The 144,179-nt window shown below is 36.4% G+C and overlaps 1 protein-coding gene and 1 pseudogene across 1 annotated transcript; both read right to left on the bottom strand.

Moving 5' to 3' along the window:
- Positions 1 to 24,901: 24,901 nt before the first annotated feature.
- On the bottom strand, positions 24,902 to 85,432 carry LOC131164676 (protein NUCLEOLAR FACTOR 1). The gene is made up of 21 exons (XM_058122053.1): positions 85,011 to 85,432; positions 81,639 to 81,783; positions 80,454 to 80,577; positions 76,489 to 76,589; positions 76,246 to 76,359; positions 75,050 to 75,130; positions 69,920 to 70,089; positions 61,451 to 61,523; positions 50,909 to 50,968; positions 50,739 to 50,777; positions 50,579 to 50,667; positions 44,855 to 44,919; positions 44,683 to 44,729; positions 33,832 to 33,891; positions 31,883 to 31,954; positions 28,257 to 28,286; positions 28,053 to 28,147; positions 27,797 to 27,902; positions 26,206 to 26,268; positions 26,031 to 26,102; positions 24,902 to 25,387 (listed from the first exon to the last, which is right to left on the bottom strand). The coding sequence occupies exons 1-21, from the start codon at positions 85,358 to 85,360 to the stop codon at positions 25,313 to 25,315; spliced, it is 2,031 nt and encodes a 676-aa protein (XP_057978036.1). The 5' UTR covers positions 85,361 to 85,432; the 3' UTR covers positions 24,902 to 25,312.
- Positions 83,794 to 83,954, bottom strand: LOC131164677 (large ribosomal subunit protein eL39-like; annotated as a pseudogene).
- Positions 85,433 to 144,179: the final 58,747 nt, after the last annotated feature.

The raw sequence follows: 144,179 nt of genomic DNA, 5'->3' as shown, positions 1-144,179 counted from the left end.
AAGCTTGTTGGATATGGGATTTTGACAATATTATGGATTTGGTTCTTTTTCTCAGATTCATGGATTTCCAATCATAGGAGTTTTCAAAATTTTCATTACTTGTAAGTATTTTTTGTTTGTTTATTTATTTATATTCTTTTGTCTCTATGTAAAACAACAGTCCAATAACTTTACCAATGCAATGAATTTGGCCACAGGGAAAGTCATTTTTGTGTTTTATATATATAATCTACTGTTTTTGTTTTTTATTTTTCGAAAAATCCAAGTTGATCAAAGAAAGTCCAGCTTGCTTTTCCCAAGAAGAAGAATCAAAGTGGGTTTGGCAGTGATGGAAGTGTTGTTTCTCCGCTTCTTTGCTTTGGTTTGATTGGCTGCTGCGTAGGGAGAGGGGTTGAGGGTGTGGGTACTATGGGGAGTAGGTTGCATTTGCAAGCAAGCTTTGTATGAAAAATTGCATTTTTTTTTATAGGAAGGTGGATGAGTTGGGCAACGCAATTTCTGTGGCAGCTAGAGATCCTGCTTGGTATGGCATTGATGATGTCGAGCTTGACAAAAGAAGGAGATGGACCAGCAACGCTCGTACTCAGGTATCATCTTTATTGTTGTAGAGTTTTATTGACAGTGAAGATGTTGGCTTTAGCAAATTTTTTTGTTGTTACATATAAAATAGTTTCTTGTTAAATAAGTATTTTTTGAGGTATACTATAAAATTCTGCAAGGACGTTCATATTAAATGGCAAGCCATTTGCTTCATGATTCTGCCAAATTCTCATCAAGCAGATAGATCCAACCAGTACCGTTCCCAGGAAAACGATGATTTCATATCATCAGAATCTGATAGGCAGTTGCTTCTCATAAAGTACAGCCTTTTCCCTCTTTTGGCCCCCTTATTTTCAAGTTTTTATTATTTTTCCTTTTAATTTCAAATGTCAATCCACATTGTTTGTTTCTTATCAGAAGATAGTTGGCACTGTATTGACATTAACACTTGGAGGAAAGATTTAATATAAGAGGACAAAATTTCAATCACAATGTGCGACACTGAATTGCATTTTGCAGTGGAATATTTTCCCAGATCAAAATGCAAAGATACTAAATTCCCATTTCCCAAAAACACAATGCACGCATAGCTAAAAAATGCAGTAGCACATTTTGCCAAAAGAATACCATTTGAACAAATTTTATACATAACCTCATAATTTTTTAAAAAAAAAGAAAAGAAAAGAAAAAGAAGCACATCAAAACATTTGAATAACAACACAAGTAAATTGAATGCAAGACTAAATCAAAGATAGGAATATAGAAGAATTAGCAATATAAACATTTTAGCGAACACCATGTATGCAGCAAGTAAAAAACTACTGGAAGAAACCTAACCCGCATGTGTCCATAAAAAACTAAGAACCATCCAAAGCAAAGAAAATATTTGGTAGCTTATTTGCAAAGAAAATAAGTTTGTCTCCCAACTTCTACTCTTACACGCTAAACATGTAGATTAATAATAGAATCTGACAACGTCTATTAGCACAATAAACATTCGGAGTTATGGACACAAGAAAATGCATTACTCTCTAGACCCACATCAATTTTGAGTATTTTCTATTATAACAGAAAGTAGAATGAACTTCAAGTGATTACCAAAATTATCACTATCTATTAATTAATAATAGAAAGTAATATCAACACGATGTGTATTCTCACCATTTATAAGACACGGCATCTTCACAGTGACTACATATAAAGATGAAAGAAAGGTATATTCTGCTTCATTCAGAGGCATCACAATTTCTATATGCATTGATGCCAAATAAGAAAATAAGTTGTTATAACTGAACATTTCATGTGGAAGTAGAAGTCAAGATATTTCTGTTCAAGTGAGACAAATATTTTTGAAGTCTTAACTCTAGTAGAAAAGCCACAGTACTGAGTTATTTTGGTGTGTTAAATGGAGTTATTAGCTAACAATAGGAGGATGTCTTTTTCCTTTGGGCTCTTGCAGAAAAAGAGTGTTAAATCGAGTAAATAAAGAATGTTATTTGTCCAATTAAAAAGTGCAAAAACATTCCCAACTGTCTATGCTTCTACATGTAGTATTAACAAAAAAAAAAACATAAAGAAACAATGGCAGGCCAAACACAAGATCAGACAATTCAATCATATTCAGCTTAATCCAATCCTACAAAATAAATGCATCCTTAGATGCTTGTTAACTTTTAATCAAATTAAAATGTTGATACATACTCTATTAAATTACTTTTTCTAAAAAGTGAGATTTATGTGAAGTGTTTTGTAGGGTTTAGGTATAGTGGTATACATGTTGGCAAACATTTCCCAACAAAGCAGTGAAAGCACTATAATGGGTGCTCAAGGCACTTGCCACTATTGTCAAACATAGTCATTATTAGGAAAATACTGGGTGGTCTCAAATCACCATGTTAGCAACCTAACTGGTGGTCCTAATTTGGCCACCGCAAAATGACACATGGTGGTCTATGACCACCCATTAACATTGTATGAATCCAACATAGTACTCTTGTTGAACTTGAGCCCAAATAATTGTCACGATTGGATGATTGTAAGGTGCATTTAATATAGCATTTTTTTTCAAGTTTGATATTGATGCTTTAATGCTTTAGGATGCATTTGCTTTAGAATTCTTAAGTGGCTAGATTTGGCTAAGGGAGCTTGACACACATTGAGGGCAACAAATCTAAGGGATGTGACTCTTAAGTTTTTGTTTTTGTTTTGTTTTGTTTTTTGTTTTTTGTTTTTTTTTTGTACTAGGAAATTACAAAATAACAGTAATCTAAGAAAAATAACTCCAAATTTATTAGCTAGGATAATATGCTTATCATGTTCCTCCAATATATACATGATAAAATAACTATCACAAGTTTAAAATCCATTCAGTCCAATTACAGTCTATCCGATCAATCATATAAATTAATCATACAAAACAAACATACCCTTAGACAAATAATAAATACTCTTCTTGACTTTTTAAATTCTTGGCAATAATAATTCAGCTTTTGCAGGGGCTGTCAAATGCATTTTAAATCCCAAAAATTAATTTCCAAAAGCTTAAAATTGTAATTTTTTTTCAAGTGGGAACCAATACCTAAAAAACTTTAAATGCTAGTAAACGAATAAAACCTTTAAATGCAACCGATATAATAATTGTTAACGGCAGCCACACAACAATAATCATGCATCACAATAGCTGCAACCGGAAGGCGACATCAACAGTACAGACCAAAAAACACCCCTTCGTAAAGCCAACATCTATAGGGGTGTTTGACGCCATGACATAAGAAAATGCATTACTCTCCAGAACCAAATCAATTTTGAGTATTTTCTATTATAGTAGAAAGTAGAATGAACTTCAAGTGATTACCAAAATTATCACTATCTATTAATTAATAATAGAAAGTAATATCAACATGATGTGTATTCTCCCCATTTATAAGACACGGCACCTTCACAGTGATTACATATAAAGATGAAAGATATGTATATTCTGCTTCATTCGGAGGCATCATAGTTTCTATATGCATTGATGCCAAATAAGTTGAGTGGAAAAATAAGTTGTTATAACTGAACATTTCATGTGGAAGTAGAAGTCAAGATATTTTTGTTTAGGTGAGACAAATATTTTTGAAGTATTAACTCTAGCAGAAAAAACACAGTAATGAGTTTTTTTGGTGTGTTAAATGGAGTTATTAGCTAACAATAGGAGGATGTCTTTTTCCTTTGGGCTCTTGCAGAAAAAAGGTAGCCATGGTCATGAAGAAGGCTGGTGCCAAGGGTCAGATAATGATGATATTGTTCCTGGTAGTTCTGTTTATTTTCCTTTTTGTTATGGTCTTCTTCACGTAGGCTAGAGAGAAAGAAGCTACTCCCAGTGTTGGTGATACACAGGAGAGAAGTTTGATCTGGCTTAAATGCAAGACTCCGTAAAAGCAGATAAGCGAACTAAATCCATATATTGTTGAATAAATTGATACCAAAGTGGCTTTGAACGGGGGATCCTGGCTTTAGTGAAGATGAAGATTGGGTCCAATACTAATTCTTAGCAATTATTATATGTTAAAAGAATTCATTTATTTCGGTCTCTCTTGATTAAATTATCATGGTTCAAATTTTGAGAGTTTTAACTTATTATTTGAGATAATATCTTGATATTTAAGTGGAGAAAGGAAGATGGCAGATTCATTATTTCGGTAAATTAGTTGAGCATCCAAAGAGTTTCAGACAACCATAAAAGAGGGATGGTAAACTACCTTTTACATACCTTCTAATGGAGGAGTCACCCGCATCATCTAGATGGGATTGGTGCATCATTTGTTCAATCTGCACTTTCCAATTCTTCATGGCTTGCATCTCCGCTTCCTAGATCGACATCTTTCCTTTCAATTGCTGGTTCTCCGCTTCCACCATTTGCATCTGGATAACCATCTCCTCTGCTCGAGCCTCGGCGACTCGATGCTCTTGGTCAATCTCAGCAAGAGACGCCGCACTGAAAGAAGATGATGATTTTGGGGCAACATATCCACTCCCAGGACCATTCAACTAGCCACTCGTTCGTTGCCCAAGCACCTGAGTGTAGATCTCGTCATCCGTCATCGGCTGACTGCCCTCTACAACGGGTGCATCCCTCAGCTCAAGCATCTTTGCCTATTTTCAGTCATGAAAATGATGAAAATGAAGAAATAAGAATACAACTGACGTTATGAATAAGATAATGAACTAAATAATCTGCTTGACTTACATGTTTCCTCTACGCACTCTAGCACCACTCCCTCGATGGCCTCTGATGTGTTCTCTGATAAAAATCTGGCCTCGACTCCAGGTCACCAGTGATGGGATCACGCTACATTATCATATAAAAGTTATTTAATATTAATTCAGCGGTGTCAATATAAATAACACCTGTCAGGTAATGGTCAGATAGTTTCATAACAATTACCTTTCGATGATTGATGAATAATTTCGAGCCACCGCAATACGTCGTATCTAGTTTGCAGCGATTCGCAGCATTTTTTTCACAGATTGCCTACAAAATAGATGTAATGACTTTTTATTATTCACATAAATATGAAAAAGTAGTTATTGTAATTAACAGAAACACATCACCTGATAGTTAGGGTCGCAAAATGGCGACACACCACCCGCCAATCCTCTAGGTAGTTCTTATCGTATGGGTGCGCTTCTGCCTCATGTCCCATCTCCCTAAAATGGTTGCGTACTTTACTGCTATAGATCTTAAACCGAGAGCACAACTACGTGTTCACCGCCTTTTTGTCATGGTCTACGGTGAAAATGTCCATATCAAACTCTTCCTGCATATGAAATATATATTGAATGTTAGACAATCTTTTGGGTAATATATTAAAAGTGAAAGAAATGTTTTAGGGTTACTTACCAAGATGCGCTCATATAGAACCAAGCGTTGAGCCTCCGGCACCTGTGGTTAGGTGAAGCAGGTGACTGGAGCATATTGGCAACATATAATGCCAAGCTCCCGTAACTAGGCTGTGCACCAATCGTCAAGCGAGGCCGTAAAGCCTGGAGGAATGTCGATACAGATCCGCCGCCAAGTCCTCTCTAGGTGCTTCTTTAGCTCAACATTCTTCGCTGCACCATGACCTGAACTCGTCTGCGTCATAGAGGTCGATGCTGAAAGAAAAGTTAAAGATCAATAAGATAATCATACACGTGAAATGACAATAAATATATTATTCTAAATTAAATACTCGTAACCTTGCCAACGCTGCTTATTATGGTCGGCAACTCACCCTGGGCTTGATCCCTAACTGATGGATCCATGTCAGGCTGGGGTCCCAAGGGCTCAGATGGTGCCGCATCAGCACCGACGTGCTCAATTGCTCTCAAGGATGACCCATCATCCTTGCAGGATGATGTCGTCGATAGCCTAGACTGAAGTAAGCGACGACGACCTCGTGGTGCCATGTTTGCAAAATAATTCACAAGTAAATATAAGAAGATTGGATATTAGATGGATGCATAGTAAATATATTTTCACTTATTTTCACATGTCAAATACACGGTCACAACATAACATGCTTACCCCCTATATATAATCAATATCAGTATCATCCTCACTTTCTAGAGTGTCTTCCTCTTCACTACAGTACTCAACCATAGTTTCATCTTCCCCATCAATTTCATCATTGTCGATGAAGTCAACGTGTACAGAGGGTTCAATTCTAATGTCAGCAGTTCCTATGTGTTCTGCCGTGGCACCAACCCTATTAAATAGTATAGGATTGGCTCCTTCCTTGGCAACATTGATAGCATATTGCATTGCTACACTAACATATAGCTGATCTTCTTGGAAAACATCATCGTTGACACTCTTCTCCCCATCTGAGACTTCTGAAATATCATACAAACTTCGAGGAGGAATTTTTTGGGCCACATGCCATCCACTCTTTAATTTTGTGTCCTTGAGGTATAACACTTGTTCTGCCTGTGTCGCAAGCACAAAAGGGTCGTTTTGATACCATGTTTTACTGAAATTGACACTAGTAAAGTAGGCATCCATATTTATCTCACTCTTTTTATTGCTAATGTCCCATTAGGTACACTTGAAGATGTGGACAAGTCCGTTAGCTCCATAGTGAAGCTCTAGAATGTCATCCAACATACCAAAATAGTCAATTTCCTTATCTCCTTCTGTGCCTAGCACCGCAACTCCACAATTTTGGGTTCTTCTATGTAGTTCGAGGGACTTCGTATGAAATCATAAGCCGTTGACAATGCAACCATTGTAGCGGTTAACTCATTGATCGGGGCCACATGCCAACACGTACAAATATTTACTTGCTATTGGTTCTTTATTATAATACATGACTTCTATCTATTAATTACAAATACTTTAGATGAGTAAACCGTCAATATTGAAAATGTACATTGTAGCGAACTCAGGAAGTAATTGTTACTTACACGGCACCCAAACCAATTGACAAATTCCTTCTTATGTCTTTCGTCAACATTCCTTTCATTTTGAGCCAAAAGTTCAGCTTTATGTTCGCTATATACAACAATGGTACATGTTAATGTCAACTAAGTATATATGCATATGTAAATACAATGCAAAGTAAGGAGTTTTGAACCACGTACTTGATATATGGAATAATTTCATCACAATTATTGAGGACGTAAAAATGTGCCTTTCGTAGGTCGTCTATATCAATGAAATCGTAAACCCGTGCACCGAACGGCCGAACATTTCCTTGAAATATAGAGCTCCTCGGTTCTTCATATTTGGCATTAACAGTATGAACATTTGCATTTCGCTCCTCATGAGTGAACCTTATTTCAATATCATGTAGATACATTGAGCAATATGCAAGACATTCACTATCAATGTATGCCTTAATGATTGAACCTTCCGATCGTGCCTTATTGTGCACATACCCCTTCAAAGTGGATAAAAACTTGTGCATTTTACTCAGCATTAGTGACTTATACACAAAAAAAAAAAAAAAAAGCAAGGAAATCATGAGAACATTGTAGGACTTTATAATTTATCTCTCAATAGGATACATCCAACGATATTGGACCGGTCCTCCTATTATTGCCTCCATTGGTAAATGGACGGCTAGGTGGACCATCACATCGAAGAATGCTAGTGGAAATATTTTCACCAGCTTGCATAGTATGATCACAATGTCCTCCGCTAACCGTTCAAGTACGTTTACGTTCAATTTCTTGGAGCACAACTGTAGAAAGAAGATCCCCAATTCAATCAGCACCAAGCAAACATCTTCGATCAAGTGCCCACGAAGGAAAATGGGTAGAACTCGTTGCAAAAGGACATGATAGTCATGACTTTTCATTCCTAACATCTTTCTTTCCTTTGTGCATATGCATCGAGATATGTTCGATGCATATCCATTAGGAAACTTCACTGATTTCAACCATTCGAAAAAATTATTTTTGTCATCTTTTGAAAGTGTGTAACAGGCTGATGGCATGAGAAGTTTGTTCCCATCAAGAATCAGATGCAACTTAGGTTGTATTCCCATATTTTCCATATCCTGACGAGCATTTGCATTGTCCTTTGTCTTCCCCATTATATCCAGCAATGTATAAATGACATTCTCACAAATGTTCTTCTCGATGTGCATGACATCCAGGTTGTGGCGTAGTGGAATATCTTTCTAGTATGACAACTCGAAGAAGATGCTTCTCTTTGTCCAATTTAACTCCCACTCAGCACGTTTCCTTTTTCTACTGCTAGGTGATTTCCCAAATTTCATATCTCTGATCAACCTGAGCTGGTTTAATATATCTTCCCCACTTAGTTAGTTTGGTTGCAACCTTCGTTAAGGTTTTCCATTAAAGCTTCTGACACCACGAGTGAAGGTCAACGACTGATTATTGAAGTATAGTCGATTGATTTGCTACTAGTTGGTGAAATTTGGAAGAAACACATTAGTTAGGCAACTGACATATCGAGATCAGTCGACTAAATGACGATGGTTTAAATACGAAACAGTGCGTAAAAACCTAACCTTTTAAATCCTCAGTCTCCTGACTCTGTTCCTCTTTTCTCTAAACCCTTTTCTACTTCATTCCCAAGTGTTCCCTCACACAAAATCTTCCAATTAAACCTTGAAGATCATCTTCCTACTTCATTCCCACATTCTTTTCAAGATTTTCACCGATCGTTTTTCATCAAAATCATCATACCAAGAATGAAATAAATGGCGAATCGTGGCTCTACTTCATGGAAAGATGATAGCAATAACATTGAGTAATGGCTTATGACTCCCCACACAAAGTAACTATACCAAGACCATCTTCGATCTACTGAACCTATTTTCAATAAGGTCTTAGATACTACATTCTTTGAAGAAGACTTTCCCGCCATTTTGCCCATGTTCAAAACTTTAGGATGGGACAAGTTTATTACTTATCAAGCAAAGGGAGTGTATCCCAATTTGGTTAAAATTTTTTACACCAATATCATCAAAGGAGACAGTGTGACCTCTACCCAGGTCATGGAAAATTTTTTTGCCATTATTCCATAATCATTAGCCACCATTCTAAAAATCAAAGGGAGAGAGTTTGAATGTCCATCTCTTGGACAATCATGGATTATGGCTCAAGATTTCTACCCTGAATAATTTCTACCTCTAGTTATGTCTAAAGATCTAGTTTACTTTGGTTATCCCCCACTTTACGATCAACTAAACTTGCAGGCTCCGATCCTACAAAAGCTCATTATAATATTTTGCATAAGGTAGGATCACATGACCACGTTTCTTATCTAGATTGCTTTGTTTTGTGGTGCCTGCTTAACGGTAAAAATCTTGATTTGCCAAGCTTAATTCTTAAATGGATGATCTCTAGAGAAGAAGCTCGTAGAGTAATTCTTCCATATGGCGGCATTATGAATCTTGTCTTTACACATCTTGGTGTAGCCACTCCTTCCACATTGTTCATTAAGAGAACCCATTATGACATCTTTTCTTTTACCACACTTAAACAATGGGTTATGAGTGACATGACCAAAGGTTGTTTCCCGAATTTGGTCGGCAGAAATGACAAGTTCCCACACCTCAGCAACCTACTCCTCCTGCAGATGACACCCCTTCATGGTTTATGGCTTATCAACAGTAGATCACTTATTTTCATGATGAAGTGCATTCAAGTTTTAGTTCACTCCAAGCATTACACTTCTCTTAATCAAAGGCTTGAAAGGATTGAACAATATATGGCCAGTTCATCTCTTCAAGTGGTAAGGCTCCTATGGAGACTAGCTTTGGAGAGAATGAAGATGATGATGAAATTGACGAAGACGTTGAAGAAGAAACTAATGGTGCAAATGATGCTTAGATATTTTCTTAAATTAAACAATCTTTGGTTGTAATATTTGACTTTATTACTATTTTTTTCCTCATGCTTTTTCACATGCTATTTTAGGACTTATTGCCTATCTTTTGTGTATGTTGAATGCTAGCTTTTTGTTTTGTGCTTATGATGGCTCAATGCATTAGACTTTGTGTACTTTTCTTGATACCCTTCTCTTTTTGATTGATGTCAAAAGGGGGAGAAGTTTGGGCAAAACTAAGTTTCAATTCCCTAAGTTTAAATTGCGCTACACTGAGTTTAAATTTGTTCTACTACTTGAGCATGATGTACATTCTAATGAATCTGAGCATGATAAAACAAATCTAATTATGATGACATCATGAATGAAATTGAAATTTTATTGAATATGGTATATGTTTAATTCAGGGGGAGTTATAGTTGACAAATGTTGATATCATGATATATGTTCATTGAGTTAATATAAATTCTGATATACCATTACTTTACAAATCTTGTTGATAGTATGCTTATTGAAAGGGGGAGCCTTATTAAGGCTTACTCACTTTTCCTCCTTAATTGTCATCTTTAAAAAGGAGGAGATTGTTGGCCTAACAAGACTTAACATCAAGTTTTGATGATAACAAATTAAAAATACTTAACATGATTGTTTAAGTATAGTTTAGGGCTCAAATGCTTTCATGTGATCAAGATCGAGTATTGGAAGAACTTGAATAAAGCTTGAGCTAAAAGCCACAAGGAATGATAAAGTCGAAATATGTTGAAGAAAGAGGTCCACGGGGATACAAAGAATGGAAGCCAAAGCATGAAGACTTAGAGTTTAGATAGTTTAATTTTCTATAAGTCTCGTGTAAGTATTTCACAATTTCAATATGGACATATGAATCTCTTAGGAAATTTCATTGACTTAGAGGCTTGATTTTAAAATCATGAAAATGTTTTCACAAAGTCTCACCTACGTTTTCCAAGATCAAAAGTTAAAGTTTTGAAATCAAATTTTGAAAAACACATAAGCTGCATGCACGACAAGCAACTAATGGATTTTCATCAGTGACTGACATTTTTATGCTATTAATTTTAAGCAAACAGAGCCAAAACAGGCTATTGACCATTTAGAGCCTAGTCGACTGACTCAACAATATGTTTCAAAATATGCTGAAATTTAAAGGCATGGGTGACTGACCCTCGGGTCTTAGTCAACTGAGGTACATGTTTTAACTTTTAAACAACATTTGTAAAGTTTCTAAAACTGATTTCTTCACTCCCAAACTTAGAAAATACTTGGGAAATACGACAATAAACTTGGGAAAATGGTAATATGCTTTATTACTCTATAAATACTTGTTATTTTCACAAATTACAAAGAACAATCAAGTACATACGAACTACAAATTCAGAGTTATTTTGCTGAAATCTTCTTAAAAGTTTTGGTGAGCTATTGCTGAACCAATCACGAATTTTTGATATTTTCTACTGAGATTTTCAAATCTAATTAGAACCCTGGTGATATTCATCTGAGCTTCATCTTCTATATTGTTTATTGATTGAAGTATATTGATTTTAATTGTACAAATCTACTCTAACTAAGAGTACTTGTTCTACGAACAAAAGTTGCTTCTTGTTTCTTGTTTGTTTGACAATTCAGGATTGTTGGATTGTTGTCTAGCGAGAGGGGATTCTCGTTAGAGAGGTGAACTCCAACTTTGAGGGAGAGAGGTTGTAACTTCACCTGGTAACAAAGTTGGAAAAGGAAAATCCTCACAACATGTTGCTTAGGGTAAGGACGTGGGCTGCTGACCGAACTTTGTAAAAAATCTGGTCTTCATCTTCTCTAACTTAATATATTTACATTCTTGCAAGTATATAAATTGTGTGTATGTTTATTTAATTGTTAAGTTCTTGCTGGATATTGAGAGTTTGCTGGAATACTGATTTTGATTAATACTTGAATCAAGAAACTGATTGATTGTATGGTTTAGAAAATTCTGAATACTAAGTTTTTGAAAACACAACCGAGGTATATTTTGTAAAATTGATTGTCTCATTAAAACTAAATTGCAAGGCATCTGAGATTAATCTTGTAAAATTTTATCTTGATATCTTCATTGAAATTTGTTGAAAAGAAAACTAATTTTGAATATAGCTTACCTATTAAAACATTAAAATTTGGATTTGGTTGATAATCACTTAGTTACATTCACTCATACATAGGATTGTTTGGCTGTTTTAGTAAGGTAGTTGATAAAGATTGTTGAAGTTGTGTGATTATATCTAATTAATTTTAAAAAGGGATAACTGTCAACTAAGAGTTTATAAATAATTTTTTTAAAAATCCAATTCACCCTCTCCTCTCGACCATTCATTTAGACCCCCTCCATAAAGATATCAGGTACCCAAAAGGCATAGAATAGATCACTCATCTTATGTTAGTCCTGCATGAATTAGAAATTGCACATTAACAGCACAATATGGCACAATCAATTGAAGTCAAAGGAGCACATCAATAGAATATAATCAATTGAAACCAAAGGGGCACATCAAAAGAATATAATCAATTAAAGCCGAAAGGTCACATCAAAAGAAAGCATTAAGAAAATTACTACCGCCTGACCTTATCTTTCCATGGTTTTCTTGAGGTATGAGAAATGAAATTGTATCAGAAGCATGTCATGGATCCAAGTACAACACTAAATTATTCATTAAAAGTTAGGTGTTAAAAATTAGGTCAGTGTGGCTACCCAAATTTCATCAGCATCTCAACTATTTTGTGTGCATTCCAATGTTTTTCTTTCTGTAAATTTGAAATTTTTGAAGGATTTCTTCAAGTTACATGTTAAATTAAATAAGCAGAACACCCACCTAATAGGATCAATCAAATATCAAAGCATAAAATTCAAACAATTCAGCTAAGTACGAATGTAATGAAATTTAACAATTGACTTGACCGAACCTAAAATTTTCTTATCTACTTTTTTCATATTCAAAATGCACGTCACATGGATTATTTATTTTTACACTATGAGCAGCAAACTTTTTAATATAAAAAATAGTAAAGAAAAATTGGTGCATGTGACTCAAATTTTCAGCAACATCAAACTTTTTTTTTTTTGCACAGTTCGTAATTTTTTTACTAACAAATTTAGAATTTTTATTATTATTATTATTATTATTATTATTATTATTATTATTGTAATCATCATTATCTTATTAATTATTATTTTACCACTACTATTATAATTATCATTATTATTAATATTTACCATCATTATTATATTATTAATGTGATTATTATTATAATCTTAATTATTACTTTATTATTATTATTATGATTATTATTATTATTTAGTATAATAAATATTTAAAAAATGAGGAAAAAAAGAAAAAAGGATAAGAGAGGGGGGCGGAAACCCTAGGGTTCCTCGGCCCCCCTGTTTTTTTTCTATAAAGTCACCACCCACACACTCAAGAAGGCACAGCCGGGGGCGCAAGAAAACAGAGCAAAAAAACAAAAACCTAGCTTCCATTAGATCCTACGCACCCTAATCCTCTCTCCCTGGCTCCATCCTCTCTACCTCTCTGCTCTCTTTTCCAGTTTCCCTTCTCTTCCCCGGTTCTCACCCTCTCCTTTACTCTTTCCTCCATTCTCGTTCCCCTAAAGCAGCCTCCTGTTGCTCCGCATAGCTTCTCCAGCCACAACCATCTCTCTCATATCTCCCATAATCTTCCACTCTATCCCTCTGCACAGCCGCTGCAACACCAAACAGCGGCCACGACCTCCTCTGCATCTCCACGGACGGCCACAAGAAGCCACGCCAAGCAAAGCGACTCGGCCTCTTCTCCACCACCGCAGTCGTCACACCATCCTCGCCGTCACTGGAGTTCGTGCTGAGACGAGCCGTGGTACAGTCCGCAGCCCACAGTAGCAGAATACCCGAACCATTGGCCCCAACCATTGCTGCCAGAGCCATCCACAACAGACCAAAAGTAAACCGCCACGACCACACATCCGCAGCACTGTTCCAAACTTAACCCCGACCATCTCCCTTAGTCTCCTGCAACCTCACCCTCTACTCCAGCAATCCATTCCTTCCGGTCACCTCTGCTCTGACGGCTGGCGGTACCCTCCCTCGTGAGTCCCCCGTAAGCATACTCACACACACATGCACACAGTAAGCACACACATGCACATGTATATATATACATACATACATACATACATATATATATATATATATATATATATATATATATATATACATGACTAAGACATAGCAATTTACATTCATTGTTGCGCATGCATATGCTTGATTTGCCTTTAAAATTCATAAAGGCCAAAACATTCAACAACAACAACAAAATCAAGTCTTGAGTTTCACTAGATGGGGGTTGGTTATATGAATCATTTTTCACCAATTTATGCGATCATGAACCATTTCTTTTGAAAAAATTCAGGGCTATCAAATCCTGATTCACCATCTCATTCTAAGTTATTTTAGGTCTACCCCTACCCCTTCTGCTACCCCCCTACAGTAACTAACTCTTTCTCACTAACACACTATATAACCTACATTACAAGTGCCCGAACCATTTGAGTCGTCTCTCCCTTATCTTATGTTGTATAGGAGTTACACCTAACTTACCACAAACATCCGTAAGGATTCATATCATAGCGATATGACAAATTTTACGCTGGCTCTTAGCTACCTAACACAACCCTCCTCCTTTACCTAAGCTTGGGACCGGTTGTGTGTGAAAAAAATTAGGACATTAAGTGCATAACAGGCGGAGTTGAAAAAAACAATCAAACAAACAAAATGTTGCAAATTGCATAAAGAAAAAAAAAAATAGGAAGGACCAAACTTTTTGTCATCATAGCAATTTCAACAAATTGTGCCAAAAATCAACAAACACATTAAATGTTCGCTTTAATGATATATAGTAATTTAATTTCAACAAAATAAATAAAAAGAATTGGAACAATTTAATAGTTAATGCAGCAGCAACATAAAATCAAATACTAGAACAAAAAAGTTCAAAAATATTTTCACGGGTCTATATTTTTGAACCATTAGAAAGAATATTTTTAGGGGAGAATTAGAGTTGTCGTACTTGTTAAAAGCTCATCCACATAATATGACTTTGGTTCCAAGTTAACACCATGGGAAGAGGGTCTACAACAAGACAAAAAAAAAAAAAGAATAGAAAGCTAACATTTCACAGCACAAATAAAAAAAGAAGAAGAAAAAATGACAAATTCTTATAGATGATGATCAAACATGAATTCAATTAATAAGCATTTGACATGTTTTTTAAAAGAGATTTTTGGTATGTAGCAGCCAATTGAAAAGCATATTTAAATTAAAATTATTAGTAATGTTTACTAAATCTCACATTCAAAGAGAAATTATAAAAAGGAAAAAAATTATAAAAAACAAAGTCAAAAAGGCAAAATGAAACTGCAGAAAATTGAAAAGATAAAATGAAAGAATAGTGGTAAATTGAAGCATAAAAACTTAGATAATTCATTAACAACAAAACAAGAAAAAACAGTGAATCTATTAGAAAAGTGCAAGGCAGCTAATATTGTTGATGGAGGTAAGAGGAAGTTTATTTTGTGTGTGTGTGTGTGTGTGTGTGTGTGAGAGAGAGAGAGAGAGAGAGAGAGAGAGAGAGAGAGAGAGAGAGAGAGAGAGAGAGAGCGAAGAAGAAGAAGAAGAAGAGCTCACTGAAAGCAGTGGCAGCAATGTCGTCGCACAACAATTGGCAGCACGACGTGCAAAAGAGAAAAGCCCTAAAGGTGCTCATGCATTGAAGGAGAGAAAGGGAAAAGAGAGAGATTTTACGTACATAAAATAACTAGTCAGTGCACATGAGTTGCACGTATATGAATTTTATGAGTTAAAATATTATTTAATAGTATTAATTTTTCTATTTACATAAAAAACTAAATCACATATAAAAGGTTGACTGATAAATTATTTTCTTTATAAATATCTAGATAAAGTTTCTCCTCCCCTTAAAATTCCACAACTAGTAAAATGAGTTAGGTCAATTTTTATAATAATTTTTACAAAGGCGACAAAGTTATATTAATAATTGTGAAATCTATCTCTTTTACAATTTTGAACGACACCCATTTCATTTAATTCATAAATTTTAAAATAAATGATAAATATTCTCCACATTAGTAGTTTTGATTTTTTTTTTTTTAAACATAAAATATGCATTTTTAATCATTTTCCTAGAAAAGATGAATGCTAAATCATTACATAGCAATAATCAAATAGTTTGCTTGACTTCGTAAATCCAAGGCAGAATCAAACATACACAATATGTATGTGTGTTTATATATATATGTTAGATTACCACTTATATCAAACTTTAACACTTCCCAGCCCGTGCAGCCCGATAGCACATAGAGAGACAAACACATAATAAATTTTTAAATATCACAAAATAAATGTGAGCAACGAGCCTAGAATCCAAGACCTCCTCGTAACTAACTCTAATATCATGTTAGATTAACACTTTATCTAAAAGCTTATGTTAGAGCAGGAGCTAGAAGACAGCTAGGAGAGTTGGAGCTGAGTTAGAGACGCGATCCATTCATGGAGCTGAGTTGGAAAACGCGTTGCAATTAATCTCACGCTGTGAAATTAATCCCATGATTGTAACTTCCCATGTTTTAATTCATTGTATTTAAATTGTGATTAAATAGTGAGCCCTATAAATAGAGGGCTGAGAATACGAGAAATGTACAACAGTGAGAAGCTCAAAGAGAGCAGAGAGGGAGAAGGGAGGAAGAGAGAGAGAGAGTGTGAGAGAATTGTATTTTTTTTCTGGCGATAGTGAATATTTGGTGTGTGCTCCGTGGACATAGGTCGATATTGACCAAACCACGTTAAATTTTTTGTGTCACTTTGATTTGGATGCTCACTAATTCCTAACAGCTTAAGCTATTGGGTTGTGGACCAACAATATATATCAAGCTTTAACGATATATATATATATATATAGAGAGAGAGAGATATCTTTCAAACATCTTAAAATCCACATTCCACATATCATCTAATTAAGAACATGTACTTTTTTAGAGTTTTATGACTATCACAATCATTGTATGGTAATCATCTCATTGAAATTTAAGTGTTAGTGTCGTTGATAGATTCTTATAAGTCTTTAAAATTAAGGTCTTACACATGGCGAGATTATTGCCACAATCGCTGAGGGAGGTGAAATTATCACCACAACCTGCTTTCTTCAACAATCAGCTCATGAGGGTGCCCAATTTTCTGTCTCTCCATACATTCGGGCTTAGTTTCCCTTGATAAGCATTATATCATTTTCTTAGACTATTATTTAGGGGGGGTGTGTGTGTATATATGAAGCGAGAAAGCCAAAAATAAGATGTGACGAGATACAATGGTTGGGAGAAGAATCATTTATTAGAGCAAAGGAAATGACAGGAAATGAAAAGGTTGGGAAAATAATTGTTTGGAGAAGAGGAAAGGGTAACAAGGATGAATGTATTTGTAATTAAAATTGAAAACTTCTTAAATAGTAAGAGAAAAATAGGTATTACAAATTTTGTCACGATGGACTACTAAGAAAAAGGTTTTGTGCTTTTAGTAGTATTAATTATGCTCGCAAAATGCAAATGGATGATTGTGAAAACAAGGGACTTAGTAATGCAAACCTAGTGAATGAGCATTTATTTTAGGGCATTGAGAATGAGTGAATTAAAAGATTGACAAGGAGAATCCTGCTAGGCAAAAGACCTTAGAAAGCACCTCCCCCTTTTTTGCATTTTGAAAGAAAGTCCTCTAACGCAAGTTTTGAGGTTTTTTTGTTTTGAAAAAAATGAAGAATGAACCAAGACCCCTTAGAATTCAATTTTTGTTTTTTGGTGGCATGAAAATAAAAACTGCTTGCCCAGACAAAATGGGAGTTAAACACTACTCAACAACCTTTTTCATTGACCAAATGGGCTTCTTGCACAACTTCCCTTGGCCATCATTTAGCCCACCATAGACTTAGGTAAATGCATAATTAAAGAATGCGAGCTAATTATTTAATTAGAAGAATTGATGAAGAACGCATGGAATATTCACTACAAGGGATGAGTGCTCAAGAGAGGTGAGAGATGAGGAGGGATTGAAAAATAACGAGATAGACCAATCCTAAATTGGGCTAAAATGAATAAACAAAGTCAATAAAAAGAAAAACAATACTAAGAATAGCACTTTGTCATTTTTTTATTTTTTATTTTTCTGATATTGAAAGAACAAAAATGACTTATAGAAACCTAGTTTGTGAAATATTTTCTTTAAACAATGGCCCCAGCAGCAGCAGCAGCAGTGACTCCTGAGAGCAGCCTCTCTCCATTCCATTTTTCCCACACAGCCAGCGCCTGCAGCACTCTTCCTGCCTGCAATAGCTAGTCCTTACGCCAGTAGTGTAGCCGGTCATTTTTTTGTTGCAGCACCTGCTGCTGCTTTCTTCTTCTTGCGACTCCGGCTGCGTTTTATTATCAGTATTTTGGAAGCTTCCGGTTGTGCTATTTTTGATTGGTTCTTTTGGGAGTTTTGTTCAGAATATTTGGTGAGACATTTCCATCTTTGTACATTTGTTTATACACTCTTATGTATTTGTAAGGCTTATGCCTTTTGTATCCACTTTGTACAACATATTTGGTGATAGTGAATTTGGACCGCCGTACCCCGTGCACGTACCTCAACATTTGAGGGAATCACACTAAATTTCTTGTGTCTTATTTTTTTATTTATCATTTGCATTACTCTATTGATTTACTTGTGGGAATTGTTCGTATATAAATTTTTTCCTAACAAGTGGTATCAGAGCTGTGTTATTTGTACGCATTAAATTTGTGTAAATCATGGATGGTAATGTTGAACGTATAATTAGCTTCAATGGAAGCAATTGGGTAACTTGGAAAACAAAAATGTAAGATCTTTTATTTTACAAAGATTTGGATGGGCCTATTGAGGGTGATAGCCGAAAACCTAAAGACATGAGTGATGATGAGTGGAATAGGCTTAATAGAAAAACTGTTGGTGCCATTAGGCAATGGATTGATGATAGTGTTTTTCATCATATTTCTACCGAAACTTCGGCACATGAATTGTGGAAAAAATTAGAGGATCTTTATGATAAAAAATCGATTACAAATAAAACTTTTCTTTTTCAAAAATTGGTGAATTTGAAATATAAAGATGGTAGTCTTATTACCGAACATTTGAATGAGATGAAAAATATTATCAATCAGCTTGCTACTATGAAAATAGTTTTTGATGATGAATTGCAGGCCTTAATGCTTCTTAAATCTTTGCCGGAAAGTTGGGAGATTTTGGTTGTGACTGTTAGTAATTCGGCTCCCGATAAAATTGTTACTATGAACCAAGTAACTAGCAGCTTGTTTAATGAATAAATTAGAAGAAAATCAGTTGGCTCTTCTCATTCAGAGGCACTTGTGATAGAAAATCGGGGGAGAGGCAGAAGCAAAAGCAGATATTCTCACCGTAATGATAAATCAAGAAGTCGGTCCAGCTCAGTTTCAAAAAAAGATGTTGAGTGTCACTATTATCATAAAAAGGGGCATATGAAGCGCGAGTGTAGAAAATTGAAATTCAATGAGCAAAACAAAGAGAAAAATTTTGAGAAAAAGCATGAAGACACAACTTCAGTTGCATCTGATGGTGATCTCATGGTTGTTTGTGATGAAAGTTACATTAATTTGATAAGTCAAGAGACTGATTGGGTTATTGATTCCGATGCATCATTCCACGTCACTTCTCGAGGAGATTTCTTCACTTCTTATATTAAAGGAAATTATGGAGTTATTTGGATGGGAAATGAAGGTTTGTCAAAAATTGTTGGCATGGGAAATGTTTGTTTGGAAACAAATTTGGGATGCAAGTTGGTGCTCAAAGATGTGAGACATGTACTCGATATTCGACCAAATTTGATATCTACCGAAAAGCTTAATGATGAAGGGTTTGACAACCATTTTGGTGATGGAAAATGGAAGCTCACAAAGGATAATTTGGTGGTGGCTAAAGGCAAGAAGACCAGTACACTTTATATAATGCAAGGTAAAATTGGTAATGGTGTCGTGAATACAATTGAAAGTTACTTTTTCACCGATTTGTGGCATAAGCGGCTTGGGCACATGAGTGAAAAAGGAATGCAATTTTTGTTCAAAAAGAAGCTCCTACCTGGGTTGAAAGGTACCTCTCTTAAAGCTTGTGTTCATTGTTTGGCTGGTAAGCAACATATAACTCCTTTTCGTATAAAGTTTGTAACTTAAAAATCTAATATTTTAGATTTGATACAGTCAGATGTATGTGGTCCTTTGAAAGTTAAATCTCATAATGGTGCACTTTATTTTGTTACCTTTATTGATGACGGTTCAAGAAAAGTTTGGGCTTACACTTTGAAGACCAAAGATCAAATTTTAGATGTGTTTAAGCATTTTCAAGTTAAAGTTGAAAGGGAGACTGGAAAGAAGGTGAAATGTGTGCGCTCAGATAATGGTAGAGAATACATTGACCCATTTGATGCATATTATTACACCCAAGGAATTAGACATCAAAAGACCGCCAAGAAAACCCCTCAACAAAATAGTATTGTCGAAAGGATGAACCGCACTATACTAGAGAGAATGAGATGTATGCTTTCTCATGTAAAGTTGCCAAAATCATTTTGGGGTGAAGCAATAAGGACGGTAGTGGACTTGATTAATTTGTCTCCTTCAACTCCTTTACTTGGTGACGTTCTTGAAAAAATTTAGAAAGGTAAGGATGTCGCTTATGATCACTTGAAAATGTTTGGTTGTCGTGCATTTGTTCACATTCCAAAAGATGAAAGATCCAAACTTGATGACAAGATAATACAATGTATTTTTATTGGCTATGGGCATGATAAATTTGGATACAGATTGTGGGATCCGGTTGACAAGAAAATAGTTAGAAGCCGATATGCTGTATTTTTTGAAGATCAAACAATTGAAGATTTTGGCACGGTTGAGCAACCACAATCTAATGGGAATGATTTTGTTGACTTAGACTTACCTTCTCCACCTTTGGCACATGATGAAAATATGGAAGATGTTCTTCCACCTCTTGAAGATGTTGGAAATGATGAAATTCCTAGTTGAAGATGAAAATGAGGGGGAGCAACAAGTTCAAAAGCAAACTCTATTGAGAAGATCTTCAAGAGAGCCAAAACCTTCAACTAAATATCAATCAAGTGACTATGTTACTCTAACAGATCAAAGGGAGCCCGAAAGCTATCAAGAAGTCATGAACCATGAAAATAAAGTTGAATGGATGGAGACTATACAAGAGGAAATGAATTCCATAGTTGACAATCACACTTATGATTTGGTTAAATTTCCTCCTAGAAAGAAAGCTTTGAAAAATAAATGGGTATTTAGGCTGAAAAATGATGGAAAGAATCTTCGATAGAAGGCTAGGCTTGTGGTAAAAGTCTTTGGTCAGAAAAAAGGAATTGACTTTGATGAAATATTATCACCGATTGTGAAGATGTCATCTATTTAGGTTGTTCTTGGCATGGCAGCTTACTTGAATTTAGAAGTTGAGCAATTAGATGTGAAAACCGCTTTCTTATACGGTGACTTGGAAAATGAAATTTACATGGAACAACCAGAAGGTTTCAAACAAAAAGGGAAAGAGAATTTAGTGTGCAAATTAAAGAAAAGTTTGTATAGGTTGAAGCAAGCACCACAGAGATGGTACAAGAAATTTGATTTTTCATGATTGATCATGGTTTCTCAAAAACCTCTTCAGATGATTGTGTGTTTGTGAAAAATTTTTCGGATGGTACTTATATTATTCTCTTTCTCTATGTTGATAATATGTTTATTGTAGGACAGGAATTCTCTAAGATTGACAAGTTGAAGTTGGAGTTGAGCAAGTCTTTTGCTATGAAAGACTTGGGACAAGCAAAGAAAATTCTTGGCATAAGAATTATTCGTGATCGTGGAAAAGGGCAAATTCGGTTGTCTCAAGAAAGTTACATTAAAAAAGTGCTTAAGAGGTTGAATATGGATAAAGTAAAGTCTGTTGGTTGCCCACTTGCTAGTCACTTCAAGCTTAATATAAAACAAAGTCCTACAAGTGAGAAAGACAAGGAAGAGATGAAGAAAATTCTTTATGCTTCAGCCGTTGGTTCTTTAATGTATGCAATGGTTTGCACAAGACCGGATTTAGCTTATGTTGTTGGAGTTGTTAGTCGGTTTCTCTCTAATCTAGGAAAGGAGCATTGGTTAGCGGTAAAATGGATTCTCTGATACCTTAGAGGCACTTCAAAGGTGTGTTTGTGCTTTGGAAATGATAAATCTACGCTCAATGGATTCATGAATGCCGACATGGCCGGTGATGTTGATTCTAGAAAATCCACTTCGGGTTATTTGATGATTTTTGTAGAGGGAGCTGTGGCATGACAATCTAAATTACAAAAATGTGTTACTCTATCTACTGCGGAAGCTGAGTTTATTGCTATTACAGAAGCTTGCAAAGAATTGTTTTGGTTAAAGAGATTTTTGAAAGAGTTGGGCATGAAACAAGAAAGGTATATTCTTTATTATGATAGTCAAAGTGCAATTCATTTGAGTAAGAATCTATCTTCCATTCAAAATCAAAACATATTGATGTTAGATATCATTGGATTCAGGATGTGTTGGATAAGAAATTATTGCAGTTTGACAAAATTCACATTGATGATAATAGTTCGGATATAATGACAAAAGCATTATCTAGAGAAAAGCATGTGAAGTGTCGAGTTTTAGCCGGATTGGTGGAGTTGTCCCCATAAGTTGGGAGAGGGAGATTTGTTGGGTTTCCCTCCTTGTGGGGCCCATATCTTGAAAAAGTTTTTTTTATTAATGCTTTGTTGGCTTCTTAAAAAAGGCATGTCTAGAGCATGTCCTTTGGTATTCTTAAAAAGACATGCGCAGCAAGTAGCTGCCCCAGTTTTTTCCCTCCAGTTTTAGAATTTTGGTACACAGCAGCAATGACTCCTGAGAGCAACCTCTCTCCATTCCATTTTTCCCACATAGCCAGCGCCTGCAGCACTCTTCTTGCTTGCTGTAGCTAGTCCTTACACCAGTAGAGTAGCCGGTCATTTTTTTGTTGCAACACCTGCTGCTGCTTTCTTCTTCTTGCGACTTCGACTGCGTTTTATTATCAGTATTTTGGAAGCTTCCGGTTGTGCTATTTTTTATTGATTCTTTTGGGAGTTTTGTTCAAAATATTTGGTGAGACATTTCTATCTTTCTACATTTGTTTATACACTTGTGTATTTGTATCCACTTTGTACAACATATTTGATGATAGTGGATTTGGACCGCCGTGCCCCGTGGATGTACCTCAACATTTGAGGGAATCACGTTAAATTTCTTGTATCTTATTTTTTTTATTTATCATTTGCATTACTCCATTGATTTGCTTGTGGGAATTGTTCGTATATAATTTTTTTCCAAACAAGATTTTAGGAAAATTTGGGCTAAACTGACTAATACAAGAATAGGGGAGAGTAAAAATGGCCGAAAGGCCTTAGATCGGCCCTAATTATGACACTCTAATGTTAGGTCACACAAAATTAATTACTTACAAAAGTATATTTTGATATGTATAATTTGACTTAAAATCTAAGCTTCTTTTAATTAGAGCTTTACTCTTCCCGCATGGAAAAGGAGCTCTTCAATAGCGCCATGCTACGGGATTTGCAATCTACTCCCCTTGTTGGCACATCTTTCCTTTAGAAAAGAAACATATGGATTTGGATATCTCACCTACCTTGACTTGCCTCAATTCATTTCCAATCCAACTCCAAGTATTAGTTAGAATAAATTTTGTGACTTTAAATTAATTTAGAACAATAAATGAGCAATGTGTTTTCTAGTTTAAAAATTGCCCCACCCTAAATACCACTATGCTTAAATGAAACCCAATCTTAATATAAATAAATAAACAAACAAACAAAGCACTCATGTAAAAGAGTACTTTTCAATTATCCGTAGTCCCTAAATGTATTAGTTTTATCTTATTTAATATTATTATACTAGAAAGGTGTTGTTTATAATTCTATTTAAAATATGATAAACTGTTTTCATTATAGAAAGACAAACTGTTTCAATATAGCTGTTCTACATTGATCCTAATCAAGGAGCCCAATCTCATATTACATTCATAGTTAATGAATTATAGAAGAATTAATGTCAAGTATGTTGTTTATAGAAATGAATATATATATATATATATATATATATATATATATATATATTTTTAAACTTACAGGAATATATATATTTTTTCATCAAACTTCACATTAAGCCTTTCAGAATACTCATAAATGCACTGTGCTACAAATATTATTATTACTGCACATACAATTTGTCTTACACCAAATTCACCAATTCGATCTCCCCATTTAATCGGAGGCAATCCATCAAAAGAGAACCAAGAACCATTGGTCGAATGTTGAGGAACAGAATGACGAGTGGTTGTTTAATACTTCTTAAAATTAAATGGAAATAAATAATTTACTATGGTATTCCAACATATTTTTAAATCAACATTTTTCATTCAAAATAAGTTTTTAAATCAATATTTCTTTTAAATAAAATAGTCTTCAATAAAATAAATAAATAAATAAAAGGTAGCTTAGTGTACAAAGCTCGTCCGTATGTAGGGTCTGAGAAAGGGGCAAACCTCGATGAATCTATAGTTATGCAGTCTTACCTACATTTTTACAAAAATACATTAAACAGATTTAATAAAGTAATACAATTAATTTCAACAAATATATCCTGTGCACAAAAATGAAAACAATGTATTATTATTGTTTATGCTAAGAGCAAACTACAACAATTGAATGGCAAATCCAAGGCCAGACACCTGTTCCGTCAAACACAGCGCAACAGAATTTTAAAATATGTTCACTTCATTCAATCTGTTTACATAAGCAAAGAAAAATATATTGTGGTAAAGGAAGAAAATAGCAAAAGATCAACACCAATATATTACTTCACTCTCAATGAACAGAAAGTGTCCTATGTTATTTACATAACAGTTAAATATCACACTAAACAAACATTTTCAAAATCCACAATAGTTTACTCTCAAAATTGAAGTCGTCTTCTATGATGTCCCTTAATGAAGGACTTCCTGATGCAGACCCCCCCGTTAAGCCTAAAAATACAATGGAAAAACACAACTCTGCCAAAATCTTTTTCCTTCGCACCTACAACGAAGAAAATGAATGATTCTCCTGCATTTGAAGAGGCCTGCCAAAATCATAATCTGGATGTATACCTCAAGGCAGCCATATTGCATAAAAATGGAGGAAGGCTACAGTGGTACCCAGAGAAAGTTGCAATTGCCCAACAACAAAAGCATGGAAAAATCTTCTAACAGAAAACGAAGACTCCCTTCTCTGATGACACCATCCGTTTTGCAGGAGTAGTCCCAACAATTCTCTCCAGCTAAATTGAGATGAGATTTTGTTAGCATTCCCACAAAACTAGCACACAAATTTCTATAAGAGAAATAAAAGAGACAAATCTTGACGACGACGTATATGGAAAAGAAAATATATATATATATATATTTTTAAATATTGCCTTCTTGATTAGAAAATTGAGGAACATGGACAAAAAAATAAAAAAAAAAATCAATAAACTACTGAAGTTTTTGAAAAGTGGCTTCACTCAAACCTAACAATACAACTATCATTCCACTGCCATCAGCATTAATATCCACAGGCTGTCATTATCACCTCCGCATCACCAAAGCAGGAAAACCACTTCCAACATATCAATCACACCATCACACTTAACTAAGCACAATCGCTAGTCACTCCACAAACACTTCCATTCTAAAAGCAACATGGTTACAGCCACCACCAAAGTGCACCCACCACCACCCCCCCCCCCCCCCCCCCGCCCCCCCAAAAGAAAAGAAAAATCTACAAAAATAAATGAATAAATGAGTAAATCAATAACTAAAAGCCAAGAAGAAGAGGCCCCAATAAACAAAAAATCACAGCCTATTTCGCCTCCATTATTGAGCCATTCACAAGCATTGTAAATCATCTCATATGTACAACAACGAGAAGTGCAGAATTACCCGGAACTGATCAAAGCGAGAAAAAAGCGCAGTGCAAGTCATGCTGTGTGACCCTTCAAGCATATTGACAATCTGGAAAAGAAAAAAATGGAGACAGTTCTTAATGCCTATCAAAGATGGGGTTTGTGATTACTAAGAGCAGTAACAAACTGCGCAGCTGGCTAAGAAATCTCACCTCAGGGTAAAATTCTTTTCTTTCAGGGAGAGAATATATGATTAAATTCTGAATCCCACGGATCTACGAACAAACAAAATTAATGACAAAGTCGCATTAAAAAACTATAGAAGCGCTTTACCACGAGTATCAAAGGAACTTTTCCAAGATTATCAATATCAGTTAATATACACAAACTTTCTAGGGCATCAAAATCTTAAATGAGCCATCTAACACCCAATAACATCTACATTAGAGCCAGCTTCAAGTTACCACTGAGAATCAATAATTATAACTAGTCAAAGAACATAAAATATTTCTAACAATGCTAGCTAATATAGAAGAGACAGATTATGGAGTACAAATTGTTGCTGAAAAATAAATCCTAGCATTTTCTAAAAAGTGTACCTCAAATGAGACACCGCAAATTCAGCAAAGCAGATGCATGGAATACAAAGAGAAAGCATCAACTACAAAGCAGATGCATGTAATGGGTGCTAGGGGTATTCTTGTAATCTCATAAATTTAGAATTCATTTTGGTCAAATTAGCTTTGTTATTTTCCCCCTGTAACATTCAGGGTGTAATTTTGTGATTGTAGTTATTTTTAGACAGGGCTTATGTGCAAAATAGGAGCTGGGTTCTGTTGGAAGCTTCAGGCCTTGTATAAATAAGTTATCTTCACCCACTTTTCCAGGAGGTTTTTGGCATTTTATCTTTGAGAAGATTTTTCTCTACAGCTCACCTCTAGACCATCTGGGGTTAATATTGGGAGGCTAGGGTTTTGAGGATTCAACCCTGCGGTGCCTACAAATCCCCTATCACAGCTAAAGGTGCGAGAGGATAATACGTACTAGTTTAGGGATTAAGTTGCTGTTGTGACAAGAAATTGTCTTATTTGCTGAACTGAAACTCACAGCAGTCATCTCTTTATTATTCTATTGATTTAGTAGTTATTTGAATCAAGAAAAGGGTGCTAAAAAAATCACCATCCTGAAATCTCAATCTTCATTTATGAAATTTTCTTATACCCCTACAACTATTTGCATCAAACATGCAACCAAAAAATGGAAGTAACTGAGATAAGCTGTAATGTGTTTCTACACTTTAAACATTGGTAAATCAGCACAGGCCTCAGGACTTTATGCAAGCAGCGCCCTTCCAGTTTTTGCGTCACTTTCTCTTATTATTTCAGGCATGCTGATGTTTGGATGATGTCAACAGGGAAAGCCCTCAAATCTGTAAGATTTGTCAACCAAATAATACAGCTCTTAATTTTTTTCCGTTTGGAAGTTTCAAGGGGCGTTCCCTGCCTGCACCACTTCCCTAACCTATTTACGCAACCTTTTTACTTGTGATGAGTTGAGGAAACCTGATCAATGAAATGCTAGCCCATACAAAACTAAGAACTGATAGCAGCCCTCTCCCCCCCCCCACCCCCCACCCACCCCCATATTAATAATTTATTGTTAATTCCCACATAATAATATACAGACATAATAATTCCCATAAAATCATACATTTAGAAGCCCTACAATATACATGCATATCTAATATCTATAAAAATAACTAGAATATGAACAAGAAGGATGTGCATATCCAATTGAAAGAACCTTGTATCTGTGGTAGAAATGAGCCCTCTCTGTGTAAAGCATGATCTTCTGCCTGCCTTCAAAGAATGAAACCCGCGCACGAGAAATATCACTCTGTTCCGTGTAACTGATCATGTATAAAATGGGAAGTCAATAATCACATAAACTTATACCAGCAGCCAAAGTCAAATAAAATCTCAATAAAAAATGCGTAATGCTTGCAAAGAAAATAATTAATATAAACTATAGGTTAAAAAAAGAAAACACAGTAGCTTACTCCCCAAGCAGACAGAAAGAAGCATTCTGTGACTTCAAGAAATTTCGAAGGCGAACGTACTCAAAGTAAGAACTGATAAATAACATAATCCCACCCTGCAGAAAAAGTTTCAGGAAAAGATCAACAATTTAAAACATTTTGTTCAAAACCTTGAGTATGTGTGAACTTAGCTCATGTCCCAAGTACCAAGAATAAAATAAATACCTCGATAGAATCTTTAATCTTGGGGAACACCTGCATCAAGAAAATATTATCATATCTTCAAATCAAACTAAAACAGGAAAAAGCAAAGTAAATATTTGCATTCTAACAATTATTACTAAAACCCAAAACGCCCTCTCTGCATGTAAAATCAAACATCAAATGCATTAAAGAATTCTGCTTTCAGGCCCCAAATAGGAAGCAAAAATAATTTAAGATACAAGCGTGAAATTAAATATAAGTGTTAGATCATCACTTTACCCAAACAGTGCCAAAATAGGGAGCATAAATACCACATAGTAAACACAGGCGATGAGATTAGAACCCAGGACCTCCTGGTGATCAACTCTAATACCATGTTAGGCTACCACTTTACCTAAAAGCTTAAGCTATTAGGTTATGGGCCAGCAATGTATATCATGCTTTAACAGAAAGAATTAGTAAGGAGGAATCCACTGTCTCAGAAGTAGTCTTGCATCAACACCCAGACCCAGTATATAATATTGTAAATGTTGCATCAGGACAGTAAGATAGGCATGATAAAGAGAGGAAGACCAGATAAGCTTCATTCAAGACACTCTCATTACCCTCATCCTCCCCTCTCGCCCTAGGAAGAAGGAGCAGGGATTCAAATATTTTAATATGAAATAAAATATGGAAGGCCTCTTATCATCTTTTAAACCAATATCCTTCAATGCTGTACATCTAGTGAACCATTAACTGCAAAGTCCCAAATATGTAATTGCAAGATTATGGTTCAACACATTACATGGATAATAAGAGTAAAGGTACTTTCTAACCCTGTCTCATACAGGTTGAAATACACACATACATTGATGCAAATCACTTGTGATAGTAGGGTGAACAAAGATCAAAAGGAGAAAAAATAGAGGTTGACCACCCATGTCCTAATCCCTGAGGAAAAAGGAGACGAAAAAGCTGTAAAATAACAGTAATCCATCGAAATACAGCTGAATAGAACTTGGAACAAACTGAATCTGTATTTGAGAACATAAGGCACAAAAGATAAACAACTCAAACCAATCTTCCATTAAATACAACCAAGTCATCCTAGAGTAGTCATTGACAATTGCAAGAAAATATCAGAACCCCAACCTTGACGTGACATGACTAGGACTTCAGACATTGGAATGGAATGATATGAAAAGGCTGACCGCCTGTTTATTGACTCAGGAAGCAAAGGAAACACAATGACAATCAACTTTATATTATGGAATATGGTAGTATTTAAGGCATTCAGGAAGAAATCAGAGAAAAAACAGCACTCAAAAATCACTCACATGCCGGCACGTGAGATTGGAGCTGATTTTTGGGCACGTGAGATTGGAGCTGATTTTTTGGTTGGCGCGCCGGGGGGGGGGGGGGGGTGGTGTGTGGGTGCTCCTCTGGTGACGAAATTTCACAGCCTTAAAGATTGTAGGTTTTGTGGCTGTACATGGGGTTGGTTTTCAAAATCCGAAGGGGTTCTAGGGATTCTAAAAGGGCAGTGACATCCAGAAATTTTTTCAGTAGTCTCTGGTGGTGTGGATGATCCTCCTATAGTGGCAGGTTTGCATAGGATTATGAGGTTTAGGATTTGGTTTGACAGTAGCTGTGCATTTAGGGTTTGGGTCTGATCTTGCTTTGATCCCATGTTGAAATATTGGGTAAATTGGAAGACCTCATCACATAGATAGGTCTCTCCCACCATTTGTAATATATGCAAGTACACATCAATGACCATATTACCCCTAGTAACTCATGCTTACTAACACAGATACAACACACAGAAGTAATACTACATAACTACAGTAATTAGAACCACAAAATATTCTGACTACTCTGTAGCTTTTTAAGAGTGTGTTGTCTTAGAATTAATCTGGATTCAGGGGAAGAGTGGCATTCGCCCAACTAGTGTTACCACTAAGAGGTTTTCGTAGCTGACTTTCCCTTGCCCGGTATGGGACTTTAGAGTGGCCTTTAGCCTATTTAGGAGTTCTTTTGGGTGGCAAGCCTCGTTCGTTAGACATTTTCGATTTAGTGGTGTCTAAGATAGAGAAGTGGGTGGATGGGTGGAAAGGAACTCTTGCGTTGATGGAGAATCATAACCATCATCCTCCAGCATCACCTCCTTTGCCTTTACTTTCATAACACCCCCTTTTTTCTCAAAATCTGTCAACTGGATTTATATCAATCTTGCTATTGCAAGCAGCAGTTCCCCACCATTTTACAAACCTATGCCTACAGCAACCCCTAGACACTTATGCACTAGAGACAATAATCACCACATCCCCATCCCCATCCCCCTTACCCAGATCATTTTTCAAATATAGTCTATATCCTCCTTGTTCCTGCTTGCATCCTTCTCCGTGGGCTTCTTCATCAGCTGTTCCTTGTAGCATCCTATCTTCTAGTAAGTCCTCATATTAATAATAAAAAAAAACACTGGAGCGATAAACACCCCCATACACAACCTAATTACTAAAAATAATCTATTTCCTTTCTAACAAAGCACAATCGGATAGGTACAGGTTCAACTTGGACACCAAACATACAAACTCATTGTACCTTATGCAGAACTGAACTGGCCATGGGCATATACCGCCAAGGGGCAAGCCAATGAGTTGAAGGATCATGCTTTACGGTTTGTCATGTTTTAGGTGCTCATTTGTCTACTTGAACAACTGAATTATGAGCTGCAAGCAAGGATTCGACCAAAATACAATTAAACAAGCATATACCCAATTCCACCACAAGAAAGCACGAAATAACTCTTCCTTAAGAGCAGGCCTGAACCTGGGCCAAGGTTTTCTTCAAATCTATTCAAGAAATTTGTAATCTCCATACCTCATAGAACCACACAGATATAAAAGGGATCACTAAAGTGAAGAAATCAGAGATGGAGTCAGATTAAAGCTCCAAAACCCAGTCAGCACTTAAAGATGACGAGTAAACCTAGACAGAGTTACGGGGCTATGTGCACTCATGCACAAACAAGCACATAGCTGGGCTGTTATATCTAGGGCTCCCGAGTCTGCCTCCAACATTAAATTCTGAAATGGAAGCAAATTGGTGCATGCAAACAGTATTCAGCTGATTTCCCTAACCAAAATCTAGGTAACAGAGACTTTATGAAATATTATAGCCTGCTGACAACAAATGATAATCAGCATCATTAGAAATTCCTATTCGTCCATCTAGATTCATCTGAACTGTTTAATTTAACCAAAACTCAATGCTCAAAACAATACAAGTCAACAATAGTAACTGGATCCTTACAGTTTTCAACTTGCGTGACTTTGGAAACAAATCACACTACCAAATTAAACAAAACTTTCACACCCAGTGTCCAATTTCAAAATGATGACTGCATATTTACTACTTTATTGTCATTTTTTCTCAAGTATTTTTCTCATGATTTTTGACACCTTAGCATCTCTTCCTTGAATCACTTCAAACAGGAGAAGGAAATGTATGAAAATATTTTTGGTGCCATAGAATTCCTCTATTTGAAGTGCTAGCATCTAGTGTGATTGAATTAAGGGTGCCCAAAAAAAAACACCAGTAAAAGTCACTTCTCTTTTCAAGGCATGCATTTTCACAATAGACACCATAGGAAAAGAATTTACCTTCTTGGAAAAATATTTGAGACGAGCATCATCAGAATTTTCAATTGAATCCACATCAAAACGCTCATAGATCTGAAATTTTAAAAAGTAAAGAAGGTAAATTAGCATAAGAGATTAAGAATAGTACTAATAGTCAACCATCACAAAGAGGCAACAATATTATAATGGCAACCAATGAGGCCTCAAATCTTAAAGTGAGAAAACAATATATAATTAGCTTACTGCAAAAACAAATAAAATATAAAAAATAAAAAAAACAGGAATGTAAATCTTGTAATTTTGGAGAAGTCGTAAATTGGCACAGAAAAGAATTTGATCAGATATTCAATGCAAATGTGAAATTCCATGACAAGGCAACCATCACAAAGAGGCAACAATATTATAATGATACTCAATAAAGCCTCAAATCTAAAATGGAAAAGCAATACATCAGTATCTGACGGCAACGAAATGACAGGAATGTAGATCCTATTACGTGGAAAAAATTGCAACTTGGCACAGAAAAGAATATGATAAGATGTTCAATGCAATTGCGAAATTCCATGACAAGCTGGCACCTTGCCTTGGCTTCATCCTGGGTTTGAGCCTCCCCCACAAAACCAAAACAAAAAAAGGTGAAATTCCTTGAGTGGGTCATGATCTACCTTCACTTGTGCAGAGTAGAACAAAAGAAGAAAAGGTGGACAACCGCTCCCACTCGGGTAATTCAACAAGGGGAAATAACTGCCACTCAAACTAGCAACAAGCGAGGAAGGTTGAGATCTTGGAAGATCAAAGATGCTCCTGAATCATCAGATTGATAAGAGCCCCTTTTGGCCCAATGTCGTATTCCTCACTACTTTTTCAGCCCAGCCCACTGAGACTCAAATTCAAAATCCTACAAGCTTTCTGGAAGGTTGAGATCTTGCAAGATCAAATGTACCTTTTGTCTGTTTAATTGTGCTCCCTCTGCCATTCCTAAAGCCCATTTCCCTTGCATATGCCCTCCCCTTATTCTAGAGTCACATACCTCTGATCAGAAACAAAACTCATTATCGAATTTCTTCTCAGTAGGAGATAGTGCACTGCCAACTCAAAAGTTAGACAGGAATCACATAGTTCCAAACACTCCAATTAACCATCACCTCTGCTAGGATTGAGTTCACCACTGGTTCTCCTGTCCACCTCTATGAATCCTCAACAGAGCTGTCAACATCTTTCAAAAGCCTACAGATCCTAACTGATAAAATATCAAACCCAAGGAAACAAATCTACACTTCTCTAGGACTAATAACTGTTCTCTATGACACTGCTGCCTGGTGCCAACAATTAAGAACAAATTCCAGCCCTTCAATTCACCTCATCCAGCTTAGAACAGTCATCAGCACCTCCCTTGTCTGAAAGAAAAAACAGGGCACATTGCAGGACTGCAGGGAGAGAAGAAAAGAGAAAAAAAAAGGCAGAAAATAATGGAGAGAAGAACTAGGGAAGATAGGAGGGTAAAAATAAGATGAAGAAGAATAAGAAAAGAGCAGATATGAGGGGAGATAGAGATCCCGATGCAGAGAGGAGAGAGAAAGGATAAAATAATAAAAAATTACAAAATAAGCAAACTAAAAAGAGATTGAAATAAATCCAAAATAACACTAAATTAATGTAAAGCATCCAAAGTACATCAAGCATGCTGTTTGACAAGGTTAAAATAGCAATATAGATTTATACGGTGCAAAAATATCTTCAGTAGTTTGGGCTACTATTTCCTTGCAAAACAAATATGCTTTCGTATTTGTACATCATATCTTGAAGATGCTTCTTTCAGCATTCTCTTTTTAATGACATTTTACTCTTTCATGAACCAAAAAGGGGAAAAAAATCATATGATGTTCAAAAGGAGAGTCCTAGTCTCAAAAACAATGTAACACAATTATATCTGAAACAATCAAGAATAGAGCATACTAAGGTGGACACACCTGCCGTACTTGAAGTAGTACTTTTGGGAGAACACCTTTATATTCACAAATCAACTTCACCTGCAATGGCAATAGATAAAATAAGTATACACAGTTCTAAAAAAATAAAATGTAATTTCTCAGGGGTCAAATCGCCCTCCTATTATATTAATTATTAAAACATGAGGCATCTAATCAGTAGTTGTTCATGCTTCCCAAACCCTTATAAATGCTACCCTCCCTCATTGGGTAATTGTTGGCTCTCCTTAAACCCTGGACCGCAATTGTTTTACATACATGGCCTGACCCAAGCATTGGAGAAGTCCCTCAAAGACCAAAGTTGGCCGAAGGGGTGAGGGTTGGGGCAAGTGGTTCCTCCCAAGCTTCTTTTTTTTCTTGTTGTAGGTGATCACATGTGAATTGGTAAAGTTTGTTTTTGCATCAGCAGTAATTTTAAAAAAAAAAAAAGAAGTCACATTCATCTTCCATTAATAAACTTATGCACTAAGTAAAGGTCATTAAATAAATTGAGACAAAAGAAAGCAAAAGCATAGTTTTGACATTGAAGGACCATAGTTGGGCAGATAAAATGACAAGGTTTTATAAGTACCATCGAATACTATCAAAAGAAAACTACCAAGGCCAGACTTGCTTCAAGAAAAGTCATCAAGCAATCAAAGAAAGGTCCAATGAGGATGATGAGGTATCCTCCACTAAAGAAAGAGAGGAAGAAGAAAATAAAAACAAGAAAAAACAAATGACTAATTCGATTCTATTATCCCCCAATTCTTTTATAAAATTCTCCTCCTCCCACTCACCACTTGATGAAAAAATCTCGTATTATAGTCTCCCTCCTTAACACGATTTGATCTACACTTCTGCTGCCAATTAACCTCTTCCCTCAAAAGAACTTGCTCAAATTCATTAGACAGCTGATTTCTAGCCACTAAATGCTTTGAGAGAGCCCCCCCAGCTAACTCTGTAAAATCTCCTCTCTCAAAATACACAGCTAAATGCCTCCGCATGCCAAGTTCTAAGTCTGTCTTTCAAAAACTTCAGCTTCTCATAAAACGGGGAACCTTCCCATCCATCCAATTACACTCACAAGAACTCCCTAGCCAGCCTCTAAAAGTTGTGGTATGTCAACCATATATTTCCAAAAGTATACCAAGTTGGACGCCACTTCATATTGTTGGATTCAAGCAGTAGGGACAGTGATCATAAATAACTCTAGGAAGCACTTTTTGAGTGAGGTTAGGAAATGTGTCCTCCCAAACTGTAGAGAAAATATTGAAAACAAAAAAAGGAAGAATCTGTGAATCATAGCAGCTACAAAACCAATTACTAACTGTAAACAAGGTGAACTGAGCATTAGCAAAAGGAATATCCCTTAGAGTTAAGACACAATCCCGAATAGAAGAATCAAACCTTCATACAAGGAGTGATCCTAGGGCCTCTCAGTTTTCGTTAGTACATCTAATAACATTTAAGTCACCCCCAACCAAGACATCAGTTAGGAGAACACAAACCCTAGACTGCAGCAAGCTCATCCCAAAAGATACCACTCGAACCAATGACAATTGGGGCCATAAACCAAAATAGGCCACCAATGCCCCGTACCATTAATGTCGAAAAGAACAAACACAGGAAAGGAACCAAACAAAACATCTAGCTTGCAAGAAAACCTAGTGTCACAAATAATCAAAATACCTCCCATGGAAACAAAAGCAGTTACATAAAAACCTATCCTTGAATCTAGAGTCCCAAAGACTACTAACAAGAAGCCCATACACTCGCTCCATACTATCAGGGGAGACTTCACCAATAATTTCCTTTACCTTGCAATATTTCCTCAAGCTCCCCAAACCCTTAACTTTCCAACTTAGCATCCTCACCTTGATAGCCCCACTATCTTACCTTTCTTGCCTCCATAATTGACAGAGGAGGCCAATTTTGCAATTGCTTCTCCACTTCTTTTTTCTAGGGCACATAACCACCTTCAAAGCTTGACCTAGAGTGTTTACTAATTTGCACCCCATTTTATCCAACACTACTTGTCTGTCCCACTTGTCCCTCCGAACCCTAAATGGATCTAAGGTCACAACCTTCAAAACCTATCTCTTTTTGGCATAATGAGTAATCTTTTTCAAATGAAATGTCAACAGGAGTAGGCAAAATACCTTTATCAAGGTTTTTGAATACCAAGGTATTCATACCCAAAGATAGGCCCAAAGGAACTACTTAGTGGAAGAGTAGAAACACATCAACTAGAACATTCTAGAAAAATACTAAAAGCCAAGTATCTCTAATAGAAGGCCCTCTATCGACGACATCCTACCATGTTGCTCAAGAATTGAAGAGGTATCAAGAGTCCCATTTCCTTGATGTACAATCTTTTTCTCAGAGTTCCCATCTCCATATACAAATTGATAGGTTGCTTGTTCATCGAAATTGTTTTATCGGCCAACCCTAACAGGAGGTGTGCACAAATACACATCCTCATGTTCACAAATCTCTTCCAACAGCAAGTCGTTCTCTTCCTCATAAATCTTGTCTAGAATCTAATCAAGTTTGGAAAGGTCATCCTCCCAATGAGGATTAGCCACACTCACATTGACGCTGAAAGAGCCAATAGCAAACTCCGCATCCTTAGTCCTCCACTTAAGGTCAAACCTCATTCTAACTTTGAAAGGCCTTCAAATCCATAAATGCATTATATTCTTTACCGCTGAAATGTCGATTAGTCCTACCTCTCACTTCTAGAACTCCTTTGGGCTTTTTAGCCTCTTCAACATCATTTGCAAACCCTTTCGTCATCTTCAAATTGGAAGTGTCTTCAACTCTACATCCTTCTTCCCCTAATTCCCCTCCTCCTATAATTTTCTAGTGAAGGAAAAGTTATGATTCAAGACAAACTCTCTAGACCCAATGTGGGAGCAAAGCCCTCTTGCTCTATAATGTAATTGCAAGACCGCTTCTCCTTCTTCAAGTCAAGGCCAATTAGAGTTGTCTTTTTATGACCCACTTGCAAAGTTAAAAGATTTTTACGCCCAATAGGTTTCACTCTATTACTGGCCAAATGCTAGTTTTAAACCTTCCTTGTGTCATAGCAATTTGCAATTAGAGTCTAATTGTTTCTCATACATCACGAGATGACTCATGAATGGGTAGAACTGAATGTGATGTTCCATAAAACAAAACACATACCTATCTATGCCTTTTCACACACAGCCAGTCCCAAGTCCAAGTAAAGGAGGAGGGTTGCGTTAGGTAGTTGACAACCAGCGTAAAATTTGGTAGATCATTATGATTAAAATTTGGGTAGATATGGATAGTATTAGACAAGGCATACCAGGGACTGAAAAAATGTTTATAGGAGGAGATCTGAATGGACACGTTGGAAGGGATAATAAAAATTATGAGAGGATACATAGAGGATACGGATATGGAGACAAAAATGAGCCTGGGGAGATGATCTTAGACTTCACTATGTCATATGATTTTAGTATAATTAATACTTGCTTTAAGAAGAGAGAAAAACACTTAACAACCTTTAAAAGTGGACAAAATAGAAGCCAAATAGATTTTTTTTTTTTTTAGCTAGGAGAGTAGATCGTTTATCATGCAAGGATTGTAAAGTTATTCCAGGTGAAAGTCTAACCACACAATATAGAGTCTTAGTGTTAGATATATGTATTAAAAAATGGAAGAAAAAAGATAAAATAAACCAGTGTAAGAGAACTAGATGATGGAACCTAAAAGGAGAAAATAAAATAAAATTTAACGATAAAATGATCAAAGATGGGGATGGGAAAATAGAGGATGGGATAGATACAAATACTCTTTGGAGTAGATTAGCTAGCTCTACTAAAAAGATAGCAAAAGAGATTTTAGGTGAATCAAGGGAAAGATTCTCGAATAGGAAAGAAAGTTGGTGGTGGGATAAATATGTACAAAAAGCCGCAAAGACAAAAAGAATTTGGTATAAAACGTAGCAAAAATGCAGAAATAGGAATAACTTTGGAAAGTATAAGGAGGTGAGAAAAGATGCAAAAAAGGTTGTTAGTGAAGCTAAATACAGATCATTTAATAATTTGTATGATACATTAGATACAAAAGAAGGGGGAAAAGATATACTTAAACTTGCTAAAACTTGCTAGAGCTAGAGAAACGAAGAGTAAGAACTTAGAAAATGTAAAATGTATAAAAAGTGAGGATGATATTGTCTTGGTTAGGACGAAGACATTAAAGAAAGATGGCGAAATTACTTTAGTAAGTTGTTCAAAGAAAACCAGATAGAAGGTTTAAACTTAGAATTGTCAAATGAGGAAAAGACTAAAAATATGAGATTTATTCGCAAAACTAGAGTTAATGAAGTAAAGTATGCACTAAAAAAGATGAAAAATGGGAAAGCTATGGGACCATATAACATCCCTATTGAAGTTTGGAAATGCTTAGGTGATAATAGATTTATATGGTTAACTAATTTATTTAATACAATTATAAAAACTAAGAAAATATCAAATGAATGGAGGAAAAGCACTTTAATACCTATATACAAAAATAAAGGAGATATTCAAAATCGTAATAACTATCATGGAATTAAACTTATGAGTCATACAATGAAACTATGGGAAAAGGTAGTTGAACAAAGATTAAGGTTAGAAACGAAGGTCTCAGAAAATCAATTTGGTTTTATGCCTGAGAGATCTACCATAGAAGCTATATATCTTTTAAGAAGAATAATGGAAAAGTTTAGGGAAAAGAAGAGGGACTTGCATATGATATTTATTGACCTTGAGAAAGCATATGATAGGATACGTAGAAAGTTCTATAGTGGGTTTTAGGAAAAAAGAAAAATGGTGTATGTGTATACTGATGTCATTAAGGATATGTACGATGGATTAATGACTAGTGTAAGGACTATAGATGGAGAAACTAGAGAATTTCCAATCACCATTGATGTACATCAAGGATCTACTTTTAAGTCCTTATCTTTTTGCTTTAGTGATTGACCAACTGACTAAAAGCATTCAAAAGGAGGTTCCATGGTGTATGTTGTTTGCTGATGAAGTTGTATAAATTGATGAAACTAGGGACGAAGTAGAGGCTAAGTTAGAATTATGGAGAGAAGCTTTGGAATCTAGAGACTTTAGGATCAGTAGAAATAAGACAAAATATATGAAATGTAATTTTAGTAATGATAGGAGGAATATTGGAGACAAAATTAAACTTGATGATGAAGTAATAAATAGCACTTGTAGATTTCGATACCTTAGATCTATTATACAAGCCGAAAGAGAAATTGAAGATGATGTAATGCACAGAGTTAAAGCAGGTTGGGTAAAATGGAGAAATACTTCAAGTGTGCTCTGTGATCATAGAATCCCCTTAAAATTAAAAGGGAAATTTTATAGGACAGCTTTAAGACCAGCTATGCTATATGGATCAGAATGTTGGGCAAAGAAGAAACATAATATCCAAGAAGTAAAAGTTACCGAGATGAGAATGCTTAGATGGATTAGTGGTATAACATTGAAAGATAAATTAAGGAATGAACATATTCGCGGTAAGTTAGGTGTAGCACCTATAGAAGATAAGATAAGAGAGGGACAACTCAGATGGTATGGACACTTGCAACATAGGTCACATAGTGCACCAATGAGGAAGAGTGAGTTAGTTACTGTGGGGGGCAGTAGAAGGGGTAGGGTAGACCTAAAATAACTTAGGAGGAGATAGTGAGTAAGGATTTAATGTCCCTGAATCTGTCAAAAGAAATGGTCCATGATAGCATAAATTGGCGGAAAAGGATTCATATAACCAACCTCACCTAGTGGGTTGTTGTTGTTGTTGTATTATGATATTGGGTTGACCAAACATGAAGCAAAACTCTTTTCCCATCAATGTGCATAATCTTTGAAATTTGAATAGAAGAGGTGTTGCTAAATTTTTCCAAAGACAAATTGATTCATATGTAACTTTATATTTGGAATTTGTATCCTTGTAGTTTCCTAAATCAAAGAGAACACAATCTCACCTTTTTATTGTATGTTGCACATTCTAAGAAAGTTGAATTTTTTAAACAAGGGCAGATAAATGTCCTACTACTGGTAACAATAAGTCCTCGCTTCCTTTCTCTATTTTACCCTATTTTGTCCTACATCGAAGTAAGTGTATCATGCTCAAGAAAAGGTTCACTCCTAAATTCAAAAAAGAAATATAAATATGGTACCAACAATGCAAGATCATGCGCTTTGAGTGTGAAAGAGAAGGATTCATGTCCATCGTTTTGAGAAATCTCGGATTTTCAATCCTATGCAAACGTGAGCTTCATTGAAGATTCAAAGTTGCTTAATGTGTCAAGTTCACTGCATAAGCCACCTCATAAGTCAACTCGATGCAGCTTACCAAACCCATAAGTTGATGCATGTCAAACCTCATGAACACAAAGCCAAGTTCTGATGTGCTAATGATCCGCGTAATTAAGGCTCTCATCTCACATCTCCAATGTACTACAAGTATCTTATTGCGAAATTTTTTGTATTCTTATTTGTGTTATTAGATCTTGCATTTGTTTGATCTAGTACTCGAGGACTAGTTGTCCGTTGGGTTGTATAACCATGTGTTGTATTTGATCAAGGATGCATGTTCTAGTTGCTTAAAGATACAACCATGATAAATTTGTGTCTTGCTTGCATTTTCTTGTGTGTTTGATTTCTTCATTATTTAAATAAATATTAGAATGTTTAATCACACCCAATTCACCGCCCATTCATCCCCCTTTGGTGTCTGGTTATGAAAGCAGATGCTTTGTGCTATCTTTCTATCACCAAGAGCAAATCTAAATGGCATCCATGCTAAGTACCACATTTCTAAGAGACAATCAAAATTAAAAATTCATGTACAATCTATAATTACAAAATCAAGAAAATAATCACTAACAGACAATACGGACCTAGTAAATTTGTAAATAGTGAGAAAATGCCCAAACAAGAAGATGAATGGAATGCAAATGATGGTCAAAAGATTGAATTGAGTCATTTGGCCAAAGAATTTTGAGAAAAACTAGAAGTAACACATGAAGCAACCAATAATATGAAGAAATCTAGAATCAACTTGCTCATCCAAGATTAGGAGATGTTTATTATGAAAGATATTGAAAGTACATATCTAGACATATTCTAGGAGTAGGGATATCAAAAACCTAATTGAAGCATTGGATAAGTGCTATACTGATGGTGATCATGTGAAAAAGATTATAAAGTCATTACCACCCAAAAGACAACTCTAATCGAGGCCAACAATCATAATAAGTTGGAGTTTGATGAATTAATTGGGTCACTTGTTACCAATGTTTTAAAAGGCCAAGGCGTAAGGCAAGGCATTTTACCCTCCGCGAGGCGAGGCGTAAGCATTTTGGGACTGCATTTTTTTAAATAATTAACAACTAAAACCAATTTATATATAGTAAAAAAATAAGAAAAATTTTAGAATAATGTAGAAAAAAAATTAAAACATAATTTTTAAATATCATATAGGCCAATTTTAGCTAACAAACACAAACAAAACAAGTTAAAAAATAAGCATGAGCCATAACATTACAAAAAGAAGAGAAAAGACCTCAGACTGAGAAGTGAGAAGAAATCTCGAAGGAGAGAGGTTGTAAGGGATCGCAGAGAGAGATGAGAGGCTGTAGAGGGTCGCTCCAGAGAGACGAGAGGTTCGAATGGGTCGTCGGAGAGATATGAGCTGTCCAAAGGGTTGTCGGACGCAAATCAGAGGTTGGAAGGGATCATTGACTCGTCAGAGAGAGACAAGAAACTGGAGGAGTCTTTGAAGCCAAACGCAAGCTTCGAAAGGAGTCATCAAAGAGAGATGATACGTCGGACGAGTTGACAGAGGCAGATCTAAGGTTGGAAGGGATCATCGACTCATCGGAGAGAGCCGAGAAGCTTGGAGGAATCTTCGAAAGCAATCGTCGAGTCTAGTAAATGTGGCAAGCCACTCAAAGAAAAAGTTTCGTGAAGAAGAGTTGGAGAAAGTATGGAAAGAAGCGTACTGCTATGAATGCAAAAAAGTTGGGGCACTACATGTATAATTGTCCCCTTTAGAGAAAGAAGAAACCTAGAAGAAAAATGATGTGTGCGCTAGCAAAATGGAGAAATAGTGACCACACCAACTTCAAGAGTAAATTTGAGAAAGAGGAGACCAACATATGCCTTATGGCTAAGAAGATACTGAACCAAATGATGAAACAACTTGTCCATTCTTATACAAATTCATACATATATTTTCTTTTTTATATTCCAAAAACAAAAAGGATAAACAAAAAAATAGTCTTCAAAAAATCGTACCATGATTTCAAAAATAAAATTGAATTTTTAAAAAATGACAAACAAATTGGTTTTGAAAATGATAAGGAAACCTTTGACGTGAGATCAATACCTTGAAAGATGAAATTGAAAAATGTGAAAATAAAATTCAGGATTAGAAAATAAAAAATGAGAACTTTATAGATGAAAATGAGCTTTTGAAAAATGAAAATGAAACATTGAAATTGAAAATAAAAGCATATCATCAAAATTTGGAAACTCAAATTCAAATGATCTCAAAAATGAGAATAAGATCTTAAGAAATAAATTTTTGGATTTAGATCGAAGTCTTTGGTAGTACCCAAACGGGAAAAAATAATTTTCATGCTCTTCTTGAAAAAACAAAGATGTTTTTTATAAGAGTAGCCTAGGATTTGAACATTTTTAGAAACAACTGAAGCAATGTTCACACCTATTTACAATAAGCAAAGAACGGACTACCTTACACCACTAATGTGGCCTTGAACCATGAGTTGGGCTCACAATTTACAACAGAAAACAAAAGAATCACTATGCTTCCACTACCAAAGGTAGCCCTTCCCATCATCCAATAAAAGCTTCCACAAAACTAAATCATAGGCTTTCTCAAAATCTAACTCAATCATGAAGCGACCCCGAATTTCATGATAACCCACAACATGAAAGGCCATGACAGCACACTCGATTTCACCCCACCAACCCCAACTCCTTTCAGTGCTTATCCAGTTAAATCAATTTCCAATTAAAAAATAACATATTAGGACTTTTTGCCATTCACATCAACAATGCTCAATGATCCTTGAACAGATCTCCATCATCATCCAGCAATCATCTCAACTTCACCCTTAATTGAAATTCCCTCCTGTAGGATTTTATAATGCCAGGCCCTTAGACTAGGAAAACAATCAAAGCATTGTAGTCAGTCCAGTCAAATCCATGACTTTCAATCCTAGGTTGAAAGTCCAGAAATAGCTGCTCTCCTCAAGGCAGAGACAATGCAAGGAGCAAAAACAAACAAAAAATAAATAAAAGAGCAGGGGCATGCTGAAACCAGGTGTGACACCTGGGAGAACTACAGACCAGCAACAGCCATCTGGCAGCATTGCAAACCAGCAGCAGACACCTAGCATACAGGTGGCAAGACTACAGGACCCCTGTTGCCACCAGCTGCTGCTCTCCTGCCATGTGTCCAGCCTAGAAGCAGACACTTGGCAAGCAGCTGGGCAGCAAGTAGGTGCTGTCTTGACCCATTCCTGCCTTCTAGAGCAGCAAAAAAAAAAAAAAAGCACATAAATTCCTTCTGTAAACCCTAGTTCTAGAGAGCAGGGTGAGGGAGAGAAAACTCTGCAGAAAAGGAAATTTAGTGAAAACCAGGAGAAATTTGGAGAAGCTGAAATCAAGGTAGCTATTCTTAATTTTCATTTATTCATCTCAGGATTTTGGATATTCAAAAATTTGCACGGAATTAAATCCTAATAAGTAAGATTTAAGCTTGTTATTCTAATTGCTTGATATGGCTGCATATATGTTCCCTTTGGATATCATGCTTATCATAGCTGCATACTTTGCTTATGTGGTACACATTCATCTCACAAGAATGAGGGTTTTACTCTATGGCGTAGCTTGTGCATGCATATATTGAATTGTTATTATGTGAAATAACTCACACCATGTTGTTTGTGGCTGTGACGAAATTTCAGCAAGTAGGGATTGCTCCCACGGGAGAAAGGCCCTAAATCTCAAGAGGGTGCTCCCACATTAAGAGGTGATTGGCCAAGCTGGAAATTGGCACTTGTTTGAGATAAAGATTGCACTTGTTTGGGACAGCACTGCTATGTGGAAAAAAAAAAAATTTGTTGAAATGCATGCTATTTGAACATTTTGTCATAGTAACTAGACGAAGAGATTGATCGGAATGAAGAATATGTTCATTCATATTACTTGGAATAGTGTGTTCCTGCACCATATGATCATGTATGCATGTATGAAATCATATCTTAAAGTATTGAAATCCTTATTTTAATTTTTTTTGGGGGGAGGGGGGGATTAAGATGCCTTCTGAGCTCATGCTTGCTCGCCCTGCTCAACAATTTCAGGTTTGAATTGAAGGAGAGACCCACTTATTAAGTTTTCCAAGGGACAACCACTTTGAAATGTACTACAAGTTGGCAGGAAGATACTACAGACACTAAGCATGTATTTTGTTGGTGGATATGTATTCAGCTTAGGAAGTATGAAAAAATATTGTATGTAAAGTACAGTCCAATGTAAAGAGCTTGTCAATGAAAGTAAAAAAAAAAAAATTTCAGTTGCTTCATGAAATATACAGACGTATCTTGCGTTTCAACAAATATTCCTTAGTTGGCTTCAAACTTGCTTTCAAATGATGGTTTTGCAAAACAATTTTTTGCCTAGGCCTGCTGCTTCCATAAGATGCTAGATGAAGTCACAGCCAATCACATGCCAAAAAACAGAGACGTGACATAGAGTATACAAAATGATATGAAAACTATTAACAAACCTTTCCATGGAAGTTAAGGCAATGGCGATTGAAAAAGGAATTTATATCTAAGACAAATGAAATGAAGAAATAGATTAGCTTTCATTTATTAAGAGATTAGCATAAAATGCTTATGACACCATGTCTTTTATCATAAACCTAACTGCAGGAAAAAGATCGGATATCCACTTACCTGGGTTCAAATAAAAGCCTAAAATTATTGATTGCCGATAAAATTGAGCTTGATCATCTAGATACCTAAACATGAAAGGCGCATGAAAAATAGTTAATATGAAAATGAATAAAAAAAAAGGATTTTCAACAGAGATTTCTAAACCACAAATCAGCATTGTCACTCAAAATAAAAGTTCAAATTTTAGATTATTGAAAATTATGATCGTGCTGTAACAAATAACAGATCATGAATCATAAGAAGACATCAATACTGCATAGCATTAATTCCACAGCCCACAATTCGGAATTCATGACTGGCTGGTTGTTGGTTCTGCTCATGATAATTATCTTTTCAAAAGATACCCCTTTCACAGAAAACATGGCAAAAAAAGGGAGTACAAAAAAAAGGCATTATATTGACAGTACAAATTGATAGCAATATAGCAAATATCTCTACACACTAGAAAATAACATATATTTTCACATAAATGTAGCTTAAACTAGAGAGAGACAATGATCTGTGTCATAAACTCAAAAAAAGCGGCCACATCGGAAAGTAGGCATAGTTGGCCATTGTATTTAGATTATAACTGCCACAGGGAAAAAAAAAAAATTCTCCCTCAACCATATAACAAGTATTAATTAAATTTATTTTAATTAGATTAAAAACCCCAGACATTTCCTCCCAAACCATTTTCTTTTTTCTCCTTTTGAGTTTCCTTTACCTCCATTTACTTTTTGGACTTGAAATCCTCCCAAATTAAATAGAATTTAAAACCTGCACAAGTGCCTCCTTTCTCATAAAAGAGGAGATTACAGACACACAAGCCAATTGTAGTGGTTCAGGTTTATCAGTTGAGGGTAGATTTGATCTTCAACAGAAAGGAAGTCCCAATTACAGCTGCTGGTTTATCCAAAACTTCAAGGGCATGTTTTCTCTAGTTATTATTCTGGTTCAACCATCTAATGTTTTACTGAAGAGAAGACTATAAGTTAAATCTGCACAGATGGCACTAAGATTGAAGGTTTATCAGGTCAAGCAGATATTATGTTCATGGTGGCTCAGATATAGAAAATCTCAATGATTTCAGCTGGTTAGATAAAGCTTCAAAGAGCTCCAGTGATGGGGAATCTATTCATAACTATGGCTCAGAAACAACATGACCAATGATCAATGAGTAAGAGTTGTCTCTAATTTAAAATCGTTTCTAATGGCTGCTGCATGATAATGGAGTCTAGGTTGAAGTTGTGCTTGTGGCACTGTGCTCCCAGGGATTGGGAAGCGCAATTTGCATGTACCAATAGATAATGAAGAGGCCATCCATGATGCTCAACACTTTCCACCAACAGGGTTTCTCAGCTAATGACACAAGTGTAACAATAGTCCAAAGGGTAGAAATTTGCACAATGTGCTGCAGAATAGCTGCCAAATAGTAATTGTTGTGGCTCCGATGGGAAAACATTTTGAGTATCCACCTTTATCGGGCCCCAGGTTAGCTCGTGGACCGACTAATGCATCAGCAGCCAAACCATCTCTTGAAATGGTGATGCAGCTGGCATGAGAAGATTTTAAACTTAATGTTCAATTATTCTTTATTGATGGTATTTCTGTTAGGTTCGTATCTTCAAGAGTCTAGGGTATTATTATTTAAGAAACTGGCATTTTAGCTTATTTTGGTTTCTAACTATTTTCCTCGTAGTCCAAGCATTGTAGTCCTATAAAAAGGCACCTACATATTAGTTTGATTCAGAATAGAATTGAGAACTTAAGTTGTTGGATGTTAGTCCTGCAGCTAGTGGTATAAGACCTCACTTTTTAAAAGATTCACCAGAGCTCTTTTGTTGCTACCACATTACCACTGCAGACAAAACTTTATAACTAGCCACCAATTGTCAAACATGGTGCTGTCCTTGGTACAAAGAAGACTCGTAGAGGAATCTCTTTCTCATTGGATTTGAACTCCTGCAGAAGCCAAAACAACCTTTGCTGTAGGCTCAAAAACCCTCCCCCTTTGTATAGGTTATAAGACGTTCTTTTGTTGGCTCGTCTTTATCTGCAATCAATGCCATCACCATTATTCAGATTGTTGCCATCAACATGAAGTTAATTATCATCAAAGTTTTGACAACCCTTAACTGATATGTGCAGAAGCTCCAATTAACCTCATCCACACCATCATCGTCACAAACCCATTTAGCCGCAACCAACTGTACAGGAGCAAACCCTAGCTGCAGCTTTGTCCAGTTTAATGAAGGCAACTGAACCGCATCACCTTAATATCTTCGACAGACAAGGGAGATGATTTTAAAAGCTCACACCAAGTGGGTCTGCTTCAACTAAACTGAACCAATTCAGTCAATTATAACAGAACCAAACAGGTTCTGGCAAACAAGACTAAATCAAACCAGCCAAAAACACCAAAAGAAATGGAAAAGAAATCATTTGATTCTGTGGCACACAAAAAATAGCTCAATTGTACGAGTGGAAAGAATGAGGTGAAAAAAATATCCATGAATAGCTTCTCTCATTTCTAAAGTTCACAGTTGTCTCTAAATTTGATCAAAACTTTGATCCTCTCGAGTTTACTGTTTTTACACTAGCCCATTATTACCCAGATTGAAAAACAAAAAAAAAAAAAGCAAAAGGTGGGAAAAAGGGGGGGGGGGGGGAGTTGCTGACCCTCATCACTTGTGAAGGTTCGCCAACCATCGCCCTTTGCGCCACCAGGAATGAACACTATAAATCTCTTATCTTTCCACCCCAACCCTAACTCCAAGAACTTCCAACCTTCGTCCACAGGATCAACAGCCAGTATAGCGTGATATCCTTATGAAAACTCCAAGAACACCTTTTCATCTGATTGAAAACCAACAACCCATCATCAAACCATGATGCAACCTCTTTCAAAAACCCAACCCACCTGTTACGGACAACATTGTTTTCAACCACGAGCAAAGAGGAGATCCTCCTGGCTTCATTTCGCGAGATGGAAATGAGAGAGAGAGAGAGAGACAGAGAGAGTCTCAAGGAAGCAGTTCTCTGAAATTTTTAAAAATGGTAGATTTATTTTTCGAATCAAAATCTTACTTTTGTGTATTGAGAATTGACAATTGAATCAATTATTGGATTTAAGTCAAAAAAGACACAAGAAGTAGAAACATTTGTTTATTTTGATTCTAAAAGCCCTTGGAAAAGGTTTTAAGGTGTTTGGTACTAAAAAAAGTATTTAATTCTTGGATTTCTAAATAGTTGGGTTTGATCCAACCAACTGGATCTGCTAGATTAGGGTCAGACGTGAATACTTGCTAAATCTCGAATAGTAAGATTTGAATCATGAATCATAAGATCCAAGGTCAATTTTTCTTATTTCAATTTATTAACTAGATTCAGATCAATAAGTTAGTGAAGTGAATCAACTCTTACAATTAAAAAATAGAGAATTCTAAACAACTATGCCAAATATAAAGTCCCACGATTCCTTTTAAGCATCATCTTCGTTCAAAACTCCAGAGAAATCCTTTAATCCTAAAAAATCCTTCACATCTTAAATTCAGAGTGTACTGCCTTCATATGAGCAGCATCCTCTTAGATGAAGCATCTTGCAGGGGGGCGGGGGGAACCTTGAATTAACCAAACCCCTTCCTTTTGATATCACCAGGCCTATTTTGCAGAGCAAATCTTGCACTCTGCCCACTCTTTTGGAACTCAAGCCACCTGCATTAAATTGTTTGTCCTTGCAACCTTCCATCTTTTTTATGAAGAATCTTCCAAATCCAGCCTCAAGGAGGAAGCTTACTTCCAGGTGCATTTTCTGACTCTGATTTGTTCGATGATGGACCCCAACCAGCATGATCATTTTGCTCGGCAGCACTATTAGCAGAAGCATTCAGACAATTTTAGGCTGTAGTGAAATGTTCAGCATTTAAAGAATATACACCAACAACAGCTACAAATGAAGGGAAAATTACAAGCTTTATAAATCTTTTGGGCTATTTCCTCTGGCTGATCCTGTTATTTGACACCTGTGGGACAGTTACCATTGCTTAGGGGCCCAGACTACTAATTAACTGGCCATAAGTCCAGCAATATGTCAATTAAACCAGGCACAGTACATTAAATAGCTGCACCATAAAAAATGACACCACATGTATCATCCCCTGGCTTTATTTTAGTGCTACAACTGTACCAGACATCTACCACGCTGGAACAGCTATCGGTTGACCGTACCAGTGCAGCAACCTTCAATGATGTCAAAAACAATAGAAAATTCAAACCAAGGATTCCCTTTCACCACACCATTCCAATTCTTCAAAAAGAAAAACAAAGCCTACCAATTTTGTAATTACCACAAACAAATTAAAACATTCTGAAAAAAAAATTCCATTTATGCGCTTTCAAACCCATATATGAAAACTACAAAATCTTCCCGCTCAAACTTAACTTTATTTCCCCACTACTGTCGATGTATCCACCACACAATACCAAATCCTCCCAAACCTCATAGCCCAACAAAGGTCTGCAAGTTGAGCACTAAACAATCAAAGCAATCACAAATCCACCTCATTGCCCGCACAAAAACACTTACCAAGCAACTTCGCAGTGAATCTTCTCCCAGACACAGAGGAAAACCCTAATACCTATCTTCACCAGTCCGAGATAGAAAGTGTTTCCTTAATCTGAACTGTATTTCAGAGAGGAATCTTCGTCACTCTGATTGGCAGCCACACTCAAAGAGGGAAGAAGCTAAAACGGGCAGAGGGTAGATAGGATATAGGAACATCTTTCCCCACCCCCTCCACATTTTATCCACATACTTCTAAAAACAGATATAGAAAACATATTGTTGCCAAACAGCAAACTGATTGACAAGGCGTCAAGGATGCCATTTTTTTAAATCTAAAACAAGCAACAAAAAAAGTAATATACACCAAGTGACAAAACAATACATCTACAATAAACTTAATAGAAAACCAGTCACAAAATTATAATATCTTCAACACCCTAAGGGCTGTTTGGTGTCATTTCTACTTTTTTTTGCTTTTGTTACAGTATAGTGAAGAAATAGGTGGTAACAATAGATTTGTCTATGCTGCTGGTTTTTTTCAAATTTAAAACAAGCAACAAAAAGAGTAATATACACCAAGTGAAAAAACAATACATCTACAATAAACTTAAGAGAAAACCAGTCACGAAATTATAATATCTTCAACACCTTAAGGGCTGTGTGGTGTCATTTCTACTTTTTTCGCTTTTGTTACAGCATAGTGAAGAACTAGGTGGTAACAATAGATTTGTCTATTTTGCTGGTTTTCAATTTCTAATGTCGGTCTTCAGCTGTTGTGGTTGCCACAGTAATTTAATATCCAGAATTCCAGTTGTACATTAAATCTTTGAAACAATATCATCATGTGAATTTTAAAAAATTAAAATAAAAACTAATGAAAAGGGTTGCAATTTTCAGTTTCTATTTACAATTTCCATTTTCATAATAACTGACATGATACCAAACAGCTCCATAGAAAACAAATAAGGTTTTTTCAATTAAAGATAGAGTGTTGCTATGATAGATTTTAAAATTTCCACAAAATTGAGACACCATAGTGTAAATTAATAACTTCCACAACCAACTTCTCAATATTCCCATGTTGAAGGTCCCCCCCCCCCCCCTTTCTGCATCAAACAAAACAAATGCCACCGAGAAAAATAAGAAAAAAGAGTCAAAAAAGTTTAATTCGAACATACCATTTCCGAATGCGCATAACATTAGTCCCATGTTGCTTAGACGGTAAGCGGTTTAATTGTTCAACAGCTGTAATCACATGGGACCAATTCTGCACAATTTTCATTAGTCATATAAAATTACATAGGAAACACATCAAGCAAACAATATTTCACAATATACCTGCATCGCAATTACGTCAGCATGATCAATAATGGGAACCTGCCAATAAGAAAAAACATTCTCATTAGTTTTGGAAGGAAATTTGTGCATGCATAACCTAGAAAAGACAACACATGGTCCGATGAATAACTCCTACAAACAATGAACAAAATAAAAAACAGATAAATTACCTCTATTGAAGAAAGATAATCAATATCTTTTTCCTTCTCTTTTTCAGCCTCCCCAATTTTCTAACAGAGTCAAAAGATAAAGTGCACCGTTAGCAATCCATTTTCATCAAACAAGGGTGGTTGAATTTGATATAAATGCAAAGAAGAAAGTATAAATCTAAATACTACATAACAAAAAATGCAGGACTCTTTCATTTTACTATCTATAAAAACATGACATTTTTTTCGCTCTGGACAAAGAAAGTATGAACATTAGGAAATATTTTTCTCAATATGGGCATCCAAAGCGCATGTGGTTATGTCAAGAAGATGAAAAAGCATTTTGTGAGTACAAACTTTTACAATGCAAGGCTATAAGAACTCAACTACATGAAGCAGATCAGATGTGGATTGTGTTCCAAAAATGATGTAAGATGAGTAATTGACTCCACCTTTTCAAACCTGATAATCCACCAATTCCTAAAATTTAAGCAGTCAACCATCAACCATTGAATTTATCCATGAAATATGACTTTAAGACTCCAAGAAATCACACACATCAGAAAGAGAGCCACCAACTATGAGAAACACTACGCCAAGAACACTTAATTTGCATTCCCTCAATGACGATTCATAAAACTTTTTTGATATGCAACATTCCAACTCCAAAATTTGAAAATCATAGGAAAATCATCCAACATACTGCTCCCCCATCAATATAATGCATTCCTTTGCTTTGAACTTTCTATTTTCGATTACAAACTGGCAAACTGCCATAATCAATTTCCCCAAAAGCCATTGCAAGCTGCCTTATCAATCATTGACTTCTATTTTATTATAAATGTACATTTATCTCTTTACCAATTTATTATAAAGTGACCACTTCCTCTTATTAAATCCTACTTTTTATCAAAAAATAAATAATGTTCCAACAACCGAATAGGAATGATACTTTCACAGGTTAGCTGAATTTGTGCTGGAATGGACTCAAAATTCAGGCCCAAATTCCTATTCCATTGTTTGTTTACATAAATGTTTGGCATAATTACAATTCCACTCCTGGCTCTTGAAAGACAAGTATACCCTCAGAACAACAACAACAATAATAATACTAACACATTATAACGACAACAACAACAACAACAATAATAATAGCAGTGATGACCAACAACAACAATAATAATAAGAACAACAGTAATAATAAGCATAAGAGTACCAATAATAATAATAATAATAATAATGACAACAACAACAAGAATAATAATAATAATGATATATTCTTAATATTATTAGTTTGTTACCGTTACTTCTTAGAAGGAAAATAAAAACAAACAAACAAAAATATCATTACGTTTTGAAGTCATACATTTGAATGATTACAAAATTAAGTAGTTCTACATTAGGGTCACTTTAAAAATGGGCTTATTTTCTGTTCTATTACAACCACCATTGGAAAATGCAGAACGTTGGAAATGAATTGAAATTGCAATTCCTAATTCCATCATTGCCTTGGTTTGACTCCTACCTCTTTTAATTTCATTCCATGAACCATGCATGGTGTGAAGCATTTTGAATATTTAACAAAATATAGTACTTCTGGAATAACTAAAACATTCTTCTCCAATCAAATCTAAATTAGTTGTAATTATTATAGAGAATTTATAGGAGGAGAATAAGACATCTCTTGATAAAATCTAGGACAAACCAGAGAAAAAGAACTAGAACAACAAAGAAAAAAAATCATCAAGCCAACAAGTTCCACCAATCTCTTTGTAAATCCATAAAGCTAGGAATGCATTGAGCTAGCACTCCTAAAAAGCACAAACCTAATACAGAAGCTATATACGGAATCTTTTACCACTCCAACATCCAATTTTATTTTTTCCTATAAAAATACGTGCATTAAGCTCCAACCATTACGCAATTCTGCAATATTAATTTAATTTTTTTGTTTATGTCAAGTGTTGTCATTTATGGGCGCTAGGGGTATTTTTCTAATTTCAGAATTTTGGGGTTTATTTTAGTTAAATTAGCTTTGGGGTAATTTTGTAATATTCAGGGGTATTTTTGTGATGGGAGTTAATTTTGGTGGGGCTTTAGAAGGTAACTGCTTTCTAGAGGGGCTTACGTGCAAAATAAGAGTCTGCTTGGAAACTTTAAGCCTGTTGGGGTCCTTAGCCATTTTCCTAGGAGGATTTTGGTATTTATCTTTGAGAAGACCTATCTCCAGAGCTGGCTCCAGACTAACTAGGGTAGTGAAGTTTTGGAGGCTACAGTGTTGAGGATTCAGCCCTGCAGAGCCTACCAGTCACTCCATTGCTACGAAAGGTGCGAGGGGCTAGCAGAAAGCCGCTACTGTTCTGAAACAGCACCAAAAGAGGCACTGATTTTAGGATTAAGTAGCCATTGCGCCTAGAAATTGTCTTATTTGTTGAACTGAAATTCACAGCAGCCATCCCTTTATTATTTTTACGGACTCCCAAAAGAACATCTTCAAGCAGCATTGGTATCCCAACCATTCTCATCCAACCCAAACTTGCTTCTTATAACTCCAACCCAAAGGGGATAATCTTCTAGAGGGAAATGCCATAATCAGTTAGCTAAAAGGGTGGCGTTCTTAGGCACCAACTTAGCAAGACCCAGCCCCCACAACCCCTCCCCCCTCTTCTTTTTAGACCTAGAAGCTTCAACCCAACCCGCTAAATGGTCTCTACAACTCCCCACACCAAACCACAAGAAACCTCTCATGATTCTCTCGATCTTATTACCCACTTGAATCTTATAAACCAATAAGAAACACAAGGGAATGCTAGAAAGACAAGCTTGAATGAGAGTTATTCTACCTCCAAAGAAAGAAAATAGTCCCCCTTCCCATCTAATCAATTCGCCACCCTTTCCACTACCACATTCCAAAAATTCGCAGCTCTAGGATTTCTCTTAGAGGAATCCCTAAGTCAGTCAAAGGCCATTCCAATAAACCCACACCACATTAGTAGCTCATTTGCTAGCTCACTCAATGGGCACATTCAAAGCTACTAAACCACTCTTCCCCACATGTATTTTAAGCCCAGACAGTAGACGCCCTCTCAAAGATTTGGAGGATACCCAAGGTTCTTTTAAATGAAGGGCTAGGATCATCTAGGAAAAAAATGGTATCATCTGCAAATTTAAGATGAGAAAGCACCACTCCTCTCTCCCCACTTCTAACACTTTCATCGACCCCACCCCCCCTCCAAGGCCCATCCCCCATCGTGATCAACGCATCAGCTACAGGACAAATAGAAAGGGGGATAACTAGTCTCCTTGTCTAATGGCCCTCGAAGGAATAACCAAGATTTGGGTTCCCCACAATCACTGTAAACCCCACATTAGAAAAACAGCCTCTAATCCACCAGCGCCAACGCTCAACAAAACCCATTCTCACAAACTTAATCCAAGAACCTCCAACTAACTCTCATAAGCTTACTCAAAATCTATTTAACAAATCCCCTCTTATCATTCCTACAAGTATCCTTCACCACCTGATTAGCCACTAGAATAGCATCCACTGTTTGCCTTTGCCTCCCCCCCCCCCCCCCCAACGAAAACACACCTCTGAGCATGACATATAGCATCATTGAGTATCGCACTTAACCTATTGGCTAAATTTTTAGTAGTCTTATACACGCTAGTGACAAGACTAATAGGTCTAAAATCCTCTACCTTGAAAGATCTAGATTTCTTAAGCACCAAGGCTATAAATGAGGAATTAATGCTCTTACTTAAAATCTCGTTCCCATGAAAATTAGCGAAAAACTTTCTGAAAATCACCCTTAATAATCTCCTAACAATCTCTAAGAAAGTTGTTAAAACCATCCAAGGTCTGCTGCCTTATACCTTTCCATCCCAAAAACCACCCCCCTCACTTCCTCCTCATCAAATGGTTTCCCTACCCAATGCACCTTATCACTGGTTATTCCTCTCTAACCCCTCTATCATCGGCCTCCAATGGTCCTTCTCCAAATACAAATTATGAAAGAAATTAGTGATAGTGGATGCAATCTAATGATGGTCGTTAGTGATACTCCCACCATATGCAGCTCTCTAATCAATTTTTACTCTTCTTCCAATTAGCTAGCTTGTGAAAGAAAGAAGAGTTACAATCACCATCTTTAACCCATTCAAATTTGGTCTTCTGCCTCCAGCTCCTCATTTCTTGAAAGATCACCTCTTCCACCTCATTCTTTATTGAAACACTTCTTGCTTCCTCACTTTCCATGAGATTAATCTCCTTCTCCATCCTATTCAAGAAAGCCAACTTGCTCAAAAGGATAGATTACTAATTCTAACATTGCCAAACACCTCCTTATTCCAAATTTTCAATTTTTCCTTCAAACCTATCAATTTCCTCATGGATCTATAATCCTCCCAACCTCTCTCCATTTCCTCTCCCAATAATCCCTAATCAAAGGCTTAAACATCACATGTTCCAACTTCCAACCACATATTCTCAAACCTAAAAGGGGTAGGACCCCACGACACCTTACTTGATTCCAATGAAATAGGGAAATGATCAAAAGTAGTCCTACGAAGAAGAATTAGGGAAAGATTATGAAATTCATCTTGCCACTCACGACAACACAAGAATTTGCCTAGTCTACTAGCATTGCTCTAACCACCCCACACCCCCCACCCCACCCCACCCCAAGGGAGATCTCTCAAACCACAATCCCTAGTTAACAAATCAAAATGATGCATACTAGCAGTAACCCTATCCCTCCCCCTTCTTTTGTCTAGGGAACTTGACCACACTAAAATCACTAACCACGATGCACCTAGAGGAGGAAAAACCAAAAACATAATGAAGCTCTTCCCAAAAAGGAGTAGGTCTAGAAAGCATGTAGACTAAAGAAACCCACGACTACCCCCTCCCTCTCACTTCAAATAATATGAAAAGAGAAAAAAATCACCACGTGAGAGTACCCACTCTAGAAATATACCAAGAATCCTACATGACATGGATACCCCCTAAGGCACCAGGCAAAGGTAAAAATTACCATTTCCTACCGCAACCATGCCAAATACTCTAGACAACACCCCATCTATCGATTCAAGCTTAGTTCCCTAAATAAGAAAGATATAACAAGAATTCTTGTCCAATACTTCCTTAGTCAAACTCCTCTTTCTCAAACCCCCTAACCCTAAGCCTCTAACATTCCAGCTAACAATCTTCATAATCTAACACTCTTACCACCCTTCCCAAACCCTTTTCCACCCTTATAATTAATCGACATAGCAAGAATTTTAAGCTCTTTCTGAACTTTCTTCTTCTTTCTTTCTTCTCTCGTTTGTCTAAGGGCTCAAGCCCATCCTCTCCACATTCACAGCAAGGTCTTCTAAATCCAAATTTAGGTCCCCAAGGAATTTTTGCGGGTCTAAGCTATCTCTTTCCTCTCTCTCAGAGCTAAATTCACAACCTTCCTACTAATAGAAACCTCCCTATGGCATAGAGTATCCGAAGAAAGGGTAGCTTGAGTAGGAAAGGGAAGGATACCTTTAGTACTTATAGATTAACGATGGTCCTCCATAAAAGAATCAACCTTCCCAAAATTATCCCCTCCCCCCCCCCCCAAAAAAAACATCAAAAGAGGGGAGAACCAAATTAATCGCAAGATATGAGTTGAGCCCATGCAGAAGGTTAGAAAACAAAGGTCCTACATCAATTAAATCTTTGATCTGGTAAAAGTTTATGATTAATGAAATTTATGCTTGCATGTGCATTATCTGAATCCAAATGAAGGCTCTCTCTCCCCAATTGTTGTAAGCTCATTGCAGGAATATATGTATTTTTTTATCCTTCCTCTTAAAGCACTCCAATAAAACCACCTTTAAACATCTAAAGCTAGCCTTCCTATTCAAAGTCAGCTCTCAATTAGTCAAGCAAAAGCTCCTTCTTTGATTTGCACATACTTCCCATGTTTCCTTCCAATTCATACAACAAATCATCTTCTATATTATCATCAAAAATGTGCTCTGCTTCCCTTCAGAACTACAGTCAAATGAGTAAATTGGTTGGATATCTCAATTTTCTCCATGTTGTTCATGAAATCCTCCTTAACAAAGCACTCTACCTCTGATTCTTCTAGAGCCAAATTGTCATGTGAATTGTGCCCAGCCAAATTATCCAAGCTAACTTGCATTGACCGGGTCCCCCTCCACCTCTTCTGTAGGTCTTTGCTGCTCCAAGTCTAGTATTGGGCTTTTGAAACCTACCTCTTCTAGGTTTGGGTCTCCTTCTTATAATGACCCATACCACCTTATTTTTCTTCAACCTGAATTTTTTTGGCCTTGAATTACCAACACAACTTTATTCCAACCTTTCAACCCCTTAGAAGAACACCCCCCCAATAGATTTAACAATTTTCCTTATTTCCCTTCCTCACATCACATGGGATTAGGATTTGTTCTAAGCAAGCTTCCACCCGAATTCGATTATGAGAACTTCCCTTCTCTGCCTCCAACCCTACCACAGAAGGTCATCTAGTGACATCAGCATAGGAGTATGAAGAGAGTCTAAATCACACTGGTCCTTTCACTTTTCTCCTATGCTCTTTGAATGTTCAAAGAGAGCCATAGTCGAAACAATGGCAACTACCACTATATGATTTTAAAAATTTGTTTGTGGTTAACAATAAATCCAATAGAGTAGCAAGGAAGTCCCTCCACCCTTCTTTCTAGTCACCCTCAAAAATACGCACATCAATGAAATTCTTTCTGCTATCTCTCTTCAAGTACATATACCTACCTCTGCCATTTTCAAGAATCTTCACAATCACGTTGTTCCCTGCTTTTTGAAACTTACTTCACCTTGGCTCCCATAACCCCATCATTGGCATCACATGGCACCCTTGTCAGCTTCAAAGCCTATACAAGCTCCTCCCTCTCCAACACAACATAAGACACATGCTTGCCTACAAATTCCATGATGCAAAAAGTCAATTAATCAAAACAGTTTACTATAATCACCTTCCTCTCAATTTTAAAAGTCACATAGCCTACCATCCCAACAGCAAAAATGAGCAGGACGAATAGGGTCACAACTAGGCAAGAAAACAAGAAAGAATGAGACAATAAAAGTTAGTATAGGTGCTAAGCAAGAAGCACTGGTGATCAAATATAAGTTTTTGATGAAAAAAGAAGATTACTAATGAAGTGCGCGAGCTTTTTGATGGCCAATGATAGGATTTTTCCAGGTCAATATGAGTGAAAGGAGTAAGTTGGTGTTTAAGAGGCTTCAAGATTCAATTCCTAAACAACAAAAAGTCCCTAGTAGTCAATGGTTTTATTCCGAAGGTGTGCGATAGACAAGAATAGTATTGAGGTGTTTGAGAATACTATAAGTTTCAATTTCTGTGTAAGGAGCAACATGAAAAGAAGATTTATGTTGAGAGGAGTTTAGAAGTAAGGGTAGGAAGGAAATCTCAATGCTTGCAAATTTAGAGAAGGGAGTCGCTAAGGGGACGACATTGTCGCAATTTTTGTCCCCTCCAATTTACTTTTCATGTGTTACAATTATTGAATCCTATACAACACATTCTTGTCATTTCTCCATTTTATTTGCAATATTTTAGTTCTAAATTATGCATTATTTCAAAGTTTCATGAAAAAATTTCACATTCTACTACTGATTTCCATCATTTTTTTAAAATAAAAAATGAAACTGAATAAAATCAAAAATTTGCATTTTTGAAGCTCCAAGGTTTTAATCATAGTTGAATTTTAAAATGTTGCCTGCAATATCAGACTTTTGTCCATACGAACAATGAAATTAGTACACAACAATCCTGCCAAAAGTTCTACCTTAAGTATATAAGTCAGGCCTAAACATGCATGCATGATGTTGTAACAAACTTCCCCACCTCAACGACTTAAACCATTTTGGGGATTGGGAAAAAAAAATAAGAGAGAAAGAAGAGAACAATAAGTAAAAAAAAGACTTCTAGAAAGGGAAATAATTACATAAGAATTCTCTTCCAAATCTATGGAAGAAATCCGTCTAGAAACTCCTAAAGCTAGAGACCAAAGATGTGCAAGTATAGCCCTATCCCAGAATGGGTTCGCAAATATAAAGTGATATTGAAAATCATCTCAGTTCCTTCCTTTAACAATGCCTACAGAAAATTGAAACGACCACTTTGCCAAAAGCTCTTGATCTGCATGCTCCTATGAAAACCCCAAAACCACATCAACATAAATTATCTGGGGTAGATGAATTGTTGCGGCAAAAAGCTATAGAGAGATAATAAGGGCAGCCCCTAGGAATCACACTATGTAAGACTAGGAATTCCAAGAAGGAATGACTTTATTTGAAGTCCAAAGATAATATGAAGATGGGCAGGATTGTCTATATTGATAGACAAGTGAAGGAAATTGTTGCGATCTTTGTTCCCTCCAATCTACTTTTCATGGGTTACAATTATTGAATCCTACACAACACATACTTGTCATTTCTCCATTTTATTTACAATATTTTAGTTCTAAATTATGCATTATTTCAAAGTTTCATGAAAAAATGTCACGCTTTACTACTAATTTCCATCATTTTTTTAAAATCAAAAATGAAACTGAAGAAAATCAAGAAATTTGCATTTCTGAAGCTCCAAGGTTTTAATCAAAGTTGAATTTTAAAATGTTGCCTGCAATATCAGACTTCTGTCCATGTGAACAACCAAATTAGTATACAACAATCATGCCAAAAGTACTACCTTAGCTATAAAAATCAGGCCTAAACATGCACGCATGATGTTGTAACAAACTTCCCCACCTCAACGACTTCAACCATTTTGGAAATTGGAAAAAAAAAATTAAGAGAGAAAGAAGGGAACAATAAGAAAAAAATTCCTCTAGAAAGGGAAAGAATTACATAAGAATTCTCTTCCAAATCATTGGAAGAAATCCCGTAGAAACTCCTAAAGCTAGAGACCAAATACGTGCAAGTGCAGCCCTATCCCAGCATGGATTCACGAATATAAAGTGATATTGAAAATCATCTCATTTCCTTCCTTTCACAATGCCTAGAGAAAATTGAAACACCCACTTTGCCAAAAGATCTCGATCTGCATGCTCCTATGAAAACCCCAAGATTTCATCAACATAAAACTATTTGGAGTAGATGAATTGTTGCGGCAAAAAGCTATAGAGAAAGAAAATAAGGACAGCCCCTAGGAATCACACTACGTAAGACTAAGAATTCCAAGAAGGAATGACTCTATTCGAAGTCCATAGATAATATGAAGATGGGCAGGATTGTCTATAATGATAAACATGTGAAGAATTTTATCAAGATTCTCACTCTTCAACTTTTTCACAAATTTGGCCTAACCAAATTAAAGAACTAGAAATCATATTTCCTAAACATAAACCCCATTTATAATAGAGATACTGCCTAATTGTTATCACTCGGTTGTCATTACCCATAATTCGGTACTTTGTTGGCATGCCTTCAGGTTGTCATCAAGGTGACAACTTGACATTATTGTCATTGAAGTGTGACTAAGTTGTTATCACGTTGTCATCAACTTGGTACGAGTTGTCACCAAGTTGTCTTGGCTTGTGGGCTTGGGCGTTGGAGTAGACCCACAGATTTTAGGCTAAGATCCGGGGCTCTTTAGTGACTGCTGCTTCTCTTATTTTGTAAACTTCAAGGTGATGACAACTGAGAAGCATCTTTTGCAGCATCGTTATCAGAAAAGCGCCCATCTTTGAACGGAAATGGACCAAATTAGGCCCAAGAAAACTTTCTATCTGGCATTACTAGATTTGCACATTGCACAAAAAACAAGACCAAGTGCCTTGCAAAGCCCTCTCACAAGCACCAAATCTTTATTGTTAATCCTATTAAGAACCAAAGGCTCAATTAGAAGGGAACTTTTTCCTTTCCAAAGAACTTTATAGGTTTCTCTAGAGTCTAGAGGAAAGGAGGAGGTGGTTGGGATTTCGACAAATTAGACATAAAATCTTTACAAGAAGTAAATGCCAGAGCTATCCTCCTTGCAAATTCTAACTTGATTCCTAGTATGACGAACATTAAGATTCAAGAACTGGAAAGATACTCTTCAACCTCTTATTCATTAAGATTCCTATGGAAATAGAAACTTGTGAGTGAGACTTCCATGTCATAGCTGCTTTGCCAATCATGATACTGAAAGTGACAATCAAATGTATATAGGACACAAGCCGGATGGAACCTGGAGGGAAAAAAAATCTCTTTCTACTAGCTTTCTGCATCAACATATTTCATGTATCAGGTAAGCATTCCAATCATAGATATTATATAACTTCAGCATATGAAAATGATCATTTGGCCACTGCCAATCTTTTGATTAATGAAATTTTTAAGCACTTAATTATTATTAAGAAAAAAAAAATGGCTGTAATGAGAGTTTCAGAAAAGTACCACCCATTGAATGCGCATTACAAAGGCTACCTCACAATAAACAGAACTCAAAGTAATATTACAGTGGCTTCCAAATTGTAAAATGATTAGCAACTGAAGGAAACAAAGAAGAAACAGTAAACACTTACAGTAACCAGTCCAAGAGGAGATGCAATAATCATATCTGACGAGTAGAAATCACTGTATAACTTTATGCACCTCCTAAAAAAATGAATAAAATAAAAGTTAATTTGATATGAAAGCCTTCAAGAAGTACAACAGCCACACTTTTGTTGAATTTATTAAGCTTCTAACATTTTCAAATGCTTAATACAACCATCTTTATTACTTGAACAGTAACCTTCATGTATCAAGGTTTTGTTTGAATAATTTTTATGCATTCAGGCAGTGATGCACAAGGAATATGAATAATTTAAATTTATTTTAACTTTGTGGACAAACTTATTGAGGAAGTCCATACTTTTACCCCACCCAAAAGAAAGGGAAAGATAAATTTATCATGTACAATGTCGCAGGTGCACACTTAAAAAGTCCTTACTTCCACAATCCCAACCTATCATAAAACAAAGAGATGAGCAGTGAATTGTGCCCAGCATCAATTTGAAATGATGTCTTAGTGATGCATATCTTGGCAGGTTTTTTGACAATGAAGCCTTTTCTTGGTCTCTCTCCAAAAAGGCTTATCATACTCACACTCAAAAGGACCAAAACCACACTTTTAGCAGCCAACTGGTACCGAAATATTTTTAGTATTATTATTAGTAAGAGATGGATGTAAAATGGCATATTGGTATTACAAAAGAGCAAACTGCAATCAACAAACTGTATAACAGTAATATAACTCCAAACCCATAATAAAGCCGTCAACAAGTTTTCTTTCCTCAATTTATATGTAAGCCAATTAAAAACACAAATGACAAAAATCAAAAATGAAGAAGGAAAGAACAAAATAGAGGAAGATAACCTCAAGAACTTTTAATCAAGAATCAATGAATTCACTCACAAAGAAGACACAGCCAAAGATATGCTTAGAAGCCAAAAGTTTTATCTATTTCGTACACTGAAACAATTACACTTGCCAGATAAAAATAACTGATTACCTACCCTTTCTGACTCAAATGAAATACCCAAATTAACTAACTTAATTTAGTGTTTTTTTTTTCAGAAAACATTATTGAAAAAATAAATAAATAAATAAGAGAATAACTGGAACAGAACAAAAAAAAACCGTTTCCTCGTCATCATTGCTAAAATGGAAGGCACAAGGGAAGAAAAGAACGTGCCCTCATAAAGAAATACAATAAACTAAGAAACAAATACAGCAGTTATTAACATGCTTGTAGAAGTTCCTAAAACTATCAACAGTTCACCCACAAGCCCTATGACAGTTTAAATCTTAATCATATAACAATTGTTAAATTATGACTTTACCTAAAAGCTTAAGCTGTTAGGTTGTGGGCCAACAATGTACATCAAGCCTTAACACTTCCCCACATGTGCAGCCTAATTGCATGTGGACTGAACACATGATAAACAACACCCATTACTGGGAATCAGATAATTCTTAACAAACAAACAAACAAGCACACGACTAGAACCAAGGACCTCCTGGCAACCATGGCTCTAACACCATGTTAGATTACGACTTAACCTCAAAGCTTAAGCTGTTACGTTGCGTGCCAACAATGTATATCAAGCCTAAGCAATAATGAAAAAAAAAAAAAATCCTCACTAACTAAAGCTATATTAGATGAAAGAACAGAGTCTTACTAAAAGTTGTATTATATTAGACTTAACTCATCATAACACCACAACAGTATGCTTGATGAAATATAATACATTTTTATTGACGGACATCATATTCTCTGCTTCTCCTTGGATATCATGACTTTTAAAGGATAAGACGGACATTGAAATCATTCATCATCCCCAAGTTAAAACAATTGGGGATAAAACAAAGTCGATGGCTGGCCATACACCCAACCTAACAAATCAACACAACTTAATGCAATATGGCTCCATATGACTCAAGTCAATTGTCTTCCTCATCATCTTCTCCAACAGAAAGAGGTGCAAACTAATTATGCAACAGAACCTCCATCTTCAATGTCAAAGCATTCCCCTTGAAGACTGAACCATCTTTCTTCCTACTTGAGTCACCTCACTTAGAGGAAGGAAATTCATTGGATTCAAATGAGGCACTTTAATTTGGAATAGTGACCTCATTTCAAATGAAAATGTTAAAGTACTATTTGAACAGCTAGGGGATTTATTTTGAACTTGACATCTTGCTCATGGATACATAGAAGGCGACTTTGCAATACAATTTGAATCTAAATACTACAGAAATATTCTCGTACCGCTGGGTATTTATGGCATTTTCTAAAGATACGCTCCTCCATTTGAAAGAAGTTAAAATAACCAAGATGGTAACTGGTATGGAGATTGAAAGTTGTCAATTGTTCAAGCTTACCAAATCGAGTAGTTTGCAACAACAACAACAACCAAGCCAAGTCCTACTAGGTGAGGTCAAATACATGAATCATTTTCAGCCAATTTACACAATCTTGGGCAATATCCTCAAACAATGTGAGGGCAACTAAATTCTTACTATCTCATTCCAAGTTTAGGTCTACCACTACCCCATCTATTGCCACTAACAAAAACTCAGGTCTTAAATTTTGATTTTGACTGAACTTTCAAAGTTTCAAAAGTATGAAAATTTCAATGAAAATTTCGATTTCAAGTAAATAAATATAAATTAAGCATATTTGATTAAAATAAATGAAACTAACTCCACAATGCACTCAATATCCTAACTCTTTTCGCACACAACCAGTCAAAGCCCGTGTAAAGGAGGGGGGTTACATTAGGTAGCTGACAACCAAAGTAAAACTTGTTAGATTTCTATCATATGAATCAAGAAGTAAAGGTTACCAAAATGAGAATACTAAGGTGGACTAATGGCATACCATTAAAAGATAAATTAAGGAATAAAGGGATCGTAGTAAGTTAGGTGTAGTACCTAGAACATAAAATAAGAAAGGGGCAGCTGAAATGGTTTGGACATCTGCAACTTAGGCCAAATAGTGCATAGTGAGGATGCAGTAGTAGAAGGGATAGTAGTAGACCTAAAATAAATTGGAATGAGAAAGTGAATAAGGATTTAATACCTCTTAAACTATCGGAGGAAATTGCCCATTATCGTGTAAACTGTTGAAAAAGGATTCATGCAGCTGAGCAACCTAGTGGGAATTAAAGCTTGGTTTTTTCTTTATTGTTGTTTGTAGTTAATATAATTGAAATTCATAAATCAATTACATAATGCTTCTTAAACAAATAAAGATAATTTAAGCACAAATAGTAACAAAATATTATTGCCAATATCTAAGTTAATTTTTAGTGTAATTTCTAAAGCCCATGAAATAGTTTTGGTTTCAATTAAATAAAAAAATAAAGAGAGGAGTTCCCCTTTGCTTTAAAACTCACATTTGAATTCAATTAAATTTCATTTTATAATTAAAATTTCGATAAGTTTCACTAGAATTTTGAGGTTTTAATAAATTTTAGATGATTTTTTGAAATTTTGATGGAAATTATGTAAGATGGAAATTGACAGACATTTCGATTTCGATGGTGGTGGAAAGCAGAAATTTCAATAATTTCGTGCAAATTTAAAACCATGGAAGGCAACTTGCTCACTCCTCTTTACTAGTGCATTATTTCGCAAGCGCCCAAACCATTTTAACCACCCCTCCTTTATCTTATCACATGCCTAACTTACAATGAATGTATTCATTCCTTAATTCATCTTTTAATGTTATATCTTCATTCACCTTAGCATTCTCATTTTAAAATTTAGGATATAAATATATTCTCTCCAACCATATTTAGCAGCCTTTCAAACAAAATATTGATCACCATTATCACATGAGATGGCTTAATGGTGATGACCTCATTCCATCTTGCCTTTGAGCACAATTCAAGCCTCACCACTTCCCTCCCCCACTAACCTATTCAAAAAACGATTTGATCATCATTAAAGAATATCTACTAGATCTTCGATCTTTGGCTTCTTTGGGGGAGTTTTTCGTAAATCTTTCTTTTCTCGTCTTACAAAGGTTGGTTCATATTTTCCTATGTATCTAATTCTTTGGGAAGTTAAAGTTCCTTTCAGAATTAAGGGGCTTGTTTGGCTGGTGGTCAGTGGTTCTTAATAGAGTTAATACCAACAATCTGCTATAGAGTAGGAGACCTTCTACAGCCTTGTCGTTGGACATGTGTGTCATGTGTGTAGATAGTTCAAAGGATGTTTCTCACTTGTTTATTCATTGTTCTTTGTCTGGAACTTATGGAATCTCTTTGGGGTGTTTGAAGAATCTTGTTTTTTGATAACAAAAGAAAAAATTATCAAAAAAAGAAAAAATTTAGATGGAAAGAAGAGAAGGTACAACGTGTGGGCACAAGAATTCCACCAAATTAAAAGAAAAAAAAAACAAAAATAAAAAATAAAACAAAAACACACAAGATCACAAAATAGAACTAAAAAAAATTAACCAAGAAACCCCCTTTTTAAACCCTTTCATCATAATTTACCACTAATTCCCTTTGGCCCTTCACCTTTCGACTTTTGCCATCATCCAAACGCACTCCATTTCTTCTAGTATCACTCAACTTAAAATCCATTTATCCAAAAGAATTTGAGCTTCGAACTCCTCCTTTAGGATCTCCTCCACTAGTGCAGGGAAAATTCCATCCCCACCACGTCGCACTGTATTTGCCAGCTCGGCACAGGAATTTGACCAAGTTAAAAGAAAAAATAAACAAAAATAAAAAATAAAACAAAAAACACACAAGATCACAAAATAAAACTAAACAAAATTAAACAAGAAACCCCCTTTTTAAACCCTTTCCATCATAATTTACCGCTAATTCCCTTTGGCTCTTCACCTTTCGACTTTTGCCATCATCCAAACGCACTCCATTTCTTCCAATATCACTCAACTTTAAATCCATTTATCCAAAAGAATTTGAGCTTCGAACTCCTCCTTTAGGATCTCCTCCACTGGTGTAGGCAAAATTCCATCCCCACGTTGTACCGTATTCGCCAACCCATCATTATCCAAAATAGAAACCCCTTCCAAACCTTCCAATGGGGGTGGATGAACATAAGATAAATTCCCTATTTCATCGCAAGAGTCAGAAACATACCCATATTGTTCTCATATCTCATCCAACAATAACCCCCAACCCAATCAAAATCATTATTATCATCACTTTCTGAATCTGAAAAATACCCTCTTTTCTTTACCTCTTTGCCTTTTTTAGTCACACTAGAACCTCCGGCATTCTTCTCAACTTGAGGAACTTCCACAATACTAAACTTTGCCTTAGAATCTTTCCTTAATACCTTTTTCATAGACTCGCTAGAATTTTCTATTTTATCATCGAATATCTTTTTCATTTTAGCACCCAAACAACCCGCCTTTCGACGAGCATAATCTTATTACCGTTAAATTTATCAGTATAAATACAACAATCAACCGATATCTCCCGCAAACCCGCTTTTGTTTCACTATATTTCACACCATCTTCTAAAAATTCTTGAGGATTAAATGCAGATTTATCTCAACATTCTTGAACCAATCTGATCTCTTCTACCATACAAATCTTCCTTACACTCTTGATCATTTTGATTCACATTATTAATACATGTAGGCTGAATAATGTTTCTATTAATTAGATATTGAATAATAATTCCATTACAAGAGGGCATAACTTCCTCCTTCCCAGTACTCATCTTCTAAGAAGTAGGACTGTAGAAGCAATACTTTGGGGCCTGTCTATTATCCGGGGCCTACACAGTTGTACAAGAAGCCTTAATTTCTTAATCATATGTCTGCTTAAAAGACCCTTTTGTGAGAAGCCCATATGAGAAGAACCTAATTGAAGCTTGTATCAACATCTCCTAAACACCAGGCCTATTTCAAATAATTGGCCCAATTCAGTTAAAAAAGAAATACCCCGTCTTTGGATTACTTGGGCAAGGTCCAAAATGAGAAAGCATGCAACCCAGCCCAACTCTCTTCACTGCCTCCTCCATAAACAAAGCCCTATCTGCCTCTCTGATCATTTCTACTCCATCACAAATCCTAACTTCCTACTCACTCCTGTCAAACAAAGCCAATTGATTAGCAACTTCCTTAGGTTCATTTTGAAGCAACTTGTCCCTACACCACCAGCACAGCTCTGGTTTCCCAACCTTCAGACCTTGTTTTATGGAATAGGATTGACTACCGCATCCATCATCATCGCGATTTTTGCCTTCCAACACCACTTGACTCCACGACCTATTTCATGAAGAGTTATCACCACCAACACTCCCAATTTCCTCAAGAAAACCCCTTGCTATCTCGCAAAAGGCACTTGTGAATGTTTTCCAACCTTCACCATTTACACCCTAAGGAATAAAGACTGAAAATTTCTTCCCTTTCCATCCCAACCCTAACTCCAAAAAAAATTTTTATTTTTCGCCCATTTGACATTCATCTAGAACTTCGTGATACCTATTAAAATTGATCGAACCCCCTTTGCGTGCAACTAAAAGTAGATATGCCATTAGTGAACCAAAGCACAACCTCTCTGGAAAACCTAATCACTTGCTACAAGAGATATTGTTCTCGACCACGAGCAAGGATGCAAATCCTCCAACCTTATCTAACCACCGATCGAAAGATTTACCTTCAATCTAGATCGAACTTTTCAGCATCAGCTACCGCAGAAGCTTCCATGGCATCAAGCACACGAAGGGGAGAAAGAAGTTCGAGAGAGAGAGAGATTAAAAAAAAAAAAAAAGAACCCATCATTGTTTTGACGTGTTTGGAGAATCTTAGGTTAGTCCAAATTCAAAGGAATATCTTTTGACCATTTTGTTTTCAAGTTTTGGATGAAGTGAGGATGCTAAAGGATTGTAGAGATGTGCTCCTTGGGCTGTGTCCAGGGGTATTTGGTTGGAAACAAATGTGATAATTTTAGTAGGAAAAGGTTTTCAATAGGATTTATTTGGGACAGAAAACGATATTTGGCTTCTCTTTGGGCTTATAGTACTGGATGTTTTAAGGGTTGCTGTTTTTTTATTCTGTTTGAGGAGCTGGTTCTCCTTTGTTGTATTTTTTCCCTTATCCCTTAGAATTAAGTTTCTTTTTTCTATTAAAAAGAAAAACAAAGAATATCTACAAGTTCCAAGAGACTAAAGGGTAATACTCAAGGACTGGAAAATTGAGATTAATGTGGATCATTCACACCAACTTTGAAGGTCCGCAACTGCAACACGGGCACAAACAGCAAGTTTTCAAAATTGTGGGAAACATCTAGGGCTTTAAATACAAAGGCTGTATGGCATGAGAATGACAAAGATACGTATAAACATAATTAGAATCATCTTATCCAAGAGGTTTAAACAGAAAGTGGTCATATCACTACCTCCTCTTGACCCTATATAGTATTACTCCTCATGTCTATTCATTGTAAACAGCTTTTGTCATTGAGAGATTGCTGTTGCCATTTTAACTCGTGAGATGTACACCCCTGGTTTGAAATTAGGTGAGGTGCCCAAATGAACAGATGAGGTCCTTTGTTGAGGATTGTAACCCCTGCTAGTGTGAGTACCTTCTTGTTGGTTTATGATGAGGAGCCCTTAATGATTGAGGGTGAAGCATCTTCTTGTTGGAGTGTTTGGGAGGAACATTACTACTTGATAGCCAAGGTTACAGAAAGCCATCAGTTTCATTAGCCCAACAGAGAGAACCCAACATGGCTGAAGAAGGGAGGGGGCCTTCAAAAGAGATGAAAACACTTTTCACTTGTATTTGAAGAAAGGTACCCCTAAGCGTGTGCACATCAGGGTGGGGTTCTTCATGTGCACATATTTGTGACTAGATCCCAGTTTGACAATCCAAAAGCTACTTCTTTTTAATTTTAATAACAATTCAAGAACAAAGCAGTCCTTACAAATGATCCCATGTATACTCACAAACTCAGCTTGAAATCTTAGTTTTGATGATTATAAAAATGCCCATGTGATGATTCAAGAAATTTTCTTACATTTCATTTAGGCTTACATGTTAACTACTTCTTTCACATGTGCGATATTATGCTTATATTGGATTATTAATTGAGTTGCAATCCATATTATATTGAAAATATAATTTCATATATACTATAATTGGCTTATCTTTGCCACAAAGAGGGCTGGTACACTGGAAAGCTCTCATCCTTGGTTAGGACCCAAATTTGGACTGAACCACCGTCTAAGTGTATCCCTCTCCCTTTCTATTTGATTGTTAAATTGCACTGTGGTTGCTTTCTTGTTTTAATTAGTTTGATTTTCTTAATCTCAAAAATCAGAATATTATGAATCTAACCCACTCCTCCCGAGTTGCTCTCCAGGCCAGCCAAAAACACAATGATAATTTTCAACATGATAAAAGAAAAAATATACTATGAAAATCTACATTGGTAGAGAAGTTTGCATCCGACAATACCGTCAGCACAAAGTAAATCGCAAACAAGCTATCCACAGAAATGGAAGTACATACCTAGTAAATTTGATGCCTATCATAAAATGATCATTATTATTCCCACCGAATAGTGCTTGAAAATCGGAAGGTTTAGATGATTTTTTCTCAAAAACATGATGATCCCCACTGTCTTCAGCTGTTTCAGTTCCAAACTCATCACAAAAACGATCCATGTACTCCACGTTAGTCTGGAAAGCAACCACATCCAAAGCAAAGTTAAACTCAACCACTATCAGTCAGTGATGTTAAATATTATTACAAATTTGCAGGTCAATACAACACTAACATGTAATTCAAGTTTCCATGTACCAAAATGCAGCCAATGTAGCTAAATTTTAGTTGATTCTCAAAAGTCACCAATCACTAAAATGTCACTTACTTTTCAACAACAAACAACATATTCGGATATTCAAAAGTCCTAATCCCCCCAGGTGGCATTCTTTGCATGAATGACAAGCAAGAAGATTCCAATACGAAAATTCTAGTTGTAGTGACTGTTCACCCATCATCATATCCCCTAGTCCTATGCATTCTAAAGTGGAACCATCAAATCACCAAATAACACTTTCCCCTTTATATATAGTGTCAATAAAATACTGAAACACATTCAGAATGCCATGACTACATAGTCCTCAGTCCAAATACCAAATAGCTGGGTCCAAATACTGATACACAAAGAAAAGTGATGCAGAAATCAATCTGTCTTTGAATAATAAAGGAAAGATATTATTAAGAAATCAAGAAAGAGTAGAAAAAACGAGAAGAAAAAATTATCCTACAAAAAAAAAGCAAAAAATAAATACAGACAACAAACCTAAAAGCTCAGTAGATCAAATGAGTTAAAGGAACTCCTGCAGAAGTGGCGCTCAAAGACCAAAGTGAGGCAGAGAAGACTACCTTAATCCCAAAGCAAATGAAGAGGTAGAGAGCTATCCATAAAGATCACTGAATGCCTCTCGAACCAAATACACCACACCGCAACAAAGAAAGTAGAGTCTCATAAAGCTCACTGTTTTAGTCAATATAAAGACGCGCGCGCGCACGCACACACACAGAGAAACAATTCATGCAGCCAAACCCAACAGTTGGGATGAAAGCTTATTGTTCTTCATGCTGCTGTATAATGGGTACACAAACCCACAGACAATTTTCTACGAGTCCATTCCTCAGAAAAAAATGGAACTATATAAAAACTTTCGGTATCTTTATCGATGCGTTTTCAAATATGGGAGTTCAGGAGCATGGTTACTGTAACATAAACGCTGTTCATAGTCCTGTAGCTTCCCTCTGTTTAATCATCTTGAAGTTGTTCTCTTGTTTTTATTTAGATTATTATGGTCTCAGACCAGTAGTTACATATAATTAAACCAGTGCATGCCCTTGTTAATGGTATTCAAGGGCTAAGATTTGATGGGGTTTATTAATAATCAAGATTTAGGATCATAAAACCGCTGCAATCCTAGTATAAAAATCCCTATGATGATGATTGTATGAACCATATTATTGATATTGGCTTAAATTTGGGGCCCCTTCAACAATTTTTATCCCACTGAATATTTTATCTGGCACAATCTCGTATGCTAGAAAGAGGACAATGTGGGGAACCCAACAAAAGGATGCTGTGAGGGAGAGCAAATGGTGCTCAGCCCCAGAATCTGATATTCTATCATACAATGGGCTTCTACCAAAGTTTTAAAGCCAGTAGGAAGGTTTAAGATTTTGAACAGTTAGGTATGCCACACTATATATTGCTGAGTTCTCCAGGAGACAACCTTTCTTTATGATCCTGGTCAACAATGAATATAAATGGGTTTTGAAACAGTAGAAATTGTTTTGGTCAAGACCGTGCAGAAAAAAGGAAGATCCTTGAGCAAAAACCTTGGGACTCCAGGGTTTTTCTTTCTTCTGCAGCTGTTAGTGAATGAGGAGTAGATTTCTGTATTTGGAGAAGTTCGGAGATTCAGGGGCCTGCAAATCCATTTTTATGCCAGGGAGGAAGGACATGTGCAGCAACTGGGCAATTTATAAAACTTTCAAGGCATTGATCCCCCATGGTTCACAAAGTAGGAAATATAAATATGAGCAGCACACTATAGACAATAATGAAGTTGCAAGAAGGAAGAGGGAGGAGAGTTTTCCAAGGACTCTCATGATGCTGAATGGCACATTCTAAACCAATGTTTTAAAAGGCAAAGGCATAAGGCAAGGCATTTTAACCCTTAAGAGGCGAGGCATAAGCTTAAAGCATTGGGGCGTAAGCCTTTTGAGAATTTTATTTTAAGATAAAATAAATGTAAATAAATGTATGCATAGTCAAAACAAAGAAAAAATTAAGAAAACCACAAATATAATGAAAAATAAGATATACTCTACAAACTATTTGTTGGCCATTCAAAAATTGCTAACTTGAATACATGACTTAAATCATGACAAGATAGCTATACTACTATAAAGTTCAAACTATTTTCATGATCTAAAATACAACTTTCAGTTGTTTTGGAAAGCTTGAGGTTCAAAAATTTAAAAAATCAACTCATATTATGACATTGCTTTTATATAAACATGTAGTAAAAATTTTCTAACCAATTCTAACTTGAAAATCACACACCCAAAATGCGTAAGTCTCAACTAAAAAGGCGCAAAAGGCGTGCCTTTTGTAACAATGCATAAGCCTTAGCAAGTAACGCTTAGCCTTTCTGGAATTTGGTATTTTAGATTGAGCCTCAAGGCGTTTTAGGAATGATTGAGCCTTTTAAAACACTGTTCTAAACTAAAACACACATTGGGAAATGCTTTAAAGGTGTTAACAGGTACATGGAGCCAGAGCCTAATGTGTTCGCCCGCTGGGCCAATTGTTCGCCCACTTCAGTCTTCCCCTTTAGATAACAAAAGATGTCCATCCTGAGGGCGCAAAACTATAACAGATAAAAACCATTAGAAGTGCCATTTGCTGTAATTTCTTAGAGTCAACCCTAATTTGAATCTAAACTTTAATTGCCAAGATGTTTTTGAAATGTCAAAATTTTTAGATGTTTTCAAAAATAATGATGCCACAGTTGCAACCTTGGAGGTTTTTTGGCCAACGAGTAATCGAGAATCACAGGAAGATGTGGAAGACAGAAAATGATGGCCTACCAAAAGGAAAGCTGAATATGTTAGAGCTTAATTCCTGGCTCAATATCTGCAACCATACCAATCATAGTCTTTCTTCAAATGTCAAATTGCATGGGACAGGAAATAATGAGACTCAATTCCTTACCTCTTTTGGGGTTATAGTCTTCAATAAAAGCTTCTCATACGTTCAAGGAAAGCGTAAAAAGGAGTAAATTAGGGGGCCCATAACATCTAAGCCTCTCGAGCCCATTTCATCATCAACTGCAGACCAGATGACTGAAAGTGAGAGGCTAACAAGAATGACGCCACCAATACCCGCGATAAACAAAGTGAAAGGAAGAGTTAGCAAGAGCCATATAAGAAGCCTCTCCACCAGTGCAGATCAAGAGCCATCAAGAGCGACAAGAGAGATCTCCGTGCAATATTCTTCACCACAAACAACAAATGGAGGAAAAGGAGTCGGCGACAAAAGCTCTATCCTTATGCAGACAGCACTTGAGGTCCCTGCATGGAAGAATTTCTCAAATCTGCTCACTGTTTTCAGGGGATCTGAGGTTAATAAAAGCCTACTGGGGACTGATATTGATCAGTCTGGTTCAGAAGACTTGAATTGGAGAGTATGTTCAAGTCTGAAAAAGGATTTCTTCTTGATCAGTTGATGGAAGAGGATAGTTAAGAAGATTATGACGCTCTAGCAGAAGGTAATTTATCTCTCGACCCATCCACAAAAAAATTACTGACTCTCAGGTGGATTTATGGATTTCCCCCATCTTCAAACAGCAAGAAGAAAGAGGCTGTTAAGGCTTGCACGCAATGGTATCAGAAGAAGGCATTAAGAATAAGCAGGGTTTGCTGAGAATGCATAGGTTTGTGCTTGTCATCCGAAGAAACCGTTGGAATTTACAAAATCACCTAAATTTTGAAAGACAGAAGCAATAAATTTGGAGGAGGGGGCTCCTGTTCAAAAATTCATTTTGGGGCGGGGGGGAGACGTAATTTAAAGATGTGAGGAGTATTAGCGAAAATATGGTGTAGCTAGACCCTAGGAGGCAGAAGTCAGTTTAGGAAGTTTTAGTTTGGTCTTCTCTGGATCTTGTTTCTATTTAGATTCCCAAATCAATTACAATTTCTAAATATGATTCCCAAATCAACTAAAATTTCCATTAATGTTAAGATTCATAAATCAAATGGGCTTTCTATTTAATGTGTTATGATTCCCAAACCATTTGGGATATCTATTTTATATGTTATGATTCACAAATAAATTGGGATTCTATTTAACATTATGATTCCCAAATCAATTGGGGTTTTTATTTAATGTGTTAAGATTCCCAAATCAATTAGGATTGAGTCCACTAAGGACTTGGACTGGGAAATTTTACATTCATAATTGGAGTACGGTTCCCTACCTTGTATATAATTATATATATAAACCCTACAGGGCTTTTTCATTCAAGAAATATCATAATTCATAGTATTTAGCTAATTTGGAGGCAAACCCCCTCAAAGTGATCAACCCTATTTGCTCTTTATAATTTTTTATCCTTCCAATTCCTCCAATTTGTCTACGATAAAACCCCAGGGTCTGCGAAGGGGCTCAATGAAGAAGAAAAACAAACAAAAAGTAGTTTCAAGAAAAGCAATTGGGCAGAATTATGACAAAAATGGACAATTTGTGGTAAATATAAAAGAATAATCTGAACATATAACTTTGTAACAAATGCAGTAAGTTAAGATGTACATGGTATAAAATAATTCAATTTTAAAAACAAAAACAAAAAAAAAGTTACATTTCTTCTTTCAAAGTAAGCTTTTTTTTTTAATCTTAGGAATAGAGAACATCAAAAAATCAGATCAAACCTTCATAACTCTGAAAACTATAAGATTCATGTCCAAGTCAAAATATCCAACAAGATTATATTTAAAAACTCACCCAAGGTAATGATTAGACACGCTATAAAAAAAAACACTGTGACAAAGAAAGCATAATGTACTGAAAATTTGTTCAATAGGAGATAAAGACACAAGGAATACCTTGTATGATGAAGGTGTCAGTTGTATTAGCCTCTTAATAACACGAAGTGCAAAACTTGCAAAAGGCAACAAGATCAGAACCTGGACCACACACTAATGGATCAATAAACAAGACAGTAGCAATGTATTATTACAAGCTGTTTATTTTAAATTAAAATAACACAGGTGATTGATGCTTCTAGAAGTTTTAAAACAGAAAGATCTTCAAAATATCATCACAGTAATCACAAATGGGAGTCACAAATTCCTATGGCTGCTTCTCAAAATTAGATAATTGTAGAAACCCAAGCTAAAGTATGACCAGCGCAACAGCATGAGTAACAGTCATACCATGAGTTCATAGTTTAAAAAATTGCAGTAAATGGTCATGAATTCCTATACAATGGAATTCAGGACCTCTGAATTGACATGTCACCTCTGGGCAATGACACAGTATACCCCAGCCTATTTTCTGTCGTACTCAAGCTCATAGGGTACATATCACATTTAATAAAGATCCAAATCAAAGATATCAGACATTGTTAGCCATGTAACACAAACCCCCCACATTCATTTGCACTTGGATCCATATCATAGATTTTGTCGTACCCAAGCTCATAGGGGCACCACCTTCATTTAGATGATTTGCATTTACATTAATTGAAGATCTCTAATATGCTAAAAATCATTGGCAAAAAGAAAATTGTTTCCATGTTTTAGTACTAGTTCCCATCACTTTTGTCAAACCAAAATTAGAATTTCAGCTGAAACTTATGCATTTTTTTTTTTTGAAGCCCCAAAATTGTAGTGAAAATTTAAATTTAAAACCTGTCCTACCATGATTAAAATATCCATAAAGAAAATTAGAAAACTGATGTAGCTCCATGGCCAAAGAAAGCTGGCTCTTAGTTCCAAAGCTTAACATTTTGGGGATAAATCTTAATTCAAAATATTAATATTAATTGAAATTTTTAATAATCATGTATTCAATTCCTTAAAGCCTTCTTAATAAAAATATTGAAACATCAATATAAAACAACAACAATAAAAACAACAACAAAGTGTTTAGTCCTCCTAGATGGATTAAGTTATATGAATCCCCGTCTTTCTGCACAGTATAGGGCAAAATGCAACGAAAATGGAAAAAGAAATGGTTGCATGACATTTTAAGTCCAATTAACATGACAAGCACATGGCGAAAGGAACTCTCACACTACCTTAGGGCGAGTAAACCCATGATCAAGAAAATCTTCACCAGCAAGAATGTCCCCCTTAGAAATATCTTGCTGCTTGGCAAGCTTCGCATCATTCTTAATCACAAGGTCCCTAGTCTTAAAAACATGATTCAGCAGCAAGAACACTTTTATATTACTCAGCCAGCTCAACAAGAACATGACATACCAATATATCAGATAAAGATGAACAAAATAAGTTTGATGGACGCTATGGGGTGAACATACAGAATGGATAATGTATGCATCCATTACACTTGAGTCTTCTTCCAGGCCCTTTAGATAAAATGGCTTCTTGTTATAGTGCAATATATCCCGATAGCTGTTGCCTAAACAAACAGATTGGCACTAAGCAAATAAATACGACAAAATAAACAGAACTGATATACACACACACACACACATATACATATGCATGTGTGAGTATGTGTGTATGTGTGTGCATGCGTGTGCGTGTGTGTGTGTATATATATATATATATATATATATATTGAAGTGAATAACATGCACAAAAAAATAAAAAATAAAAAATAAAATAAAACAGATCTATATTGGTTTCAGATAAGTGTAAGAATTTGTCCTAAATCAAATGAAAACTAGCAGGGTGAAGAAAGTATATGAAATCATAATAATAGAACAACATTGCCTTGGTAACAGAATATGTGCTTATAATAGATAAATAGAACAATGTGCCAAGAGACAAATGCCCATATTTTCTAAGATCACAGTTCATCTGTTCATTTGATATAAGAAAGATTATTTTTTTCCACTTCTGGATCTTTTTCATGTGGTGTCTTGGCAGTATAGCTTTCTTAGATATCCAGCATGATTAGCTGGCTTAATTTGCCTTAATTTGTTCTCTTTTTGCCTAAATATTTCTCATCCTTCTTCTACCCTTCTTGTAGATCCCTCTACCAAAATTAATTTCTTTTTTTATCTATAAAAAACAATTATAAACCATTCAAACCCATGCTTCACAAACATGACAAAAGGCACTAGTAAGAACCATAAGGGGTCTCCCAAATTCCAATTATGAAAAAAGAATCATATTAAAGCAAAATCATAGATGCAAGAGTGGATGGTATCATTGATATCTCAATTAAATTTGAAAATTAAAATACAACAAACACTGGGTGATTTAGTTGAGAGCTTTTCACTAAAATATTGCACGTGCTCTCTCATGAAAAGAAAAAAAAAATTGAATAAGAAAAAATTATATTAACAGCAAACCAAATGAGTACAACAGGAGGAGAACAAGAGGTACTACAAAGAGCAAAAAGAAATAACCAGGGAAAACACTGCCTGCAAATTCCTAACAAGATCAAGCAGTGGCAAACCCCTAAAGAACTCGAAGAGATGGACCAAAAAAGAGGCAAATAACACAGCTCTATCCCACAAAAGACAAGGAGAGGTTGTGCATTTCTTAAAGGGTTCTCACATTTCTCTCGTTGCTCATGGACTGGGAAAAAACCTGAGTTTACAGACAGGCTAATATCCTTGTGCTATCATCTGGACAGAAGGATTGAAATAATCATAATTTCATTGTTACAGGTGCACTGTCATGGCTTCATTATTATGAGACCTTAAAATGTATTGCCAGTGCCACAACAAATAATTATAGTTTCCATTTAATTTTCAGGTCATAATCCGTCCGTGGCAATGATGAGCAAATCAAATTTTTGGGATTCATGGACCCAACCTCGACAAATACAAACAAGACCAACAACAAACAAGTCAAACAATGATACCAACAGATTGAATCAAAAACAAAAAAATTGATTCTGAAGGTACCCAACACTCATTAAGAATGTGCACCCCATTGACTGCCAGTGCACAATCAAAAAGGATGGAACAAAACCATAGCAACCAAATTGATATCATGGTCCACACAAGGATTTGAGCTAATGAGAAATCAAATTGGAGGAAAAATAAGCTTCTATGAAGCCTCAGGCATCGGCACATGGTGTCAAACAAACAGATTCAGAAGGTGTCAGACACTCATTAACAGAGCACTCTCAATTGAAGGCAAGTGCACAAACAAAAAGGATGGAAACCACAGCAACTGGCTTGATAAGATTGTCTACATGAGTATTGAAGCCATGAGAAATCAAAGCGGTGAAAAAGCAGGCTTCTATGAAGTCTCACACACTGGCACATGATGTTGAAGTTGTCACCATGTGATAAGCAAGCGAGGGCACGTAGGGGCACCACCGGCAATAATATTTCATGGACCTACAGATCATCACTATCTATGGAAAGTATCATGTTGGTTATTCAAAAAAATCAAAGGGATCTTTTGGTTCTGAACTGGCAGTGTTGTCCAACAACTTTGTGGCAACTGCTCGAGTTCATTCAGCTCCACAGAGTCTGAACAACCTTCCTAGTGTGATAGACTGGCATAGGTCTGAGGGATTTAGGGTTTGATTTAGCAGTGATGGTGGTTCTACAGGGTTTTGGGTCTCATGACCATGCTCTGACACCATATGAAAGAATTTAGTATATTGGAAATTCTAACATGGCAATAGGTCTCCCTTGATTTATAATATATATCATGTAAATAATAATGAACAGCATACCCTTACCAACTCAGGCCATTGACACAAGTCATTACACAAAGTAAATGGAACAAGATTAAAAGTAGACTCAAATAAGAAGGCTAATGAGGTTAATCATATTAAAGAGAGAAAAATGGCAAGAAATTGCATGATTCATCTAAATTATGAGAGTAAGTTACATACTTACTTTTCTTGTGCTCGAGGCCTACTTTTAGATGAGCAAGGAGAAGCTGACAAATTAGCAGATTAGGAATGGTATTTCACTCACCTCAATTTTTATTGTGGAGGAGAAGAAAGGGAAGGTCTTAGAAACGCAATTGCTGTATACTTGTGGCTCTCTGATCTGTCTGTGCTAGGCAAAGAGGTCCTTGCATAGTGGTATGGGTAAGGCGAAGAAAGGGCAGATGGAAATAGCTACGTTGCAGTGTTCCATTAATTATGTTGGGAAGGGTTTGAAAAGAGGACATCTTAGTTAGTTATTGTTAGATCTGCTCCTGGTGTTGTGAATATCTTGTCTTCTGATGGCTGCAATTCTTCTAATTTTAATAAATTTTATTTTACTACCTAAAAAATAAAAATTCCATTTCTCATCATGATATAGATAAAGGTTTTCATGCAAGTTATTAAAATATGGCACCGATTTTGAAATGGAAAAAGTGAATTATGAAAATTAATTGAACAAGAGGAGGAAGCATAATATCATTCAAAAAAAAAAAAAAAATGGAGGTAGTTTTACTATTATGACTCATTAATATTTATGAATGTTTCAAAATCTCATTCTTGCTCACCTTTTGAATGCCAAGAGATCTATTTTTTTTCTTGCATCCTAGTGAGTAATTTTTCCAAGCTTGGAGATAAGGTTGCATCAATCATGTCATCCTAGACCCTCAATTGGCATGAAGCCTTGAGCACTAGGTATTACATTTTTATCCTAGTGAGTAATGAACAAAAATTAAGAACCGCATCCACGATAACAAAAAATTAGAAAATATTGGAAAACACCAAAGTAACTTAGCTAAATTACTCAAAGATTAACATTTGTCATGTATCACATAAATATGTCTCTCGGTATGTGTAGTATAATTTCGACCTCATCTATGTCTATTTTTTTAGAATTGCTACTTTGGCGTGTCTTATCAACCTCAACATATGCCTCTCCCGAAGCACAGCCAAACCTACAAGGTTTTCAAATTTTTTCATGAGATATCAATTCTTCTTACAAAGGTATCAAATGAACTACTTGTCAAAAGATATAATTAGCTTTTCCTTTTGAGAAACCTTCACTAAAATTTTGCAGCTTTGGCAAGTCATTAGATAATGCTTTCAAAATTAACCCGAAATGTGTAACCCCACTGGCCACAAAAAAAAAAAGGAAAATTTAGCATATAACTAAGCCCTCAAGAAACATTACCACAGAAAAACAATAAATAAATAAATGACAATAGTAACAATCAGACCAAAGAAAATTTATCTTGCTTGTTAGTTATCAACGAAGCAAGAAGTGCAGACACTATGTTCCCTTGAAACATCTCCATAAAGACACAGAACAATAACTGTAACTGGCAAATGTCATGGTTAAGACATCATAATCAAAAAAATAAAAATATAATCAACATCAATTGGAGCAGATTCACTTACAAAGCGAGAAGAACAATCTCTGCTTGGAAGAATGAAAATCCTTGCCTCCATATTTTTCATAAACATCCAACCAGTGCTTAGACAATTTTGGCTTGAGACCATAATCAGAATCACAGTTATCATCCTGCAAAATTGAAATCAAATTCTAAAAAATTTCTAAATATATTGCTAGTTCAAGTAAACCATCAATTCTAATGAGTACAAAAACTAGAACATAACCTTATTTTTTATTCTTCATAACATAACCTTATTTTTATTCTTCATGAAAATAGAGTAGGCCAAATTGAAAGGTTAACCAGAATGATCTTTAACCTTAAGCAGCTGCTTGTGACAAAGACTCAAAAGTTGCAAGCCAGGTCCATAGGAATTAGTGTGATGTTCAATTCACTATAACAAAATCAAAACAAGAATGAAACCGAGGTGCGAATGTAGTGGAAGGGAATGAACAAAGTGATTCCCATGTTTGGCCAGCATATGGAATCTAGTCTACTCACTCCAATTCCATTTGTTTCATGTAATGAAACTAGGGATTGCAATCAAATTTGTGTACAAAATATATTGAAAAATAACACAAAAGGAAAATTATTAAGCAATAAAATAATATATAATAAAACAAGCAAAACTCACTCATAACACAATAACATATATAATATTATATTTCTATATATTCTTAAATAAAATTTATTTTTCATTAGTTAACTTAAAAATATACTAACTAATAATATAAATTAAAATAGCAAGATCAGAAAATAACAATTCTACATTGATAAATTTAATCATGATACAATAAATATATTTTTTATGTATATAAGATAAATATAATGAAAATATTTTTACGAGTAAAAAAGAGGATCCTTTGATGGGATAGGATTCATTTCACCGTCTTGCTTTGGTCTTTTGCACCTAGTTGTTTTAGAACAAGTGTGCTTTTCAGACTAAGAGCAGGATTGGCATGCATTGTTGTTTTGATTGTTTTATTCCTTTTGTTCTTATCTTTTATTCATCAAAGGATCTATTATTCTCCTTTTTGTACATTCTTTGTTTTTAATGAAATCTCTTCTTTTTTATCAAGAGCATTAGAATAAATGTATCTTCAATGTAAGTACACTAACATTATTACATTAAAAGTATATTCATTATAATATAAAACTTATCATTTAACCATTGCAAACAGGTTAGACATACCTTCAAAAAACAGTCCCCAGTCCCCATCCACTTGCAATTTGACATGAAATGAGCAGGCTTCTCCCATCTATATTTGCATTTCCGTTTTGTTAGGTTGTCAACCTCTCCCTCTAATAACTTGTGCTCAAGGTGATCATAAAATGAACTGCTTGACCCCCCCAACCCCAAAAAAAATAAATAAATAAGAAGAAAAGGAAAGGAAATAAATAGCATCAAAGTTTCAGCTTTCAGGGGATGACAAGCTTGAAGAATAAAAAAAAAGACAACTAAATGATTTCAAAAGTACGATATGCTTCAAATGGAATAGATATCTACTCAAAATTTGTGAGTAGGAAGTTCCTACCAAATTCAAAATTTTGTGTGTGTGTGTGTGTGTGTGTGTGTGTGTGTGTGTGTTGTAAAAATAAATTACAGATCAAAAATAAATTATTAAATAAAAGTACAGTTTTGGGGAACCTAGCTGTCTTTGCAACATTAATAACATCAAACCCTTGCAAAATCACAAAATATTTTCAAGATTCATATGCAACCAAAAAACAAATGCAAAAAACTATACTCCTAGAAGTTTGATCTTCAGAAATTATGAAGTTCTGCAATTTTTTGGAAAATTCGAGAGATAACATTGGTAGAAATTTTTTAAACCCCCCCACCTTGGAAATAAAAATGCATAGAAGACATGATTTTAAATTTTTAATATATTATGATAAAAGGTCCTTTCTTAAACATTCAGACACTTAATAACACCTTGAAGGCCCATGGCGCTTTTATACATGCTAGCAGATTTCTCTAAGAATGTATTAGTGTGACACAAGCAAGAGCAGAAAATGCTATTCCACAATTAAAACCAACACTGAAAAATGCTATTTCACAAATTTGAGGCAGAGCCTTGACCCAATCATAAGGGTGTTACCAAAAGGCCAGAGGTTCGAGTCAAGAACATAGCCTCTCCAATTGAGGAGATAAGGCTGCAAACACCATGCCTCCCCAGACCGCTTATATGACATGAGACCTTTGTGCACTAGTGTTGCATGTTGTCCAGGAAAGATTATTATCATTTTCGCATACAATCAAGGAGACAATTTCCTATGCGGGTAAATTGGAGCTGGTAAATTCTGTTATACAGGGACTTGAATGCTTCTGGTTAGCCCCCGGTTGTGTATATCATTCTCATGGGGAGGAAAGAAGAAGCCCCCGGTTGCTTGGAAAGAGCTATGCAACCGAAATAGGAAGGGGGTTTGGGGATTTTTTATTTGAATGCTTGGAATAAAGCTCTACTTACTACTCGAGCTTTATGGAATATACAAAGTAAGAAGGATTCTCTTTGGTCCAAATGGATGCATCAAATATACTTAAGGGACTCAAACTTCTAGGAAGTGGAGGCTAGGCATGATGTTTCCCCTTTATTTAAAAAACTGGTGGAACTAAAGATCATTTAAAGCAGAATTGTGGGGATATCAGGGCAGCTGAGATCCTTCTAAACCAGTGGGCGGTAGATGGGCAGATTTCTTTATCATTAGCCTATGATTATTGGAGAAGCAAGGGGAGGACTATTGTGTGGCATAAAGAGGTTTGGAATTGTGGCAGTATCCCAAAACATGCATTCACTTTATGGATGGGAGTTAAAAGGGAAATTATTAACAAGTGATAAAATCATAGGGGAAGACATCAACAGGGAATGTGTGCTCTGTAATTCAGAGATGGAGACCAATGAACATCTATTCTTCTCATGTTGCTTCACTAAAGGGGTATGGGATCTAGGGCTGGCAAAATGGGCGGGCGGGCCAGGTTCGAGCGGATCATCAACGGACAGGGTCATAAACGGGTCAATATTAAATGGGTCACATACATGTCAACCCTAACCCACCCGTTTAATAAACAAGCGAATCACGGGTCACCCGTTTAAAAAATAAATTAAATTTATTTATTTTAATTTTTTTAAAAATTTTCATATAAATGATATTTTTTTTTAAAAAAAATATTGCATTTTATTTATTAATATCTAAATAAAAATATGATATAAACTATGAGATAAACATCAGTCTCATCAAAATCTCTGCTAAAGGACTCGGCTGAGTTCCCAACTGATTAAACAACGAAGACTCACAAGTAAACAAAAAACGCTTGATTAGAACATGAACAAGCAGATGCTTCAACCTTAAAACCCTAGCTTCGTCCACCAGTGCTTGCGTTTCGCATTGTACCTGATGGTGTTGTTAGTCCTCATACGGATCCATTGAGGAATAGGCCTATTCTGCCTCATCTTCTTGGCCAGCTTCTTCTTGATCCTAACTTGCTAAAGGTCTTGTGTGACGGCATCTTCAATTCTTCACAATCGGAGAGGAAGCCGAACGGCAGAGGGAAACGCTAGCGACACAGGATCATGAGGGAACTTGATCTTACCGTGGAGCAGCTGGAGCTGGAGGTGTGGAGTCGAGTGGTCTATGGAGCTTGGGGGGGGGGGGTGACACCTGTGGAGGAGACGACGACTCGACCTCGAGGATGAGAGATCCAACTGACCAAGTGGATCATTCACAGCAGGGAGCACCGCAGCAGGCACTGAGGCAACTGCGCACCAGACCAGAGGAGAGGACTGAGAGAGCAAGAGACAGAGTAAGAGGCAAGAGCTCAGAGGAGAGTCGCAGGAGCTGGATTAGGATTTAGGGTTTTTTTGTGTGGCGTGTGGCCCGTGTGGTGTGGTGACAATGGTGTGGGTGGACTATGGATTTAGAAATTATTCAAATAAACGAGTGACCCGACTGAACCCGATTAAACCCGTTTGTAAATGGATTTATCCGTGACCCCCCCGTTTATTAAACGGGTTAACTTCCTTAAATCCAAACCTGTTTTAAAAGGACGGGTCCGAGTGACCCAACGGGTCATTACCCGTTTTGCCAGCCCTAATGGGATCAGATCAGGGACTGGCTGGGTATAAAAAGGGTAATGTCCACTTTGAAATCAGCACTGAAATTGTTGCATAAGGAAGCAAGAGGTACGGGGATCCAATCTATTGGGAAGAAGGTGTGTTTGGCTGCTATTGTGTATTTTATATGGCACTTCAGGAATAGGAGGGAGTTCGAAGGTAAGATGATCTCTTCGTCAGAGCTGATTGAAGTGATAAAAAAGCACACTTATAGAGCAATTTTTGATAAATTTAATATGTTTTATATTAGAGATATGTACACTTTCCATTTTAGCACAATATTTACTTTCCTTTTTTTCCAATTCTCTTTATGTTTATATACCCTTGTAATTCTCGTATTAAAACATCGACAAAATCATTCTTCTCCAATCTTAATATGGTATCAAAGCAAGAAAAATAAAAAAACAAAAAACATTTTTCATAACCTAGTTTTTTCTTAACTTTTTTTTTACCTTGCCGCCGCACACCCACCGGCTTCATGCAGACCCTGTCTTCTCTGGCGTCGCTCGCTTCTCTCTCTGTTTTTCTTAATTTTTCGGCCGTCTTGCAACCCAGCCATCTGGTTCTTCTCCGTTCGTGGCCGAAGCTCAGGTTCTCCGTCGTTCTGCCATCCGTTTCCTGCAGGTCGTTTCTCCTTCTCCGGAAGTTCGTGCTCGATTCGTCTCTTCTTCTCCGGCGGTTCGTTCAGCGCTCCGGCGGAATCCCAGCACTCTGAACGCAGCCTCCCGCAGCCTCTCAGTTCTTCGTCGTCTTCTCGGTTCTTCCGTTTCTCTACAACCGACAGTTGCTTCCCGACGGCCATCACCACCCAACGTCGTCTTCTCCGGCGAAGAGCAGTAGCAGCTCCCGACGACGTCTCAGCTTTTCGCTTCACCTCGTCCGTCTCAGCTTTTCGCTTCACCTCGTCCGTCTCAGCTACCTCTCTCAGGCTCTCAGTCTCTCAGTCTCTCTTGGCTACCTCTCTCTTCCTGTGTCTCAGGCTTTCAGTCTCAGGCTCTGTCTCGGCTCTCTCTCGTTCCGGCTTGCAGTCTAATTCAGAAGGAAGGAAGTCATCTTGGGTGGTGGTAAAAGTAACATTAAGAAAGGGTAATGGGAATTGGCAAATTTTGTATGCTTTATTAATTATGATGGAAAGGGGCTAAAAATGGGGTTTCCATTATTAACTTTGTACAATATGCCCAACATTTGCCTAAAATACCAAATAACTTATTCCAAACACTCCCAGCATTGTCACACATGTGCCTGGAGATATAGCCTTTAGAGGCCTCCTAGCCCGCAAAAAGTTATTGGTATTAATTCTATCAAGTGCAACCAACCAAATAAAAGCCTCAATTAAAGAGGATTTTGGCCTTTCAAATGGAACTATAGAGAGAAAAAGAAAAATCCAACCTATTCAAAAAATGCAACAAGATTTGCATGAATAAACCTCCGAAGGATCCAGAGACCAAGATCGCCCATCCTCCTCTAAGGAAAAACGACAATTATTTGAACAAGACTAGCACATGGGATAGCTCTCCCATATCCCTATCATTTAATGACCTACGAAAGTGGAAATCCCAAGAAGGCAATGGACCACCAGGATCAACAAAAAAAGAAGAAATGGACTCATCCTGCCCTGAGGTTAGGGGAAAAAGGCGTGGAAAATTGGTGGACAAAACTATAAATCAGTCTATCCTCTCATAACCTTTATCTTTCCAATGTGTCCATTCAAATAAGGTCTTATAAATATTTTCCCAGTCTCTTATATCACTTGACTAATACTATCCACATTTTCCCAAAATTGTTTCTTAAGGTTTTCTCTTAACCCTATTTGTGCAGCAAAAACGCTATTGACATTTATTATCTTTTGGCCTAAGACCATCTTGACTTTTTGATTCTATCTCCTACTCTTTTGACATCCACAACACTATCTTTTAAGTTTGTGTTCACAATGATTCCTACCTCATTCTTATGTTTTCGGTACCAAAATTTGAATCCAGATATTTCGATTTCTCTACTTTCTCACCTACCCACTTAATTTCTTGAATGCATATTACATTAATTTTCCTTCTAATCATTGTGTCCACTATCTCCATGTGTTTAACCGTATGTATCCCCATAATCCAAGTTGTCAATTTAATCCCAGCCTCCTAAACTGACTTATTTACCCACCAATGCAGGAACTTTTGTATAAAAATAACAATTATTTTATTGAAGTTTCATATATTTAAACTTGTTTTTAGTACTCCAAGAATATTCCAATATTATAAGAAAACTAAAAATTGGCGAAAATATTTTTTGGATTTTTTTTTATTATTTTCCATATTTTTTGAAAGTTTATAGATATTTGAATTTTAGATTTACATGAATATTTTTTCATTAAAAATTTGTGTATGTATTAATTTAATCAACAAATGTGAATTGTTGCTGTTAAAGCACTACATATCTTGACAAAAGTGGCCACAAAACAAAAAACCAAGAAAATCTAATTTTTAGTTATAGCTACATTTGAAAACTAAGAATAGATTCTAAAAGATAGTAATGCAAGCACACTTAATGTTGCCACCATTTTTTTCATGTTATGAAAATGAAAACAAAACTAATAACAAAAATGACATCAAACAATCCCTATCAAAACTAACCAATTAGATATTCTTGAAAGGTACACTTGTAATATGCCATATGCAAGAGAAATTTACTAGAGTAAATGTGTTCATGAAAATCCCAATTTCATAAATACTGACCATGAGCCCAAAATCTACACTTTAAAGAGTAAAACATTTACCTCCTCTTATAAATATTTGCAAGAGATTGGCTACAAGAACTTAGCATCCTTAACAAGTGATCATATGTTGATCGCTCTTTAGGAACCAACTCCTCTTCTCCTCCTTCATAAGCTAAGCTACTTGAGCGTTTATCATATAGACCCTCTAAATCAATTAAGCCATCATAATTTAATACCAATTAGGCATAGAATTAGCACAAGATAGGTTATTTCAGTTGGAAAGCCATTCAAAGAATACAAAGGTTGGTCAAAAATTAATGGAGGAAGAATGTGCCTCACGAACTTGGGGAGGGGCTATTTTCTTCAATGTGGATAATCTTCTTTGCCCGCTTGCATGCACCAAATCTCTTAGGTGTTGTGAATCTCTTTAGCCTTGATTTCAATTTTTAATGCTTATAAGACTAACTAAAATACATAAATGTGTGTGTGTGTGTGTGTGTGTGTGTATCATAAGAAACACTGCGGACTAGGGGAATAAAAAAAAGTTGACAAAAATACCTTGTTTTCAGTTATATTTTGTCGCCATAGATGTTTAGTGCCCCACTTTACAATTAGCTTCCCTTGTACGCTAGACAGAATAATTTCTACTACAAATTAGGGTTTATAAAAACCCTAATTTGTAAAATTTTAGCAATAGAAGATTGTAAACAGATAATAGAACCATTACAAAAGTTCACTCGCTTAAATAACCAGATAATTAAATATTTGTCATGATAATTAAGCAAACAACTAATTAAGAAACTTATTATCAAATTTTCATTCCAGGGAGAAGTTGATTCAATTATTGCAGACAAAAGCTATTAGCACGTGATTGTTGTCCTTGTGCTTTGACTGTTTGAATTATTAGCAAAAGGTTGGGAATTGTCAATGGCCAACTTTGGCTGAACATTCCTTTAGTGAATTACACATCATAGGTGTAGAATTTTGCATTACTTTTGTTGTTATTATGTTCTAAATTCATTTCAAGACCAAAAGTTGAGCTTAAGACTTTCTTCATAAGCGGAATGTTCTTTTTTTTTTTTTTTTTGCCCTTTGATTTTGCAAAATGTGTTTAGAATGTGTTCTTTCTTGATTTTTTGTGCATTGTTCAAAAGATGAAAAAAATTAAAAATAAAATAAAATGGAGTTGTAGCTTTGCTTTTGGTCATGCACTCACTCAAAGCATTGCACTAAATCTTCTCCAATCATCTCATTGAATAACAAATTTGAAACTTTTTCCATTGGGGGGCATGTCTTCACAATTCATATCATCCATTCATTTCAAATAAATGTACACTTGAAAATGGAAAACACACACACACACAAAATACCCAAAAAAAAACTGTCATGCAACACAAAAACAAATCTACATGCCTCCATCTTCAATCCATCACCAACATAGGCACATGAACACAAGGTAATGTCATAATTGAGTCAAATTTCTTGAAGCATGCACATTAGCCTAATCAACCCCCAACCTTGAGCTCCATCCCTCTAAAATACACCCAATCCCACCATAGAAGCCCATTTAAGTCCAATATTCCTCAACTTTCTAGATTGGATCCAAATGGACCTCAAACTCCCTAAGTTGTGCCTCAAATAACCCAAATCTAGTCCAATTGCACCATGTGATCCCCAAAGGAAAACTCAGTTATTTAAAACTAACAATTTGAACTCTTATCTTCTTAAACCAAGCCCAATCCTCAAGATGAGGCCCAATTGGGCCTTAGCTCACAAAATCCAACCCAAGTCATCAAATTAAGGCCCATTTGGGTCTCTAGTCTCAAATTCAAGCCCAAATTTATCTTAGTGACCCTTTTGAGGCCTAATTGAGCCCTACACTTCAAATTCAAGTCCAATTGGGTCTCTATCTTCAAAATTGGAGCCAAATTTCACCTTGACGACCCATATTGAGGCCCAACTACCCAGTTGATCATCAAGCCATCTATGGAGGCCAATTGGAGCCTCAAACCTTACATTGAAGCCCAATTTTTCCCTAGCCTTCCATTCTAAACCCTTAAACCCATCCTAGACCACCTAAACCATGTACATTAACCAATACTACACCAATTGGCCCCTCAACCCCTAAGCTAGACCCAAATGAGCACTAATTCTCAAAACTAAGGCCCAATTGAACCATAACATTCTGATTGAAGTCTTGTTGCTTCTCAAGTCTTACTATGTATGGAGGTATAACTCCACTACTCTTATGGGCTGTTAGCTCTAGTTATTAGTTAATGCAATAATGGTGATACGTGCTCATATGCTTTGTGATTGATGTTTTGTATGCATTCTCCATTCACTAAAAATCAGCACGTGTTATGTGAGCTAGGTTGAAGATGCATAAGTGTTTTATGCTCTAGAGTCTAGAATAGTGTCTCAAGAATTACTTGTGTGTAAAATCAGTATTGTGTGCAGATAGGTGCATGTGTGCATGTGAAATAAATGTTGGATGTGCTCTAGAAGGTAATTGTGTGATTTGTCCTCAAAATGCATGTTGATAGTGTTTTCTATAAAATCATAGATAGATGTTCTCAAAAGGAGGTTGTGTATGCTTTATGAAGTGGGTATTATGAAGGGTTTGAGAATATGCATCCAGAAAATCATGACGTGAATATCCTAATTTCCAAAAAAAAAAAAAAGAACAAGGATATGTTCAATTGAGAAAGACAGTGTTTCCAAAATGTGTTGTGGGTGTTTTCAAGATTAAGATGTCAATGTTTCCAGAAACGAAGTGTTTTGTGTAGAGTACAACGTGGGTATTTTTCAAATCAGAATGTAAATGCGTGTATATTTTCAAAAGGCAAAGCATGTGTTTTCAAGAATCAAAGCAAAATTGAAGTTTTTGATTAGTCTGTTTTCAAGAATCAAAGCAACATCAAAGTCCTATATAATGTTTCAAAATCGGCAAACATAATGCTTTAAGATCAGGGTGTGCTTTGTGGAGCTCAATATACTTAAGTGTTTTGAGTAGTCATAAGGAGGATGGGAGAGGTAGAGTTATTGGATTGTCATAGAGAGGGGAGAGCAGAGGGGTACACACATTTGAGAGTAGGGGGTAGCCGTGGTTCATGGCCACCAATAGAACCTGTAGCCCACAATTGCCATAGTAGTCGTCTGTGTGTGAATATTCGAGAGAAAGAGAGAGAGGCAGGGAGAGTAGGTGGTTTGTGTGTATTTTAGATTTTTCTTAATAATATTAAAATAAAACAAGAAAGGAGATCACAGGGTGGTGTGCACGGTGCGAGGGAAAGCGGCCATGGGCATTGCAGCTGGAGGCAGCGCACCTGTGCAAGTTAAAGAGAAAGAGAGAGAGAAAGTGAACCGAAAGGAGGTACCGGTAGTGGCAGCAGTGCAAAATTGAGGATGGCAGCGGAAGGGCAGTGGTCGGGTGACTATGCGGCAGGTCCTGGCTCTTGCTGTGGTGTAGCTATTGCTGCGCGCGAGAGAGAAAAAGCAGAGAAGTAGGGGAAGGTAAGGAAGAAGATTATAGGGATTGAAGGTGAGGTAAGTTCAAACTTCAAACAAAGTTTGTATTTTGCTGAAGGAATGGAAATTAGAAAGTACTAAACTATGAAGGATTTTATTGTAACTAGGAAACACTTATACTGCAAAACTTGGAAAGGGAGGAAAGCATCTGTATCGGACACGCATCGAATACGAATGTATCCATAAGTATTTTTTTATTTTAAAAATATTGGACACATATGGATATGTGGGGATGCGCTTAGGATATGTGCAAATATAAATCTATGCAGTAACAATTATAAAAACACAAATGTGTGTGTGTGTGTGTGTGAGAGAGAGAGAGAGAGTGAGAGTGAGAGTGAGAGAGATGAACCTTAAGGACCAGTTCATTCTCCCCAAGCTGAATGGTGCACTTCTTTCTCACTTGATGATTCTTTGCAAAAAGGTTATAGTATACACTGAAATTTGACAACACAGAGAGGAAACGAGATGGAAAAAAGCAGTTAAGGTTAGGGTTTATGGAGGAGAGAACAGAGAAGGAGAGAGTGAAATTGATGATGCGTGCCTTTTTGAAGCTTGCTAAGATCATTGGCTTTAGTCTCAAGCCACAGAGGAATCCATGTTGCTCCTCTGCTTCTACCCCCTCTGTAATCCCATATCCGCTAGGGGTGGCAAAATGGGCGGGTGGGCCGAGTTTGGGCGGGTCACCAACGGGCCGGGTCATAAACTAATCGATGTCAAACGAATCACACACATAACAACCCTAACCTGCCCATTTAATAAACAGACGGATAACGAGTCATCCATTTAAAAAATATAATTTATTTATTTTAACATTTTTTAAAAATTCCATATAAAATGACATTTTTTTTTAAAAAAAGTACTGCATTATATTAGGAATGCAGATGTTGCAGCTCTATGCTTCTTTATAAGCTAATGTTTGTGGGTATTATCAAAGCTTCTACCTTTGCACCTACAGATTCACAATCCAAAGCCAAAGCCAAAGCCAAAGCCTAGAGGGTACTCACCCTTTCCCACCACTTCCCCTTTGTTTCTATTTCTGGAGGCCTTGTACCTGTACAACCCAAATTCAGTCATTCTTTCATTCTATACAAAATTTTCTTATGTATATGTTCTATATCTGGCCCTCTGCGATAGTAGATCTGTGTCTATGGATCGTGAGGGAGCTTGATCCATGAGGCCATGAGGGAGCTTAATCTTACCGTGGAGCAGCTGGAGGCTGGAGGTGTGGAGTTAAGTGGTTTGTGGAGCTTTGGGGGGGGGGGGGGAGTCGGGGGACTGATGCCTATGGCTGCTAACTGTGGTCAGTGGAGGAGACGACGGCTATTGGCTGTGGTCCGTCAAGGAGTAGATCATTCGTAGCACCACCAGAATGTAGGCTGTAGCGCACTAGAGCCTAAAGGAGAGGAGATGAGAGGATTGAGAGAGTGAAAGCTGAGAGGAGAGCCATGACACGACCACACAGATTAGGGGCTTTTTGTGTGCGACGGTGGACGAATGCTAGGATGTAGGGGTGAGCAAATGGTCGGTTTAGCCAAATTCGGGCAATTATTTAAATTAATCAAAAATTTTGGTTAATAAATGATGTTAACCGAACTGCTGAACCTCACCGAATTGAACCCAACCGAATTACCTTTTTGGGTAATTCGATTAACCAACTTTAACTAGAATTATTTCTAATTAATTGCTAAAAATAGAATATAATTATAAATTTTTTTTTTATCAATTCCAACTTAATTAAACACCTTATTTATTAATTTTATTAATAAGAACTTTTCCTGCTCTTTTTGAAAAGAAAACATTGACAACAAGCAACCACCTTTGAACATTCATGTTATGCCAACGCAGTTGAAGAACAATTTAAGGCATCGACAGTTTCATAATTTCAGCTTTAAATTGGTTCCAATATTTTCTACACATTCATGTATATTTGGAAGAATTTGAACTTCTAAAATGAAATGTATTTCTCAGAACTAAGCTACAATTCCAAACTTCGCCTCAAAATCAACAGACAGAGTTGCAGCACTCAAATGCCACTAAACTGAAGAAACCACCGCCGGGAGAACGTTCTTTGAACAAAGTCCCAACACTTCCCAAGTCCCAAAACCCTACAAATAAGTCACTAAATCGCTCAACTTGAACAATTTCTATAGTGCAAATAGAGCCTGAAACACAAAAAGAAAAGCCCTAACCACTACGCCCGAAACGCACCGCTTGCAACCAGATATCCCAGAAGCTCGTCTTTGCAAAGAGAAGTTGAAAAGAGAGGAGAAACGGATGGGAGAAAGTGTGGAGAGAGAGAGAGAGAGAGAGAGAGAGAGTGGGGAGTGGAGAATGGAGATGGTCCGATGGAGGGAGACCCAAAGCTTCGCTACGGTGTAGAGGCAAAAACAGTAAACAAATTAAATCCCAGTCGTCCGCTCCAATGGAGGGAGACCCAAAGCTTAGCTGTGGTGTAGTGGCAAAAATAGTAAACAAATTAAACCCTAGCCCTCCGCTCCGCCTTTTTCCCCCCAAGGCGAGCCCCATCCCCAACAAATTAACATATAATAAATTATATTGAAATTTTAATTAATTAATAAATTGGTTAATTGGTTAACCAAATTAATATGTGCTATTAATCGAACCAAAACCCAATTCACTGAATTTTGGTGAAGCCCAACCAAACCGACCGAATCGGTTTTTTACCCGAACCGAACCAACCAATTTTGGCCGATTAATTCGATTTTCCCTAAATTATGTTCACCCCTATTGGGAAGGAATTGGGAATCTGGGATGGCAGGGATGCATATAATTTTTATAAGGGAATAGGATCCAAATTCGCCCAAACCCGATTGAACCTGTTTATAAATGGGTTCATTCGTGACCCGCCCAATTATTAAATGAATCGACTTCTTTAAACTCGAACCCATTTTAAATAGGTAGCTTCGAGTGACCCGACGGGTCATGACCCGTTTTGTCAGGCGCAATATCTGCTTTAAACTCAAAATGAACCATTTTACATATGCTCGTAGGGACCATGCTACTTGCGCGTGACTAAGCTGATTGATAGATTTTGATTCAATATTATTTTTAGTTTCTAAAATGTTATGTGTCTTCATTCTTAACTTACTACTCCACAAATTTTTTTTCCATTTTATCTTTATTTTAAAATAATATATTAAATAATACCCTGTTTGAAAAAATATTTCTCAAAGTTTTAAATATCGCTAGACCAAGCAGTGAGATTTAAAGGGCCAGAGCAGTTGATACGTCGACACGTTGAAAGCAAATCTCGTTGGACCATCCAGCGAGATTTTCTTGAAAATAAAATGAAAGCGAGCTCTATTTTGCTGAAGAAGAAGGAAGTAGGGGGAATATTCTGGCAGAACTCCGAGAGGTGTGTAACCAGTTGAGTAAGAGTCGGTCAGCCTCTACATCAGTGACAACGATGAGCAGGAGAGATGATTTGCTGATGCTGCAACATGATGGAAAATTGTGCAAGTAAGTGGCGACGTTGGCGGCAGGAATCGAAAAGAAGAAAGAAGAAAACGACGGACTCCTCAATTCCTCCTCCACAATAATTCAGATTCATCTTTAAAAAATATGAAAAAATCATAAAAAAACAGAGGCAGTTGAAATATATGAAATCTATCAAGAAAGAAATAAAGAAAGAAAGAAAAAAAATAGGGGTAGAAAATATGTCAAATTCAGCTTGGTCCATTTATGAAAATTGATGTAAGTGGGTATTTTTCAAATCAGAATGTGAATGCATGTATATTTTCAAAAGACAAAGCATGTGTTTTCAAGAATCAAAGCAAAATCGAAGTCTGTGATTAGTCTGTTTTCAAGAATCAAAACAGCATCAAAGTCTTGTGTAATGTTTCAAAATCGGCAAACGTAATGCTTTAAGACCAGGGTGTGCTTTGTGGAGCTCAATATACTTTTAAGTGTTTTGAGTAGTTACAAGGAGGATGGGAGAGGTAGAGTCATTGGATTGTCACAGAGAGAGGAGAGCAGAGGGGTACACACATATGAGAGTAGGGGTAGCCATGGTCCGTGGCCACCAACAGAACCAGTAGCCCATGATTGCTATAGTAGCCGTTTGTGTGTGAATAATCGAGAGAAAGAGAGAGAGGCAAGGATAGTAGGTGTATTGTGTGTATTTTATCTTTTTCTTAATAATTTTAAAATAAAAGCATAAATGTGTGTGTGTGTGTGAGTAACTATTATAAATTCAGCTTGGTCCATTGATGAAAATTGATGTAAGTGCGTATTTTTCAAATTAGAATGTGAATGCGGGTATATTTTTGAAAGGCAAAACATGTGTTTTCAAGAATCAAACAAAATTGAAGTCTGTGATTAGTTTGTTTTCAAGAATCAAAGCAACATCAAACTCCTATGTAATGTTTCAAAATCGACAAACGTAATGCTTTAAGACCAGCGTGTGCTTTATGGAGCTCAATATGATTTTAAGTGTTTTGAGTAGTCATAAGGAGGATGGGAGAGGTAGAGTTATTGGATTGTCGCAGAGAGAGGAGAACAGAGGGGTACACACATTTGAGAGTGGGGGGTAGCCGTGGTTCGTGGCCACCAACAGAACCAGTATCCCACGATTGTCATAGTAGCCGTATGTGTGTGAATAATCGAGAGAAAGAGAGAAAGGCAGGGAAAGTAGGTGGTTTGTTTGTATTTTAGGTTTTTCTTAATAATATTAAAATAAAATAGAAAAGGAGATCACAGGGTGGTGTGTATGGTGCGAGGGAAGGCAGCCATGGGCGTCGCAACCGGTTGTAGTGCCCCATAGCATCCATGGCAACGTACCTATGCAAGTTAGAGAGAGAGAGAACGAACCACAAGGAGGTACCCACAGCGGCAGCGACAAACAATTGAGGATGGAAGTGGAACGGAGGTAGTTGGGTGACTACGCGGCAGGTCCTATCTCCTGCTATGGCGCAGCCATTGCTGCGCGAGAGAGAGAAAAAGCAGAGAAGCAGGGGAAGGTGAAGAAGAAGATTTTAGAGATTGATGGTTAGGTCAGTTTAAACTTCAAACAAAGATTGTATTTCGCTAAAGGAATGGAAATTAGAAAATACTAAACTAGGAAGAATTTTATTGTAACTAGGAAACACTTATACTGCAAAACTCGGAATGGGAGGAAAGCATTCGTATCAGACACGCATCGATTACGAATGTATTCGCGAGTATTTTTTTATTTTAAAAATATTGGACACATATGGATACATGGGGATACGCTTAGGATATGTACAAATATAAATATGTGCAGTGACTATTATAAAAACACAACTGTGTGCGTGCGTGTGTGTGAGTAACTCTTATAATTTCAGCTTGGTCTATTGATGAAATTTGATGTAAGTTGGTATTTTTCAAATCAGAATGTGAATGCGTGTATATTTTCAAAAGGCAAAGCATGTGTTTTCAAGAATCAAAGCAAAATGGAAGTCTGTGATTAGTCAGTTTTCAAAAATTAAAGCAACATCAAAATCCTGTGTAATGTTTCAAAATCAGCAAGCATAATGCTTTAAGACCAAGGTGTGCTTTATGTAGCTCAATATGCTTTTAGGTGTTTTGAGTAGTCATAAGGAGGATGAGAGAGGTAGAGTTATAGGATTGTTGTAGAGAGAGGAGAACAAGGGGTACACACATCTGAGAGTAAGGGGTAGCCATGGTCCGTGGCCACCAACAGAACTAGTAACCCACAAATGCCGTAGTAGCCGTTTGCGTGTGAATAATAGAGAGAAAGAGAGAGAGGCAGGGAGAGTAGGTGGTTTGTGTGTATTTTAGGTTTTTCTTAATAATATTAAAATAAAAAGGAGAGGAGATTGCATGGTGGTGTGCACAGTGCAAGAGAAAGCGGCCATTGGCGTCGCAGCAAGCGGCAGCACCCCACGGCTTCTATGGCAGTGCACCTATGTGAGTTAGAGAGAGAGAGAGAGAGAGAGAGAGAGAGAGAGAGAGAGAGAGAGAGAGAGAGAGAACCACAAGGAGTTATCAATAGCGGCGGCGGCATAGAATTGAGGACGGCAGTGGAAAGGCGGTGGGTAACTACGTGGCAGGTCCTGGATCCTGTTATGGTGCAACCGTTGCTATGCGAGAGAGAGAAAAAGAAGAGAAGTAGGAGAAGTCTGTGATTAGTTTGTTTTCAGGAATCAAAGCAACATTAAAGTCCTCTGTAATGTTTCAAAATCGGCAACTATAATGCTTTTAAGAATAGGGTGTGCTTTGTGGAGTTCAATATAATTTTAAGTGTTTTGAGTAGTCATAAGGAAGATAGGAGAGGTAGAGTTATTGGATTGTCATAGAGAGAAGAGAGCAGAGGGTTACACAAATCTGAGAGTAGGGGTAGCCATGGTCTGTGGTCACCAACAAAACCAGTAGCCCACGATTGTCATAGTAGCCATCTATTTGTGAATAATCGAGAGAAAGTAAAAGAGGCGAGGAGACTAGGTGATTTGCATTTATTTTGGGTTTTTCTTAATAATATTAAAATAGAAAAGGAAACGAGATCGTAGGGTGGTCTGCACGACACGAGGGAAGGTGGCTATAGGCGTTGCAACCTATAGTAACGCCCCACAGCTTCCCTGGTAGTGCACCAATACGAGTTAGAGAGAGAGAGAGAGAGAGAGAGAGAGAGAGAGAGAGAGAGAGTGAACCGCAAGGAGGTACCAGTAGTGGCAGCGACGCAAAGTTGAGGATAAGAGCAGAAGGGCAGTGGCTGAGTGACTACGCGGCAGGTCTTGGATCCTACTGTGGTGCAGCTATTGCTGCGTGAGAGAAAGAAAAAGTAGAGAAGCAAGGGAAGGTGACGAAGAAGATTATAGGGATTGGGGGTTAAGTCAGTTCAAATTTCGAACAAAGATTGTATTTCACCGAAGGAATGGAAATTAGAAGGTACTAAACCAGGAAGATTTTTATTGTATCTAAGAAACACTTATACTACAAAACTTGGAAAGAGAGGAAAGCATCCGTATCAGAGACGCATCAAATATAGACGTATCCATAAGTATTTTTTTTATTTTAAAAATATTGGACACATATGGATACGTGGGGATATACTTAAAATATGTGCAAATATAAATCTGTGCAACAACTAATATAAAAACACAAATATGTGTGTGCGTGTGTGTGAGTAACTATTATAAATTTAGCCTAGTCCATTGAGGAAAACTGATGTAAGTTGGTATTTTTCAAATCAGAATGTGCATGCGTGTATATTTACAAAAGGCAAAACATGTGTTTTCAAGAATCAAAGAAAAATCGAAGTTTGGGATTAGTCTTTTCTCAAGAATCAAAGCAACATCAAAGTCCGTGTAATGTTTCAAAATTGGAAAATGTAATGCTTTAAGACCAGGGTGTGCTTTGTGGAGTTCAATATGCTTTTAATTGTTTTGACTAGTCATATGGAGGATGCGAGAGGTAGAGTTATTGGATTGTCGTAGAGAGAGGAGAGTAGTGGGGTACACACATTTGAGAGTAGGCGGTAGCCGTGGTCCATAGCCACCAACAGTAGGGGTGAGCATAATTCGGGGAAAATCGAATTAACCAATTTAACCGGCCGAAATTGGTTGGTTCAGTTCGGGTAAAAAAACCAGTTCGGTCGGTTCGGTTAGGCTGCACCAAAATTCGGTGAATCGGGTTTTGGTTCGGTTAACAAAACATATTAATTCGGTTAACCGAATTATTAATTAACTAATTTTAAATATAAATTATTATATGTTAAAGCTTTTAAGGGATGGGGCTCGGCTTGAGGGGAAAGAAGGCGGAGTGGAGGGCTAGGGTTTTTGCCTGGTGCTGTGCATCGTTTTCATGGTGCTGACTGCTGAGGCAGCTGGAGACCGGAGGTCCAGAGCATTCCCAAGGCATGGAGTACGAGATGCACGTGACGAACGGGTTCAAGACCAACTTTTCAACTCCGCTGGTGTCTGGTGATATGGTACTATGGTGTTCATCGGAGGAGGACGATCTTGGGGGGGAGCACTGCAAGAGGGGGAAGAGTTCAGTTGGGGACTTCGGATCGACTTATGGGGAACCGTCCAATTCTCATGCACCGTCAAATGGGATCGCCGGAGGAAGACGTTCGAGGTGTTTCGGGTTCACTGAATCACTGGAATGGCCACCGGTGTTTCGATCTCAAGAAATGCTTTTGGCTGGTGACGCTGTGACGGAGGATGGGATTTAGTTCAACAGGCAGCAACAATGAGGTGAGTTGGAAGAAAGATTTCTGATGGTCGTAGTCTCGTAGAGTTACTGGATTTTGGAGCATTCCTAGATATTTTGGTCATGTGGTAAAAGCCTAAAAGGAAATCAGTTCCTGTTCCCCAACATGTTCACCCTCTTTTTTCTGCAATTAATTATAATTATATACTATTTTTAGCAATTAATTATAAGTAATTTTGATTAAATTCGGTTAACTGAATTACCCGAAAAGGTAATTCGGTCGGGTTTGGTTTGGTGAGGTTCAATAGTTTGGTCGGTTCGGTTAACAGTATTTATTAATCGAAATTTTTAGTTAATTTGGTTAATTACTCGAATTTGGCCGAACCGACCGTTTGCTCACCCCTAACCAATAGAACCGGTAGCCCACGATTGCCATAGTAGCGGTCTGTATGTGAATAATTAAGAGAAAGAGAGAGAGAGGCAGGGAGAGTAGATGGTTCTTGTGTATTTTAGGTTTTTCTTAGTAATATTAAAATAAAATAGGAAACGAGATCGCAGGGTGGTGTCCATGGTGCGAGGGAAAGCAGTAACGCCCCATGGCTTCCATGGTAGTGCACTTGTGCGAGAGAGAGAGAGAGAGAGAGAGAGAGAGAGAGAGAGAGAGAGAGAGAGAGAGAGAGAGAGAGAGTGAGCAAATTGCAAGGAGGTACCGGCATCGGTGGCGGAGCAAAATTGAGGATAGCAGCGGAAGGGCGATGGTCGGTTGACTACGTGGCAGGTTCTGACTCTTGCTGTGGGGCAGCCATTGCTGCGTGTGAGAGAGAAAAAACAGAGAAGCAGGGAAAGGTGAGGAAGAAGATTATAGGGATTGGCGGTTAGGTATGTTCAATCTTAAAATAAAGATTGTATTTCACTGAAGGAATGGAAATTAAAAAGTACTAAACTAGGAAGAATTTTATTCTAACTAGGAAACACTTAAACTGCAAAACTCAGAAAGGGAGGAAAGCATCCGTATCGGACATGCATCGAATCCGAACATATTCGTAGGTATTTTTTTATTTTAAAAACATTGGACACATATGGATACGTGGGGATATGCTCTGGATATGTGCAGATATAAATCTGTGCAGTAACTATTATAAAAACACAAATGTGTGTGTGTGTGTGAGTAACTATTATAAATTCAGCTTGGTTCATTGATGAAAATTGATGTAAGTGGGTATTTTGTCAAATCAAAATGTGAATGCGTTTATATTTTCAATAGGCAAAACATGTGTTTTCAAGAATCAAAGCAAAATCGAAGTCTGTGATCAGTCTGTTTTCAAGAATCAAAGCAACATCAAAGTCCTGTGTAATATTTCAATATCGGCAAATGTAATGCTTTAAGACCCGAGTGTGCTTTGTGGAGTTCAATATGCTTTTAAGTGTTTTCAATAGTCATAAGGAGGATGGGAGAGGTAGGGTTATTGGATTATTGCAGAGAGAGGAGAGCAAAGGGGTACACACATCTGAGAGTAAGGGGTAGATGTGGTTCGTGGCTACCAATAGAGCCAGTAGCCCATGATTGCCATAGTAGCCATCTGTGTGTGAATAATCGAGAGAAAGAGAGAGTGGTAGGGAGAGTAGGTGGCTTGTGTGTATTTTAGGTTTTTCTAAATAATATTAAAATAAAACAGGAAAGGAGATCACAGGGTGGTGTGCATGATGCAAGGGATGGCGGCCATGGGTGTCGCAGCTGGTGGTAGTGCCCCGCGGCTTCCATGGCAGTGCACCTATGCAAGTTGGGGGGAGAGAGAGAGAGAGTGAACCGCAAGGAGGTACCGAAAGTGGCGGCGGCACAGAATTAAGGATGAGAGCGGAAGGGCAGTGGCTGGGTGAGTATGCGGCAGGTCCTAGCTCCTACTGTGGTGCAGTCGTTGCTGCACGAGAGAGAGAAAAAGTAGAGAAGCAGGGGAAGGTGAGGAAGAAGATTATAGGGATTAGCGGTTAGGTCAGTTCAAACTTTGAACAAAGATTGTATTTTGCTGAAGGAATGGAAATTAGAAGGTACTAAACCAGGATGACTTTTTATTGTAACTAAGAAACACTTATACTATAAAACTCGTGGTCTGTGGCCGCCAACAGAGCTAGTAGCCCACGATTGCCATAGTAGTCATCTGTGTGTGAATAATCGAGAGAAAGAGAGAGAGGCATGGAGAGTAGGTGGTTTGTGTGTATTTTAGGTTTTTCTTAATAATATTAAATTAAAATAGGAAAGGAGATCGTAGGGCAGTGTGCCCGGTGCGAGGGAAGGCTGCCATGAGCGTCGTAGTCGGCGGTAGTGCCCCACAGCTTCCATGGCAGTGCACCTATGCAAGTTCGAAAGAGAGCGAACCACAAGGAGGTACAGGCAGCAGCGACGGCATATAATTAAGGACGGCAGTGGAAGGGCGGTGGCCGGGTGACTACGCGACAGGTTTTGGCTCCTGCTGTGGTGTAGCTGTTGCTGTGCGAGAAAGAGAAAAAACAGAGAAGCAGGGGAAGGTGAGGAAGAAGATTATAGGGATTGGTGGTTAGGTTAGTTCAAGCTTCAAATAATGATTGTATTTTGATGAAGGAATGGAAATTAGAAAGTGCTAAACTATTAAGGATTTTATTGTTACTAGGAAATACTTATACTGCAAAACTAGGAAACGGAGGAAATCATCCATATCGGACACGCATCGAATATAGACATATTCATAAGTATTTTTTTATTTTAAAAATATTGGACACTTATGGATACGTGAGGATACACTTAGGATATGTGCAAATATAAATCTTTGCAGTAACTATTATAAAAATACTAATGTTTGTGTGTGTGAGTAACTATTATAAATTTAGCTTGGTCCATTGATGAAAATTGATGTAATTGGGTATTTTTCAAATCAAAGTGTGAGTGCGTGTTGCCGCTTGCTCTGCAAAACAAAGAATGCAGTGGGAAGAAGGGTGAGGGTAAGGTTTGCATGGAGTGAAATTGAATATTTGTAGAGGGAGGGAGAGTAGGTTCATGAAAAAATATTGGAAAATTTTTTTTCCTTTAAAATAACATAAGAATACCAATTAAAGATTATCTCTCTCTCTCTCTCTCTCTCCCTCTATATATATATATATATATTATAATATCAATACTTTTTTGTGAGACGTGCTGATAATTATCAGAGTGCCCATTCTTGTATTTTTCTTATTTGGCACTCTCTTATTTTCATTGTGATTTATACTGTTTTCTTTGATTAGGTAAATATGTTCTTGCGTTTATATTGTAGCAGAATGCTGGGGAAAGAGATGAATACTAGAAGATGTTGCAATAGGAGGAAGAAGATGATGCAACAAAATGCCAAAAGAATAAACATAGAATTGAATGCTAGAAGGTACAAAATGCCAGAAGAAGAAGCTATAGATGAATTTTGAAAGAAGAAGATGTAGAGTGTCAGAGGAAGAAGTGTAGAACACTGAAAGAAGATGCAGAATGTAGGAAGAAGAAAAATGCCAAAAAGAGTAGAGCACTAGGAGAGAGAGAGCGGAAGGGACAAAATGCTAAATGAAGAATCAGAACCGTTGAGGAGAATAAGCAAGAGAGAGAGAGAGAGAGAGAGAGAGAGAGAGAAGCATAGGAGCATAAAGAGGAACTGAGGAGTCCGTCGTTTTCTTCTTTCTTCTTTCCGATTTCGGCGGCCAGCTTCGCACTTTCTTGCACAATTTGCCATCATGTTGTAGCATTAGCGAATCGTCTCTCATACTCATCGTCGTCACTGACACAGAGGCCGATCGACTCTTACTCAATTGGTTACACACCTCTCAGAGTTTCGTCTAAATATTTCCCCTGCTTCCTTCTTCTTCGACACAACAAAGCTCGCTTCCATTTTATTTTCAAGAAATCTCGTTGGATGGTCCAGTGAGATTTATTTGCCACGTGTCGACGTCCCAACTGCCCTGACCCTTTAAATCTCGCTGCTTGGTCCAGCCAAAGCCATGCTTTTTCTATTTATTTTATGTTGAGTTGACGTCATGTTTGTTCCTGCCTTTAATATTGTAGTTACATTGAAGGTGGATGGGTCAAACATTCTTATAATTGTTAAATGGATCGAAATGTGGATGGATTAGATTGGCATGTAACTAAATGAACACTGTTTTTTTCATTTCTTTTTCTTATGTATGTGATTTTTTCTCCACTATTGCCAATTTTATTTCTTACACATTTAAAGTATCAAATTACTGTAAAAATTTTGGCAGAGTCTCCTTTAAAAAATGACCATATCCATTCATGCACCTATTCAAAGAAAGCATTTTTCCTAGGCAATTGATATTCACAAATTTCAATTATAGTTTTCATACACATTCAAAGTATCGAATTACTGTAAAAATTTTGATAGAGTTTCTTTTAAAAAATAATCATATCCATCCATGTACTTGTTCAAAGAAAACATTTTTTCTCGGCAATCGATATCAATATGTTCACAAAATTTATTCACAGTTTCGTACACATTCAAAGTATTGAATTACTGTAAAAATTTTGGCAGAGTTTCCTTTTAAAAATGACCATATCCATCCATGCACCTGTTCAAAAAAAATATTTATCCTTGACAATCGATACCAATATGTTCACAAATTTCATTCACGACTTTCATATACATATACATATATATATATATATATATATTAGGAAATAATACATAAGAGCACCTATTCAATTCCATGCACATGTTCAAAGAAAACAATTTTAATCGAGAATATTAGTATGGTCACAACGTTTATTTACAACTTTCATTCACAACTATCATACACAACTTTCATTTACATATACATGTTAGGGAAAATGAATAAACATTCTCAATTATACATAAATAATGCAACAATGTTATACAAATGAAATAAAAATAATCGATACTATACAAATGAAATAAAAATAATCGATGCTACTTAGTGCTGCATGCAGGTCATCTTTGGTTTTGGGGTGGCTGCCATCTACACCTGCCCTCTCTTGGCTGCTCATCTGCACCTGGTGTTCTGTCCCGTCGTTGTCCTTTTTGTCCAGCATCTTTGCCAAGAGGTACTGCATAATCAGCATCCATGCAAAGCGAATGGGGAGATAACTCTTATGATGGCTTTGGACGAGAATGAGGTGGCATGGGGGTGCATCCACGTCCTTCGCATAAAAAATGTCGTATAATAGATATGACATGGATGGGGTGGAAGTTGATTCAGATATAGCGTCTGTCTGTCTACTGGATGGTCCCGCAATATCAGCTCCTGGCGAGGGCGCATACAGTGCTGAAGGGCTGAACACATACTCTGCCTGTACAACCGGTGGCGAGATGGTAGGACTCAATGGACGGCTGGAGGAAGCATGTCGTCCTCCTACTGGAGTTGCTCAACCTTCTTGTACTAGAGCTGGTCAGCCTCTTTATGCAGGCGGGTCAAGTTAAGGTCTAGGGATTCGTCGGCCATCCTCGTGGACAAGCTCAAATCCAACTCTTACTAAGCTCTGTACTGCAGGATTTGGAGACAGCAGATCTACCTCATGTAGTGCGTCAGCCTATAGTATACGAAAAAATTTCGTTAACACAGTCACATCGTAACATACACATAAAATAAGTAGGAGTGGGTTTAAGTCTTCTTACGAGGCTTATATACACAGCAGCGGCCTTGTCCACGAAGTGTCATGTGATGGACCTATACCAACTAAAGTATGGGTCATCTAGACGCATAGGACCCTCATTCGCCTCGATTGGTAGAATATACTCTCGCCGATGTTGCCATGAGATCACGTACGTCTTGTGCATCCTTGCTCAGTTGGTGAACCCTCAACCGCGTCCGTTAATGTGATGTAGGTCCTCCCTATGTAGATCTACCCCTAATGTTAAGAAGCGGTCGAGAATGCCCTGTCGATAGCCAAACTGCCGCAGATTTTAGTTAGATAGATACCACTCGATAGTATGAAAACATATGAGTGGCACTCGGGCTACCCAAAGGTCACTCCCAACTGTATAATCGATCGGTAGGTCGACTATAACGGCATCCGTGTAGGGTTTCCAGATGAACTGCACTTAAATAGAAGTAAAATTTAAGCGAACTATACATATCTGGTGGGAAAAAACTATGATGTGATACACTTTAATCGTACTATACCTCATGCTTCCGTTGCATGTCCAACTCGAACCTATACTAGGTTAAGGTATGCTGCGCAACCAACGACACCCTAAGTCATCCCTCCATCTGTACAAAATAAAAAAGTAAGTATTCAAATGTAATGAGCAATAAATACTACCAAATAAAATTCGTAGTACTTAAGAGTACAAATGCATTGTAAATGGTGTTCTTACTAACCGGTATGCAAGTGGGACTCGATCAACTGGATGCCTGTAGTGCCCCGAACCTAGTGGGGCCTGGAGTGCTAATATTTCATAAATAACCATATAAAACTCTAATACCACAATACCAACATCCATAATTAATTTAAGCATACAACCAATGGAAGCAAAATTATACTTTTACAATCATACATACTAGAGTATTAATTCTCAACCAGCCATACTAAAATTTCCCAAGACATTATAAAACCCAAAATGTACAAAATAGGCTAAACATAACAGCAAAATATCCTACCAAGCCCACTCTCGGCTAGATCGTCTAGGTCCCGCCCTAGAGCTCCTAGACTCGGGTTCCTTTGGGTCCTGAAAAATTTATAAATTTATTGGGGCGAGACACTTCTCAATAAGACAAAATAAATTATTATTAGTGTGTGGCCAACACGAGTTTCAATGAAATCAGAAAAATTTCTTACTTTAATTTAGCTAAAAAAAAATCGCATTTTTATAATATAACTCACACCTATACAATTGAAAATTCAAATTTCTTTCATCATACAAAACAATTTGATATCTAACCACATTTACATAAATTCCATATATATGCATAGAAGAAACCTCCTTTTGGACATACAACATCATCATGTATAAACACCTATGATCAGGTTGTGCGGTCCGAAGATTGGACCTAACCCTAGTTGGCCTACCACCAGGATAAGTTGAACCTCATGTTTGCACGTCTGATTTGCCTACCAGCCTAGTCTAGACTTCAGGGGGTACACAATCCTTCCGTGGTCAAATCGACTTTTCATTACCAACACTTCTATCTAGAACAGTGTGGTTGCACTATCTCACATACTAGTTACGATATCGTGCTCTCAATACATCTGGTCCTCAGGGTTCTTAGATCATATAATGCAATTTAGGTAATAAAATTGTAATATAAACTTATTTCGCAATTCGGTATAAAGCTTGTCATGTCAAACCCGGCATTCAATCGTCATATCAAACCCGACATTTAGCCATCATATCAAATTCCACAATTTTCATCACATTTCTAGTATTTCCATCAATCAATATAAATCACATTTTTCACTGTACAATATCATAAAAAATACTCATATTCAATTGTGCTGTAAATTATAAATAAATCTTATGCCACACGATTTTTTTGACCGATAGAACATAATATAATAAACTGCTTGGGAAGAATATCTTCCATTGAAAACTAGGTCTGATCATCTCCATAATTTTATACAACTCAAAACCCCAGTTTTATAAGAAAAAGAGATGATCAACCCTACTTACTTTGGTTATTCCCCAAATACTTATAATAATCCAAAACCATAACTTTCGTAAGCTTGAATCATTTAGAAAATCATATACACGTTGAAGAATCCAAATACTTAATTTTAATTGGTACAAATTCAATGAAAACCTGACATAATGTATTCCTCTTACCTGTTCTTAAAAAATTGCCTAAAACGATTGGGAACGAACCCTTGCTTTCACGATCCTACTGCGGTAAAACATGTTGGCAAGCTGAGAAGAATGAGGAGAGTGATCGGAGGGACATGCTAAAGCCTTGGGAAGCCATAGGAGAGAGAGAGACATGCGGGAGCGAGAGAGCACCAGAGCCCTAACTTTAGAGAGAGAGAGAGAGAGAGAGAGAGAGAGAGAGAGAGAGAGAGAGAGAGAGAGAGAGAGATATGAGATGAAATGAAAAAAAAAAAAAAACATAAGATTCTAACTTATAAGCCCTTGACTTGGAGAAAACCGTCAATGGTTTTTCTGTGCTTTACAAAATCGTTGATAGTTTGGCTAATAACGGCTCTCGGTAGTTGTAACCATCGATGGTTTTCTAAGATGGCTTCAAACCGTCGATGATTTGGTGCTGAACCAAACCATCTCCATTCTTTCCTTGTTTTTCCTTCTCTTTATTTATTTTATTTTCTTTTTCTTGGTTTGGGTTCCTACATCCTTCCCCCTTATAAAAATTTTGTCCTCGAAATTTGTTAACTTATACTTATCATCACTCTTGGAATTACCGATTCGATCATCCAACTCTAAGAAGAGCTGGTAGCCACCCACATGGTAGACCCATTCCAAATTTATTAAATACCCTCACTTATGGTTAAAGAATACTGTGGTTAAAATAACGGTCATTGGGAGATTACTAGTAGATCAACAAAATTCTCTCATACCACTTGAACACTAAACACGAAATCGATGGATTACAATCATTCAAGTTTAACTAGACAACCTGCACAAAACACAGTATATATACAATCAAATTCTTACTTGAATCATCGTACCTACCTGCCTAGGGTTAGGTCTCGCTGAATAGCTGCAGGTACTTTCGACGTATTTCCTTTTCCAACTCCCATGAAACTTCTTCCAATGCGTGGTTACGCCAGAGTACCTTCACTAATGAAATCTTTTTTCGTATAGAGTTCTTGTTTCTTTTGATCTAAAATTTGAACTAGTATCTCCTCATAGGATAAGGTATCTCTGATTTCCAGGAATTCATAACTTAACACATGCGAAGTTCATAGAGATATGCTCACACTTCCACTTAAGGATACAAAGTAGTTGCAATGGTCCCGCTGGCCTTTGATGCTCTACTTTCACTTGTTGGCGTGTTAAACACTATTCCACGAACTGGACAATCTCTCCCTTCATATTGTTCTAGAAGAAGGATTCTTGTAGATCCCTATAGCCTCGGGTAGAAAGAAAGAAAGAATAAGTCACTACAAGAAATGGGTAGAACTATTGTAGATCCCTCTCCATATCAAGTGGAGATCCCTCTCTAATAAGAATACCCTTCTCGTTAGCTAACGATTCAACAACCCTTAATGTCAAAAACAAAAAGAGAAAACAAGAAACAATCTTGTGTACAAGACAAACTCTCAACAAGAGCAGATTAGTACAGTTTAAAAACAATATACTTCATTCAAAATCAATATATAAAGATGAAACTTGAATTAAATATCACCGAGGTTCTTTCTTAGAATGTAAAACTCAGTTAGAGTACAAGAACCGTAAGCTTTAATTCAGCAAGTACTCAGCAATAGCTTTCAGCAAAGCATTTAGCGAGAACTCTTTGAAAGTATGAGAAGTGATCAATAGCTACTTGTTGGTGTATTTAATCATTTGGTTTATGTATTTATAGATAGAAAAGATTAATTTTCGTATTCCCCAAGTTTCTTGCAGTGTTTCCCAAGTTTTCATAAAATTTGGGGACCAATTAATCAGTTTTGGAAACTTTCCCTCGCTGTTTTAAATTTGACAAACTGAAGGTCAGTCGACTGAGACTATCAGGGTCAGTCACCGAACCTTTTATAGAAAAGCAAATTTTGTAGTCACCTGATTATGAATGGTCAACTGTTTGAGCTTTTACATTTTAGTATATTTCAAAAGTCAATGCTGAGTTAGTCAGCTGATCCTATAAGGTCAGTCACCTGATATTTAATAGTTTAGATTATTTTAAAATTCCAGTGTTGAGTCAGTCAACTGATCAACCACCATCAGTCATCTGAACTTACAAATATTTTGAGTTTCCAAAAATTTTGATTTCAACATTTTGTCCTTTGATTTTGAAAAACTTAAATGAAACTTATTTAAAAACATTTTCCGGAGTTTTCAAAAATTGGTCTCTAAGTCAATAATGTTTTCTAAGAGCTTCAACCTTTTATATTGAATTTTTTGAAGTACTTACAAAAGACTACTCAAGGACTATGGCTTTCTAATCACTAAGTCTTCATGTATAGCTTCCATTCTTTGTGTTTAATTTGTCGTCAAGCTTCAATAGTCTTTAAGTTTATAAGATCTTGCAGCATTAAGTGTGAGCTTTTAACAGACTTGTCAATCACTTGATATTGATCACTTAAGTCACTTAATCTTCATCTTAAAAACATTTGAGTCACCTAAAACTTTACCTAACCAAATATGTTAAGTTCCTTTGATTTGTTATCATCAAAACAAGGTTCTAAGCCTTGTAAGGTGAAAAAATAGAAAAATTAAAGTATTGATTGGTAATTTTGAAGGTAATTTGTGATTAATCAAGTATCATCTGCTGGACCTGTGTGAAAGGATGCTAATATCTTACTTTCACATAATCATACTTCCAAAGCCCAACTTAGTGATGTAGACAATTGACTTCTAATTTCCTTGGACCCAGATGTAATTTAATGACTAATGAATAAGTGGTATGTTAAATAGGTGTTATAATCAAACATAGAATAAATATGTTAGTCGCGACTATTGAATTTTTAGGTAATCGCTTTCTCAATCCATATATCATATTGGACTTCATATAATATCGATTTTGCCACTCAATCGAAGAGGTTTAGAGATTCAATCCAATCTATTTCGAGGAATCAACCCTATAAGATGGTACGACAACTAACAATATAAACAAACATATTTTAATGATCTATTATTTTATTGTATATAAATAAAAAAAAAAAAATAACGAGATGCCAAATAAATCCTTAATATCAATTTTGTATTTAAGTATTTAACCATCAAGACACTCAAATTTCAAACACTTGCACCAATGCCATACAAGCAAATGACCTAGTGAAACACTAAAACTAGAAGAATAAGACATTTATATCCATATCTGTTTAACAGCTAAAGTTCTTTTGAATTCCACATCAATACACATTACAGACGTGATAGAAAAGAACTCAACAAACCCAGAAAGCCGGATAAAAAAAAAAAGAGCAATTAATCTACAACAAAACCCAAAAGACCAACAAAAAGAAAAAGTGTGGCATTCACGGCTAGGATTTGAAGGTTACAACTTGTAAGTTGTACGGGAGGCTAGGGTTCAAAGGTCACAACTCGCCGCTTCCCCTTCTGAGCAGTGGCGTCCGACAATGTTGGGCTGGCAGGGAGCCGAAGATTTGAAGGTCAACACACACGTTGTCTTCCCTTGGGGGGGGGGGGGGCGTAAAATGACCCAAAACACTACATTTCATATCCTAAGCGCATCTCCACGTATCTATACATGTCTAATATTTTTAAAATAAAAAAAAATACTTACGGATATGTCTCCAAACGTAACCGTATTCGATAAGTGTCTGATACAAAGGCTTTCCTCCCTTACTGAGTTTTGCAGTATAAGTGTTTCCCAGTTACAATAAAATCCTTCCTAGTTTAGTACTTTCTAATTTCCATTTCTTCAGCAAAATACAATATTTGTTTGAAGTTTGAACTAACCTAACCACCAATCCCTATAATCTTCTTCCTCACCTTCCCATGCTTCTCTGCTTTTTCTCTCTCGCGCGCAACAACAGTTGCACCGCAGCAGGAACAAGGAGTTTCCACATAGTCACCCGGCCATGTATGACTAATAATATTATGTGAAAAGGGCAAATGAAAATTGATTAATGGGAACAAGCTCTGCTCCCCGCCTTGTTTCCAAGAGTTTTGCCCATTTTAATTTTATTTTATAATAAAATGTTAAATAATAGTCTATTTGGGAAAAAATTGCTCATTTTGATGCTTACATAATCTCGCTAGACTGAGCAGCGAGATTTACATGGGAAAGAAAAGCAGCGTTCGACGCGTGGCAAATCTCATTGGACCATCCAGCGAGATTTGCTTGGGAATTGGCAAAACTTGCTAGATGGTCCAGCAAGATTTGTTACGAGTAATCAATTGGCGTTTGACACATGGCAAAATTCACCGTACCATCCAGCGAGTTTTGCTCAAATTTTGAATGTCCCCTTCCTCCTTCATTTGCTCGCGAATTGTAGAGAGAGAGCAGAGACAAACAGAGTAGAGAGCGGCGTTGCAGAGCAAAGGGCATAGCTACTGGCCGGACGATTGGACATGAGAGCACTATTATTAAATTTATGAGTTGTCAATGTTTTATTTGGTTAAATTATGTCTAAAATTTTAATGATTTTTCGTCATTTTATAAGAATAAACTTAAACTATATTTTTTTAATGTAAGAATGAAAATATAATTGATTGTATAAAATGTGAGTGTCACAAAAAAAGTCAATTCATTTTTTTTGCAGATGAAATTGTTTTCTTATCAAGTTTAACCTAAAGAAAAAGAAAACATTGATTCTCTAAAATATGGAAAAGAGGTGTTACATCATGCACTTATATATATACTTTTATTTTTCGTAGGTTTTTACTAGTTGTTGAGGGCCGATCTAAATGGTAGGAAGCTCAAGCAGTGTTCTAGTGACGGTGTTGTTGTATATCGGGGGAATTATCACTAGAGTAGAAGGTGTTAGTTATAGTGCAAAGTCAATTCGACCAATTCGAATTGGCCATAGTACTAAATTAAATAAATTGTATGTGAAGATATACAAATATTTGCATATTGATCTAGATCAATATGCATTGCGGGTGACTGCAAGATACCCTATACGAGGGTTCAATGATACAGTCCTCTATAAGGTTGTTCCCGTAACTAATGGCTATGGTCTGCGCATTGTGTTGGATGCACACTGCACAGGTCCGACATATTTAACTATGCAGTTATATGTGGAAACTGTTTCTCAAATGGGTGTCGTCGCGGATAGGCATACGGGGATGCCAACCGAACATATGGTTGAAGTGGAGGAAAACAACCAAGAAACACGTCATTATGAAATTATTGTGGAACCATACATGATTGCGGAAGTTGGTGGGACTAATGTGGTGGATTTCAACGAAGGTTCGAGATCGTCGTTCGAGCTGCCTCCTGCATAGCGGATGCAATGGATGTGTATTGCATGCTGATAGTTGAAATAGGTTCTCGCATGTTCAAACTGAATTATTTTGAATTGAATACTGAATCTATCAGGTTTTGGTGCATGAAAATTTGGGAAATGTTCAATTTATAGACGATATGCTGCCGAAATTTCGACAAAAATTTTCCCAAACTAAAACCTTGTGTTAAAGATGATTATGATAAAATAAACATTAAAATATTTTTGAAATGATGAGTGAAAACTAATTGAAAATTAAATTTCATCCTTGCATAATCATCAGGTAATTAGGGGAGCTGAGCTTCATCCTTATTAAAAGAGCTTAAGGGACTCATATGCATCTTATGAATTTATTTCTTGTTTATTGAGGCTCTTTTGTAACCTTGAACATAATATCGAGCTTTTATGGCTTTATATTTATATATGAATTGTTCTTGGTTATGTGCTATACAGTACGCCTTAATATCTATTTATGAGGCATTTGTGGCCTTTTGGGTTGACTATACTAATTAGGTGACAAATACATACATTCATATATATATTCAGTATAGTTGGTCCAAGAAATCTAAAAATAACTGCTTATACTACTTAGCAAATTTATTCTTGGCTAGTATATGTAGTTCATCTCATTTTGGCCATATCTTCAAATTGTTAGGGGGAGTAACTTAACTTAAAATTCTCCGGCTCTAAAATTCCTTAACAATTCTAGCACTTTCATTCATACTCTTAATGCATATATTGAGTTGTGTGCTTCATACTGATCATGAATGTTGGATGTATTTGAATCATAACATGCAATGTTTTGGCCTTTAAAGAATATCTTGCATGAATTGATAATGAGCTATTCTTGTAATCATTCAGGTCTTTGATTTATTTTTGGGACTTGCTTTACTCTCAAACGGCATGTCGCTGAAATTTCAAAAAAATTTCCCAAAATTGAATCTTATATCTGAATGTTTTGTATTTACTTTCTTGCATTAGCCCTTCTTGTTGATGTCAAAAAGGGGGAGAAGTGTCTAATGCAAAATTGGGAAAGTTAAATGTATCTCAATTCATATTATCACTTCATACTATTTGAGCTTCAATTGACAATTAAAATTGAATGCATAATTTGTGTATGTTTTTCTTCATTCAAATGCCTACACTTAAAATTCAAATTCTATGCATATACTTAGGGGGAGCCTATTTGGCTTTGCCCACTTTTGTAAGTTGTTTTGTCATCATCAAAAAGGGGGAGAATGTTGACTCTATGAGTATGATCCCGTTTTGATTATGACAAAATCAATGTTTCTCACCTATGCATTGAGCTTCTTGAACAAAAATTTATCCTTAGCATGCACTATTGGTAGAAACTTAAGCAAGTCATACGGACTATGAAGATCAAGCTTCATTTACGATGTCTGAAGAATCGAAAGAATGAAGACCTATTTCTCTATTGTATTTGCATTCATTTTTAAATGGTCTGTAATAGTAAATATAGGAAAAGGTCTGTAATAATCTCTACATGTCATGCATGAAGGTAATTGTAAGCTCAAGACCTTAGAAAGACCTTAGGAATCACCCTTCGGTCGATCAAAGGTCGACCGACAGTGAATTTTTGGGACCATTTCAAAATAACCCTAGAAAGACCTTAGGTCCCTACACAAATGCACAAAATAGTCCCCACAATCACTTACATTATTAGGGAAAAGAATTGAAATGAATTGGACAAAATAAGCAAATCTGTGAGAGGTCAGGCGACCGAACTCATTGTGTTCAAAACACTTCAGGCCCCCGAACAGGTAAGAAGTCAGCAAGTTGACTTGGTTTAGGGCGACCAAACCAAATATGAACGTACCATCCTTGGTCAACCAAACTAGTACTATGTACTTTTCCATCGTCCCCAAACACCTGAACCTATAGTTCATTTTACCCTCGGGCGACCGAATATGTGAGTTTGGTAAATCGAACTTGAGACCAGGTGACCGAAATGCCGACAAAATGATTTTCACATTGGTTCAGCCAACCGAACATACATTCAGGCACCCGAACATCCAAAAGAGATTTTTTCTATTGAGTTTATTCGGGCAACCGAACCTTGGTTCAGCCACGCAAAAACTCTCGAGTTGTTTATTTTTTACTGAGGTTAAAGTTGATTAAATGGGGTTAATTTTCCTGATTTGTTTTAAAACAATTTTAATAAAGACCCTTATGTCCCCAACGGACATAATTTGGCCAACTTCTATATATAGAGCCTCATTTATGTGGATTAGTAAGAAATTAAGAAAATCATTAGTGCAAAAATCCTCTCAAACTCAAAAGCTCATTTTAGCCCATACTAAAAATACTCTCATACATCCATCCCTTTGATTCATCCTAGCTTTGTGAGAGTTCTTAGTGTGCTATAGCTATATTATTGATTGCTTAATACTCTCAACATTGTGCTTGATTGTTTGTTGATTTTTAAGAGTTAAGCAAGAGTTATCCCATAGATTTAATTTGATGAATCTAGTGTTGGGAAAAACTGTAACGACCCGAAAAATTAAAATGATTAAAATAATTAGAAAATAGTAATAATAATGATAATAATATATAAAATAATAAATGAACATATAAAAGAAATAGTATGAAAAAAAAAATAAAAATATATATGAAATAAAATGAAATTAGACTAATTATTAATTAGTTAATTAATTGAATATTATTTAATTGAATTAATAAATTAATTAAAAGTTATTTAATAAATTAATTAAGTAAATTATATAATGGGTATATATATATATATATATATATATATATATATGCTTAAAGTAATAAGTATATATATATAAAATAATTTAAGAAAGAATTAAGTGAATTGGATTTCAATTTGAAATCCAATTCAATGTCCTGATTCACACCCCCCCCCCTTCTCTGCAATTGTCTCTGCAATTGTTTAGGTAAGTATTAATAGCCTCGACCCAAAAATATTTAGGTAAGTTATGCTCATTCAACATAGAAACCCATTTCTTGTAGTGACTTATTCTTTCGTTCTACTACACCATTTTGTTGAGGTGTCCTAGGTGCATAGAAGTTATGTGATACGCCCTCGAAGTCACAATATTTTTCTATGATTTCGTTTTTGAATTCCATGCCTCTATCACTTCTAATGTGAGTGATTTTATATCCATTTTCATTCTGAATTCTCCTACAAAGCTGGGTGAATTGTTCACATGATTCATTTTATGTGCAAGAAACAAAACCTATGTGAATCTAGAAAAGTCATCCACAATTACAAACGCATAAGATTTACCACTAAGACTTTGCACAGAATTAGGTCCATATAGATCTAGGTGAAGCATCTCCGGAGGTCTAGTAGTATATATGAATTTCTTTTTCTTAAAACTAGATTTTGTTTGCTTACCCATTTGACATGCATCACATATTTTATCCTTTACAAAAGACATCTTAGGCAAGCCTTTAACTAATTCTTTTCTAACAAGTTTAGACAGTAAATCCATGCTAGCATGTCCTAAACGCCTATGCCATAACCAACTAGCTTCATTTATAGCAGAAAAACATGTTACTTGTTGTGAAGCTAGATTATCAAGAGAGGTAGTGTAAACATTTTCTTGTCTATCAGTAGTAAAAAGAACTTTGTGATCTGTTTTATTTTCTACTATGCATTTGTCATTTTCAAAAGATACTTTATATCCTATGTCACACAACTGACTTAGGCTAAGTAGATTATGTTTTAGTCCATCAACCAGCAAAACATTATCAATGGTAAGAGAGGAATCCTTACCAACCTTACCTACCCCGATGATACGTCCTTTGGCATTGTCCCCAAATGTTACATAGCCTCCATCCTTGGGAACAATTGATGTGAATTTGCCCTTGTCGTCAGTCATGTGTTGTGAGCACCAACTATCCAAGTGCCATCTGTCCTTGGAGGAGGATGATCTTAGGCATACCTGCAAAATAAGCTAAATGATTGATGCTGATCCCCAAATTTTATTAGGTCCACGAGGGTTAGTAGTAGGATCTCCCTTAACTACCCATACCTTCCTAATTCTAGCATGCTTATTCCTAAGTGGACAATCAAATTGAATGTGACCAATCTGTGTACATTTAAAACATCTTAATCTACACTTAGGTTCTTTAGGAGGAATATGAGATTTTGACTTACGTGTAAAGTGTCCTAAGTAAAGATTAGGTCGTCTAATATTTTCAATACCATTAAAACCAAGACCTTCTTTCTTAAGGAAGTTCTTTGGGCACTAAGTAATTTTTCAAAATTTTCTTTGCGCTTAGTGAATTTAAAAATGATTTTGGAGCTATCCTCTAATTTCCTCTTAAGCTCAACAATAGTAGCATCCTTTTCTTTTAAAATAGAGGCATGAGAGGTTTTTGCCATATTAAATAATTTTGACCAATTTTCACATTTCTTTTTCAAATTATTATTCTCTTTAGTCATTTTTCCTAACAATTTTGAAACACAAATATATTCAAATTGTAATTCTCTAAATGTAGGCATGCTGTCAGAATCACAATCATCAAATGAATAATAAGAAGATGATGAACTGGAAGAAAATACCTCATCCTCGTGTGCCATCAAGCACAGATTAGCGATTTTCCGTGTCACTATGATCTGAATCCGAGTCGCTGCTACTGAATTGGTCCCATGAAGTCCTAGCCTTCATGGCTTTCTTATTTTTCTTAGCCTTCTTTTTCAGCTGTGGGCAGTCAGGTTTGATGTGCCCCACCTTGTTGCAGTTATAGCACATAGGAGCATTTTATTTTTATTTTCTTTTACTGGACTCTCCCTTCTCATTAGTGGAGTCTCTATATTTTTTAAGTGGCTTCCTATTCTTCCTGAAAAATCTGCTAAACTTTCTGGTTAGCATGGCCATTTCATCATCAGTGTCAGACTTACTGTACTCACTAGATGTGTTATTAGATGCTTTCAGTGCAGTCACTTTCTTAGCCCTATTATGCTTATTAAGTATTTCATTTATGGACAATTCATAAGTAATCAAGGAACCTATCAATTCATCTAAGGTCATGGCCTTAAGATCTCTGCCCTTAGCAATGACCGTAGCCTTGGCTTCCCAAACAGGAGGCAAGCCTCTAAGGATCTTTCTAATAATCTCATATGTGGGATAGGTCTTTCCTAATGCATGCAATGAGTTTATGATGTGTTTGAATCAAGTGTACATGCTCTGAATGGACTCACCTACATTCATCCTAAAGGCCTCATACTCACTGGTCAACATGTCTATCCTACTGTCTTTCACATCTCTAGTACCCTCATATGTGACCTCTAACTTATCCCATATTTCTTTTGCAGTAGAACATGCCATAATCCTGTTAAATTCATTTACGTCAAGACTACAATATAAAATATTCATGGCAGTGGCATTAAGACTAACAACTTTCATATCATCATCATCATATTCATCCTTAGGCTTAGGGACCCTAGCTACACCCTCAGTTTTCATAGGGACATAGTTTCCCTTAGAGACAATCCTTCACACCTTCCAATCAGTATTTTGAAGGTAGATACACATCCTCTGTTTCTGGAAGATGTAATTAACACCACTGAAAACAGGAGGTCGTGTGGAATATGGTCCCTCAAGGAAAGGGGTCACAGAGCTATGAGTCATATGTGATCTTTTTGCAAAATAACAACTAGTCTATGCTACGTGGCTCTGATTCCAATTGTTAGCTTTATCGTGATCCCAAGAGGGGGTGGGGTGAATTGATATTTTTAAATTTAAACTCTAGGTCAATCACCTAACACCAGCATGTTCACAACCTTAAGGAAAATCTAGTGCAAGTAAAGTAAATATGCCAGAAATTAAGTAAATTAATTTTAATCAAAACCACATGCACCAGAAAGCAGTAAAGTAAAAGTGACACATAGAAATGTTATCAAGGTTTGGCCCATTGCCTACGTCCCCACCTTGGCTAAAAAGCACAAGGATTATCATGCTCATTTAAACGGGTGGAGCGGCACCGATACAAACCAGGTCAATGAGCATAGGGCTGACTTCAACCTTTACACCAATCCTTACCGGGTTAGATTATTGCCCCCTCAGGCCACGCCTGGAAACACTCAGATTTTATAATCAAATGGTACAATATAAAAGTTCTTTCACGTAAAGCAGATTTGTACCCAAATGCGTTCAATCACATACACCACAGATGATTTAATATGTAAGCTCAGTGTGGTCTAAATAGTTCAACTCTCAAATATATTTTCTATCAGTGTAGTGAGTATGTGAGAGTGTTAATAACAATCTGTGTATCTAAAAATATTCAATCAAATGTGTTCACACAAAATATCAAGCGAGTTTCAAGTATGTCAATCGATAGGATGTCTCAATCACGAATATAGTGTATATGCTTGGTTTGTAAAAACTATGAAATCTTTGTATTCAGCAAATGATATATACTTGAATAAATATTGCCACAAAGATTAATGTAACAAACACAAATATCTTTTCACAAATATATCAATACAGATTCCACAAGATATTTGAGTAAGTTTGAAAATATTTTTGCAAGCCAAAAGCAAATACAAACTTTCTAAGTTATTGCAACGAGAATTCAACACTTGGAAATTTAACACAAGTCTTCTTAGGGTAGGTTTATTAGCAAAGCCTCCTAAGAATACTTAGGTCATGCTCTCGTAAAAAATAGATTCAAACACTCAACAATTGAGAGAGCAAACCTCTAAATACCAACACTCAATACACTTACAAATGATATAGAGAAGTGAAGAAGGTAAGTTTGAGTGGTTTTAGAGAAAGTATGACCAGGATATATTTTGCTTGAGAGAAAATTTTTGGTTTTAGTTTGCTAATCAAGTGTCTAATTTTCCCAAATGAAGGGGTATATATAGACACCCCATGAATTATGACCGTTGGGGGACCTATTAGGAATTATTAGGAAAGTTTAATGACATTTCAAATATTTTAACTTTGTTCAAAAAATATTTAATTGCGGTAAAAATCAGGACAACCCGAGAGGTCTGATCGACCAGAGTTCATATGGTTCGATCAACCAGGACACTTTTGAACTGAAGACTCGGTCGGCTAAAAGTGCCTATCCAAAGGGTGATTTTCCATTTTACCGAGGTTCGGTCGACTAAGCTATTTTGAACTGAATGGTTCGGTCGATCAGACAATTGAGATTTCTCGCGAGGACCCTTGGTCAACTCGGTAGTTGGTATACATTTTTGGCTCAGTCGACTAGATGGTCAATTTATTGACCTCAGGGGGGTTTCAATCAACCGGGGGATTTGAACTACATTGGTTTGGTCGACCAGGACCTTGGTCAATTGTTGATCCAGGTTTGTTTCGGTCGACCGAGGCAGAATGAACTGCCTAGGTCAGTCGACCGAAAGTAGACAATGTGTGCATTTTGGTCTTATTTTGAGTCACACAAACCCTAATCAAGTGCCTAACATACATAGGTGCAATGGTGAGTGTCCTAGGGTCATTTATGTCCAATTAAAGACACCGAAAAAGTTCAGTGTCAGTCGACCGAAGGTCGAATGAAGTGTAAACCCTAAGGTCATTCTAAGGTCACTTCTAGTTTATGGATTGTTTGAGCTTACCTATTAGATTATGCATGTGATGTGTGTGAGCTTATTACAAACCAATCCCTATTTACTATTACAGACCAATTTTCACAACTGAATATATTACAATTGAAAGCACGAATTGGTCTTCAAGCTTTACTTGCTTTGTGCACATCTCGATCTTAACAATTTTAGTTCCTGCACAAAACCTGAAACACCTATTGGATACAATGAGTATTTGTTATAATCAAAATCGGGCATAACCTATTAGGTCAACAGCTGGTCCTCAGGATTCTTAAACCAAATAATGCAATTTAGGTAATAAAAGTGTAACATAAACTCATTTTGTAATTCGGTATATATCTTGTCATGTCAAACCCGACATTCATCCATCATATCAAATCCGTCATTCAGTCGTCATATCAAACCCTGACATTTAGTCATCATATCAAATTCCATAATTTCCATCACATTTCCAGTATTTCCATCAGTCAGTATAAATCACAATTTTCACTACATAATATCATAAAAATATTTAGATTTAAATGTGCCATAAATTATAGATAAATCTCATGCTACACGATTTTTTTGACTGATAGAACATAATATACTAAACTGCTTGGGAAGAATATCTTCTGTTGAAAACTAGGTCCGATCATCTCCATAATTTTATACAACTTAAAACACTGATTTTATACGAAAAAGAGATGATCAACCCTACTCACTTCGGTTATTCCCCAAATACTAATAATAATCCAAAACTATAACTTTCATAAGACTGAATCATTCAGAAAATCGTATACACGTTCAAGAATCCAAATACTCAATTTTAATCGATTCAAATTCAATAAAAACTTGACATAATTTATTCCTCTTACCTATTCCTGAAAAGCCACCTACAACAGGAAAATAAGCCGGCAAGCTAAGAAGAATGTGGAGAGTGATCAGAGGGACTCACTGGAGCCTCGGGAGGCCGTAAGAGAGAGATAGACTCACAGGAGGGAGAGAGAGAGAGTACCAGAGCCCTAGATATATATATATATATATATATATATATATATGAGATAAAATGAAAAAGAAACATAAGATTCTAACTTATAAGCCACTGCCTCACAGAAAAACGTCGACAATTTTTTGGTGCTTTACAAAACCGTTGACTGTTTGGCTAACAATGGATCTTGGTAGTTGTAACTGTCGATAGTTTTCTAAGATGGCCTCAAACTGTCGATGGTTTGGTACTGAACCAAGCCATCTCCATTCTCTTCCTGCTTTTTCTTCTTTTTATTGATTTTATTTTCTTTTTATTGGTTCGGGTTCCTATAATGCCCGTCCTCGCCCCTCTCAATTTGCAGCACACCGATGCGTGAAAGAGCTAAGGAGGGGCATCTCACCCATACCCAAACTTGTAGTAATCCAAGTGGGCTAGATATCTCCCGCCTATTAATGTGTGCAGCGCGGTACATCTCTTTGTACAACCACGCCAATGTCACAGACCCCCAACTGTACGAGTGAATCTACGTGAGGTCCTCTAGCAGTGGAAGGAACATCAGATGCACATCTGTCCTTAAGAGGTCGAAAAACAACATCCCATATATTAAACACAAAATGTGCGCTTGTGCGTGGCATGCTACCGTATCCGCATCTGCATCTACTGGTAGTTGACAAAAATGGTCCTTTAGAAACCTGAGTCGGATGTGTGCACTTACAATCTCGGTGTTAGGTGGCACCACCCCTAACAGGTGCTTACACATACGGTGCAATGCAAGTCATCCCTGACTATATAAAAGGCCCTCTACTGGTTCAGCTGTACGACCAGTGATGGGGCTCCCTTCAATAGGCAGGTCGAAAAAAATCGTGACGTCCTAAAGTGTGATAGTCACCTCCCCGTGCGGTAGGTGGAATGTGTGGGTCTCTGGTTTCCATCAATCTAGGAAAGCGGTCACCAGATGCCAATCCAACTTGATATGGGCAATGCGATAAATCCTGTACAATCCCACATCGTGGATCCATCAAACGATGCAGTCGTCTACCTCAAACCTTGATATGTAGTGAATGTGAATGTGATAAGTGAATGTGAAGGGCCAAGTTCTTCCCTAGGTTGCATCCTTCTCAGACACCCTGTGCGGTTATGTCCTTCTTGATGACATATGTCGCACATGCTCTTCTTCCTACCTTCCCTAGCATCCATCTCATTTTGGAGACGTGAGCTCCTTGTCTGACCTTTATGTTGAGTATACGCAGGATTTGCACGCAAAGTCGACAACGAGGATGCTGGCCAATATGCCTTGTGCCTAATTGGATTAAAATCGATGGTGTATGTTGCATAGTACTCGGTAGTGCTCCAACATGACTCAACATACTGGACAACGTTCAAACTTTTCTTTGCACATACAGTGAGAAGGTGGGAGTAGGGAAAGTGTAAAGCTTGCCACTTCCCGTATGAGCATTCACGTTCATTTATGCTTAAAGTTTGGACATTGTTTCCTTTATGTGGCCTCGTTTGTGTAGTTGTAATGCTAAAGGTACCCTTTCGATCGGTTGAACGTCGTGACTAGATGTTCGGTCACTTTTAGCTTCCCTTTTTCCATCGCTAGCAGGATATATAAAGTAAATGCATTTCCTCCAGCTATTGTGTTACAAGCAGCCTCGCGTTGGCTATTGAAATAATATGCAACGCGATAAAATGTTAGTTGCACAAGGGCCGTTATTGGGAGGCTACGAGCTCCTTTTAGGATGATGTTGAAACATTCCACAAGGTTAGTGGTCATGTTTTAATACCTTCATCCACCGTCGTGGCACCGAGTCCACGTATGAGGAGGGATCTGCTCGAAAAATGACTTTGTTGGTTCTCCAACCTGATCGAATATCCTCTCCATCCACTTGTCAATTTTTCGTACCTGGTGCTCCCTTTCCACTCACTCAGTGGTACACTTCAGATTGACACTCTGCACTTTTGTATTAAAGTTGTTGATGATGTGTTGAAGGAAGAATCAGTGGTGGACATGTGGTGGTTGTCAATCAAGATTTCATTGCACTGCAGCGAGAATTCTTGGATGCCAATATGATATCAGGCAAATGTCATCCCTATTGGTAATGGAACGAAGACAACGTAAAAACTAATTCCATGTGTCCAGACTTTCCTCTTGGACAGTAGCAAATGTAAGGGGAAAGATTTGCCTATTTGCATCTGGGGACGTCGTAATTAGGAGTTTACCCTTGTACTTACCGTATAGGTGTGTCCCGTTTACACATATAATGGGAGGGTAATTACGAAAGCCCTAAATAAATGCTACGAATGACCAATATGTAGATACAAACATTGTAGTGTTTTCGCAACCTGGAGCAGGAGTCCACCTCCACTTGACTACAGTACTAGGACAGTATGCGCACATCACTTCCATCCACTTTAGTAAAGTTTGATAGGACATCTCCCAATCTCCGAATACTTGGGCAATTGCCTTCTACTTGCCCAATCAGACCTTCTTATATGAGATTGTTAGCTTTGGTGCAAACCCAAGAGGAGGGTGAATTGGATATTTAAAAAATTTCCTCCAAGGTTAAACTAATCTAGCAACAGTATAATGCAACCTAAGAGTAGTCCAAGTATATATGAAATTGTAGATACGATATATTAAACAATTTTTAGTACATGCATCACAATTTCAGTATTTCTCAATCAGATACAATTTAGTGTCAATCAAATATGCAGTATATTCAGTAGGGAAAATAAATCAAGCACAAAGCAGAATATAATGCAGAAAATGTAAAAGTGACACCGAATATGATATCAGGGTTTGGCCAATCTTGCCTACGTCCCCGCTTTGGCTCACCAGCACAAGGATTACATTATGGGCTCTCTTAATAGGTGGTGTGACACCTAAATACAACCAGGTCAATTAGCACAGGGCTGACCTCAACTTTTACAAACAATCCTTCCCGGGCTGGATTACCGCCCCCTCAGGCCACACCTGGAATACAACAATATTTCTCAATGGTAAACTGGGCACATTGATTATGCTTCTCAATCAGGCAGATATGTACCAAATGTAACTAATCAACCACACATCAATAGTATAGGAACTGTAAGCTCGGTGATGTGATTTTGTGCAAGCAAACACTTGGAAATGTATAATCACAAATATGCTCAAAAGTGTTCTATAATAAGTTATTTCTTTGAAACAAGATATAATAAATCGCAATAATAGATTATGGTTTCAAAGATACTCATAAAATATTCAAACTAACTCAAAATATTTTCCTCAATGAAATAAGTATAAGAGTTGTTTGAAAAATATAGCTTGTAAAATACTTTGCACACAAAACTTATAATTATAGGAATCTTGCAATAACAATGCTAAGATCCTCAAAGTAATGAGTTTTTGTAACGCCTCGACCCCCTGAGTGGGCCCGGAGTGCTACTAATCAATTCATTTACTTAATAATACATAATCTAATATCATTTATGCAGCGGAAAACATAACTAAAATATTTCAACAAATACAACACCAGAGTTTTCTACATCTATCTACGTTTTAACATACAACATACATCCACCTGTATTCACATAAATACATATCTCCAAAACAAAATCCCCAAGTTTCAGTTTGTTTCACAACCATCTATCACTAAGAAGACTTAAACATAATGCATAAAATATTTATATTCCCAAAACATCAAAATTATACCCTTTTCCTCAAAGGTGCTATAACAGCTCGAGCTCTCTAAGCTCGATCTCGTGGAAGTCCTAAAAAAGATTAGTTCATATTCGGGTGAGACACATCTCAGTAAGGGAAGAAACAATACACATTAAAATAGCATGTGGCCAACATGAGATAAATAGATATCATTTTTATTTCATTTGCAAATCATCATATAACATTGAAATCATTTTCTGAACCTAAACAGTCACCAATCCACGAGATTACCTAAGGATAGAGGTGATTACTCGCCCATACAAGTAGCACCCCTCTACTTTGATACTTATGTAACCCTAAGGTCACAATTAAAACATATCAGAGCACTCACCTTACTCAATAAGCCCTCAAGTGATAGATTAATCTCGTACCCACACAGTTCAACAATAGTTTACCAGCAAAGGCCCTAAGGATAGGGAATCCTACCAGCCCATACAAGTAGGTTCCCTTTGCCCTAGTGCGTTATGCAGCTACTGCTACATCTGAAGCTACTAGTGCACTCGCCTTACTCAGTAAGCCATCAGGCAAAGAGTGTGCCTTGCCCAAACGTAACATGTTCTACATACATAAATACTTCTAATATCATAATACATCATTCTTTCCATCATTATTCAATCATTCACATTCTTTCATGTTCATAACTTAACGTTTCCTTGTGTTTCACTTTAAGTGACTCTTTCCCATTTTACATTGTTCACATTTCACATTTCACATTTCATTTCCATTCCATTCATTTCCTTTTTCATTTCATACTCATTTTTATTTTAATTCATAAATACTTAGCATCTTTCCAGCCATGGTTGGTTAGCTTCGGCATCCTTTTAGCCGTGGTCGGCATCTTTTCAGTCGTGATTGGTTAGCTTTGACATCCTTTCAGCCATGGTCGACATCTTTTCAACTGTGGTTGTTTCCATGATTATATTAACACTCACATGCAGCATATTTCATATATCATTTTCATACTCATTTCATTTTCTGTATATCTTGCACCTCGTATATATAACATAATTCCACACAAAATTCCATTTTACTCATGCCACACAATTTAGTAATAAAACTCATACACTGCCTGTAAAATAAGTCAACCAACATTTGATGTTTATATACTAAAAATACCTTTTATTTCTTACATAAATACTCTGAAATATGTTTCCACTTTCATCAGTTCATTTTCACGTATACATGTCTAATAAATAGCCCTAAACAAGAAAAAAAATATAATTAAAATGGCTGGCATTTTACCCATACTGAAAAATTACACGTACATATAAAACAATTTATTTTTCATTTAATTCATAAAACTTCTGATTTAATATATATTTTTCCCCTTACCTGAATTCTCGAACCACACCGACAGGGACTCCGGAAAAATACTTGCGGTGCTTACCCAGATCCTGAATCAAAAATTCTAGTTCCATGTAATTAATCCTGAATAAAATATTATTTTAATATTTTCTAGGCCTATAAATTCTATATAAATAAATATACCCTTAAATATAGCCAAATTACTAAATTTCCCAAATTAATTAATTAATTTTCCCAAAATACTACCATTTAGCTTTCCCTAGGCTCCACACACCTCAAATTAACATTTAAACAAATATTTGACACTTCCACTTAATTTTCTAAATTATGCATGTGGGACCCAAAATTACACACACGACGCTTACCCGAGCCCTGAATCAAAAAACCTAATTTCATTTAAATTATTCCTAAATAAAATACTACTTAAATATTTTCTAAGGTCATAATTTTCAATTTATAGTTATACACGCAAATGTAATTAATTTTCCAAATTTTCTAAATCCCACTCTCGCTTTGGAGTAGGGCCTAGAAAATCTCAATTGAAAAGTTATCTACGTCAAAATGACGACGACGACAACTAGGACCACGTGGTGGTACCTGTTCGCTGATTTAACAGTAGATTTAAAGTAAAATTGAGAAAATGGAGAAAAATTACCTCTTTCTCCAGGAGCAGTGCCTAAGTCATTCCCACGACCAATCTGCTCTAGTGGAAATGTTGGCAGCGGAACTGGGAATCCAACGACACTTTCCGTTTTCCGTTCCACTGCAAATTCGCCGAGAAATTGAGAGAAGGAGAGAGACAGAAGATGGGGGTGAGCGTGCTGCGCTGGAGGCAGAAACAATTGTAGAGAAGGGGGGGGGGGTGTGAATCAGGACATTGAATTGGATTTCAAATTGAAATCCAATTCACTTAATTCTTTCTTAAATTATTTTATATATATATATACTTATTACTTTAACCATATATATATATATATACCCATTATATAATTTACTTAATTAAATTATTTAAATAACTTTTAATTAATTTATTAATTCAATTAAATAATATTCAATTAATTAACTAATTAATAATTAGTCTAATTTCATTTTATTTCATATATATTTTTATTATTTTTTTTCATACTATTTCTTTTATATGTTCATTTATTATTTTATTTATTTATTATTATTATTATTATTTACTAATTATTTTAATCATTTTAATTTTTCGGGTCTTTACAGTTTTTCTCAACACTAGATTTATCAAATTAAATCTATGGGATAACTCTTGCTTAACTCTTAAAAATCAACAAACAATCAAGCACAATGTTGAGAGTATTAAGCAATCAATAATATAGCTATAGCACACTAAGAACTCTCACAAAGCTAGGATGAATCAAAGGGATGGATGTATGAGAGTATTTTGAGTAGTATGGGCTAAAATGAGCTTTTGAGTTTGAGAGGATTTTTGCACTAATGATTTTCTTAATTTCTTACTAATCCACATAAATGAGGCTCTATATAAAGAAGTTGGCCAAATTATGTCCGTTGGGGACATAAGGGTCTTTATTAAAATTGTTTTAAAACAAATCAGGAAAATTAACCCCATTTAATCAACTTTAACCTCAGTAAAAAATAAACAACTCGAGAGTTTTTGCGTGGCTGAACCAAGGTTCGGTTGCCCGAATAAACTCAGTAGAAAAAATCTCTTTTGGATGTTCGGGTGCCTGAATGTATGTTCGGTTGGCTGAACCAATGCGTGTATGATCTTTATATTTTGCTAAACCTTTGGGAGTGCTAAAATCTTGATTCTGAAGCATATTTAAATTCAGCATACATTAGCTAGTTGGTTGGTTTGATAAATTCATCAAAGTGCTGATTTTGAATATTAAAATAGCTGTAAGGTATTTTAAAATTAAATGTTTTAAAAAATCAAATATTAGAAAATTATATTGATTGGAGTAAAGGAATAAAATTTGAGTTTTTGAATTTGAAATCAGAGTTTTATTTTTAAACTATCCTAATCTAATTTTTTGAATTTAATTAGCTGAGTGTCAATATCAAATATTTGAACTTGAGATTGAATATTGGTTAAACTTAATTGATTATCAGTAGTATTATGGTTATTGGTAAATTACTGAAAGTATATAGTGCTGAGATTAAAATTTAACTAAGGAATTTTTAAATATAAAGCAAGCAAAGAAATTTTAAGTACCCAATTCACCCCCCTCTTGGGAGTTCACCTTACTTTTCAATTGGCATTAGAACGAGGTTGTAGCAAATCTTAAACTAGAAGCTACATAAAGATCCCTGTGGCACACCTAGGTGTATCTCCGTTTGCTGAAGGATAATCCTCTTCTAAACCACCTATCTTCTACAGTGTCAACTACACCTTTTGGAAACAATGAATGAGAATATACCTGCAAACCATGGACTGGAAAGTTTGGAAAGTTGCCACACATGGTGACCTCATCCCTACCAAAACCGTAGATGATAAAGAAATACCAAAAGAGGAAAAAAAGATGACAGATAATGACTTAAAGATTTTGCAAATAAATTCAAGTGCAATGAATGCACTATATTGTGCCCTAAATGTAAATGAATTAGATAGGGTCATGACATGTAAATCATCTAAAGAAATCTAGGATAAACTTTAAGTAACTTATGAAGGAATAGTTGACGTAAGGATAGTAGAATTGATATGCTCACTAGCGAGTATGAAGCATTTAGAATGAATCCTGAAGAAACCATCACTAATATGTACACTAGGTTTACCCATATTATAAACTCTCTTAATGCATTAGGGAAAAACTACTCTACCTATGAAATGATTCTAAAAATTCTTAGAGGACTTCCACCTATATGGGAACCTAAGGCCACTACAATAACGTAAGGAAGGAACTTGAAAAATACCTCCCTAGATGAATTAATAGGATCACTCCTCACATACGAGATGACAATCAATAAAATAAATTTTGAAGGTAACAAAAACAAGAAATCAATAGCCCTTAAGGCTGCAAAAGAAAGTTCTAGTGACAAAGAAGACAACGAACTAGATGATGATGATATAGCCTTAATTACTACGAGACTTGGGAAATTCTTTAAGAAAAATAAGAAATTTACTCAAAAATTTAGAGGTTCAAAATCTGATAAAGGATAAACAAGTAAAAAGGAAACCAAGAATGAACCTCCTATGTGTTATAACTGCAAAAAAGTTGGGCATATAAAACCTGATTGTCCACAGCTTAAGAAAGACACCAAGAAGGAGAAAAAGAAGGTGATGAAAGCTACTACAGGGGATGACACAAGCTCAACAAATCAGAAATCGAATCAAGTGATAGAGATGTGGCAAATCTCTGCTTCATGGCTAAAGATACAGAGCTAAATTCCTACACTAGTTCATCCGAATAATCTAGTGATGAATCATATAGTGACTCATGTGAAAGCATGCCTTCATATAGAGAAATTCAGGCTGAACTATTTACTTTGCATAAAAGGTCCATAAGAGTAGCCAAAAGAAACTTAGCTTTGAAAGAATGAAATGAAATACTCAAAAATCAACTTGAGACTTCAAAATCAGCTGAAAAAGAAAAGGACTCACACATTGATGATCTCATGGATAAAATAAATGAGATGTCTCAAGACCTAGTAAAGTTGCAAGTAAATGGGGAAAGTAAGAAGGATATAGAATTGAGTAAACTTAAAAGTAAAATTAAGGATAAAGAAAAAATCATCTACAATTTCACAAAAGGAAAATAAAATTTTGAAAAACTGGTTGGAAAACAAAGAATGTCATTAGATAAAGAAGTAGTTGGACACAATGGAGTTGAAAACAGGGAATAAAAGAATCTTTATATGGGATACTTCATAAAAGAATCAAAATATTGTGCCAACACATCTTCCACAAATGCTTATGAACATACTACTTGCTTCTTGTGTAAGAAAAAGGGACATATAAAGTTTAAATGTCCATTTAAAGGGAAAAATGTCAAAATCAAGAAAGTATGGAGAGTCAAAACTGAAAATAAACCTGAAATAAAAGGACCTAAGAAACTTTGTGTTCAAAAAGGCAACACCTTGAACCCTTTTTGTAGGTATGCTTTAGGACCACTCCATCAAAAGACAAATGGTACTTGGACAGCGGGTGTTCAAAACATATGACTGGAGACAAATCAAAATTTGCCACACTAATGCAAAAATATAATGGATATGTCAACTTCGGCGACATGCTAAAGGTAAAATTATAGGTATCGGAAAAGTAGGTAAAGATCCCTCCTTAACCATTGATGATGTTTTACTAGCAGATGGGTTAAAACATAATTTACTTAGCATTAGTGAATTAAGTGATAAAGGCCTTGATGGAATTTTTAAACAAGAAAAATGCGTAGTTGAAAATAGAGAAAATCATGATATCTTATTCACAGCAAATAGAGTTGATAATGTGTACTGTATAAACTTTGAAAATCTTAAATATCAAGAAGTCGCATGCTTAAGAGCCATAAATGAAGTTAACTAGCTGTGGCATAGAAGACTATGACACACTAGTATGGATGTAACGACCTGCTTTTTTTTTTTCTTACCATAAATTTTTTTATAATAAATACATATGTAATGATCCCCATAACCTATTAAACTAACATAATTATGATCAACCTAGACCCATGGGGTACTAGGGATACACCTGTCATACATCTCTAATACCTAGGTAGCGGAAAACATAAATTACATACATACCGTCCAACAATTACAATACTAGAGTACTACTAATCTATCAAATATATATATACATCACAAAAGACCAAAAAGATAAATCTAGGATCATAATCCAGAAACCATCTGACCCTAACTCTGTAACTCACCCTCTCATCGGGATAGTATAAACTGCCTCTACTGACACGGAGCTTGGTTTGCCTGTCTAGTTTGATTCCCTGAAATGTTTTGTAAGTTGGGATGAGACACCTTTCAGTAAGGGAAATAAACTAACACCAGTGTGTGGTAACATGAGTATTTTCGTGTTATACACAATATCAGTACAAAAATCATATCTAGTAAAAACTGTCTGTATCGTATTTGAATAAAACATGATACATCATAATATGAAATAACATACTAAATTTTATGTACATGAAAATCATCTTATATAACTGTACATGTAATGACCTGCTTAATCTGCTATAAAGTTAATCACATTAACCATCGTGATACCACTAATTAGTCATATAATAAAATCAACTCGAACCCATGAGTAGCGGGGATACACCTGTCATACAGTGGAAACCTAAGCAGTAGTAGAAATAAATTACATTACAATCTCAAAACCATAAAGTGCATAATACTGGAGTTATCTATAATCCATATATATATATATATATATACATATACAATCCCCAAAACTCATCAAAGATATATGAGGACCTTTCAACAAAAACCTACTGATCCTAGCTCAAAGAACTCACCCTCCTAGCGGGGTGGCCTATTTCAATGGCGGCCTCGGTCTGCCGGTCTTTCTGGGTTCCCTGAAATAGTTTAAGCTAGGGTGAGACACCTCTCAGAAAGGAAAATAAACTAAATACAGTTGTATGGCAACATGAATATTTAGTGCTATAATAGATATACAGTACATGTCATATACTTGAAAACACCGTTAATAGCATAACTGAGTAAACATATAATTTCATAATTCTACTAGATCATACTGTTCATAAGTCATCTGATATAACTAGTAATTTTAAAATTTACCCAGCATAAATAGCTAACTGATGTCATATATTACCCCCATGAAGGGTTGTGCAGCTTGAAGGCGGGACCCGACAATGGCTGGCCGACCATTGCCGAGTCAAAAAATGTATGTAAGTATGATGGGCCCGCAATACCCTAGTCCGGACTGCTAGGTGGATGTCTACAACTCTACACTAAAAGTCACATTGACTATCCATCTCCCACCCCCTCTATTAGCAGGGGTAGTTAGCACAAGTCTGAACTGAATTGAACTGAACTTTATAGCTACGGTACCGTGCTCCTGAAACTGATTTGAACTATCATCCAGGTTCTGATAACATATAATACATGATAATATACTGTTTAAACAAAAATAGATTGATAGCATTTTCTAATTTTTGTAATAACATAAATAAATGTGGTCTTGCCTCGATTACATTCATAATTGCGGCCTTGTGCCAAAAACATTCATAATTATGGCCTTGCGCCGAAAACATTCATAACTATGACCTTGCACCGAAAACATGCATAATCCACGGCCTTGCGCTGACTATCAATCATGGCCTTGCGCTAAACAAAACATACATATTGATCTGAATGAATATGTTGTTTATCATGTATTCTGAAATCATAATGTACCGTTTTATCCCGTTATTCCTGAAATAACTGCAAATATGCTTTTGTTGTAAACTTGATTTAACATAATAAAATTTGAGTAAAATAATATTCATGCCACACAATGCTGAATAAAACCATAAATTACATTCTAAAATCATATTTCCTGACATTTCATACTGAAAATGCATATTCCTGTATAACAGCAGTATTTTCCCAAATATACATTTTTACCAATATACTCATATCTAATACATGCTTCCTAAAAATTAATTTGCTAATAAGTAATAATAATTTTCATAAAAAATGACTGCTTTAGTTTACTCCCTTACCTGACAACTGAAAAGCTCCTATAAAGTTTAGTTTTACACCCGTAGAGTTCCCCATTCAACACCCTAAAAACAACAGCTCCTTGAACAAAACCTCAATATTTCTCCCTGTACTACATTTCTTATAACTATGGAAAAGCCAAATATTGAATAAAAAGTCTTACCTTGAATTTGGGATGAAATCCATGGCAGCCCCACTAACGATCCACTTCAGCAGACTTGAAGAGAACTTTTCCAAGAGTGTCATGGTGGCCTTAGATTGTCGAACCGGTAAGAATTTGACCTAAAATCTTAGAAATAAGGGGGAAGGGACAAATAAGAGAGAGAGAGAGAGAGAGAGAGAGAGAGAGAGAGAGAGAGAGAGAGAGAGAGAGAGAGAGAGAGATTTTTGCATGATTTTTGAGGAAAAATTCTGAGTTTAGGCTATTTATACACTAGCCTTCATCGACGAGACACGTCATTTCGTCGACGAGGCCATGAAGGAAGTTCATTGATGAATGCTTACTCCTCGTCAATGAAATTCAGAACTAAAATATAGCCTCTCGGTATCTTCTCATCGACGAGACACGTGTCCCCGTCGACGATCCCCTAAAGCGTGTTTGTCGACGAATGCCCTATGTTCGTCGACGAGAGCCGACGAGACCCTGTTTAAATTCCAAATTTAATTCCTTCTTTTATCTCCTCCTCCTATTATTAAATTACAATAATTATTTGGGTCTCTACATTCTTTTCTTCTTATAAAAATTTCATCCTCGAAATCTACTATCCATATGATTCACCATCCCTTAATGATTAACGGTCTACTTATTTTATTACTTACCCTCACTTATGGCGGATGAATACCGTTGTTACATTCCATGTTCTAGGAGATTGCATATATAAAATAAAATTCCCCCAAAACTAAAATATTACTTACTAACTAAACTACTACATGTACCTGTAAAAGAAACATTGCATAACTATTTACACTTTACCCGGTTATAACTGAACCTCTTGGAACAATTGCGGGCATTTCTGCCTTGTCTGTTCCTCGAGCTCTCAAGAAGCTTCTTCTATTGCATGATTTCTCCACAAAACCTTTACTAAAGAAATCTTCTTATTACGTAATTTATGCTCTTTTCTGTTTAGAATCTGTAGTGATACCTCCTCATAAACTAGTGATTCACTGAACTCTAATTCACCATAACTGATTACATGAGAAGGGTCTGGAACGTATTTCCTCAACATGGAGACATGAAATACGTTGTGTATCCTAGACAACATAGGTGGTAAAGCTAACTTATAGGCAACTGGCCTCACTTTCTCTAGAATCTTAAATAGGCCAATGAACTTAAGGTTAATTTTACCCTTCCTTCCAAATCTCATAACTTTTTTTTAACGGAGCTATTTTCACAAACACATGATTACCAATATCAAACACCAACTTCCTACGGTGATTATCAGCATAACTCTTCTGTCGGCTCTGAGCTACACTGATTCTATCTTTTATGAGTTGAACCTTATCGTACACTTATTGTACTAACTCTGGTCCCACAACTCGCCGCTCACCCATCTCATCCTAATATAAAGGAGAACGACATCTCCTACCATAAAGTGCCTCAAATGGTACCATACCAATGCTGGTATGATAACTGTTATTATACGAAAACTCCACTAGTGGCACAAACTAGGTCCAACTACACCCAAAGTTAAGAACGCATGCTCGAAGCATATCTTCTAATATCTATACTGTCCTCTCAGTCTGCCCATTTAACTAAGGATAGAACGCCGTGCTGAAAGCTAACTGAGACCCTAGAGCTTCCTACAGGCTCCTCCAAAATTGTGATGTGAAATGCGGATCTCAATCTGACACTTCGTGAGAATGAACTATCTTCTAAATATAAATCTCTGCCAAACGGTTAAGGGAGTGACTAATCTTGATAGGAAGGAAATGGGCGATTTTAGTCAAATAGTCTACAATCACCCAAATTACATTCTGGCCATGCAATACTTATGGCACCCATGAACCAAAATCCATAGATATATGATCTCATTTCCACACTGGGATAAAAAGTGGCTGCAACTGGCCTGTTGGCCTCTGGTGCTCAGCTTTTACCTGCTGGCACGTCAAACACTGTGTTACATACTCGGCAATCTCCTTCTTCATACCATTCCACCAATATGACTCTCGCAGATTCCTATACATTTTCATACTGCCAAGATGAACTGTGTATGAAGATCTATGAGCTTGCTCTATGATGGTCTTTCTGATATCAGCATCAGTAGGACCACACAATCTAGAACGAAACCACAAATCTTCATCATCTGTAATACATAATTTCTCTCCTTGATCATTCTGTACTCTGACCATTACTTCTACTAATTTTGGATTTTCCTTCTAACCAGCTTTAATCCTTTCCTATAGAGTAGGCTACACCATTAAACTGGAAATACATGTCAGATGATCACTCTTGACCAACTCTATGTCGAGTCTTTTCAGGTCCATCATAATCGGATACTGATTCTCCATAGCTACCAATGCTAGTCCCACAGACATCCTGCTTAACACAGCAACTATCACGTTTGCTTTTCCTGGGTGTTAATTGATAATACAATCAAAATATTTAATAAGCTCCAACCACCTTCTTTGCCTCATGTTTTGTTCCTTCTAAGTGAAAAAGTACTGTAGAATTTTATGGTCAGAGAAGATTTCACATCGCTCGCTGTACAGGTAATGCCTCCAAATCTTCAATGCATGTACTACTGCAGCCGACTTAAGATCAAGGGTAGGGTAGTTCTTTTCATATTCTTTCAACTGCCTGGAAGCATACGCTACCACTCTACCATGCTGTATTAATACACAACCAAGTCCCTTCAAGGACGCATCACTATAAATAACATAACCCTCACCCCCTGACGGGATGATCAACACTGGTGCTGTGACAAGCCTTTGCTTCAATTTCTAAAAACTCTACTCACAACTATCGTCCCATTCAAATTTGATATTCTTCCTAGTTAGTTACGTTAGAGGCCCTGATAACGTTGAAAATCCCTAAAAAAAATGACGGTAATAACTAGCTAACCCCAAGAAACTCCTAATCTCTTGGACATTCCTCGGTCTAGCCCAATTCATTACCGAGTCAATTTTACTAGGATCCATAGACATTCCATCTCCTGATATGACATGCCCCAAAAAAATAACGTTTTCGAGCTAGAATTCACATTTACTGAACTTGGTGTACAACTTCATTTCCCTGAGCGTCTATAAAACCTTTCTCAAATACGTATCATGCTCCTCATAGCTCCTCGAATAGACCAGTACATCGTCTATAAAAAGAATGACAAACTAGTCTAAATATTAGTGGAAAATCCTATTCATCAAATCCATGAATATTGCAAGAGCATTCGTCAGAGCACAAGGAATAACAAGAAATTCATAATGCCCATATCTAGTCGTGAAGGCCATTTTTAATATATCTTCTGCCTTTGCCTTTACTTGATGATAACCTGATCTAAGATCAATTTTAGAATGCACCCATGTACCATAGAGCTGGTCAAATGAATCATCTATATGGTTAGAGGATATTTGTTCTTGATTGTAACCTTATTAATTTCCCTATAATTTATACACATCCTCATAGTCCCGTCTTTCTTCTTCATAAATAATATTAGAGCACCCCACGGAGATACACTAGGTCGTATAAAACCCTTATCAAGCAAATCTCGCAACGGATCTTTTAATTCTGCCAACTCTACTGGCGCAATTCGGTAAGGTGCTTTAGAGATCGACGCTATACCTGGAAGTAGATCAATAGGAAAATCTACCTCACGATCAGGTGGCAAACCTAGTAATTCATCTAGAAACACATTTGTAAATTCTTTTACTACTGGTGTATTAGTGAGCTTCAATTCATTCCCTGCCATGTCCTTCACAAAGGTCACGAATCCTTGAACGACAATATATACTGGAAAAGTTAGCTACTAGGCAATCCATGCCTAATATGACATCAAACCCATGCATGTCCAGCACTATCAAACTAGCAGATAAAATTCTTCACTGAATATCAACTGGACAGCCACGGAGCACTCTACTACACTTCACTGCTGACCCGATCGATGTAGTCACTAATAGTTCGACGTCTAATAACTGTGTTTCTGCTCCATATAATTTAATACACCCCATAGACACAAACGAGTGTGTGGCCCCTAAGTCAAATAATGTAATAACTTTAAACAAAAACATGTTAACCATACCTGTCACCACGTTGTCGGCTGTCTCAGCATCACCCGGTGTCAAAGAAAAAACCATGGCTGGAGCCATATTCCTCTACTGGCCTCCACGTGGCACCTGATAGCCTCCTTGAGTAGGTTTAGGAGCAAGAGCGGCACCAATATGAGGCTGACAATCTCTCATCATATGTCTTGGCTCCCCACATTGGTAATAAATACCTCGACCAGTACGACACTCATTCGGGTGTCTTTTCCCACAAGTCGGGCAAGCTAGAAGTGGCTGCATACCTTGAAAACCATGATTCCCTGTTTCCTACCTTCAGTCTCTGTAGTAGCCACCTCTCTTCCATGAACCATGACTGGACCCCTGCTAGGAACCAGATGACATGGATCTCTTCCTCTGTCTCTGCTTCTCAACCTCCAATCGCTCCCCAACTTCTGCTATAGTTGCTTTGTCTACCAACTCGAAAAAATCTTGCAATTTCAGTATCAACACCTGCTTATATATTTCTCTCTTCAAACCTTTTTCAAACTGTCTTACCTTCTTTGTCTTATCTGAAATAATGTACGGGGCGAAACGAGATAGTTTAATGAACCTCGACGCGTACTGCTGCACTATCTGCTGTCTCTGCTTTAGATTTAGGAACTCCTCTATTTTAGCTTCCCTGGACAAGGCTGAAAAATACCTATCGAAGAATATCTACTTAAATAGCTCCCTTGACATCTCTATAGGCGTTGTCCTCTATTGCTCTAGGAGTTTCATTGCCGCCCACCATCTCTTGGCTTCTCTAGTTAGTTTATACGTAGTGAACAACACCCTCTACTTCTCAGTACACTGTAACCCTGCAAACACTTTCTCAATCTTCTGCACCCAGTTTTCAGCAACAGTAGGATCAGTTCCTCCTAAAAAAGCTGGAGGATTCATCTTAATGAACTGATCAATCGAGCTGTCGTGGCCTGTAGATGAACCACCTAGCTCTCTAGAGTTCCTGGCAATTTCAGCCATGACTTGCTATGCCATGCTGCGTAGTATTGCATTTGAATCACCACCTGCAGTGCCTGAGGGCCCAATACCCTCATTACCACTGGAATGTGCGCTACTACCTCTAGGGTCCATCCTAAAAAGTCAATAAATTAAACTTACGACCCTATCATCATAACATATCATCTAACTAGTATAGTATATCTTAAACTAATTCATCACCCCTGATCTTAATTCAAGGTTCAATCCTGCAACCTAGATACCCTACTAGATGATAGTTTATCATGACTTTCTTGAAATCGTCATCCTAGGAAAGTCACATAAACCATCACGAAAGTCCTACATCAAGACCACAAAACCATACCTCAAATTCCTTTATCCTATACTATGGTATTATTGCTGCTGTAGTCTAGAGTCTATAGAACCTAGCATCTTAGGCTCTGATACCAAACTGTAACGACTTGCTTAATCCCCTATAAAGTTAGTCACATTAACCATCCTTATACAACAAATTAGTCATATAATAAAATCAACCCGAACCCATGAGTAGGGGGGTACACTTGTCATACACAACGGAAACCTAAGCAGCAGTAGAAATAAATTACATTACAATCTCAAAACCATAAAGTGCATAATACCAGAGTTATCTACAATCAATCATAATACTGTATATATATACATACATTTACAATCCCCAAAAATCATCAAAGATATATCAAGGATCTTTTAACAAAAACCTACTGATCCTAGCTCAAAGAACTAACCCTCCTAGCGGGGTGGCAAACACTGCCTTAATGGCAGCCTTGGTCCACCAGTCTTTTTGCGTTCCCTGAAATAGTTTAAGCTGGGGAGAGACACCTCTCAGTAAGGAAAATAAACTAAATACAGCAGCATGGCAACATGAATATTTAGTACTATAATAGATATACAGTACATGTCACATACTTGAAAACACCATTAATAACATAACTGAGTAAACATATAATTTCATAATTCTACTAGATCATACTGTTCATAAGTTGTCAGTTATAACTAGTAATTTTGAAATTTACCCAGGATGAATAACTAGCTGATATCATATATTACCCCCCATAACGGGTTGTGCAGCCTGAAGGCGGGACCCGACAAAGGCTGGCCGACCATTACCAAGTTTAAAATGTCTATAAGTAAGATGGGCCCGCCACACCCTGATCTTGATTGTTAGGTGGATGTCTACAACTCTACATTGAAAGCCACATCGACTATCCATCTCCCACCCCCTCTACTAGCAGGGCCAGTTAGCACAAGTCTGAACTGAACTGAACTGAACTGAACTGTATAACTACGGTATCGTGCTCTTGAAACTGATCTGAATTATCATTTGGGTTCTGATAACATATAATACATGATAATATACTTTTTAAACATAAATAGATTGATAGCATTTTCTGATTTTTGTAATAACATAAAAAAATGCGGCCTTGTACCGATTACATTCACAATTGCGGCCTTGCACTGAAAACATGCATAATCCACGGCCTTGCGCCGGCTATCAATCACGGACTTGCGCCGAACATAACATACATATTGATTTGAATGAATATATTGTTTATCATGTATTTTGAAATCATAATGTACTGTTTTATCCTATTATTCCCGAAATAATTGCAAATATGCTTTTCCTGTAAACTTGATTTAACATAATACAATTTGAGTAAAATAATATTCATGTCACACAATGCTGAATAAAACCATAAATTGCATTCTAAAATCATATTTCTTGACATTTCATACTGAAAATGCATATTCCTGTATAACAGAAGTATTTTCCCAAATATACATTTTTACCAATATACTCATATAAAATATATGCTTTTTGAAAATTAATTTTCTAATAAGTAATAATAATTTTCATGAAAAATAACTGGTTTAGTTTACTCCCTTACCTGACAACTGAAAAGCCCCTATAAAGTTTAGTCTAACACCCGTAGAGTTTCCCGTTCAACACCCTAAAAACAACATCTCCCTGAACAAAACTTCAGTATTTATCCGTGTACTGCATTTCTTATAACTATGGAAAAGCAAAATATTGAATAAAAAGTCTTACATTGAATTTGGGATGAAATCCAAGGCAGCCCCACTAACGATCCAATCTAGCAGACTTAAAGAGAACTTTTCCAAGAGTGTCGTGGTGGCCTCGGATCGTTGAACCGATAAGAATCCGACCCGAAATCTTAGAGAGAAGGGGGAAGGGATGAACAAGGGAGAGTGGGAGAGAGAGAGAGAGAGAGAGAGAGAGAGAGAGAGAGAGAGAAAGAGATTTTTGAGTGATTTCTGAGGAAAAATTCTGAGTTTCGGCTATTTATAGACTGACCTTCGTCGATGTGGCCATGAAGGAAGTTCATCGATGAATGCTTACTCCTCATTGATGAAATTTAGAACTGAAATATAGCCTCTAGGTATCTTCTCATCGACGAGACACGTGTCCCCATCGACGATCCCCTAAAAAAGTGTTCATCGACGAACGCCCTATGTTCGTTGACGAGACCCTGTTTAAATTTCAAATTTAATTCCTTCTTTTATCTCCTCCTATTATTAAATTACAATAATTATTTGGGTCTCTATTGTACAATATATGAATATTACCCAAGATGGATGGCTAACCGATGTCATGTATTATCCCCATACGACTAGGTTGTACGACCTGAAGGCGGGACCTAGCAATAGCTAGCCGACCACGCTAAGTCAAACATGAGTTTGTAAATACGATGGGCCTGCCTCACCTGCTCCAAACTTCCAGAGGAGTGCCTGCACTACCATGAAGCCATATGGATTACCATCTCCCACACTCTACATAAGATGTGTGGTAGCACTATCATGAGCTTGTACTTGAACTTGAACTTGTAGCTATGGTACCATGCTCGTGAAATCTAAACTAAACCATTTGGGTTCTAATAACATATAGTACGTTTCATATACTGGTATATAACTGTTTCATAATCATAACAATATCTGACATGTTAATATTTCATGAAATCTTGCATATCATACATAATAACGACATCTGAGTCAATATGAACCACAACATCTGTACCGACATAACATAACATACTGAACGTGAAATTCTTGCACCGATTTACATAATATTCATAAAATTATAGTTCTTATACAGTTTTCATGGTTTTCATGAAAACTGAGTAAAACATGCTTATTCTGGAAAAATCATAATATTCTGATACAACATAATTTCATGGAAATTGTACTCATGCCATACAAGTATGAATAATACTTTTATGCATAAAACCTGACCTGAAATCATATTTCCTGTTCAACAATAGTATTCCCAAACACTCTGCTAATACATACATAATTTTTGAAAAAATGCAATAATACGGTAAATAATTTCATGAAAAATACTGGCTTAATTTATCCCATTACCTAGCTTATTGAAAAGCCTACAAATTAGCCTATCTTGCACCTGTGGTGTTCCCAGCTCAACACCATGAAATTACATTTCTCCCAACAAAACTTCAGTATAAACTCATCTAATACATTTCCTCAGCCCAGAAATACCAAATACCTTAATAAATATTAAAATAACTAACTTACCCAAAATTTGGGATGGTGCCCTAGTTGGCCTAACCAACGATCTACTCCTATAGATATGAAGAGAAACTTCCTTAGAGTAGCATGGCGGCTTCGGATCATTGAATCGACGTGAAATGAGGCCGAATTTCTAGAGAGAAGGCAAAGGGGATGTTGTTAGAGAGAGAGAGAGAGAGAGAGAGAGAGAGAGAGAGAGAGAGAGAGAGAGAGAGAGAGATCCTGTATGTTTTCTCATAGGAAAAATGTGTTCTTGACCTTATATAGAATTCTTGTTCATGTGGCCTCATCGACGAGCCACAACTCCTCGCAGATGAGTCCAAGAAGGAGTTTCGTTGTTGAATACCTTCTCATCATCAACGAGTTTCAGGCCCTAAAAATAGTCTCTTGGTAATTTCTTGTCGACGAGGCGCGTGTCCCCGTTGACGAGCTCAAGAAGCCTGTTCATCAATGAGCACCCTGCACTCGTTGACGAGACCCTACTGAAACCCCTTTTTGAAAAATCCTTTTCTCCACTTCCTTTATTATTTAATTACTATAATTCTTTGGATCTCTACATTCTCCCCTTCTTATAAAAATTTCGTCCTCGAAATTTATTATCTACATTGACACCATCCTTTAGAGAAAATGGGCTACTTATTTTATTACTTACCATCACTTGTGGCGGAGGAATACCGTGGTTACATTCAGGGTCCTGGGAGATTACAAATACATAAACTAAAATTCTCCCAAAAACCAAAATACTACCCACTACCAAAAAATTATTACATGTATTGATTAACCTGCAAAAGGAACCTTACATACTTATTTGCATCTTTTCCTAATTACTGCTGAACCCTACTAAATAAATGCTGGTATTTCTGTAGTATTTGTTCTTTGAGCTCTCATGAAGCTTCCTCTACCACATGATTTCTCCATATGACTTTTACTAAAGGATTTTTCTTACTGCGCAATTCCTGTTCTTTTCTATCTGCAACCTGCCTGGTACCTCCTCATATGCCAAAGTATCTCTGAGCTCTAACTACCATAACTTATCACATGGGAGGGGTCTGAGACGTATTTCCTCAACATGGAAACATGGAATACGTCATGTATTATGGAAAAAATGGGTGGTAAGGCTAGCTTGTAGGCAACTGACCCCACTCTCTCAAGGATCTCAAACGAGCCAATAAACCTAGGGTTAAGCTTACCCTTCCTTCCAAATCTCATAACTCCCTTTAATGGAGCTATTTTCAGAAACACGTGATCTCCCATATCAAATTCTAGTTTCCGCAGCAAGTATCAGCATAACTCTTCTGCCGATTCTGAGCTGCACTGATCCTGTCCTTGATAAGCTGAACTTTATCATATGCTTGCTGCACTAGCTCTGGCCCCACAACTCGCCGCTCACCCATTTCATCCTAGTATAATGGGGAATGACACCTTCTTCCATACAACGCTTCATAAGGTGCCATCTTGATGCTGGCCCGATAGCTATTATTGTATGCAAACTCTACTAGTGGCATATTGTAAAGACCCGAATAATTATAGTATTAAATGATAAAAGAAAAAAAAGTGAAATAGCTAAATTTTTAAAGGGAATTTACAGGGTTTTTTCGATGAACATAGGGCGCTCGTTGATGAGCATCCTTCTTGGGTTTTGCGTGGCATTTTCAAGGCCTGAATCTCGTCAACGAGGAGTAGGCGTTCGTCGATGAGACTACAATTTGGACTCATCGATGAGGTGACGTGGCTCATTGACAAGGCCACGTGGACAACATTTTTTATATATAGCTCTAAAATGAATTTTGACAGGAAATTCATTTTATAATTCTTCTCTCTCTCTAAAATGGTTTCTCTGACTTTTCTCTAAGATTTTGGCTCCGTCTCTCCCTGGTTTGACAATCAGAAGCTACCATAGTGATCCTGAGGAGATTCTCTACAATATAGCTAGAGCGGAATGTTGATTTGAGAAGTTTGGGAACCATCCCAAAACCAGGGTAAGTAGATTATGTGATTATTTTTAGTATTACCAGTATTATTTGGGGCCAGATTTTGTATCCTATGAGAATATACTAGTGTTTTGTGGAATAAATTTGGGGTGTTATATTTGCAAGAATAGGGTGTTTTGAGCCCCTATAGTCATGGGTTGAGGACCCCAGCAAGTATCTGTTCGGGAGCCCAGGTAAATTATACTTCAACAAATTATGAATAGGCAATCTCAGGAAATATGGATGTATTAATTTACTAAAAAATTTGTATATGAATATGTAGGTTTTGGGGTTGGTACACCGAGGTTGCGAGAGTTGAGTGGAGGCCAGCCTCCCTGTCATATAGGTAAGAGAAATATGCTATGCTAGGAATTTTTAGAAAGTTTACTATAAAATTATGTATATATCAATTTAATATTCAGTTTTTTCAGAATATTATTATTATAGTAGGAAATGCAGATTTTAGAGTATGGAAATCTAATTACTTAATTGTGTGGCATGAGTTCATAACAGTTTTGTATAGTATTTATATAGTTTTACAAATATCATGTTTTATAATATATTAGTAGAAAATATCAATATGCAGTCTTTAGAAAATATGATTTATAATACTTTTCATAATGCCATGACTTCAGAACCATAACACTCAGTTATTTAGTTATTCAGTCAGATATTCAGAATATACAGATCAGTTTAAAAATGTTATGGTTATTCAAAATCATGGTAAAAACGTTAAGATAATTATAAGTATCAGTATTAAATAGTATCAGACCCTGATGAATTATTCAGTCAGATTCAGACAGCAGAGTATGGTGCCGTTGCTATTTTCAAATCAGAGTGCAACCACATATCTCAAATAGTATGTGGGTTTCATCAACCGTGTCTATGGAGAGATTGCAGTGGGCCAGATTGATGATTGGTAGAGTTTCAGATGGACTTACCTAGTGGGCCAACCAATGTTAAGTCCCGCCTACGGGCCGCATAACCTTGTCATGAGGGGTTAAATCATGACATTCAGTTACCAGGGATTATCACAGTTGTTTATGTATATATATATATATATATATATATATATATATATATATATAGATTTATAGTACAACAACAGATTTATTATAATACTACAATTATGTGTAATTAGAAAACTTAGATATACAACTAGTATTTTAAATTATAATAAATGTATTCTATATAATATACTAGACTAACAGTTTTACAGTTTTAGTATTATATTAGTATGTTAAATGTGTAACTCAGT

The sequence above is a fragment of the Malania oleifera genome, chromosome 9 (genome assembly GCF_029873635.1).
Source record: "Malania oleifera isolate guangnan ecotype guangnan chromosome 9, ASM2987363v1, whole genome shotgun sequence".
In the NCBI taxonomy this organism is placed as follows: domain Eukaryota; kingdom Viridiplantae; phylum Streptophyta; class Magnoliopsida; order Santalales; family Ximeniaceae; genus Malania; species Malania oleifera.
Note: the sequence above shows the minus strand (reverse complement) of the source record. Positions and strands in the feature narration are given on the sequence as shown.

Bases quoted from the DNA above. Each gene is read 5' to 3' on its own strand.
- LOC131164676 (XM_058122053.1), bottom strand. From the start codon at position 85,360: ATGGCCGTCGGGAAGCAACTGTCGGTTGTAGAGAAACGGAAGAACCGA. The intron at 80,578-81,638 runs GTATGTCTAACC...TCAATTTTGCAG, and splicing joins CTGGGGACTGTTTTTTGAAG to GATGATAACTGTGATTCTGA. The intron at 26,269-27,796 runs GTTCTTTCAATT...GTTTGTTCGTAG, and splicing joins ATTTCTACCACAGATACAAG to ATCCGTGGGATTCAGAATTT.